This window comes from Rutidosis leptorrhynchoides, chromosome 6 (genome assembly GCF_046630445.1).
Source record: "Rutidosis leptorrhynchoides isolate AG116_Rl617_1_P2 chromosome 6, CSIRO_AGI_Rlap_v1, whole genome shotgun sequence".
NCBI classification, from domain to species: domain Eukaryota; kingdom Viridiplantae; phylum Streptophyta; class Magnoliopsida; order Asterales; family Asteraceae; genus Rutidosis; species Rutidosis leptorrhynchoides.
In genome coordinates this window covers 98,533,139-98,677,317 of record NC_092338.1, presented here as the reverse complement: position 1 = coordinate 98,677,317, position 144,179 = coordinate 98,533,139, and positions in this window count along the sequence as shown.

Genomic DNA, 144,179 nt, shown 5'->3' with positions numbered 1-144,179 from the left:
GCCTTTCAACAGAGACTTGTAATCATAATTCAATATATCTGATAATTCAATCATTTGATCTTATCTTCTAATTCCATTGATAAACATTTTGAAACAGATACAATCATATAAAGTATTTAATCTAATATTTTGTTTACGTTTCAAGTTATAATATATATACACATATACATATATAATCATATTTGTTTAATGGTTCGTGAATCGTTGGAACTTGGTCGAGGTTGAATGAATGTATGAACATAGTTTAAAATTCTTTCAATTTAACTTAACAAATATTGCTTATCGTGTCGGAAACATATAAAGATTAAAGTTTAAATTTGGTTGGAAATTTTCGGGTTGTCACAGTACCTACCCGTTAAAGAAATTTCGTCCCGAAATTTGAGTGGAAAGGTCGTGAATGATAATAAGTATGTTTTCATGATGCATACGGGCTAAAAATTAGAGTTTTATCATCAGCGAATAATTTGGATAAACAATCCATTCATATGAAGAGTACGAATGAAGCTAACATAGAAGAGTGAAATGAGTAAGTGTAGATTCATCTTATCATTTGACGTAGATATGATTGATTCCCAGATTTCAAGGGATTTGAAGAAAATCTTCTTAATAAGATTTGACTCTCCGGTAATCAAGGGAATTAGGATCCGCTTTAAATGCGATCGTCCATTTTAATTGTTCTGTCGGAGATTTTCTTATAAATTCACCTCCTTCGTTTCCTTACAACTCACACCTTCTGTTGATGCATTTTATGCAAGTCCCTAGACATCTACCCACGTCCATTGCAGGTACAACAGTTTACAGGCCACCATGATTTCTCGTTATTATCCTATACGTGTTTGTATGTAGTTACAGGAACTGCAGGAACGAGATTTAGATGTTTGACTATGTTAGACTTAGTTAGACGTACGAGTGAAGCCTCACTAGTACTGCTGACAGGCTCATACGCACGGTTGATGCTGAGCTAAGTCACAATTACAACCTAAATGAGAAGACACGAGTGAGTGATCACCCGTACGGCCGATGAAGCCAACTCGTACGTGTGATGAATGAATCGTATGGGTGAGTCAACATCAGGGGTATATAAAGTCTTATGTTCTTCATTTTAGTTTAAGCCTCTCATTTGTTACACACACTCAGATCTAGTGAGCTCCTCCAATTTTCTCTCAGTCCAAATCACCCAGGTGGTGAATAATAGCTCTAGGTGTTGATCTAATCACACTTGATTTAGTTGTGGTTTGACTAAATTAATCAAAAAAAATTAACCTATTCACTAGAGGGTTTGATTCACTTATTCCGCCATTGTGTGAGTTAAATCTGTTGATTCCTAAGTTCCTAGTCATGTTTCATCACCTTCTATTCTTTCCCCCTCAACTCATATTTTAAAGTATTCATCAATATGCTCCATCCAGTTCTGATTCTCGATATACTTCTAACTTTCATATCGGTCATTCTTCTTTTTCATCTACCGCCGGAAGAATCTATTTACTTCTACTATACTCTTGGGTTTATAGTGTTTCTAGTTCTCCTGTGTCTTTATATTGCTATATGCATCGATATATATATGGTTTATAATTTCTGGCTTGTCGTTGGGATTTATATGTTCCCTTATATATCAAAGTCTCTGCTTCTGTCTTCTATAATCATTATCATTCACAGTTAATGCTCTCTTTTATTTGCTGCAATTTATACCCCAATTTCTATTTCGGAGTTTTGTCCTTTCGTTTCTTCTTCTTGTGATTAAGCATCGCTTGTAATGGTCGAGAATTCACAGATATGAATTTCGGAATGAACATTGTTAATGTTCTAGGAAGGAAATTGTGATGGCACGATCTTGATTTGTCAAATTACTAGAATACCTTGGAAAAGGCCGAATCATCAAGAAATATTTTCTTGATATTTTAGAGGTTAAATAGAATACAAGAGTCGTATAACATGGCACATGATGATGTTATGATCTGTGAATCATCACGTTCCATTTAGAAACTCAGCATGACTTACTGTAATATAATCACATTGATCAAGTGTCATTATATTATACTAATTCATGCTTCAGTTCCCAACATTACTTCAAAATATTCCTATTTTAAACTTGAATGTTTCAGAATTTAGAAACTAAAATAGTTTCTTTTATGATGTAATACAGATAGCGCGAAGAGATAAATGATTTCAAATAAGAAAAATTAAGAAAATATCTTCAGAAATATGGAGGATATTTATAATGAAAGATATGATGATATTTTAGAATTTCTAATATCAGAGGATGATGAAGAATATTGTCCGCAGCGGTTTAGAGTCAGGAGCAAGGTATTCGTTAATGACTTCAGCAGGTACTGAATCATTTGGATCCTTTGAAGTCAGGTTCAGTCTTTGTAATTTGTCCACAGCCTCCTTCCTACTTTGCTCAATCCGTTTTCCAGTTCCAAAACTTCTCTTTTTCTGCGCTTTGCCAGCACACTTCATCATTATAATCCAGCTTTTACCGTTTAAAGTAGTTTATAGTTTTTGCTGTTTCATCAGCATTTTTTTTTTCTTTTTCGGAGAACCAATTTGTAGTTCGGAGTGTTTTTCAGAAACTTCACATTCAAATTAAGTCCAGAAGATAGACGTTATATATACACATATAACTGTTGGCGTAGACATCCTGCGAGATTTCAAAATACTGATTGCTAATTCCCAATGATTAGTATGGCAATTCTCATTACAAGATGCGAATGAGTAAATGATGGGGTTTCAATGAATAATTATAATGACTTTTTGGAGAGGCTAAAGTCAAAGGGTAATGAAGTTGTTGGTACATCTGCTAATAATGTGGTGGAATGTAAAAGGTTCCCTGGTAACAATGGTGTATATCTCAAGGTTATAATAAGGTTAGTCTGACTGAAAAGTCGAAGTTGACTTGCTGGAGCTATGACAAAACTGGCTACTTTGAATAGGAGTCGCAAAGTTATTTTTTCTAATAAATGCCAAAGAATCTGACGCGGATACGTTAATTAAACTTTTACTTTGGTTTCAAGAGTTTTTCGGGTACATAACTGTGGGTAACATGTGGTTGGATCATCATCTCGATTGCTCATCATTCGAAGTGTCTTCAGAAATTTTCGAAGGGTTTGAACACAGATTGTAATCGTTAACATACATTTGATGTTCTAACACAGTTTTGAAGTCAAAGTATAGCTTTGAAAGATGTAGGAATCTAAAAGTGATGATACCGGTTATATCTCGAATTGAATTCTGAGGTTTCAAAATCAAAATTTGTAATTGGTTTTGAATGAGTATGGTTGTTTTGATCTCTATGAAAGAATGTATATTATTGTGAAAGTAGGAAGTATAGTTGATAATTTGCTTGATCAGATTCGAAGAATGTAACATATTAATTGTGAATATATATATCTCTCGGGTATTACCTACTCGTTAAAAAATTTCACAATTAATATTTTGTACATAAGAATTTTATTACAGTCTTTGTGAAAATATATATGTATATATTCTCCTCAGATATAACATAAATTTTAATGAGTTAATACTAAATTAAACTCATTCGATTTACGGTTGAAACTGGAATTGAATAATCCCTTGAAGGCTTTAGAGATTACATAAGTATTTCTTCAATAATATTGAAATTACGAATCAATACTTCGTTATTTGTTGAGGCGTGATGTTGATTTTTGTTAAATTCTTGTGAACTTCGCAAAGTACGAGTGATGGTATCTGAGAAGTTTCGGTTACATCGATGATGAAAGTGTAAAATCAAATATATACTTGATTTATTATGAATTGGAATTTGTTGAATTGAGACAGAGATTGTAGTTAACGATGGTTAAGTTGCGGGTGAAGGACGTACATTATTGCATATTTGTAAGATGAATTAACCGAGTAGTTAAGGTTCACACACAATAGCTTAGCACGGAAAGATTTATTTTTATTTCAAAATATGTATATATAAAATATACATATAATTTCTTCAGAGGGAATGAGTTAACTCTTCATAACTCCTTGATACAATATACGCGTTATTGATTCGTAATGATGTCCACAGTGATTCTTGAACTGACGGAGTTTGTGATGTTATAGGTGTTGTTGATTCTGATGTTGACTGTACTGACGATGCTGGTGACGCTGACGGTACTGTTGATGCTGTTGGTAAAACAAGTTTAGCTTGTTAATCACACACCATTTTTGTCAGGGTTTCTACTCTTCCTTCTATCATTTTGGTTCACTTAACTGATTTATGGTTAGGGCTAGATTAGATAATCTCTAAGACTTTAGAGATTACATAATCTCCGTGGAATGTTTCTCCAATGAAGTTATGAATTAATACATCGTCAGTTATTGTTACTGGTATTCCTTGATATCTATGGTGCGTATGACGTTGATGTTCGTGGGACAGATTGTGAAGTTGAGGTTTACGACGCGGTTGTGGTTGGAGGTGGTAATGGTACTGTTGGCGTTGATGATGGTGGTACTGGTTATGCTGCTGGTGTTGCTGCTGGTGCTGCTACTGGTGTTTGTAATTTTTGCACCATATTCTCCAAAGCCACTACCCGAGCGCGAAGCTCGTTAACTTCTTCTATTACACCGGGGTGATTGTCGGTTCGGACGAGCGGATAAATAAAATCTAGAATTTGATGGAGTATATAATCGTGACGAGATACTCTGGAAATGAGAGAGAAAATGGTGTTTCGGACAGGTTCGCCGGTAAGTGCTTCAGGTTCTTCGTTAAGAGGGCAATGTGGTGGATGGAAAGGATCGCCTTCTTCTTGTCTCCAATGATTGAGGAGACTACGAACCCATCCCCAATTCATCCAGAATAGATGATGACTGATTGGTTGATCCATTCCGGTCACACTGCTTTCGGAGCTTGAGTGAGATTCCATTTCAGAATCCGAGTGACTTGAACTGATGACAACTTCCATTTCGTACGACTGGATAAAGGATTTTTCGATATAAAATGATTTTCCAGCTATCGGGTGGTATTCTATTTACATAGGATATCCATATATGTATATAGATCAAAAGATTTCGTAGATTACGGAATATGTCAGGCAAAGTTTACAGTAATAGATACGATAAGATATGATTTAGCAGATACGCTAAGATATGAATTTTGTCTATACACTACTCATGCAATTAATGTAGCAAGACGTGTCTAGACTAATAATGATAAGTAGGTAATTTCCTAAGGATGATAAGCAGATGATTTCAGACTAGAAATGATAAGCAAAACTTTTGACATGCAGACACGGTCGAAGTCCAGACTCACTAATGCATCCTAACAACTTATCAGTTAGACACACTAATGCAGACCTGGTTCGCTAAGACCACCGCTCTGATACCAACTGAAAGGACCCGTTCATATACATTATAAACGATTCACAATAGTTGATTGCATTGCGAGGTATTTGACCTCTATATGATACATTTTACAAACATTGCATTCGTTTTTAAAAGACAATCTTTCTTTACATCGAAAATTGACAGGCATGCATACCATTTCATAATATCCACTATCCAACTATAAATTGATTTAATAATAATCTTTGATGAACTCAATGACTTGAATGCAACATTCTTCGAAATATGCTATGAAAGACTCCAAGTAATATCTTTAAAATGAGCAAATGCACAGCGGAAGATTTCTTTAACACCTGAGAATAAACATGCTTTAAAGTGTCAACCAAAAGGTTGGTGAGTTCATTAGTTTATCATAATCATTTATTTCCATCATTTTAATAGACCACAAGAATTTCATTTCCAGTTCTCATAAATATACGTCCCATGCATAGAGACAAAAATAATCATTCATATGGTGAACACCTGGTAACCGACATTAACTAGATACATATAAGAATATCCCCTATCATTCCGGGATCCTCCTTCGGACATGATATAAATTTCGAAGTACTAAAGCATCTGGTACTTTGGATGGGGTTTGTTAGGCCCAATAGATCTATCTTTAGGATTCGCGTCAATTAGGGTGTCTGTTCCCTAATTCTTAGATTACCAGACTTAATAAAAAGGGGCATATTCGATTTGGATAATTCAACCATATAATGTAGTTTTGATTACTTGTGTCTATTTCGTAAAACAGTTATAAAAACAACGCATGTATTCTCAGTCCCAAAAATATATATTGCAAAAGCATTTAAAAAGGGAGCAAATGAAACTCACCATACTGTATTTCGTAGTAAAAATACATATAACGTCATTGAACAAGTGCAAGGTTGGCCTCGGATTCACGAACCTAAATTAATTATATATAATTATGTGTTGGTCAATATTTGTCTAACAAATTAGGTCAAGTCATAGTGTACCACAATCCTAATGCTCGAGACTAATATGCAAAAGTCAACAAAAGTAAATTTGACTCAAAATAATTTCCAAAAATCTATACATGATTAATATATAGTTTAAATATCGTCGTTTTATATTTTTAAATATTTTTAAAAGATTTATTAGAGTAATAATATAATTTATTTATTAATAGATAAAATTCTATATTAAATTTATGTAATAAAATATACTTTTATATATATTAAGTAATAAAATTTATATGATTCATTTAATATCATAAAGATAATATGATAGGTATTATTAAAGTAAGTTATTACACGTAGTAAAATATGTTTGTATCATATATTTATTTGATAAAATAATATCTATAATGATAGTAAGTAAAAGTTGTATTATTTTGTAATAATAATTATTATTATAAAAATATCAATATTTATAATTACTAAGATGACATTATGATAAAACGATAATTCTAATTATGATAACTTTAATATTTACGATAATTTTTAATATTATCTTTAAAATAATAATTCTATTTAAAATAATAATAATAATGATATTTTATAGTAACAATGACATTTCTATTAAAATGATAATTTTTATTAAAATGATAGTTTTAATACTAACGATACTTTTAATAATAATAGTAATGATAAAAATAATAAGAACGATAATTTTATCTAAATTAATATCTTATAATATTTTAATTTCATCATGATACTCTTACTCATTATTTCCTAATCGTTTCGTTTAATAGCTTTTAATCGTCTTTTATATCGTGTTCATAATAATGATAATAATAGTAATCAAAATAATTAGGTGTTACAAATATTTGTTTTAATTACACTAATATTAATAATGGTAGTTACTATAACATTATTAACGATAATACTAATAATTATCTTAATGATAATACAGTAATAATAATAATAACAATAACAATAACCATTTTTAAATAATGATATATATATTAATAATGATAATAATAATACTAATACTAATAATAATAATAATAATAATAATAATAATAATAATAATAATAATAATAATAATAATAATAATAATAATAATAATAATAATAATAATTGGATAATAATAATAATAATAATAATAATAATAATAATAATAATTGGATAATAATAATAATGCTAATTATAACTTTAACGATAATAACGATAGTAATAATAATAAAAAAATAACAATTTTTAATGATAAATCCCTTTTATTGATAAAGATAATAATAATGATAATAATAAGATAAAACTAGAACGAAGATAAAAACGACGATAATAATAATCATTTTTAATAAAAATATCGAAAATTCAATTGATTATAACTTCTAATCCGTTCATCGAAACCATTCGATATCTAAAGGAAAAGTTCTTAATTTTTCGCTAGCTTTCCAAGGACATGCATATCTTATACCTTATCTCAACCGCAAGTGTAACTAATTCAATATTCAACCTAACTTGTCTAAGGGCAATATCAAAAGTACAAGCATGAATAATCCTAAATACTCGAGCACTAGTCAGGGATACACTATTAGTATGTAAAAGTTAAATTATGAGTACTCACGTATCAATATTGAGATTCAATATTGCAGGAAAGGTACGTAAACGCAACGGAAATGATAAACACTATATTGACCTCACGAGCATACCCATGAACCATACTCAATCACCTCCATAGCTATAACCCATAATTTCCTTAATCCTATCCTACTCGAAAAACAATTTCGAAATCACTCGGACAGTACTCCGTCGTAATATTTTATGTATACTAATAATATCTTGAAATAATACGGAGTAAATATATATATGTAAATCGATTGAGAGAGTTTAGAGAAAAATATTTTCAAGTTTCTATGAAATAATGAAACCTATTGAATTCTATTTATAATAGATTTTTGAATTATTAAAGTGAATTATTAAAGTATGAATTATTAAAGTGAATTATTAAAGTATGAATTATTAAAGTGAATTATTAAAGTATGAATTATTAAAGTGAATTATTAAAGTATGAATTATTAAAGTGAATTATTAAAGTATGAATTATTAAAGTCAATTATTAAAGTTAAAGTAAAGTAAAAATAAAGTAAAGGTAAAGTTTAAGTATAGTAAAAGTATAAAACTATGTACGTATAATACGCGTATAAATATATATAATATTAATTTAAATCGTTATATATATTTAATAAAATAAAATATAAATATCGTTATCTTTATCATACTAGTTAAGTAATGAGTTGTCAAAAGTGGTTCTAGATATTTATAAAAGTTATATACGTTTTAATAATAAAGTTCTTTTTAAACTGAAAACGTTTTTGTACATTTGAAACTAAATAGATCAATCGAGTCTTTATGAGATTCAATCTTCCACTATCCTTTGTCTAGTTCTCAATGATTGACAATTTGTTCTTATTTATAAATCACTTTACCATTTTTTGAATATTGTTAAAATAGAAAGATTTCTCAAATCAACGTGGGCCTTTCAACAGAGACTTGTAATCATAATTCAATATATCTGATAATTCAATCATTTGATCTTATCTTCTAATTCCATTGATAAACATTTTGAAACAGATACAATCATATAAAGTATTTAATCTAATATTTTGTTTACGTTTCAAGTTATAATATATATACACATATACATATATAATCATATTTGTTTAATGGTTCGTGAATCGTTGGAACTTGGTCGAGGTTGAATGAATGTATGAACATAGTTTAAAATTCTTTCAATTTAACTTAACAAATATTGCTTATCGTGTCGGAAACATATAAAGATTAAAGTTTAAATTTGGTTGGAAATTTTCGGGTTGTCACAGTACCTACCCGTTAAAGAAATTTCGTCCCGAAATTTGAGTGGAAAGGTCGTGAATGATAATAAGTATGTTTTCATGATGCATACGGGCTAAAAATTAGAGTTTTATCATCAGCGAATAATTTGGATAAACAATCCATTCATATGAAGAGTACGAATGAAGCTAACATAGAAGAGTGAAATGAGTAAGTGTAGATTCATCTTATCATTTGACGTAGATATGATTGATTCCCAGATTTCAAGGGATTTGAAGAAAATCTTCTTAATAAGATTTGACTCTCCGGTAATCAAGGGAATTAGGATCCGCTTTAAATGCGATCATCCATTTTAATTGTTCTGTCGGAGATTTTCTTATAAATTCACCTCCTTCGTTTCCTTACAACTCACACCTTCTGTTGATGCATTTTATGCAAGTCCCTAGACATCTACCCACGTCCATTGCAGGTACAACAGTTTACAGGCCACCATGATTTCTCGTTATTATCCTATACGTGTTTGTATGTAGTTACAGGAACTGCAGGAACGAGATTTAGATGTTTGACTATGTTAGACTTAGTTAGACGTACGAGTGAAGCCTCACTAGTACGGCTGACAGGCTCATACGCACGGTTGATGCTGAGCTAAGTCACAATTACAACCTAAATGAGAAGACACGAGTGAGTGATCACCCGTACGGCTGATGAAGCCAACTCGTACGTGTGATGAATGAATCGTATGGGTGAGTCAACATCAGGGGTATATAAAGTCTTATGTTCTTCATTTTAGTTTAAGCCTCTCATTTGTTACACACACTCAGATCTAGTGAGCTCCTCCAATTTTCTCTCAGTCCAAATCACCCAGGTGGTGAATAATAGCTCTAGGTGTTGATCTAATCACACTTGATTTAGTTGTGGTTTGACTAAATTAATCAAAAAAAATTAACCTATTCACTAGAGGGTTTGATTCACTTATTCCGCCATTGTGTGAGTTAAATCTGTTGATTTCTAAGTTCCTAGTCATGTTTCATCACCTTCTATTCTTTCCCCCTCAACTCATATTTTAAAGTATTCATCAATATGCTCCATCCAGTTCTGATTCTCGATATACTTCTAACTTTCATATCGGTCATTCTTCTTTTTCATCTACCGCCGGAAGAATCTATTTACTTCTACTATACTCTTGGGTTTATAGTGTTTCTAGTTCTCCTGTGTCTTTATATTGCTATATGCATCGATATATATATGGTTTATAATTTCTGGCTTGTCGTTGGGATTTATATGTTCCCTTATATATCAAAGTCTCTGCTTCTGTCTTCTATAATCATTATCATTCACAGTTAATGCTCTCTTTTATTTGCTGCAATTTATACCCCAATTTCTATTTCAGAGTTTTGTCCTTTCATTTCTTCTTCTTGTGATTAAGCATCGCTTGTAATGGTCGAGAATTCACAGATATGAATTTCGGAATGAACATTGTTAATGTTCTAGGAAGGAAATTGTGATGGCACGATCTTGATTTGTCAAATTACTAGAATACCTTGGAAAAGGCCGAATCATCAAGAAATATTTTCTTGATATTTTAGAGGTTAAATAGAATACAAGAGTCGTATAACATGGCACATGATGATGTTATGATCTGTGAATCATCACGTTCCATTTAGAAACTCAGCATGACTTACTGTAATATAATCACATTGATCAAGTGTCATTATATTATACTAATTCATGCTTCAGTTCCCAACATTACTTCAAAATATTCCTATTTTAAACTTGAATGTTTCAGAATTTAGAAACTAAAATAGTTTCTTTTATGATGTAATACAGATAGCGTGAAGAGATAAATGATTTCAAATAAGAAAAATTAAGAAAATATCTTCAGAAATATGGAGGATATTTATAATGAAAGATATGATGATATTTTAGAATTTCTAATATCAGAGGATGATGAAGAATATTGTCCGCAGCGGTTTAGAGTCAGGAGCAAGGTATTCGTTAATGACTTCAGCAGGTACTGAATCATTTGGATCCTTTGAAGTCAGGTTCAGTCTTTGTAATTTGTCCACAGCCTCCTTCCTACTTTGCTCAATCCGTTTTCCAGTTCCAAAACTTCTCTTTTTCTGCGCTTTGCCAGCACACTTCATCATTATAATCCAGCTTTTACCGTTTAAAGTAGTTTATAGTTTTTGCTGTTTCATCAGCATTTTTTTTTCTTTTTCGGAGAACCAATTTGTAGTTCGGAGTGTTTTTCAGAAACTTCACATTCAAATTAAGTCCAGAAGATAGACGTTATATATACACATATAACTGTTGGCGTAGACATCCTGCGAGATTTCAAAATACTGATTGCTAATTCCCAATGATTAGTATGGCAATTCTCATTACAAGATGCGAATGAGTAAATGATGGGGTTTCAATGAATAATTATAATGACTTTTTGGAGAGGCTAAAGTCAAAGGGTAATGAAGTTGTTGGTACATCTGCTAATAATGTGGTGGAATGTAAAAGGTTCCCTGGTAACAATGGTGTATATCTCAAGGTTATAATAAGGTTAGTCTGACTGAAAAGTCGAAGTTGACTTGCTGGAGCTATGACAAAACTGGCTACTTTGAATAGGAGTCGCAAAGTTATTTTTTCTAATAAATGCCAAAGAATCTGACGCGGATACGTTATTTAAACTTTTACTTTGGTTTCAAGAGTTTTTCGGGTACATAACTGTGGGTAACATGTGGTTGGATCATCATCTCGATTGCTCATCATTCGAAGTGTCTTCAGAAATTTTCGAAGGGTTTGAACACAGATTGTAATCGTTAACATACATTTGATGTTCTAACACAGTTTTGAAGTCAAAGTATAGCTTTGAAAGATGTAGGAATCTAAAAGTGATGATACCGGTTATATCTCGAATTGAATTCTGAGGTTTCAAAATCAAAATTTGTAATTGGGTTTGAATGAGTATGGTTGTTTTGATCTCTATGAAAGAATGTATATTATTGTGAAAGTAGGAAGTATAGTTGATAATTTGCTTGATCAGATTCGAAGAATGTAACATATTAATTGTGAATATATATATCTCTCGGGTATTACCTACTCGTTAAAAAATTTCACAATTAATATTTTGTACATAAGAATTTTATTACAGTCTTTGTGAAAATATATATGTATATATTCTCCTCAGATATAACATAAATTTTAATGAGTTAATACTAAATTAAACTCATTCGATTTACGGTTGAAACTAGAATTGAATAATCCCTTGAAGGCTTTAGAGATTACATAAGTATTTCTTCAATAATATTGAAATTACGAATCAATACTTCGTTATTTGTTGAGGCGTGATGTTGATTTTTGTTAAATTCTTGTGAACTTCGCAAAGTACGAGTGATGGTATCTGAGAAGTTTCGGTTACATCGATGATGAAAGTGTAAAATCAAATATATACTTGATTTATTATGAATTGGAATTTGTTGAATTGAGACAGAGATTGTAGTTAACGATGGTTAAGTTGCGGGTGAAGGACGTACATTATTGCATATTTGTACGATGAATTAACCGAGTAGTTAAGATTCACACACAATAGCTTAGCACGGAAAGATTTATTTTTATTTCAAAATATGTATATATAAAATATACATATAATTTCTTCAGAGGGAATGAGTTAACTCTTCATAACTCCTTGATACAATATACGCGTTATTGATTCGTAATGATGTCCACAGTGATTCTTGAACTGACGGAGTTTGTGATGTTATAGGTGTTGTTGATTCTGATGTTGACTGTACTGACGATGCTGGTGACGCTGACGGTACTGTTGATGCTGTTGGTAAAACAAGTTTAGCTTGTTAATCACACACCATTTTTGTCAGGGTTTCTACTCTTCCTTCTATCATTTTGGTTCACTTAACTGATTTATGGTTAGGGCTAGATTAGATAATCTCTAAGACTTTAGAGATTACATAATCTCCGTGGAATGTTTCTCCAATGAAGTTATGAATTAATACATCGTCAGTTATTGTTGCTGGTATTCCTTGATATCTATGGTGCGTATGACGTTGATGCTCGTGGGACAGATTGTGAAGTTGAGGTTTACGACGCGGTTGTGGTTGGAGGTGGTAATGGTACTGTTGGCGTTGATGATGGTGGTACTGGTTATGCTGCTGGTGTTGCTGCTTTTAAAATTATTTATAAGAGAAGATGACAAGATGGAGAAGTTAGCACGACTGTATTTGAAGGAAGTCGTCTCCAGACATGGAATACCAATCTCTATTATCTCTGATAGGGATGGTAGATTTATTTCAAGATTCTGGCAGACATTACAGCAAGCATTAGGAACTCGTCTAGACATGAGTACTGCCTATCATCCACAAACTGATGGGCAGAGCGAAAGGACGATACAAACGCTTGAAGACATGCTACGAGCATGTGTTATTGATTTCAGAAACAGTTGGGATCGACATCTACCGTTAGCAGAATTTTTCTACAACAACAGCTACCATTCAAGCATTGAGATGGCGCCGTTTGAAGCACTTTATGGTAGAAAGTGCAGGTCTCCGATTTGTTGGAGTGAAGTGGGGGATAGACAGATTACAGGTCCGGAGATTATACAAGAAACTACCGAGAAGATCATCCAAATTCAACAACGGTTGAAAACCGCCCAAAGTCGACAAAAGAGCTACGCTGACATTAAAAGAAAAGATATAGAATTTGAAATTGGAGAGATGGTCATGCTTAAAGTTGCACCTTGGAAAGGCGTTGTTCGATTTGGTAAACGAGGGAAATTAAATCCAAGGTATATTGGACCATTCAAGATTATTGATCGTGTCGGACCAGTAGCTTACCGACTTGAGTTACCTCAACAACTCACGGCTGTACATAACACTTTCCACGTCTCGAATTTGAAGAAATGTTTTGCTAAAGAAGATTTCACTATTCCGTTAGATGAAATCCAAATCAACGAAAAACTTCAATTCATCGAAGAACCCGTCGAAATAATGGATCGTGAGGTTAAAAGACTTAAGCAAAACAAGATACCAATTGTTAAGGTTCGATGGAATGCTCGTAGAGGACCCGAGTTCACCTGGGAGCGTGAAGATCAGATGAAGAAGAAATACCCGCATCTATTTCTAGAAGATTCGTCAACACCTTCAACTGTTTAAAATTTCGGGACGAAATTTATTTAACGGGTAGGTACTGTAGTGACCCGAACTTTTCCATGTTTATATATATTAATTGAGATTGATATTTACATGATTAAATGTTTCCAACATGTTAAGCAATCAAACTTTTTAAGACTTGATTAATTGAAATATGTTTCATATAGACAATTGACCACCCAAGTTGACCGGTGATTCACGAACGTTAAAACTTGTAAAATCTATATGATGACATATATATGGATATATATATATAGTTAACATGATACTATGATAAGTAAACATATCATTAATTATATTAACAATGAACTACATATGTAAAAACAAGACTACTAACTTAATGATTTTTAAACGAGACATATATGTAACGATTATCGTTGTAAAGACATTTAATGTATATATATCATATTAAGAGATATTCATACATGATAATATCATAATAATATAATAATTTAAAATCTCATTTGATATTATAAACATTGGGTTACCAACATTTAACAAGATCGTTAACCTAAAGGTTTCAAAACAACACTTACATGTAACGACTAACGATGACTTAACGACTCAGTTAAAATGTATATACATGTAGTGTTTTAATATGTATTTATACACTTTTGAAAGACTTCAATACACTTATCAAAATACTTCTACTTAACAAAAATGCTTACAATTACATCCTCGTTCAGTTTCATCAACAATTCTACTCGTATGCACCTGTATTCGTACTCGTACAATACACAGATTTTAGATGTATGTACTATTGGTATATACACTACAATGATCAGCTCTTAGCAGCCCATGTGAGTCACCTAACACATGTGGGAACCATCATTTGGCAACTAGCATGAAATATCTCATAAAATTACAAAAATATGAGTAATCATTCATGACTTATTTACATGAAAACAAAATTACATATCCTTTATATCTAATCCATACACCAACGACCAAAAACACCTACAAACACTTTCATTCTTCAATTTTCTTCATCTAATTGATCTCTCTCAAGTTCTATCTGTAGTGACCCGAACTTTTCCATGGTTATATATATTAATTGAGATTGATATTTACATGATTAAATGTTTCCAACATGTTAAGCAATCAAACTTGTTAAGACTTGATTAATTGAAATATGTTTCATATAGACAATTGACCACCCAAGTTGACCGGTGATTCACGAACGTTAAAACTTGTAAAAACTATATGATGACATATATATGGATATATATATAGTTAACATGATACTATGATAAGTAAACATATCATTAAGTATATTAACAATGAACTACATATGTAAAAACAAGACTACTAACTTAATGATTTTTAAACGAGACATATATGTAACGATTATCGTTGTAAAGACATTTAATGTATATATATCATATTAAGAGATATTCATACATGATAATATCATGATAATATAATAATGTAAAATCTCATTTGATATTATAAACATTGGGTTAACAACATTTAACAAGACCGTTAACCTAAAGGTTTAAAAACAACACTTACATGTAACGACTAACGATGACTTAACGACTCAGTTAAAATGTATATACATGTAGTGTTTTAATATGTATTTATACACTTTTGAAAGACTTCAATACACTTATCAAAATACTTCTACTTAACAAAAATGCTTACAATTACATCCTCGTTTAGTTTCATCAACAATTCTACTCGTATGCACCCGTATTCGTACTCGTACAATACACAGCTTTTAGATGTATGTACTATTGGTATATACACTCCAATGATCAGCTCTTAGCAGCCCATGTGAGTCACCTAACACATGTGGGAACCATCATTTGGCAACTAGCATGAAATATCTCATAAAATTACAAAAATATGAGTAATCATTCATGACTTATTTACATGAAAACAAAATTACATATCCTTTATATCTAATCCATACACCAACGACCAAAAACACCTACAAACACTTTCATTCTTCAATTTTCTTCATCTAATTGATCTCTCTCAAGTTCTATCTTCAAGTTCTAAGTGTTCTTCATAAATTCCAAAAGTTCTAGTTTCATAAAATCAAGAATACTTTCAAGTTTGCTAGCTCACTTCCAATCTTGTAAGGTGATCATCCAACCTCAAGAAATCTTTGTTTCTTACAGTAGGTTATCATTCTAATACAAGGTAATAATCATATTCAAACTTTGGTTCAATTTCTATAACTATAACAATCTTATTTCAAGTGATGATCTTACTTGAACTTGTTTTCGTCTCATGATTCTGCTTCAAGAACTTCGAGCCATCCAAGGATCCATTGAAGCTAGATCCATTTTTCTCTTTTCCAGTAGGTTTATCCAAGGAACTTAAGGTAGTAATGATGTTCATAACATCATTCAATTCATACATATAAAGCTATCTTATTCGAAGGTTTAAACTTGTAATCACTAGAACATAGTTTAGTTAATTCTAAACTTGTTCGCAAACAAAAATTAATCCTTCTAACTTGACTTTTAAAATCAACTAAACACATGTTCTATATCTATATGATATGCTAACTTAATGATTTAAAACCTGGAAACACGAAAAACACCGTAAAACCGGATTTACGCCGTCGTAGTAACATCGCGGGCTGTTTTGGGTTAGTTAATTAAAAACTATGATAAACTTTGATTTAAAAGTTGTTATTCTGAGAAAATTATTTTTATTATGAACATGAAACTATATCCAAAAATTATGGTTAAACTCAAAGTGGAAGTATGTTTTCTAAAATGGTCATCTAGACGTCGTTCTTTCGACTGAAATGACTACCTTTACAAAAACGACTTGTAACTTATTTTTCCGACTATAAACCTATACTTTTTCTGTTTAGATTCATAAAATAGAGTTCAATATGAAAGTATAGCAATTTGATTCACTCAAAACGGATTTAAAATGAAGAAGTTATGGGTAAAATAAGATTGGATAATTTTTCTCATTTTAGCTACGTGAAAATTGGTAACAAATCTATTCCAACCATAACTTAATCAACTTGTATTGTATATTATGTAATCTTGAGATACCATAGACACGTATACAATGTTTTGACCTATCATGTCGACACATCTATATATATTTCGGAACAACCATAGACACTCTATATGTGAATGTTGGAGTTAGCTATACAGGGTTGAGGTTGATTCCAAAATATATTTAGTTTGAGTTGTGATCAATACTGAGATACGTATACACTGGGTCGTGGATTGATTCAAGATAATATTTATCGATTTATTTCTGTACATCTAACTGTGGACAACTAGTTGTAGGTTACTAACGAGGACAGCTGACTTAATAAACTTAAAACATCAAAATATATTAAAAGTGTTGTAAATATATTTTGAACATACTTTGATATATATGTATATATTGTTATAGGTTCGTGAATCAACCAGTGGCCAAGTCTTACTTCCCGACGAAGTAAAAATCTGTGAAAGTGAGTTATAGTCCCACTTTTAAAATCTAATATTTTTGGGATGAGAATACATGTAGGTTTTATAAATGATTTACAAAATAGACACAAGTACGTGAAACTACATTCTATGGTTGAATTATCGAAATCGAATATGCCCCTTGTTATTAAGTCTGGTAATCTAAGAATTAGGGAACAGACACCCTAATTGACGCGAATCCTAAAGATAGATCTATTGGGCTTAACAAACCCCATCCAAAGTACCGGATGCTTTAGTACTTCAAAATTTATATCATATCCGAAGGGTGTCCCGGAATGATGGGGATATTCTTATATATGCATCTTGTTAATGTCGGTTACCAGGTGTTCACCATATGAATGATTTTTATCTCTATGTATGGGATGTGTATTGAAATATGAAATCTTGTGGTCTATTATTATGATTTGATATATATAGGTTAAACCTATAACTCACCAACATTTTTGTTGACGTTTTAAGCATGTTTATTCTCAGGTGATTATTAAGAGCTTCCGCTGTCGCATACTTAAATAAGGACGAGATTTGGAGTCCATGCTTGTATGATATTGTGTAAAAACTGCATTCAAGAAACTTATTTTGTTGTAACATATTTGTATTGTAAACCATTATGTAATGGTCGTGTGTAAACAGGATATTTTAGATTATCATTATTTGATAATCTACGTAAAGCTTTTTAAACCTTTATTGATGAAAAAAAGGTTATGGTTTGTTTTAAAATGAATGCAGTCTTTGAAAAACGTCTCATATAGAGGTCAAAACCTCGCAACGAAATCAATTAATATGGAACGTTTTTAATCAATAAGAACGGGACATTTCAGTTGGTATCAGAGCGTTGGTCTTAGAGAACCAGAATTTTGCATTAGTGTGTCTTATCGAGTTTGTTAGGATGCATTAGTGAGTCTGGACTTCGACCGTGTTTACTTGAAAAATGATTGCTTAACAAATTTTGTTGGAAACTATATATTTTTAACATGTGAATATTATGTGATATATTAATCTCTTAACGCGTTTGATATTATGTGATAGATGTCTACCTCTAGAACAAGTCCCATTGACTCACCTAATAATAATGAAGAGTCAAATGTAAATTGGAATGATTCGTGGACTGATTCACAAGTTCCCGAAGAGGAACCGGAAGAAGAGTCGGAACCGGAAGAAGAATCGGAACCGGAAGAAGAATCGGAACCGGATGAAGAAATAGAACTGGTGGGGGAAATAATAAAACGGTTAAGTAAAAGAAAATCCTCAACCAACCGACCAAGGTTAATTATGGTCAATGGTGTTTCCGCCAAGGAAGCAAAATATTGGGAGGATTACCAATTCTCCGATGAATCGGATTCCGACGAGAATTCCGATGATGTTATAGAAATTACCCCAACTGAATTTAAAAAGGCAAAAGAAAATAATAAGGGAAAGGGCATAAAAATAGAGAAATCTAATTCCAACCCCGATGAACTTTATATGTATCGTCAACCCCCGAAGTCCTTAAGTTGTAACAATGACCCGGGAACCTCTAAACCACCAGGTTTTTCTAAACCAATGTGGATAACGACGGCTCGTATTAGGGGAAAATCATATATCCCTAGAAACTTGGCAAAACGAACCAAAACCGAAGAAGAAGAAACAAGCGAGTCGGAATAAGATAGTTGTATTCATGTGGTGTAATATATGTAATGTAGTGTGCTTATGCTTTATGATATATGTAAAAATTGCTTGTATTAATAAGTATTTTTTTTATGAATCTAACTCTTGTCTATTTTACAGTATAAAAACGCAAAATGGATAGACAACCCAATATTTTAAGAGACCTACCCGGAGACATGATTGATGAAATCTTGTCTAGAGTCGGTCAGAATTCCTCGGCACAACTATTTAAGGCGAGATCAGTTTGTAAGACATTCGAAGAACGTTCCAAGAATGTCTTGGTTTATAAGAGACTTTCGTTTGAAAGATGGGGGATATCACATTGGGAAACCCATAAGTTACGATGTGTTTACTTTGACGCATATATTGCGGGGAACCCAAATGCTATTTTACGCAATGGGTTAAGAAATTATTTTGACTCAATATATCCGAATATTGGACTTCGTGATTTAGAAAAAGCGGCTAACATGCAACATAAAGAAGCATGTTATGCTTACGGATTAGTAATGTTCGCTTCTCACCAAAGTGAGAAAAAGAACATCGGGCTACAACTATTAAACAAAACGTTCCCACAAGTGACGGAGTCAGTAATTGGGGTAAGAAATGAGGTTTTTAGATTGTTACGGGACTGTTGGACATTACGTAACCCTCGTCCCTTTGACGACGTTACAACACGCTGTCTTATCAACGGCCATAACGGTTATGTTGCACAAGACCAAGGATGGGAAGTAGTCCTAGTAAAACCAGAATGCATGACTTGTTTCTGGACGTATGAATTACGTGTCTTTATTGCCTTTGCTGAACGACTTGTGTACTAGTTAGAATTATCTTCACAACTATCTTGTATCAAAGTTATTGTGTGCTATATTTCATGATTTATGTAAAATAAGCGGTATTGTAAGTTTGTAAAATATTGTATAAAAGTTTGAACGCGAAATATTATTATAATCAGTTTTTCATATAGAATTGTAGTAGTTGAATTGTATATTAGCTACTAAGTATGAACTTAACGGGTAGGTACTACCCGAATTTAAACTTATAAAACGCTAATATGAAGAAAAATCTTTTATAAATGAGTTCATATTATGCTACGAAATACTATTAACTACTCTTAATATTCTGTATGATTAACTTGTTCCATTTAACTATTTTGAAGGAAATGGCACCGACTACTCGACACACCGTGAATATGAATGAAGAGGAATTCCGTACTTTTCTAGCTTCAAACATAGCCGCAGTACAGGCTGCGCTACATACCAACAATAACCTTGGATCTAGCAGTACAGGAAATCGTGTAGGATGCACCTACAAAGAATTCACTGCCTGCAAACCTTTGGAATTTGATGGAACCGAAGGACCGATCGGATTGAAACGGTGGACCGAGAAGGTTGAATCGGTGTTTGCCATAAGTAAGTGTACTGAAGAGGACAAAGTGAAGTACGCTACGCATACCATCACAGGTTCTGCGTTAACATGGTGGAATACCTATCTAGAGCAAGTGGGACAAGACGATGCGTACGCACTACCGTGGTCAGCATTCAAGCACTTGATGAATGAGAAGTACCGTCCCAGAACCGAGGTCAATAAGCTCAAGACAGAACTTAGAGGGTTACGAACCCAAGGATTTGATATTACCACGTACGAAAGACGATTCACAGAATTGTGCCTATTGTGTCCGGGAGCATTCGAAGATGAGGAAGAGAAGATCGACGCGTTTGTGAAAGGATTACCGGAAAGAATCCAAGAAGATATAAGTTCACACGAGCCCGCCTCCATACAACAGGCATGTAGAATGGCTCACAAACTAGTGAACCAGATTAAAGAAAGAATTAAAGAACAGACTGCTGAAGAGGCCAATGTGAAGCAAGTCAAAAGAAAGTGGGAGGAAAACGGTGATAAGAATCACCAATACAATAACAACAGCAATTATAACAATAATCGCAACAACTATCCTAACAATCGCAACATCAATCGCAACTACAACAAACGGCCCAACAACAACAACAACAACAACAACAACAACAACCACAACAATCATCTTAACAACAATAATAACCGCAACAACAACAACAATCAGAAGCAGCTATGCCAAAGGTGTGAAAAGTATCACTCGGGGTTCTGCACCAAATTTTGCAACAAGTGTAAAAGAAATGGTCATAGCGCGGCGAAGTGTGATGTCTACGGACCAGGGGTTAACAGAACGAAAGGAACAAATGGTGTCGGAACGAGTAATGGCGGAGCAAGTAGTGTCGGAGCAAGTTATGCCAATGTAGTTTGTTATAAATGTGGAAAACCGGGCCACATTATTAGAAATTGCCCGAACCAGGAGAACACGAATGGACAAGACCGCGGAAGAGTTTTCAATATTAATGCGGCAGAGGCACAGGAAGACCCGGAGCTTGTTACGGGTACGTTTCTTATTGACAATAAATCTGCTTACGTTTTATTTGATTCGGGTGCGGATAGAAGCTATATGAGTAGAGATTTTTGAGCTAAATTAAGTTGTCCATTGACGCCTTTGGATAGTAAATTTTTACTCGAATTAGCAAATGGTAAATTAATTTCAGCAGATAATATATGTCGGAATCGAGAAATTAAACTGGTTAGCGAAACATTTAAGATTGATTTGATACCAGTAGAGTTAGGGAGTTTTGATGTGATAATCAGTATGGACTGGTTGAAAGAAGTGAAAGCAGAGATCGTTTGTTACAAAAATGCAATTCGCATTATACGAGAAAAAGGAAAACCCTTAATGGTGTACGGAGAAAAGGGCAACACGAAGCTACATCTTATTAGTAATTTGAAGGCACAAAAACTAATAAGAAAAGGTTGCTATGCTGTTCTAGCACACGTCGAGAAAGTACAAACTGAAGAAAAGAGCATCAATGATGTTCCCGTCGCAAAAGAATTTCCCGATGTATTTCCGAAAGAATTACCGGGATTACCCCCACATCGATCCGTTGAATTTCAAATAGATCTTTTACCAGGAGCTGCACCAATAGCTCGTGCTCCTTACAGACTCGCACCCAGTGAGATGAAAGAACTGCAAAGCCAATTACAAGAACTTTTAGAGCGTGGTTTCATTCGACCAAGCACATCACCGTGGGGAGCTCCTGTTTTGTTTGTCAAGAAGAAAGATGGTACATTCAGGTTGTGTATCGACTACCGAGAGTTGAACAAACTTACCATCAAGAACCGCTACCCACTACCAAGAATCGATGACTTATTTGATCAACTACAAGGCTCGTCTGTTTATTCAAAGATTGACTTACGTTCCGGGTATCATCAAATGCGGGTGAAAGAAGATGATATTCCAAAGACTGCTTTCAGAACACGTTACGGTCATTACGAGTTTATGGTCATGCCGTTTGGTTTAACTAATGCACCAGCTGTGTTCATGGACCTTATGAACCGAGTGTGTGGACCATACCTTGACAAGTTTGTCATTGTTTTCATTGATGACATACTTATTTACTCAAAGAATGACCAAGAACACGGTGAACATTTGAGAAAGGTGTTAGAAGTATTGAGGAAGGAAGAATTGTACGCTAAGTTTTCAAAGTGTGCATTTTGGTTGGAAGAAGTTCAATTCCTCGGTCACATAGTGAACAAAGAAGGTATTAAGGTGGATCCGGCAAAGATAGAAACTGTTGAAAAGTGGGAAACCCCGAAAACTCCGAAACACATACGCCAGTTTTTAGGACTAGCTGGTTACTACAGAAGGTTCATCCAAGACTTTTCCAGAATAGCAAAACCCTTGACTGCATTAACGCATAAAGGGAAGAAATTTGAATGGAATGATGAACAAGAGAAAGCGTTTCAGTTATTGAAGAAAAAGCTAACTACGGCACCTATATTGTCATTGCCTGAAGGGAATGATGATTTTGTGATTTATTGTGATGCATCAAAGCAAGGTCTCGGTTGTGTATTAATGCAACGAACGAAGGTGATTGCTTATGCGTCTAGACAATTGAAGATTCACGAACAAAATTATACGACGCATGATTTGGAATTAGGCGCGGTTGTTTTTGCATTAAAGACTTGGAGGCACTACTTATATGGGGTCAAAAGTATTATATATACCGACCACAAAAGACTTCAACACATATTTAATCAGAAACAACTGAATATGAGGCAGCGTAGGTGGATTGAATTATTGAATGATTACGACTTTGAGATTCGTTACCACCCGGGGAAGGCAAATGTGGTAGCCGATGCCTTGAGCAGGAAGGACAGAGAACCCATTCGAGTAAAATCTATGAATATAATGATTCATAATAATATTACTACTCAAATAAAGGAGGCGCAACAAGGAGTTTTAAAAGAGGGAAATTTAAAGGATGAAATACCCAAAGGATCGGAGAAGCATCTTAATATTTGGGAAGACGGAACCAGGTATAGGGCTGAAAGGATTTGGGTACCAAAATTTGGAGATATGAGAGAAATGGTACTTAGAGAAGCTCATAAAACCAGATACTCAATACATCCTGGAACGGGGAAGATGTACAAGGATCTCAAGAAACATTTTTGGTGGCCGGGTATGAAAGCCGATGTTGCTAAATACGTAGGAGAATGTTTGACGTGTTCTAAGGTCAAAGCTGAGCATCAGAAACCATCAGGTCTACTTCAACAACCCGAAATCCCGGAATGGAAATGGGAAAACATTACCATGGATTTCATCACTAAATTGCCAAGGACTGCAAGTGGTTTTGATACTATTTGGGTAATAGTTGATCGTCTCACCAAATCAGCACACTTCCTACCAATAAGAGAAGATGACAAGATGGAGAAGTTAGCACGACTGTATTTGAAGGAAGTCGTCTCCAGACATGGAATACCAATCTCTATTATCTCTGATAGGGATGGCAGATTTATTTCCAGATTCTGGCAGACATTACAGCAAGCATTAGGAACTCGTCTAGACATGAGTACTGCCTATCATCCACAAACTGATGGGCAGAGCGAAAGGACGATACAAACACTTGAAGACATGCTACGAGCATGTGTTATTGATTTCGGAAACAGTTGGGATCGACATCTACCGTTAGCAGAATTTTCCTACAACAACAGCTACCATTCAAGCATTGAGATGGCGCCGTTTGAAGCACTTTATGGTAGAAAGTGCAGGTCTCCGATTTGTTGGAGTGAAGTAGGGGATAGACAGATTACGGGTCCGGAGATTATACAAGAAACTACCGAGAAGATCATCCAAATTCAACAACGGTTGAAAACCGCCCAAAGTCGACAAAAGAGCTACGCTGACATTAAAAGAAAAGATATCGAATTTGAAATTGGAGAGATGGTCATGCTTAAAGTTGCACCTTGGAAAGGCGTTGTTCGATTTGGTAAACGAGGGAAATTAAATCCAAGGTATATTGGACCATTCAAGATTATTGATCGTGTCGGACCAGTAGCTTACCGACTTGAGTTACCTCAACAACTCGCGGCTGTACATAACACTTTCCACGTCTCGAATTTGAAGAAATGTTTTGCTAAAGAAGATCTCACTATTCCGTTAGATGAAATCCAAATCAACGAAAAACTTCAATTCATCGAAGAACCCGTCGAAATAATGGATCGTGAGGTTAAAAGACTTAAGCAAAACAAGATACCAATTGTTAAGGTTCGATGGAATGCTCGTAGAGGACCCGAGTTCACCTGGGAGCGTGAAGATCAGATGAAGAAGAAATACCCGCATCTATTTCCAGAAGATTCGTCAACACCTTCAACAGCTTAAAATTTCGGGACGAAATTTATTTAACGGGTAGGTACTGTAGTGACCCGAACTTTTCCATGGTTATATATATTAATTGAGATTGATATTTACATGATTAAATGTTTCCAACATGTTAAGCAATCAAACTTGTTAAGACTTGATTAATTGAAATATGTTTCATATAGACAATTGACCACCCAAGTTGACCGGTGATTCACGAACGTTAAAACTTGTAAAAACTATATGATGACATATATATGGATATATATATAGTTAACATGATACTATGATAAGTAAACATATCATTAAGTATATTAACAATGAACTACATATGTAAAAACAAGACTACTAACTTAATGATTTTTAAACGAGACATATATGTAACGATTATCGTTGTAAAGACATTTAATGTATATATATCATATTAAGAGATATTCATACATGATAATATCATGATAATATAATAATTTAAAATCTCATTTGATATTATAAACATTGGGTTAACAACATTTAACAAGACCGTTAACCTAAAGGTTTAAAAACAACACTTACATGTAACGACTAACGATGACTTAACGACTCAGTTAAAATGTATATACATGTAGTGTTTTAATATGTATTTATACACTTTTGAAAGACTTCAATACACTTATCAAAATACTTCTACTTAACAAAAATGCTTACAATTACATCCTCGTTTAGTTTCATCAACAATTCTACTCGTATGCACCCGTATTCGTACTCGTACAATACACAGCTTTTAGATGTATGTACTATTGGTATATACACTCCAATGATCAGCTCTTAGCAGCCCATGTGAGTCACCTAACACATGTGGGAACCATCATTTGGCAACTAGCATGAAATATCTCATAAAATTACAAAAATATGAGTAATCATTCATGACTTATTTACATGAAAACAAAATTACATATCCTTTATATCTAATCCATACACCAACGACCAAAAACACCTACAAACACTTTCATTCTTCAATTTTCTTCATCTAATTAATCTCTCTCAAGTTCTATCTTCAAGTTCTAAGTGTTCTTCATAAATTCCAAAAGTTCTAGTTTCATAAAATCAAGAATACTTTCAAGTTTGCTAGCTCACTTCCAATCTTGTAAGGTGATCATCCAACCTCAAGAAATCTTTGTTTCTTACAGTAGGTTATCATTCTAATACAAGGTAATAATCATATTCAAACTTTGGTTCAATTTCTATAACTATAACAATCTTATTTCAAGTGATGATCTTACTTGAACTTGTTTTCGTCTCATGATTCTGCTTCAAGAACTTCGAGCCATCCAAGGATCCATTGAAGCTAGATCCATTTTTCTCTTTTCCAGTAGGTTTATCCAAGGAACTTAAGGTAGTAATGATGTTCATAACATCATTCAATTCATACATATAAAGCTATCTTATTCGAAGGTTTAAACTTGTAATCACTAGAACATAGTTTAGTTAATTCTAAACTTGTTCGCAAACAAAAATTAATCCTTCTAACTTGACTTTTAAAATCAACTAAACACATGTTCTATATCTATATGATATGCTAACTTAATGATTTAAAACCTGGAAACACGAAAAACACCGTAAAACCGGATTTACGCCGTCGTAGTAACATCGCGGGCTGTTTTGGGTTAGTTAATTAAAAACTATGATAAACTTTGATTTAAAAGTTGTTATTCTGAGAAAATTATTTTTATTATGAACATGAAACTATATCCAAAAATTATGGTTAAACTCAAAGTGGAAGTATGTTTTCTAAAATGGTCATCTAGACGTCGTTCTTTCGACTGAAATGACTACCTTTACAAAAACGACTTGTAACTTATTTTTACGACTATAAACCTATACTTTTTCTGTTTAGATTCATAAAATAGAGTTCAATATGAAAGTATAGCAATTTGATTCACTCAAAACGGATTTAAAATGAAGAAGTTATGGGTAAAACAAGATTGGATAATTTTTCTCATTTTAGCTACGTGAAAATTGGTAACAAATCTATACCAACCATAACTTAATCAACTTGTATTGTATATTATGTAATCTTGAGATACCATAGACACGTATACAATGTTTCGACCTATCATGTCGACACATCTATATATATTTCGGAACAACCATAGACACTCTATATGTGAATGTTGGAGTTAGCTATACAGGGTTGAGGTTGATTCCAAAATATATTTAGTTTGAGTTGTGATCAATACTGAGATACGTATACACTGGGTCGTGGATTGATTCAAGATAATATTTATCGATTTATTTCTGTACATCTAACTGTGGACAACTAGTTGTAGGTTACTAACGAGGACAGCTGACTTAATAAACTTAAAACATCAAAATATATTAAAAGTGTTGTAAATATATTTTGAACATACTTTGATATATATGTATATATTGTTATAGGTTCGTGAATCAACCAGTGGCCAAGTCTTACTTCCCGACGAAGTAAAAATCTGTGAAAGTGAGTTATAGTCCCACTTTTAAAATCTAATATTTTTGGGATGAGAATACATGCAGGTTTTATAAATGATTTACAAAATAGACACAAGTACGTGAAACTACATTCTATGGTTGAATTATCGAAATCGAATATGCCCCTTGTTATTAAGTCTGGTAATCTAAGAATTAGGGAACATACACCCTAATTGACGCGAATCCTAAAGATAGATCTATTGGGCTTAACAAACCCCATCCAAAGTACCGGATGCTTTAGTACTTGGAAATTTATATCATATCCGAAGGGTGTCCCGGAATGATGGGGATATTCTTATATATGCATCTTGTTAATGTCGGTTACCAGGTGTTCACCATATGAATGATTTTTATCTCTATGTATGGGATGTGTATTGAAATATGAAATCTTGTGGTCTATTATTATGATTTGATATATATAGGTTAAACCTATAACTCACCAACATTTTTGTTGACGTTTTAAGCATGTTTATTCTCAGGTGATTATTAAGAGCTTCCGCTGTCGCATACTTAAATAAGGACGAGATTTGGAGTCCATGCTTGTATGATATTGTGTAAAAACTGCATTCAAGAAACTTATTTTGTTGTAACATATTTGTATTGTAAACCATTATGTAATGGTCGTGTGTAAACAGGATATTTTAGATTATCATTATTTGATAATCTACGTAAAGCTTTTTAAACCTTTATTGATGAAATAAAGGTTATGGTTTGTTTTAAAATGAATGCAGTCTTTGAAAAACGTCTCATATAGAGGTCAAAACCTCGCAACGAAATCAATTAATATGGAACGTTTTTAATCAATAAGAACGGGACATTTCACTATCTTCAAGTTCTAAGTGTTCTTCATATATTCTACAAGTTCTAGTTACATAAAATCAAGAATACTTTCAAGTTTGCTAGCTCACTTCCAATCTTGTAAGGTGATCATCCAACCTCAAGAAATCTTTGTTTCTTACAGTAGGTTATCATTCTAATACAAGGTAATAATCATATTCAAACTTTGGTTCAATTTCTATAACTATAACAATCTTATTTCAAGTGATGATCCTACTTGAACTTGTTTTCGTGTCATGATTCTGCTTCAAGAACTTCGAGCCATCCAAGGATCCGTTGAAGCTAGATCCATTTTTCACTTTTCCAGTAGGTTTATCCAAGGAACTTAAGGTAGTAATGATGTTCATAACATCATTCAATTCATACATATAAAGCTATCTTATTCGAAGGTTTAAACTTGTAATCACTAGAACATAGTTTAGTTAATTCTAAACTTGTTCGCAAACAAAAGTTAATCCTTCTAACTTGACTTTTAAAATCAACTAAACACATGTTCTATATCTATATGATATGCTAACTTAATGATTTAAAACCTGGAGACACGAAAAACACCGTAAAACTGGATTTACGCCGTCGTAGTAACACCGCGGGCTGTTTTGGGTTAGTTAATTAAAAACTATGATAAACTTTGATTTAAAAGTTGTTATTATGAGAAAATGATTTTTATTATGAACATGAAACTATATCCAAAAATTATGGTTAAACTCAAAGTGGAAGTATGTTTTCTAAAATGGTCATCTAGACGTCGTTCTTTCGACTGAAATGACTACCTTTACAAAAACGACTTGTAACTTATTTTTCCGACTATAAACCTATACTTTTTCTGTTTAGATTCATAAAATAGAGTTCAATATGAAACCATAGCAATTTGATTCACTCAAAACGGATTTAAAATGAAGAAGTTATGGGTAAAACAAGATTGGATAATTTTTCTCATTTTAGCTACGTGAAAATTTGTAACAAATCTATTCCAACCATAACTTAATCAACTTGTATTGTATATTATGTAATCTTGAGATACCATAGACACGTATATAATGTTTCGACCTATCATGTCGACACATCTATATATATTTCGGAACAACCATAGACACTCTATATGTGAATGTTGGAGTTAGCTATACAGGGTTGAGGTTGATTCCAAAATATATATAGTTTGAGTTGTGATCAATACTGAGATACGTATACACTGGGTCGTGGATTGATTCAAGATAATATTTATCGATTTATTTCTGTACATCTAACTGTGGACAACTAGTTGTAGGTTACTAACGAGGACAGCTGACTTAATAAACTTAAAACATCAAAATATATTAAAACACCTGAGAATAAACATGCTTTAAAGTGTCAACCAAAAGGTTGGTGAGTTCATTAGTTTATCATAATCATTTATTTCCATCATTTTAATAGACCACAAGAATTTCATTTCCAGTTCTCATAAATATACGTCCCATGCATAGAGACAAAAATAATCATTCATATGGTGAACACCTGGTAACCGACATTAACTAGATACATATAAGAATATCCCCTATCATTCCGGGATCCTCCTTCGGACATGATATAAATTTCGAAGTACTAAAGCATCCGGTACTTTAGATGGGGTTTGTTAGGCCCAATAGATCTATCTTTAGGATTCGCGTCAATTAGGGTGTCTGTTCCCTAATTCTTAGATTACCAGACTTAATAAAAAGGGGCATATTCGATTTGGATAATTCAACCATATAATGTAGTTTTGATTACTTGTGTCTATTTCGTAAAACAGTTATAAAAACAACGCATGTATTCTCAGTCCCAAAAATATATATTGCAAAAGCATTTAAAAAGGGAGCAAATGAAACTCACCATACTGTATTTCGTAGTAAAAATACATATAACGTCATTGAACAAGTGCAAGGTTGGCCTCGGATTCACGAACCTAAATTAATTATATATAATTATGTGTTGGTCAATATTTGTCTAACAAATTAGGTCAAGTCATAGTGTACCACAATCCTAATGCTCGAGACTAATATGCAAAAGTCAACAAAAGTAAATTTGACTCAAAATAATTTCCAAAAATCTATACATGATTAATATATAGTTTAAATATCGTCGTTTTATATTTTTAAATATTTTTAAAAGATTTATTAGAGTAATAATATAATTTATTTATTAATAGATAAAATTCTATATTAAATTTATGTAATAAAATATACTTTTATATATATTAAGTAATAAAATTTATATGGTTCATTTAATATCATAAAGATAATATGATAGGTATTATTAAAGTAAGTTATTACACGTAGTAAAATATGTTTGTATCACATATTTATTTGATAAAATAATATCTATAATGATAGTAAGTAAAAGTTATATTATTTTGTAATAATAATTATTATTATAAAAATATCAATATTTATAATTACTAAGATGACATTATGATAAAACGATAATTCTAATTATGATAACTTTAATATTTACGATAATTTTTAATATTATCTTTAAAATAATAATTCTATTTAAAATAATAATAATAATGATATTTTATAGTAACAATGACATTTCTATTAAAATGATAATTTTTATTAAAATGATAGTTTTAATACTAACGATACTTTTAATAATAATAGTAATGATAAAAATAATAAGAACGATAATTTTATCTAAATTAATATCTTATAATATTTTAATTTCATCATGATACTCTTACTCATTATTTCCTAATCGTTTCGTTTAATAGCTTTTAATCGTCTTTTATGTCGTGTTCATAATAATGATAATAATAGTAATCAAAATAATTAGGTGTTACAAATATTTGTTTTAATTACACTAATATTAATAATGGTAGTTACTATAACATTATTAACGATAATACTAATAATTATAATTATCTTAATGATAATACAGTAATAATAATAATAACAATAACAATAACCATTTTTAAATAATGATATATATATATTAATAATGATAATAATAATACTAATACTAATAATAATAATAATAATAATAATAATAATAATAATAATAATAATAATAATAATAATAATAATAATAATAATAATAATAATTGGATAATAATAATAATGCTAATTATAACTTTAACGATAATAACGATAGTAATAATAATAAAAAAATAACAATTTTTAATGATAAATCCCTTTTATTGATAAAGATAATAATATTGATAATAATAAGATAAAACTAGAACGACGATAAAAACGACGATAATAATAATCATTTTTAATAAAAATATCGAAAATTCAATTGATTATAACTTCTAATCCGTTCATCGAAACCATTCGATATCTAAAGGAAAAGTTCTTAATTTTTCGCTAGCTTTCCAAGGACATGCATATCTTATACCTTATCTCAACCGCAAGTGTAACTAATTCAATATTCAACCTAACTTGTCTAAGGGCAATATCAAAAGTACAAGCATGAATAATCCTAAATACTCGAGCACTAGTCAGGGATACACTATTAGTATGTAAAAGTTAAATTATGAGTACTCACGTATCAATATTGAGATTCAATATTGCAGGAAAGGTACGTATACGCAACGAAAATGATAAACACTATATTGACCTCACGAGCATACCCATGAACCATACTCAATCACCTCCATAGCTATAACCCATAATTTCCTTAATCCTATCCTACTCGAAAAACAATTTCGAAATCACTCGGACAGTACTCCGTCGTAATATTTTATGTATACTAATAATATCTTGAAATAATACGGAGTAAATATATATATGTAAATCGATTGAGAGAGTTTAGAGAAAAATATTTTCAAGTTTCTATGAAATAATGAAACCTATTGAATTCTATTTATAATAGATTTTTGAATTATTAAAGTGAATTATTAAAGTATGAATTATTAAAGTGAATTATTAAAGTATGAATTATTAAAGTGAATTATTAAAGTATGAATTATTAAAGTGAATTATTAAAGTATGAATTATTAAAGTGAATTATTAAAGTTAAAGTAAAGTAAAAATAAAGTAAAGGTAAAGTTTAAGTATAGTAAAAGTATAAAACTATGTACATATAATACGCGTATAAATATATATAATATTAATTTAAATCGTTATATATATGTAATAAAATAAAATATAAATATCGTTATCTTTATCATACTAGTTAAGTAATGAGTTGTCAAAAGTGGTTCTAGATATTTATAAAAGTTATATACGTTTTAATTATAAAGTTCTTTTTAAACTGAAAACGTTTTTGTACATTTGAAACTAAATAGATCAATCGAGTCTTTATGAGATTTAATCTTCCACTATCCTTTGTCTAGTTCTCAATGATTGACAATTTGTTCTTATTTATAAATCACTTTACCATTTTCTGAATATTGTTAAAATGGAAAGATTTCTCAAATCAACGTGGGCCTTTCAACAGAGACTTGTAATCATAATTCAATATATCTGATAATTCAATCATTTGATCTTATCTTCTAATTCCATTGATAAACATTTTGAAACAGATACAATCATATAAAGTATTTAATCTAATATTTTGTTTACGTTTCAAGTTATAATATATATACACATATACATATATAATCATATTTGTTTAATGGTTCGTGAATCGTTGGAACTTGTTCGAGGTTGAATGAATGTATGAACATAGTTTAAAATTCTTTCAATTTAACTTAACAAATATTGCTTATCGTGTCAGAAACATATAAAGATTAAATTTTAAATTTGGTTGGAAATTTTCGGGTTGTCACAGTACCTACCCGTTAAAGAAATTTCGTCCCGAAATTTGAGTGGAAAGGTCGTGAATGATAATAAGTATGTTTTCATGATGCATACGGGCTAAAAATTAGAGTTTTATCATCAGCGAATAATTTGGATAAACAATCCATTCATATGAAGAGTACGAATGAAGCTAACATAGAAGAGTGAAATAAGTAAGTGTAGATTCATCTTATCATTTGACGTAGATATGATTGATTCCCAGATTTCAAGGGATTTGAAGAAAATCTTCTTAATAAGATTTGACTCTCCGGTAATCAAGGGAATTAGGATCCGCTTTAAATGCGATCGTCCATTTTAATTGTTCTGTTGGAGATTTTCTTATAAATTCACCTCCTTCATTTCCTTACAACTCACACCTTCTGTTGATGCATTTTATGCAAGTCCCTAGACATCTACCCACGTCCATTGCAGGTACAACAGTTTACAGGCCACCATGATTTCTCGTTATTATCCTATACGTGTTTGTATGTAGTTACAGGAACTGCAGGAACGAGATTTAGATGTTTGACTATGTTAGACTTAGTTAGACGTACGAGTGAAGCCTCACTAGTACGGCTGACAGGCTCATACGCACGGTTGATGCTGAGCTAAAAATTATATAAATTGAACCAACTGAAATTTTAATATAGGGTGTTATAAATATCTAGAACCACTTTTGACAACTCATTACTTAACTAGTATGATAAAGATAACGATATTTATATTTTATTTTATTAAATATATATAACGATTTAAATTAATATTATATATATTTATACGCGTATTATACGTACATAGTTTTATACTTTTACTATACTTAAACTTTACCTTTACTTTATTTTTACTTTACTTTAACTTTAATAATTCACTTTAATAATTCATACTTTAATAATTCACTTTAATAATTCATACTTTAATAATTCACTTTAATAATTCATACTTTAATAATTCACTTTAATAATTCATACTTTAATAATTCACTTTAATAATTCATACTTTAATAATTCACTTTAATAATTCAAAAATCTATTATAAATAGAATTCAATAGGTTTCATTATTTCATAGAAACTTGAAAATATTTTTCTCTAAACTCTCTCAATCGATTTACATATATATATTTACTCCGTATTATTTCAAGACATTATTAGTATACATAAAATATTACGACGGAGTACTGTCCGAGTGATTTCGAAATTGTTTTTCGAGTAGGATAGGATTAAGGAAATTATGGGTTATAGCTATGGAGGTGATTGAGTATGGTTCATGGGTATGCTCGTGAGGTCAATATAGTGTTTATCATTTCCGTTGCGTCTACGTACCTTTCCTGCAATATTGAATCTCAATATTGATACGTGAGTACTCATAATTTAACTTTTACATACTAATAGTGTATCCCTGACTAGTGCTCGAGTATTTAGGATTATTCATGCTTGTACTTTTGATATTGCCCTTAGACAAGTTAGGTTGAATATTGAATTAGTTACACTTGCGGTTGAGATAAGGTATAAGATATGCATGTCCTTGGAAAGCTAGCGAAAAATTAAGAACTTTTCCTTTAGATATCGAATGGTTTCGATGAACGGATTAGAAGTTATAATCAATTGAATTTTCGATATTTTTATTAAAAATGATTATTATTATCGTCGTTTTTATCGTCGTTTTTATCGTCGTTCTAGTTTTATCTTATTATTATCATTATTATTATCTTTATCAATAAAAGGGATTTATCATTAAAAATTGTTATTTTTTTATTATTATTACTATCGTTATTATCGTTAAAGTTATAATTAGCATTATTATTATTATCCAATTATTATTATTATTATTATTATTATTATTATTATTATTATTATTATTATTAGTATTAGTATTATTATTATCATTATTAATATATATATCATTATTTAAAAATGGTTATTGTTATTGTTATTATTATTATTACTGTATTATCATTAAGATAATTATTAGTATTATCGTTAATAATGTTATAGTAACTACCATTATTAATATTAGTGTAATTAAAACAAATATTTGTAACACCTAATTATTTTGATTACTATTATTATCATTATTATGAACACGATATAAAAGACGATTAAAAGCTATTAAACGAAACGATTAGGAAATAATGAGTAAGAGTATCATGATGAAATTAAAATATTATAAGATATTAATTTAGATAAAATTATCGTTCTTATTATTTTTATCATTACTATTATTATTAAAAGTATCGTTAGTATTAAAACTATCATTTTAATAAAAATTATCATTTTAATAGAAATGTCATTGTTACTATAAAATATCATTATTATTATTATTTTAAATAGAATTATTATTTTAAAGATAATATTAAAAATTATCGTAAATATTAAAGTTATCATAATTAGAATTATCGTTTTATCATAATGTCATCTTAGTAATTATAAATATTGATATTTTTATAATAATAATTATTATTACAAAATAATACAACTTTTACTTACTATCATTATAGATATTATTTTATCAAATAAATATGTGATACAAACATATTTTACTACGTGTAATAACTTACTTTAATAATACCTATCATATTATCTTTATGATATTAAATGAACCATATAAATTTTATTACTTAATATATATAAAAGTATATTTTATTACATAAATTTAATATAGAATTTTATCTATTAATAAATAAATTATATTATTACTCTAATAAATCTTTTAAAAATATTTAAAAATATAAAACGATGATATTTAAACTATATATTAATCATGTATAGATTTTTGGAAATTATTTTGAGTCAAATTTACTTTTGTTGACTTTTGCATATTAGTCTCGAGCATTAGGATTGTGGTACACTATGACTTGACCTAATTTGTTAGACAAATATTGACCAACACATAATTATATATAATTAATTTAGGTTCGTGAATCCGAGGCCAACCTTGCACTTGTTCAATGACGTTATATGTATTTTTACTACGAAATACAGTATGGTGAGTTTCATTTGCTCCCTTTTTAAATGCTTTTGCAATATATATTTTTGGGACTGAGAATACATGCGTTGTTTTTATAACTGTTTTACGAAATAGACACAAGTAATCAAAACTACATTATATGGTTGAATTATCCAAATCGAATATGCCCCTTTTTATTAAGTCTGGTAATCTAAGAATTAGGTAACAGACACCCTAATTGACGCGAATCCTAAAGATAGATCTATTGGGCCTAACAAACCCTATCCAAAGTACCGGATGCTTTAGTACTTCGAAATTTATATCATGTCCGAAGGAGGATCCCGGAATGATAGGGGATATTCTTATATGTATCTAGTTAATGTCGGTTACCAGGTGTTCACCATATGAATGATTATTTTTTTCTCTATGCATGGGACGTATATTTATGAGAACTGGAAATGAAATTCTTGTGGTCTATTAAAATGATGGAAATAAATGATTATGATAAACTAATGAACTCACCAACCTTTTGGTTGACACTTTAAAGCATGTTATAATTTTGATACCGATGTTCTAATTGTTGCTAACTTCTTATTATTATAACTCGGACATAGTGAACAAAGAAGGTATTAAGGTGGATCCGGCAAAGATAGAAACTGTTGAAAAGTGGGAAACCCCGAAAACTCCGAAACACATACGCCAGTTTTTAGGACTAGCTGGTTACTACAGAAGGTTCATCCAAGACTTTTCCAGAATAGCAAAACCCTTGACTGCATTAACGCATAAAGGGAAGAAATTTGAATGGAATGATGAACAAGAGAAAGCGTTTCAGTTATTGAAGAAAAAGCTAACTACGGCACCTATATTGTCATTGCCTGAAGGGAATGATGAATTTGTGATTTATTGTGACGCATCAAAGCAAGGTCTCGGTTGTGTATTAATGCAACGAACGAAGGTGATTGCTTATGCGTCTAGACAATTGAAGATTCACGAAAAAAATTATACGACGCATGATTTGGAATTAGGCGCGGTTGTTTTTGCATTAAAGACTTGGAGGCACTACTTATATGGGGTCAAAAGTATTATATATACCGACCACAAAAGTCTTCAACACATATTTAATCCGAAACAACTGAATATGAGGCAGCGTAGGTGGATTGAATTATTGAATGATTACGACTTTGAGATTCGTTACCACCCGGGGAAGGCAAATGTGGTAGCCGATGCCTTGAGCAGGAAGGACAGAGAACCCATTCGAGTAAAATCTATGAATATAATGATTCATAATAACCTTACTACTCAAATAAAGGAGGCGCAACAAGGAGTTTTAAAAGAGGGAAATTTAAAGGATGAAATACCCAAAGGATCGGAGAAGCATCTTAATATTCAGGAAGACGGAACCCGGTATAGGGCTGAAAGGATTTGGGTACCAAAATTTGGAAATATGAGAGAAATGGTACTTAGAGAAGCTCATAAAACCAGATACTCAATACATCCTGGAACGGGAAAGATGTACAAGGATCTCAAGAAACATTTTTGGTGGCCGGGTATGAAAGCCGATGTTGCTAAATACGTAGGAGAATGTTTGACGTGTTCTAAGGTCAAAGCTGAGCATCAGAAACCATCAGGTCTACTTCAACAACCCGAAATCCCGAAATGGAAATGGGAAAACATTACCATGGATTTCATCACTAAATTGCCAAGGACTGCACGTGGTTTTGATACTATTTGGGTAATAGTTGATCGTCTCACCAAATCAGCACACTTCCTGCCAATAAGAGAAGATGACAAGATGGAGAAGTTAGCACGACTGTATTTGAAGGAAGTCATCTCCAGACATGGAATACCAATCTCTATTATCTCTGATAGGGATGGCAGATTTATTTCAAGATTCTGGCAGACATTACAGCAAGCATTAGGAACTCGTCTAGACATGAGTACTGCCTATCAACCACAAACTGATGGGCAGAGCGAAAGGATGATACAAACGCTTGAAGACATGCTACGAGCATGTGTTATTGATTTCGGAAACAGTTGGGATCGACATCTACCGTTAGTAGAATTTTCCTACAACAACAGCTACCATTCAAGCATTGAGATGGCGCCGTTTGAAGAACTTTATGGTAGAAAGTGCAGGTCTCCGATTTGTTGGAGTGAAGTGGGGGATAGACAAATTACGGGTCCGGAGATTATACAAGAAACTACCGAGAAAATCATCCAAATTCAACAACGGTTGAAAACCGCCCAAAGTCGACAAAAGAGCTACGCTGACATTAAAAGAAAAGATATAGAATTTGAAATTGGAGAGATGGTCATGCTTAAAGTTGCACCTTGGAAAGGCGTTGTTCGATTTGGTAAACGAGGGAAATTAAATCCAAGGTATATTGGACCATTCAAGATTATTGATCGTGTCGGACCAGTAGCTTACGGACTTGAGTTACCTCAACAACTCGTGGCTGTACATAACACTTTCCACGTCTCGAATTTGAAGAAATGTTTTGCTAAAGAAGATCTCACTATTCCGTTAGATGAAATCCAAATCAACGAAAAACTTCAATTCATCGAAGAACCCGTCGAAATAATGGATCGTGAGGTTAAAAGACTTAAGCAAAACAAGATACCAATTGTTAAGGTTCGATGGAATGCTCGTAGAGGACCCGAGTTCACCTGGGAGCGTGAAGATCAGATGAAGAAGAAATACCCGCATCTATTTCCAGAAGATTCGTCAACACCTTCAACAGCTTAAAATTTCGGGACGAAATTTATTTAACGGGTAGGTACTGTAGTGACCCGAACTTTTCCATGTTTATATATATTAATTGAGATTGATATTTACATGATTAAATGTTTCCAACATGTTAAGCAATCAAACTTGTTAAGACTTGATTAATTGAAATAGGTTTCATATAGACAATTGACCACCCAAGTTGACCGGTGATTCACGAACGTTAAAACTTGTAAAAACTATATGATGACATATATATGGTTATATATATAGTTAACATGATATTATGATAAGTAAACATATCATTAATTATATTAACAATGAACTACATATGTAAAAACAAGACTACTAACTTAATGATTTTGAAACGAGACATATATGTAACGATTATCGTTGTAACGACATTTAATGTATATATATCATATTAAGAGATATTCGTACATCATAATATCATGATAATATAATAATTTAAAATCTATTTTGATATTATAAACATTGGGTTAACAACATTTAACAAGATCGTTAACCTAAAGGTTTCAAAACAACATTTACATGTAACGACTAACGATGACTTAACGACTCAGTTAAAATGTATATACATGTAGCGTTTTAATATGTATTCATACACTTTTGAAAGACTTCAAGACACTTATCAAAATACTTCTACTTAACAAAAATGCTTACAATTACATCCTCGTTCAGTTTCATCAACAATTCTACTCGTATGCACCCGTATTCGTACTCGTACAATACACAGATTTTAGATGTATGTACTATTGGTATATACACTCCAATGATCAGCTCTTAGCAGCCCATGTGAGTCACCTAACACATGTGGGAACCATCATTTGGCAACTAGCATGAAATATCTCATAAAATTACAAAAATATGAGTAATCATTCATGACTTATTTACATGAAAACAAAATAACATATCCTTTATATCTAATCCATACACCAACGACCAAAAACACCTACAAACACTTTCATTCTTCAATTTTCTTCATCTAATTGATCTCTCTCAAGTTCTATCTTCAAGTTCTAAGTGTTCTTCATAAATTCCAAAAGTTCTAGTTTCATAAAATCAAGAATACTTTCAAGTTTGCTAGCTCACTTCCAATCTTGTAAGGTGATCATCCAACCTCAAGAAATCTTTGTTTCTTACAGTAGGTTATCATTCTAATACAAGGTAATAATCATATTCAAACTTTGGTTCAATTTCTATAACTATAACAATCTTATTTTAAGTGATGATCTTACTTGAACTTGTTTTCGTGTCATGATTCTGCTTCAAGAACTTCGAGCCATCCAAGGATCCATTGAAGCTAGATCCATTTTTCTCTTTTCCAGTAGTTTTATCCAAGGAACTTAAGGTAGTAATGATGTTCATAACATCATTCGATTCATACATATAAAGCTATCTTATTCGAAGGTTTAAACTTGTAATCACTAGAACATAGTTTAGTTAATTCTAAACTTGTTCACAAACAAAAGTTAATCCTTCTAACTTGACTTTTAAAATAAACTAAACACATGTTCTATATCTATATGATATGCTAACTTAATGATTTAAAACCTGGAAACACGAAAAACACCGTAAAACCGGATTTACGCCGTCGTAGTAACACCGCGGTCTGTTTTGGGTTAGTTAATTAAAAACTATGATAAACTTTGATTTAAAAGTTGTTATTCTGAGAAAATGATTTTTATTATGAACATGAAACTATATCCAAAAATTATGGTTAAACTCAAAGTGGAAGTATGTTTTCTAAAATGGTCATCTAGACGTCGTTCTTTCGACTGAAATGACTACCTTTACAAAAACGACTTGTAACTTATTTTTCCGACTATAAACCTATACTTTTTCTGTTTAGATTCATAAAATAGGGTTCAATATGAAACCATAGCAATTTGATTCACTCAAAACGGATTTAAAATGAAGAAGATATGGGTAAAACAAGATTGGATAATTTTTCTCATTTTAGCTACGTGAAAATTGGTAACAAATCTATTCCAACCATAACTTAATCAACTTGTATTGTATATTATGTAATCTTGAGATACCATAGACACGTATACAATGTTTCGACCTATCATGTCGACACATCTATATATATTTCGGAACAACCATAGACACTCTATATGTGAATGTTGGAGTTAGCTATACAGGGTTGAGGTTGATTCCAAAATATATATAGTTTGAGTTGTGATCAATACTGAGATACGTATACACTGGGTCGTGGATTGATTCAAGATAATATTTATCGATTTATTTCTGTACATCTAACTGTGGACAACTAGTTGTAGGTTACTAACGAGGACAGCTGACTTAATAAACTTAAAACATCAAAATATATTAAAAGTGTTGTAAATATATTTTGAACATACTTTGATATATATGTATATATTGTTATAGGTTCATGAATCAACCAGTAGCCAAGTCTTACTTCCCGACGAAGTAATAATCTGTGAAAGTGAGTTATAGTCCCACTTTTAAAATCTAATATTTTTGGGATGAGAATACATGCAGGTTTTATAAATGATTTACAAAATAGACACAAGTACGTAAAACTACATTCTATGGTTGAATTATCGAAATCGAATATGCCCTTTTTTATTAAGTCTGGTAATCTAAGAATTAGGGAACAGACACCCTAATTGACGCGAATCCTAAAGATAGATCTATTGGGCTTAACAAACCCCATCCAAAGTACCGGATGCTTTAGTACTTCGAAATTTATATCATATCCGAAGGGTGTCCCGGAATGATGGGGATATTCTTATATATGCATCTTGTTAATGTCGGTTACCAGGTGTTCACCATATGAATGATTTTTATCTCTATGTATGGGATGTGTATTGAAATATGAAATCTTGTGGTCTATTATTATGATTTGATATATATAGGTTAAACCTATAACTCACCAACATTTTTGTTGACGTTTTAAGCATGTTTATTCTCAGGTGATTATTAAGAGCTTCCGCTGTCGCATACTTAAATAAGGACGAGATTTGGAGTCCATGCTTGTATGATATTGTGTAAAAACTGCATTCAAGAAACTTATTTTGTTGTAACATATTTGTATTGTAAACCATTATGTAATGGTCGTGTGTAAACAGGATATTTTAGATTATCATTATTTGATAATCTACGTAAAGTTTTTTAAACCTTTATTGATGAAATAAAGGTTATGGTTTGTTTTAAAATGAATGCAGTCTTTGAAAAACGTCTCATATAGAGGTCAAAACCTCGCAACAAAATCAATTAATATGGAACGTTTTTAATCAATAAGAACGGGACATTTCAGTTGGTATCAGAGTTGTTAATCTACGTAATACTTATTTAAGTATGCGACAGCGGAAGCTCTGATACCAACTGAAATGTCCCGTTCTTATTGATTAAAAACGTTCCATATTAATTGATTTTGTTGCGAGGTTTTGACCTCTATATGAGACGTTTTTCAAAGACAGCATTCATTTTAAAACAAACCATAACCTTTATTTCATCAATAAAGGTTTAAAAAGCTTTACGTAGATTATCAAATAATGATAATCTAAAATATCCTGTTTACACACGACCATTACATAATGGTTTACAATACAAATATGTTACAACAAAATAAGTTTCTTGAATGCAGTTTTTACACAATATCATACAAGCATGGACTCCAAATCTCGTCCTTATTTAAGTATGCGACAGCGGAAGCTCTTAATAATCACCTGAGAATAAACATGCTTAAAACGTCAACAAAAATGTTGGTGAGTTATAGGTTTAACCTATATATATCAAATCATAATAATAGACCACAAGATTTCATATTTCAATACACATCCCATACATAGAGATAAAAATCATTCATATGGTGAACACCTGGTAACCGACATTAACAAGATGCATATATAAGAATATCCCCATCATTCCGGGACACCCTTCGGATATGATATAAATTTCGAAGTACTAAAGCATCCGGTACTTTGGATGGGGTTTGTTAAGCCCAATAGATCTATCTTTAGGATTCGCGTCAATTAGGGTGTCTGTTCCCTAATTCTTAGATTACCAGACTTAATAAAAAAAGGCATATTCGATTTCGATAATTCAACCATAGAATGTAGTTTCACGTACTTGTGTCTATTTTGTAAATCATTTATAAAACCTGCATGTATTCTCATCCCGAAAATATTAGATTTTAAAAGTGGGACTATAACTCACTTTCACAGATTATTACTTCGTCGGGAAGTAAGACTTGGCCACTGGTTGATTCACGAACCTATAACAATATATACATATATATCAAAGTATGTTCAAAATATATTTACAACACTTTTAATATATTTTGATGTTTTAAGTTTATTAAGTCAGCTGTCCTCGTTAGTAACCTACAACTAGTTGTCCACAGTTAGATGTACAGAAATAAATCGATAAATATTATCTTGAATCAATCCACGACCCAGTTTATACGTATCTCAGTATTGATCACAACTCAAACTATATATATTTTGGAATCAACCTCAACCCTGTATAGCTAACTCCAACATTCACATATAGAGTGTCTATGGTTGTTCCGAAATATATATAGATGTGTCGACATGATAGGTCGAAACATTGTATACGTGTCTATGGTATCTCAAGATTACATAATATACAATACAAGTTGATTAAGTTATGGTTGGAATAGATTTGTTACCAATTTTCACGTAGCTAAAATGAGAAAAATTATCCAATCTTGTTTTACCCATAACTTCTTCATTTTAAATCCGTTTTGAGTGAATCAAATTGCTATGGTTTCATATTGAACCCTATTTTATGAATCTAAACAGAAAAAGTATAGGTTTATAGTCGGAAAAATAAGTTACAAGTCATTTTTGTAAAGGTAGTCATTTCAGTCGAAAGAACGACGTCTAGATGACCATTTTAGAAAACATACTTCCACTTTGAGTTTAACCATAATTTTTGGATATAGTTTCATGTTCATAATAAAAATCATTTTCTCAGAATAACAACTTTTAAATCAAATTTTATCATAGTTTTTAATTAACTAACCCAAAACAGCCCGCGGTGTTACTACGACGGCGTAAATCCGGTTTTACGGTGTTTTTCGTGTTTCCAGGTTTTAAATCATTAAGTTAGCATATCATATAGATATAGAACATGTGTTTAGTTTATTTTAAAAGTCAAGTTAGAAGGATTAACTTTTGTTTGTGAACAAGTTTAGAATTAACTAAACTATGTTCTAGTGATTACAAGTTTAAACCTTCGAATAAGATAGCTTTATATGTATGAATCGAATGATGTTATGAACATCATTACTACCTTAAGTTCCTTGGATAAACCTACTGGAAAAGAGAAAAATGGATCTAGCTTCAATGGATCCTTGGATGGCTCGAAGTTCTTGAAGCAGAATCATGACACGAAAACAAGTTCAAGTAAGATCATCACTTAAAATAAGATTGTTATAGTTATAGAAATTGAACCAAAGTTTGAATATGATTATTACCTTGTATTAGAATGATAACCTACTGTAAGAAACAAAGATTTCTTGAGGTTGGATGATGTCATAACCCGTCCTTAACCGTAAGAACGTGTTAGATAACGTATGATTTCATTGCGAGGTATTGACCTCTATATGCGACATTTTTAAAAGAAAAACTGCATATATTATACATTACAAACCATGATTCTTATTTTTGATACAAGCTTTGGACGAAATAAAGATGATTATCGTTTAGCGATAATCTTCGACTTACAAACTTTACAAATGATGATAACAACACGATTTCTAGCATATTTTACAACACAAGTTCTTGGATATGCAGTCTTATTTTTGACACAAATATGCGTACGCAAGATCCTGCTCAAATTCAACATAATGCAGCGGAAACTTCTAATTATCACCTGAGAATAAACATGTTTAAAACGTCAACATAAAGTTGGTGAGATATAGGTTTAGTGCCGGCAGCAATATATATATAGACCACAAGATTTCGTATATAAACAGTTTAATAAAAATATTCTAAGTGGTTGAGCACTTGGTAACCATACTTAACAATTAATCACGTCGCATATTCCCTTTAATATGAAATCTTACTACACTGTACCAAGTGTAGTCACGAAACGAAGTACTGTGCAACCGTTGAATACTGGTCGTCCAGTCCGGCTGGGGTTGTCAAGCCCGATAGATCTATCAACAGGATTCGCGTTTACAATACCGCTGTAAATATTAGTTACCAAGCTACAGGGAAGTATGCCAGTGGTACAACTCAACGTAGAATATATTTTTCAGTTACTTGTGTCCATAACGTAAAACATAAAATACATGTATTCTCATCCCGAAATATTTAGAGTTTAAAAGTGGGACTATATACTCACTTTCGTCTTGAAGATATATATATTTTGACTTGGTCTCCCGGTTGATATCACGAACCTATCCATATATAATATATCAATACCTTTTCTTTTTAAACAACGTCACATATATATTCTTGTTATACTTTTAATACTTTTTATAATTCCTTAGTCCGTAGTTAGCAGTTCGTTGTTAGTAATTCAATTTTAATGGTTCATATTTAGATGTTTAATAAACCCCCAACGAAATAAATAAAACCCCCAACGTATATGTATTGGTCGAGATTAATCTTGACCCACGGTACCGGTGTTGTCAAATGACGTGTTGCGTACATAAAGTACCGGTGTTGTCAAATGACGTGTTGCGTACAAACATGGGATCTTATGATTAATCTTCTCGTGTTGTTTACGGGTGATCCTGAACCATATAAAATTGAATTATGAGTACATATATATAAAATATCATGTTATCTTAAAAAGATGTGATTTATTTTAATTTTCTCCAATTAATCCCGAAGTTAAACTAGTCTTGGATAGCCAATTTTGTTTCGGTCATAGTTTCTTCGTTACAACTCCGTTTTCGTTGATTCAACTTGCCATCTCCTTGGATCGAGTTCCTCTTTAAGACTATGAACTGTAAATATCTTAGTTTGTATTCAAAATCACACGGCATAGGTGAAACTTTAGTGAAACTTATGAAGTTAAACCTTTTCCTTTATGTAGGCAACCTTAAATGATTATTTTTCTAAAAATACTTATACTTTGAATTAAATCATGAAATTTTTATGTGTTACCATATTCATAGTAAAAATCATTTTTCCAGAACATAAACCTTCAATTCAAAGTTTAAGATGGTTTTTAATTATCCAACCCAAAACAGCCCCCGGTTACACTCCGACGTCGTAAAAACAGTTTTTAAGGTGTTCTTTGAAAAACCATGTTATACCTTGTTAAATTAGAATATATTTAAGTTATATTACAGGTCTTGAAGTATTTTAAAAGTTAAGTTAGAAGGATCTATTTAGTTTGCAAACAAGTTTGAAAACATTCAAACTATGTTCATGTTGTTAAAATTGTATACCACAAAATATGATAGCTATATATATATGAATCGAATAAGGTTATGAACATAGATACTACCTCAAGTTCCTTGGACAAGGTTTCTGTAAAAGAGGAGTAAGAACCTAGAACCAAAAGGGTGATGGAATTGGATGAAAGATTGGAAGTAAGTTTGTGTTCTTGGAAGGATTTCTTGAAGTGTTTTTGTAAGGTTTTCTTATGAGATTTAAGTGTTGTTTTTGAAGCTAAATGATGGAGAAAATGCTTGGAGATGATCAAGTATGAAGTTAAGAGTATTTTGAGAGAGAAATGGAAGTGTAAGTATGAGAAAATGGGGTGAAGAAATGGTGTGCATGCATAAAAACGTTTTTATGTTATAAAGGAAAAAAAAGATACCTAACTTTGTTTTCTTGCTAAATAATTCATGCTACTTGACAAATGGTTGGTTCCACATGTTTCTTAATCATTTAAGGCTGCTAAGGAGCAGATTTTTATTGGTATATACCAATAGTAAATACATCTAGAAGCTGCGTAAGATACGAGTACATATACTCTAGATATACGTATAGAAATTTTGTGAAAAATGGAATGAGGATTCAAATATAGCTATCTTTTGTGAATACACTTATATGGTTTTATGTATTTAAGTTCTTAAAAGTGATTAAATTCATTACTTATACGATATATGTATAAACATTATAGGTCATAAGTATTTAAGTCAAATAACGTTGCGTATGGTTATCGTTTTGAAAACTTAAGTTAGTAGTTTCAAAATATACATATAACTTATTGTTATTAATACAAAATGAGATATTAAAACATTCTTAGATCATGTTAAATATGTATATATACATATATATACACAAACGTATAATTATCATATGTTATATAGTTCGTGATATCATCGGTCAAACTAGACGGTCAAACGTTGTGTAGAACTCTTTTCTAAAACATAAATCTCAACAATTTGGATTGCTTATCATGTTGGTAAGGTTTAATTTATGTAAATATTAATCTTACAAGTATAGAATGATCGAAAAAGTGCGGGTCATTACAGTACCTACCCGTTAAATAAATTTCGTCCCGAAATTTTAAAATTGTACCTATTTTGCGTCATCGGGAAACAAGTGTGGATACTTTTGTTTCATTTGATCCTCTCGTTCCCAAGTAAACTCGGGACCCCTTCGAGCATTCCAACGAACCTTAACGATCGGTATGTTGCTCTGCTTGAGCCGTTTAACTTCACGATCCATGATTTCGATTGGTTCTTCGATGAATTGTAGTTTCTCGTCGACATGGATTTCTTCAAGAGGAATGGTGAGGTCTTCCTTTGCAAGACACTTCTTAAGGTTTGAGACGTGAAAGGTATTATGTACTCCGGCGAGTTGTTGCGGTAACTCGAGTCGATAAGCTACCGGTCCAATGCGTTCGATGATCTTGAACGGGCCTACATACCTTGGGTTTAGTTTACCCCTTTTTCCAAAACGTATTACACCTTTCCAAGGTGACACCTTTAACATAACCATGTCACCGATCTGAAACTCTAATGGTTTCCTTCGAACATCGGCGTAGCTATTTTGGCGACTACGGGCTGTTTTCAATCTCTCCTTGATTTGTACTATCTTCTCAGTCGTTTCGTGTATGATCTCGGGACCAGTTAATTGTCGATCTCCTACTTCATTCCAACAAATAGGAGATCTACACTTTCTTCCGTACAATGCTTCGAATGGCGCAGCTTTAATGCTCGCATGATAACTATTATTATACGAGAATTCTGCTAATGGTAGATATTTATCCCATCCGTTTCCAAAATCGATCACACATGCCCTGAGCATGTCTTCAAGAGTCTGAATCATTCTTTCACTCTGCCCGTCGGTTTGCGGATGATACGCGGTACTCATATCCAAACGAGTTCCTAGGGCCTCCTGTAGTGATTGCCAGAACTTTGATGTAAATCTACTATCACGATCGGATATAATGGAAATAGGTATTCCATGCCTTGAAACAACTTCCTTTATATACAATCGTAATAGTTTCTCCATTCTATCCGTTTCCTTTATAGGCAAGAAGTGTGCAGACTTGGTGAGACGATCAACAATCACCCAAATGGTGTCGTATCCCCAGGCAGTCTTTGGTAACTTCGTGATGAAATCCATGGTAATACCATCCCATTTCCATTCTGGGATTTCTGGTTGTTGAAGTAACCCTGACGGCTTCTGGTGTTCAGCTTTGACTATGGAACAAGTTAAACATTCCCCAACATATGTTGCAACGTCTGTCTTTAAATTAGGCCACCAATAATGTGTCTTAAGATCTTGGTACATCTTTCCAACTCCAGGATGTATCGAGTATCTTGTCTTATGTGCCTCATTTAATATCAACTTCCTTAATCCACCCAACTTCGGTACCCAAATACTATTTGCAAAATATCGAATTCCATCTTCCCGCATAACGAGTTGCTTCTCATACTTCTTCATTATTTCATTTCCTATATTTTCTTTAGTAAGTGCTTCTCGTTGAACTTCTTTGATTTGTGAGTTGAGATTCATGCGAATTTTTATGTTCATCGCTCGTACTCGAATTGGTTCTCGTTCCTTTCTGCTTAAAGCATCGGCCACCACGTTCGCCTTCCCGGGATGATAACGAATTTCACAATCATAGTTGTTTATTAACTCGACCCACCTACGTTGTCTCATGTTCAGCTGTTTCTGATCAAAAATATGTTGAAGGCTTTTATGATCAGTAAACACAGTGCATTTAACCCCATACAAGTAGTGTCTCCATATCTTTAATGCAAACACGACTGCTCCCAGTTCTAGATCATGCGTCGTATAATTCCTCTCGTGAATCTTCAATTGTCGGGATGCGTATGCAATAACTTTCTTTCGTTGCATAAGAACGCAACCAAAACCTTGTCGCGAAGCGTCACAATATATTTCAAAATCATCGTTCCCTTCTGGTAACGATAAAATAGGCGCCGTAGTTAACTTCTTCTTTAGTAATTGAAATGCACTCTCCTGCTCAGAAGTCCATTCATATTTCTTCCCTTTTTGCGTTAACGCTGTCAACGGCTTAGCTATTCGGGAAAAATCTTGAATAAACCTTCTATAATAACCGGCTAAACCCAAAAATTGACGTATCTGCGTTGGTGTCTTAGGAGTCTCCCATTTTTCAATGGCTTCAATTTTTGCTGGATCAACCTGAATTCCTTTGCTACTAACAACGTGGCCAAGAAATTGCACTTCTTTCAACCAGAAAGCACATTTAGAAAATTTAGCATATAGCTGTTCTTTTCTCAACAACTCTAATATCAACCTTAAATGCTGCTCATGCTCTTGCTCACTCTTGGAATAGATAAGAATATCATCAATGAAAACGATAACAAACTTATCTAAATATGGACTACAAACTCGATTCATGAGGTCCATGAATACAGCTGGCGCATTTGTCAACCCAAACGGCATGACCAAAAATTCGTAATGACCATAACGTGTCCGAAAAGCAGTTTTCGGAATGTCCTCTTCTTTGACACGTAATTGATGATAGCCCGACCTTAAGTCAATTTTTGAGTACACACATGATCCTTGGAGTTGATCAAATAAGTCGTCAATTCTCGGTAGTGGATACCGATTCTTGATAGTTAACTTATTTAATTCACGATAATCTATACACATCCTAAAAGATCCATCTTTCTTTTTAACAAATAGAATCGGAGCTCCCCACGGTGAAGTACTTGGTCGTATGAATCCATGATCCAGTAATTATTTTAACTGACTCTGAAGTTCTTTTAACTCGGACGGTGCAAGTCTATATGGAGCACGAGCCACTGGTGCAGCTCCTGGTACTAAATCTATTTGAAATTCTACAGATCTAAATGGAGGTAATCCCGGCAACTTTTCCGGAAAGACTTCAGGAAAATCTCTTGCCACAGGCACGTCATTGATGCTCTTCACTTTTTCCTTTGTTTCGACTTTATTAACATGTGCTAAGATAGCATAGAACCCTTTCTTCAAGCACTTTTGAGCTTTCAAATAACTAATGAGTTTTAGCTTTGAGTTACCCTTCTCTCCATAAATCATTACTGGCGTTTTATCCTTACGAGGAATGCGAATTGCCTTCTTGGCGCACACAACTTCAGCTCCTATTTTGGACATCCAGTCCATGCCGACTATTACATCAAAACTTCCTAATTCTACGGGTATCAAGTCAATTTTAAACGTTTCTCCGGCTAAATTTATTTTACAATCACGGCAAATTTTATCGGCTTTAATTAGTTTACCATTAGCTAACTCAATCATGTACTTAGCATCGAGAGGTAATGATGAACAATTCAATTTAGCGTGAAAGTCTCTACACACGTAACTTCTATCAGCACCAGTATCAAATATAATAGATGCGGATAAGTTATTAATGGTAAACGTACCCGTAACAAGCTCCGGGTCTTCACATGCCTCTTTAGCATTAATAACAAATGCTCTTCCACGTGCAGGTCCGATATTCTTCTCTGGATTCGGGCACTGGCTCTTATAGTGACCTTGTTTTCCACACCCAAAACAAGTAATGGTAGCCAAAGCAGTTCTATTTGCATTGGTGGCAGGAGTCTTGGTACCATTTGTATTTGTAACGAGAGCCCTACAATCTTCAGCAAGATGACCCTTTCGATTACATTTGTTGCATACCACATTACAGTAACCAGAGTGATGTTTGTGGCATCGGTTGCATAAAGGATTTTGTCCTTTATAACCAAAGCTTAAACCACTACCCGTACCTTGCGTGTTTTCTTGTTTCTTAAAAGATTGTTGTTGGTTACCTCGATCATAATTTCCATTCCACTTTCTTTTGTTACCTGATACCTTCACATCAGTATTGGATACTTTCTTATCCATGATGACCTGATCCATTAGCTCGTTTGCCATGGTTATAGCTTCATGAATTGTCTTAGGTTTCGATGCTGTAACATTTGCTTTGACCTTTTTGGGCAAACCATCTTTGTACATTTCAATCTTCCGTTCTTCGGTTGGAACCAATTCAGGACATAGCAAAACTAATTCCATGAATCGCTGATTGTAGTTGGTGATTTCAGTACCAATAACCTTCAGACTTCGTAACTCATCTTCCAACTTCCTAACCTCGTTCCTTGGACAATATTCATTGATTAACATTGTTTTGAATTCTTCCCACGGAGTATCATAAGCTACATCTCCTCCTACAGCCTTCACATAATTTTTCCACCACGTGAGTGCACTATCTTGTAAAGTGCACGATGCGTATTTGGTCATGTCCTTTTCAACACAACCACTGATTTTGAACACAGTTTCCATCTTTTCTATCCACCGGGTTAAACCGATCGGTCCTTCTGTTCCACTGAATGATGAGGGCTTGCAAGCTTGAAAAGTTTTGTAAGTGCACCCCACACGAGGATTTGGGTTAACTGCAGCACCTCTTGCAGCCTCGACCCATAACATTCTGTCGTTCACTCGCTGATTGATGAGTTCCTGGATTTCTTGTTCCGTTATTCGGTTCAATCGCGCCATATTCTTCTATAAGAATGAAAAGAAAATAATTATTCACATGGAATATTATAGATGTAGTGTATATTTACAGTACATTATAGCTTATTAATAATATGAACCAGGTATTATTATAAAAGCCTTTTCTTCTTATTAGCGTTTTATAATTATATCTAGGGTAGTACCTACCCGTTAATGTCCATACTTAATAGCTTAGTACAGAATCAATTACTACCATCTAAATAATACTTAACCATGGAAAATTATTGCATTTCACACTTCACTATTTTACATATGCTTATCTTACATCGAACATTAAGCAATCCACACTAATAATATTATACAAAACATTATATGATCCCATGGTTTAATACGGCAGCGCATCGTTTGGTCTATTTTCTAGGACGTTTAGGTTCAAAGAATCGCTTAACGCTTATCCTGGCTGTCTGCCTATATTTTGGCTGTGGGACTGAAGAACTGGATGCCGGGATAGAACGAATAGGAATAGCGGGAATAGGGGTGGTAGTGTCTAGTGGAGTTGGTGCCACATCATCCTTATTAAACTCAGGATTTGAATTTTCTAATTCATTAGCCTTTCGTTTCTTTCCTAGTTCGAACTCTTCTTTTGTAATTTCCTGTATTTCTTCCTCGGGTTCACTTTCCTCCTCGGGTTCACTTTCCTCCTCGGGTTCACTTTCCTCCTCGGGTTCACTTTCCTCCTCGGGTTCACTTTCCGGGTTCTCTATAGTCGGTTCATCCGGAATTTGTGAGTCTTCCCCAAAGATATTATTTTCGTCATCGGATAGGTTAATGACTGGAACACCATCTGAAGATTCTGGTTCGGAGTCGCTGAATGTGATAACAAGTTTTGAGCCCGACATCTATCACACAACAACTAACCCATTAGTACTACATAATATTTACATATAAATTTTAACCAACAATGATAAGCAATGGTTTTTAAATCAGACCCGGTCAAAGTCCAGACTTACTAATGTATCCTAACGACTTATCAGTTAGACACACTAATGCAAACCTGGTTCGCTAAGACCACCGCTCTGATACCACATGTCATAACCCGTCCTTAACCGTAAGAACGTGTTAGATAACATATGATTTCATTGCGAGGTATTGACCTCTATATGCGACATTTTTAAAAGAAAAACTGCATATATTATACATTACAAACCATGATTCTTATTTTTGATACAAGCTTTGGACGAAATAAAGATGATTATCGTTTAGCGATAATCTTCGACTTACAAACTTTACAAATGATGATAACAACACGATTTCTAGCATATTTTACAACACAAGTTCTTGGATATGCAGTCTTATTTTTGACACAAATATGCGTACGCAAGATCCTGCTCAAATTCAACATAATGCAGCGGAAACTTCTAATTATCACCTGAGAATAAACATGTTTAAAACGTCAACATAAAGTTGGTGAGATATAGGTTTAGTGCCGGCAGCAATATATATATAGACCACAAGATTTCGTATATAAACAGTTTAATAAAAATATTCTAAGTGGTTGAGCACTTGGTAACCATACTTAACAATTAATCACGTCGCATATTCCCTTTAATATGAAATCTTACTACACTGTACCAAGTGTAGTCACGAAATGAAGTACTGTGCAACCGTTGAATACTGGTCGTCCAGTCCGGCTGGGGTTGTCAAGCCCGATAGATCTATCAACAGGATTCGCGTTTACAATACCGCTGTAAATATTAGTTACCAAGCTACAGGGAAGTATGCCAGTGGTACAACTCAACGTAGAATATATTTTTCAGTTACTTGTGTCCATAACGTAAAACATAAAATACATGTATTCTCATCCCGAAATATTTAGAGTTTAAAAGTGGGACTATATACTCACTTTCATCTTGAAGATATATATATTTTGACTTGGTCTCCCGGTTGATATCACGAACCTATCCATATATAATATATCAATACCTTTTCTTTTTAAACAACGTCACATATATATTCTTGTTATACTTTTAATACTTTTTATAATTCCTTAGTCCGTAGTTAGCAGTTCGTTGTTAGTAATTCAATTTTAATGGTTCATATTTAGATGTTTAATAAACCCCCAACGAAATAAATAAAACCCCCAACGTATATGTATTGGTCGAGATTAATCTTGACCCACGGTACCGGTGTTGTCAAATGACGTGTTGCGTACATAAAGTACCGGTGTTGTCAAATGACGTGTTGCGTACAAACATGGGATCTTATGATTAATCTTCTCGTGTTGTTTACGGGTGATCCTGAACCATATAAAATTAAATTATGAGTACATATATATAAAATATCATGTTATCTTAAAAAGATGTGATTTAGTTTAATTTTCTCCAATTAATCCCGAAGTTAAACTAGTCTTGGATAGCCAATTTTGTTTCGGTCATAGTTTCTTCGTTACAACTCCGTTTTCGTTGATTCAACTTGCCATCTCCTTGGATCGAGTTCCTCTTTAAGACTATGAACTGTAAATATCTTAGTTTGTATTCAAAATCACACGGCATAGGTGAAACTTTAGTGAAACTTATGAAGTTAAACCTTTTCCTTTATGTAGGCAACCTTAAATGATTATTTTTCTAAAAATACTTATACTTTGAATTAAATCATGAAATTTTTATGTGTTACCATATTCATAGTAAAAATCATTTTTCCAGAACATAAACCTTCAATTCAAAGTTTAAGATGGTTTTTAATTATCCAACCCAAAACAGCCCCCGGTTACACTCCGACGTCGTAAAAACAGTTTTTAAGGTGTTCTTTGAAAAACCATGTTATACCTTGTTAAATTAGCATATATTTAAGTTATATTACAGGTCTTGAAGTATTTTAAAAGTTAAGTTAGAAGGATCTATTTAGTTTGCAAACAAGTTTGAAAACATTCAAACTATGTTCTTGTTGTTAAAATTGTATACCACAAAATATGATAGCTATATATATATGAATCGAATAAGGTTATGAACATAGATACTACCTCAAGTTCCTTGGACAAGGTTTCTGTAAAAGAGGAGTAAGAACCTAGAACCAAAAGGGTGATGGAATTGGATAAAAGATTGGAAGTAAGTTTGTGTTCTTGGAAGGATTTCTTGAAGTGTTTTTGTAAGGTTTTCTTATGAGATTTAAGTGTTGTTTTTGAAGCTAAATGATGGAGAAAATGCTTGGAGATGATCAAGTATGAAGTTAAGAGTATTTTGAGAGAGAAATGGAAGTGTAAGTATGAGAAAATGGGGTGAAGAAATGGTGTGCATGCATAAAAACGTTTTTAGGTTATAAAGGAAAAAAAAGATACCTAACTTTGTTTTCTTGCTAAATAATTCATGCTACTTGACAAATGGTTGGTTCCACATGTTTCTTAATCATTTAAGGCTGCTAAGGAGCAGATTTTATTGGTATATACCAATAGTAAATACATCTAGAAGCTGCGTATGATACGAGTACATATACTCTAGATATACGTATAGAAATTTTGTGAAAAATGGAATGAGGATTCAAATATAGCTATCTTTTGTGAATACACTTATATGGTTTTATGTATTTAAGTTCTTAAAAGTGATTAAATTCATTACTTATACGATATATGTATAAACATTATAGGTCATAAGTATTTAAGTCAAATAACGTTGCGTATGGTTATCGTTTTGAAAACTTAAGTTAGTAGTTTCAAAATATACATATAACTTATTGTTATTAATACAAAATGAGATATTAAAACATTCTTAGATCATGTTAAATATGTATATATACATATATATACACAAACGTATAATTATCATATGTTATATAGTTCGCGATATCATCGGTCAAACTAGACGGTCAAACGTTGTGTAGAACTCTTTTCAAAAACATAAATCTCAACAATTTGGATTGCTTATCATGTTGGTAAGGTTTAATTTATGTAAATATTAATCTTACAAGTATAGAATGATCGAAAAAGTGCGGGTCATTACATATTATCACCTTACAAGATTGGAAGTGAGCTAGCAAACTTGAAAGTATTCTTGATTTTATGAAACTAGAACTTTTGGAATTTATGAAGAACACTTAGAACTTGAAGATAGAACTTGAGAGAGATCAATTAGATGAAGAAAATTGAAGAATGAAAGTGTTTGTAGGTGTTTTTGGTCGTTGGTGTATGGATTAGATATAAAGGATATGTTATTTTGTTTTCATGTAAATAAGTCATGAATGATTACTCATATTTTTGTAATTTTATGAGATATTTCATGCTAGTTGCCAAATGATGGTTCCCACATGTGTTAGGTGACTCACATGGGCTGCTAAGAGCTAATCATTGGAGTGTATATACCAATAGTACATACATCTAAAATCTGTGTATTGTACGAGTACGAATACGGGTGCATACGAGTAGAATTGTTGATGAAACTGAACGAGGATGTAATTGTAAGCATTTTTGTTAAGTAGAAGTATTTTGATAAGTGTCTTGAAGTCTTTCAAAAGTGTATGAATACATATTAAAACACTACATGTATATACATTTTAACTGAGTCGTTAAGTCATCGTTAGTCGTTACATGTAAATGTTGTTTTGAAACCTTTAGGTTAACGATCTTGTTAAATGTTGTTAACCCAATGTTTATAATATCAAAATAGATTTTAAATTATTATATTATCATGATATTATGATGTACGAATATCTCTTAATATGATATATATACATTAAATGTCGTTACAACGATAATCGTTACATATATGTCTCGTTTCAAAATCATTAAGTTAGTAGTCTTGTTTTTACATATGTAGTTCATTGTTAATATAATTAAAGATATGTTTACTTATCATAATATCATGTTAACTATATATATAACCATATATATGTCATCATATAGTTTTTACAAGTTTTAACGTTCGTGAATCACCGGTCAACTTGGGTGGTCAATTGTCTATATGAAACCTATTTCAATTAATCAAGTCTTAACAAGTTTGATTGCTTAACATGTTGGAAACATTTAATCATGTAAATATCAATCTCAATTAATATATATAAACATGGAAAAGTTCGGGTCACTACAGTACCTACCCGTTAAATAAATTTCGTCCCGAAATTTTAAGCTGTTGAAGGTGTTGACGAATCTTCTGAAAATAGATGCGGGTATTTCTTCTTCATCTGATCTTCACGCTCCCAGGTGAACTCGGGTCCTCTACGAGCATTCCATCGAACCTTAACAATTGGTATCTTGTTTTGCTTAAGTCTTTTAACCTCACGATCCATTATTTCGACGGGTTCTTCGATGAATTGAAGTTTTTCGTTGATTTGGATTTCATCTAACGGAATAGTGAGATCTTCTTTAGCAAAACATTTCTTCAAATTCGAGACGTGGAAAGTGTTATGTACAGCCACGAGTTGTTGAGGTAACTCAAGTCGGTAAGCTACTGGTCCGACACGATCAATAATCTTGAATGGTCCAATATACCTTGGATTTAATTTCCCTCGTTTACCAAATCGAACAACGCCTTTCCAAGGTGCAACTTTAAGCATGACCATCTCTTCAATTTCAAATTCTATATCTTTTCTTTTAATGTCAGCGTAGCTCTTTTGTCGACTTTGGGCGGTTTTCAACCGTTGTTGAATTTGGATGATCTTCTCGGTAGTTTCTTGTATAATCTCCGGACCCGTAATCTGTCTATCCCCCACTTCACTCCAACAAATCGGAGACCTGCACTTTCTACCATAAAGTGCTTCAAACGGCGCCATCTCAATGCTTGAATGGTAGCTGTTGTTGTAGGAAAATTCTACTAACGGTAGATGTCGATCCCAACTGTTTCCGAAATCAATAACACATGCTCGTAGCATGTCTTCAAGCGTTTGTATCGTCCTTTCGCTCTGCCCATTAGTTTGTGGATGATAGGCAGTACTCATGTCTAGACGAGTTCCTAATGCTTGCTGTAATGTCTGCCAGAATCTTGAAATAAATCTGCCATCCCTATCAGAGATAATAGAGATTGGTATTCCATGTCTGGAGATGACTTCCTTCAAATACAGTCGTGCTAACTTCTCCATCTTGTCATCTTCTCTTATTGGCAGGAAGTGTGCTGATTTGGTCAGACGATCAACTATTACCCAAATAGTATCAAAACCACTTGCAGTCCTTGGCAATTTAGTGATGAAATCCATGGTAATGTTTTCCCATTTCCATTTCGGGATTTCGGGTTGTTGAAGTAGACCTGATGGTTTCTGATGCTCAGCTTTGACCTTAGAACACGTCAAACATTCTCCTACGTATTTAGCAACATCGGCTTTCATACCCGGCCACCAAAAATGTTTCTTGAGATCCTTGTACATCTTTCCCGTTCCAGGATGTATTGAGTATCTGGTTTTATGAGCTTCTCTAAGTACCATTTCTCTCATATCTCCAAATTTTGGTACCCAAATCCTTTCAGCCCTATACCGGGTTCCGTCTTCCCGAATATTAAGATGCTTCTCCGATCCTTTGGGTATTTCATCCTTTAAATTTCCCTCTTTTAAAACTCCTTGTTGCGCCTCCTTTATTTGAGTAGTAAGGTTATTATGAATCATTATATTCATAGATTTTACTCGAATGGGTTCTCTGTCCTTCCTGCTCAAGGCATCGGCTACCACATTTGCCTTCCCCGGGTGGTAACGAATCTCAAAGTCGTAATCATTCAATAATTCAATCCACCTACGCTGCCTCATATTCAGTTGTTTCTGATTAAATATGTGTTGAAGACTTTTGTGGTCGGTATATATAATACTTTTGACCCCATATAAGTAGTGCCTCCAAGTCTTTAATGCAAAAACAACCGCGCCTAATTCCAAATCATGCGTCGTATAATTTTGTTCGTGAATCTTCAATTGTCTAGACGCATAAGCAATCACCTTCGTTCGTTGCATTAATACACAACCGAGACCTTGCTTTGATGCGTCACAATAAATCACAAATTCATCATTCCCTTCAGGCAATGACAATATAGGTGCCGTAGTTAGCTTTTTCTTCAATAACTGAAACGCTTTCTCTTGTTCATCATTCCATTCAAATTTCTTCCCTTTATGCGTTAATGCAGTCAAGGGTTTTGCTATTCTGGAAAAGTCTTGGATGAACCTTCTGTAGTAACCAGCTAGTCCTAAAAACTGGCGTATGTGTTTCGGAGTTTTCGGGGTTTCCCACTTTTCAACAGTTTCTATCTTTGCCGGATCCACCTTAATACCTTCTTTGTTCACTATGTGACCGAGGAATTGAACTTCTTCCAACCAAAATGCACACTTTGAAAACTTAGCGTACAATTCTTCCTTCCTCAATACTTCTAACACCTTTCTCAAATGTTCACCGTGTTCTTGGTCATTCTTTGAGTAAATAAGTATGTCATCAATGAAAACAATGACAAACTTGTCAAGGTATGGTCCACACACTCGGTTCATAAGGTCCATGAACACAGCTGGTGCATTAGTTAAACCAAATGGCATGACCATAAACTCGTAATGACCGTAACGTGTTCTGAAAGCAGTCTTTGGAATATCATCTTCTTTCACCCGCATTTGATGATACCCGGAACGTAAGTCAATCTTTGAATAAACAGACGAGCCTTGTAGTTGATCAAATAAGTCGTCGATTCTCGGTAGTGGGTAGCGGTTCTTGATGGTAAGTTTGTTCAACTCTCGGTAGTCGATACACAACCTGAATGTACCATCTTTCTTCTTGACAAACAAAACAGGAGCTCCCCACGGTGATGTGCTTGGTCGAATGAAACCACGCTCTAAAAGTTCTTGTAATTGGCTTTGCAGTTCTTTCATCTCGCTGGGTGCGAGTCTGTAAGGAGCACGAGCTATTGGTGCAGCTCCTGGTACAAGATCTATTTGAAATTCAACGGATCGATGTGGGGGTAATCCCGATAATTCTTTCGGAAATACATCGGGAAATTCTTTTGCAATGGGAACATCATTGATGCTCTTTTCTTCAGTTTGTACTTTCTCGACGTGTGCTAGAACAGCATAGCAACCTTTTCTTATTAGTTTTTGTGCCTTCAAATTACTAATAAGATGTAGCTTCGTGTTGCCCTTTTCTCCGTACACCATTAAGGGTTTTCCTTTTTCTCGTATAATGCGAATTGCATTTTTGTAACAAACGATCTCTGCTTTCACTTCTTTCAACCAGTCCATACCGATTATCACATCAAAACTAACTAACTCTACTGGTATCAAATCAATCTTAAATGTTTCGCTAACCAGTTTAATTTCTCGATTCCGACATATATTATCTGCTGAAATTAATTTACCATTTGCTAATTCGAGTAAAAATTTACTATCCAAAGGCGTCAATGGACAACTTAATTTAGCACAAAAATCTCTACTCATATAGCTTCTATCCGCACCCGAATCAAATAAAACGTAAGCAGATTTATTGTCAATAAGAAACGTACCCGTAACAAGCTCCGGGTCTTCTTGTGCCTCTGCCGCATTAATATTGAAAACTCTTCCGCGGCCTTGTCCATTCGTGTTCTCCTGGTTCGGGCAATTTCAAAAAATGTGGCCCGGTTTTCCACATTTATAACAAACTACATTGGCATAACTTGCTCCGACACTACTTGCTCCTCCATTACTCGTTCCGACACCATTTGTTCCTTTCGTTCTATTAACCCCTGGTCCGTAGACCTCACACTTCGCCGCGCTATGACCATTTCTTTTACACTTGTTGTAAAATTTGGTGCAGAACCCCGAGTGATACTTTTCACACCTTTGGCATAGCTGCTTCTGATTGTTGTTGTTATTGCGGTTATTATTGTTGTTGTTATGATTGTTGTAGTTGCTGTTGTTGTTGTTGTTGTTGTTGGGCCGTTTGTTGTAGTTGCGATTGATGTTGCGATTGTTGGGATAATTGCTGCGATTATTGTTGTAATTGCTGTTGTTGTTGTATTGGTGATTCTTATCACCGTTTTCCTCCCACTTTCTTTTGACTTGCTTCACATTGGCCTCTTCAGCAGTCTGTTCTTTAAATCTTTCTTCAATCTGGTTCACTAGTTTGTGAGCCATTCTACATGCCTGTTGTATGGAGGCGGGCTCGTGTGAACTTATATCTTCTTGGATTCTTTCCGGTAATCCTTTCACAAACGCGTCGATCTTCTCTTCCTCATCTTCGAATGCTCCCGGACACAATAGGCACAATTCTGTGAATCGTCTTTCGTACGTGGTAATATCAAATCCTTGGGTTCGTAACCCTCTAAGTTCTGTCTTGAGCTTATTGACCTCGGTTCTGGGACGGTACTTCTCGTTCATCAAGTGCTTGAATGCTGACCACGGTAGTGCGTACGCATCGTCTTGTCCCACTTGCTCTAGATAGGTATTCCACCATGTTAACGCAGAACCTGTGAAGGTATGCGTAGCGTACTTCACTCTGTCCTCTTCAGTACACTTACTTATGGCAAACACCGATTCGACCTTCTCGGTCCACCGTTTCAATCCGATCGGTCCTTCGGTTCCATCAAATTCCAAAGGTTTGCTGTCATAACCCGTCCTTAACCATAAGAACGCGTTAGATAACGTATGATTTCATTGCGAGGTATTGACCTCTATATGAGACATTTTTGAAAGAAAACTGCATATATTATACATTACAAACCATAACCATTATTTTTGTTACAAGCTTAAGACAATAAAAAGAAGATTAACGTTTAGCGATAATCTTCGACTTACAAACTTTACAAATGATGACAACAACACGGTTTCTAGCATATTTTACAATACAACATCTCGGATATGCAGTTTTATTTTTGACACAAACATGCGTACGCAAGATCCTGGTTAGATCCAACATGATGCAGCGGAAACTTTAGAAATCACCTGAGAATAGACATGTTTTAAAAGGTCAACATAAAGTTGGTGAGATATAGGTTTAATGCCGGCAGCAATATATATATAGACCACAAGATTTCGTATATAAACAGTTTAATAAAAGTATTCTAAGTGGTTGAGCACTTGGTAACCATACTTAACATTTTCACGTCGCATATTCCCTTTAATATGAAATCTTACTACACCGTACCAAGTGTAGTCACAAAACGAAGTACTGTGCAACCGTTGAATACTGGTCGTCCAGTCCGGTTGGGGTTGTCAGGCCCGATAGATCTATCAACAGGATTCGCGTTTACAATACCGCTGTAAATATTAGTTACCAAGCTACAGGGAAGTATGCCAGTGGTACAACTCAACGTAGAATATATTTTTCAGTTACTTGTGTCCATATCGTAAAACATAAAATACATGTATTCTCATCCCGAAATATTTAGAGTTTAAAAGTGGGACTATATACTCACTCTTGTCTTGATGATATATATATTTTGACTCGGTCTTCCGGTTGATATCACGAACCTATCCATATATAATATATCAATATGTTTTCATTTTAAAACAAACGTTATATATATATATACTTGTTATACTTTTAATATTTTGAATATTTCCTTAGTCCGTAGTTAGCAGTTCGTTGTTAGTAATTCAATTTTAATGGTTCATTTTTAGATGTTTAATATACCCGCAATGAAATAAATAAAACCCCCAACGAAATAAATAAAACCCCATCGTATATGTATTGGTCGAGATTAATCTTGACCCATGGTACCGGTGTTGTCAAATGACGTGTTGCGTACATAAAGTACCGGTGTTGTCAAATGACGTGTTGCGTACAATCATGGGATCTTATGATTAATCTTCTCGTGTTGTTTACGGGTGATCCTGAACCATATAAAATTGAATTATAAGTACATATATATAAAATATCATGTTATCTTAGAAGTATGTGATTTTATGTAAATTTTTCCAATGAATCCCGAAGTCATTTAAGTCTTGGATAACCAATTTTGTTTCGGTCATAGTTTCTTCGTTACAAGTCCGTTTTCGTTGATTCAAATTGCCATCTTCTTGGATCGAGTTCTTCTTTAAGACTATGAACTGTAAATACCTTGGTTTGTATTCAAAATCATACGGCATAAGTGAAAGTTTAGTGAAACATATGAAGTTAAACATTTTGTTACAACAAAATCATTTAATGACCATTTTTCCAAAAATACTTATACTTTGAAAAACCAAGTTTTACCTTGTTAAATTAACATATAAATAAGTTATGTTACATGTCTTGAAGTATTTTAAAAGTTAAGTTAGAAGGATCTATTTAGTTTGCAAACAAGTTTGAAAACATTCAAACTATGTTCTTGTTGTTAAACTTGTATACCACAAAATATGATAGCTATATATATATGAATCGAATAAGGTTATGAACATAGATTCTACCTCAAGTTCCTTGGATAAGTTTGCTGTAAAAGAGGAGTAAGAAGCTAGAATCAAAAGGGTGATAGAAGTGGATGAAAGATTGGAAGTAAGTTGGTGTTCTTGGAGGGTTTTCTTGAAGTGTTTTTGTATGGTTTTCTTATGGTGTTTTAGTATGGTTTTTGAAGCTAGATTTTCTTGGAAACTTTGCTGAATTGATTAAGGGTTTTAAGGCTATGGAAGAGTGTGTGTTTTGCTAAGAGATTTGAAGTTGAAATGAACTAAAATGATGATACATATAGATAAAAAAAAAACGTGACCATGGGGGTCCTCATGGACAAAATTTCAAGTTATAATTTTATGTATCTAGTCCTAATTGCTTCCAAGTTCAATTACCTAGCCCTCATGGCATGAATAATGGCTGGTTAGGTGGTGATTTTGATGTGTATTTACTATTAGTAAATACGTATAGGAGCTTGGTATGATACGAGTACAATACTCTAGGTATACGTATAGAAATTTTGTGAAAAATGGAATGAGGATTCAAATATAGCTATCTTTTGTGAATACACTTATATGGTTTTATGTATTTAAGTCTTTAAAAGTGATTAAATACATTACTTATACAATATATGTATAAACATTATATGTCTTAAGTATTTATGTCAAATAACGTTACGTATAGTTATCGTTTTGAAAACTTAAGTTAGTAGTTTCAAAATACACATATAACTTGTTGTTATTAATACAAAATGAGATATTAAAACATTTATTAATCATGTTAAATATGTATATATACATTTATATACACAAATGTATAATTATCATATATTGTATAGTTCGTGATATCATCGGTCAAACTAGACGGTCAAACGTTGTGTAAAACTCTTTTCGGAAATATAAGTCTCGACAATTTGGATTGCTTATCATGTTGGCAAGGTTTAATTTATGTAAATATTAATCTTATAAGTATAGTATGATCGAAAAAGTGCGGGTCGTTACATTTGCAGGCAGTAAATTCTTTGTAGGTGCATCCTACACGATTTCCTGTACTGCTAGATCCAAGGATAATTGTTGGTATGTAGCGCAGCCTGTACTGCGGCTATGTTTGAAGCTAGAAAAGTACGGAATTCCTCTTCATTCATATTCACGGTGTGTCGAGTAGTCGGTGCCATTTCCTTCAAAATAGTCAAATGGAACAAGTTAATCATACAGAATATTAAGAGTAGTTAATAGTATTTCGTAGCATAATATGAACTCATTTATAAAAGCTTTTTCTTCATATTAGCGTTTTATAAGTTTAAATTCGGGTAGTACCTACCCGTTAAGTTCATACTTAGTAGCTAATATACAATTCAACTACTACAATTCTATATGAAAAACTGATTATAATAATATTTCGCGTTCAAACTTTTATACAATATTTTACAAACTTACAATACCGCTTATTTTACATAAAGCATGAAATATAGCACACAATAACTTTGATACAAGATAGTTGTGAAGATAATTCTAGCTAGTACACAAGTCGTTCAGCAAAGGCAATAAAGACACGTAATTCATACGTCCAGAAACAAGTCATGCATTCTGGTTTTACTAGGATTACTTCCCATCCTTGGTCTTGTGGAACATAACTGTTATGGCCATTGATAAGACAGCGTGTTGTAACGTCGTCAAAGGGACGAGGGTTACATAATGTCCAACAGTCCCGTAACAATCTAAAAACCTCATTTCTTACCCCAATTACCGACTCCGTCACTTGTGGGAATGTTTTGTTTAATAGCTGTAGCCCGATGTTCTTTTTCTCACTTTGGTGAGAAGCGAACATTACTAATCCGTAAGCATAACATGCTTCTTTATGTTGCATGTTAGTCGCTTTTTCTAAATCACGAAGTCCAATATTCGGATATATTGAGTCAAAATAATTTCTTAACCCATTGCGTAAAATAGCATTTGGGTTCCCCGCAATATATGCGTCAAAGTAAACACATCGTAACTTATGGGTTTCCCAATGTGATATCCCCCATCTTTCAAACGAAAGTCTCTTATAAACCAAGACATTCTTGGAACGTTCTTCGAATGTCTTACAAACTGATCTCGCCTTAAATAGTTGTGCCGAAGAATTCTGACCGACTCTAGACAAGATTTCATCAATCATGTCTCCGGGTAGGTCTCTTAAAATATTGGGTTGTCTATCCATTTTGTGTTTTTATACTGTAAAATAGACAAGAGTTAGATTCATAAAAAAAAATACTTATTAATACAAGCAATTTTTACATATATCATAAAGCATAAGCACACTATATTACATATATTACACCACACGAATACAACTATCTTATTCCGACTCGCTTGTTTCTTCTTCTTCGGTTTTGGTTCGTTTTGCCAAGTTTCTAGGGATATTTGATGTTCCCCTAATACGAGCCATCGTAATCCACATTGGTTTAGAAAAACCTGGTGGTTTAGAGGTTCCCGGGTCATTGTTACAACTTAAGGACTTCGGGGGTTGACGATACATATAAAGTTCATCGGGGTTGGAATTAGATTTCTCTATTTTTATGCCCTTTCCCTTATTATTTTCTTTTGCCTTTTTAAATTCAGTTGGGGTAATTTCTATAAAATCATCGGAATTCTCGTCGGAATCCGATTCATCGGAGAATTGGTAATCCTCCCAATATTTTGCTTCCTTGGCGGAAACACCATTGACCATAATTAACCTTGGTCAGTTGGTTGAGGATTTTCTTTTACTTAACCGTTTTATTATTTCCCCCACCGGTTCTATTTCTTCATCCGGTTCCGATTCTTCTTCCGGTTCCGATTCTTCTTCCGGTTCCGACTCTTCTTCCGGTTCCTCTTCGGGAACTTGTGAATCAGTCCACGAATCATTCCAATTTACATTTGACTCTTCATTATTATTAGGTGAGTCAATGGGACTTGTTCTAGAGGTAGACATCTATCACATAATATCAAACGCGTTAAGAGATTAATATATCACATAATATTCACATGTTAAAAATATATAGTTTCCAACAAAATTTGTTAAGCAATCATTTTTCAAGTAAACACGGTCGAAGTCCAGACTCACTAATGCATCCTAACAAACTCGATAAGACACACTAATGCAAAATTCTGGTTCTCTAAGACCAACGCTCTGATACCAACTGAAATGTCCCGTTCTTATTGATTAAAAACGTTCCATATTAATTGATTTTGTTGCGAGATTTTGACCTCTATATGAGACGTTTTTCAAAGACTGCATTCATTTTAAAACAAACCATAACCTTTATTTCATCAATAAAGGTTTAAAAAGCTTTACGTAGATTATCAAATAAAGATAATCTAAAATATCCTGTTTACACACGACCATTACATAATGGTTTACAATACAAATATGTTACAACAAAATAAGTTTCTTGAATGCAGTTTTTACACAATATCATACAAGCATGGACTCCAAATCTCGTCCTTATTTAAGTATGCGACAGCGGAAGCTCTTAATAATCACCTGAGAATAAACATGCTTAAAACGTCAACAAAAATGTTGGTGAGTTATAGGTTTAACCTATATATATCAAATCATAATAATAGACCACAAGATTTCATATTTCAATACACATCCCATACATAGAGATAAAAATCATTCATATGGTGAACACCTGGTAACCGACATTAACAAGATGCATATATAAGAATATCCCCATCATTCCGGGACACCCTTCGGATATGATATAAATTTCGAAGTACTAAAGCATCCGGTACTTTGGATGGGGTTTGTTAAGCCCAATAGATCTATCTTTAGGATTCGCGTCAATTAGGGTGTCTGTTTCCTAATTCTTAGATTACCAGACTTAATAAAAAAGGGCATATTCGATTTCGATAATTCAACCATAGAATGTAGTTTCACGTACTTGTGTCTATTTTGTAAATCATTTATAAAACCTGCATGTATTCTCATCCCAAAATATTAGATTTTAAAAGTGGGACTATAACTCACTTTCACAGATTATTACTTCGTCGGGAAGTAAGACTTGGCCACTGGTTGATTCACGAACCTATAACAATATATATATATATATATATATATATATATATATATATATATATATATATATATATATATCAAAGTATGTTCAAAATATATTTACAACACTTTTAATATATTTTGATGTTTTAAGTTTATTAAGTCAGCTGTCCTCGTTAGTAACCTACAACTAGTTGTCCACAGTTAGATGTACAGAAATAAATCGATAAATATTATCTTGAATCAATCCACGACCCAGTGTATACGTATCTCAGTATTGATCACAACTCAAACTATATATATTTTGGAATCAACCTCAACCCTGTATAGCTAACTCCAACATTCACATATAGAGTGTCTATGGTTGTTCCGAAATATATATAGATGTGTCGACATGATAGGTCGAAACATTGTATACGTGTCTATGGTATCTCAAGATTACATAATATACAATACAAGTTGATTAAGTTATGGTTGGAATAGATTTGTTACCAATTTTCACGTAGCTAAAATGAGAAAAATTATCCAATCTTGTTTTACCCATAACTTCTTCATTTTAAATCCGTTTTGAGTGAATCAAATTGCTATGGTTTCATATTGAACCCTATTTTATGAATCTAAACATAAAAAGTATAGGTTTATAGTCGGAAAAATAAGTTACAAGTCGTTTTTGTAAAGGTAGTCATTTCAGTCGAAAGAACGACGTCTAGATGACCATTTTAGAAAACATACTTCCACTTTGAGTTTAACCATAATTTTTGGATATAGTTTCATGTTCATAATAAAAATCATTTTCTCAGAATAACAACTTTTAAATCAAAGTTTATCATAGTTTTTAATTAACTAACCCAAAACAGCCCGCGGTGTTACTACGACGGCGTAAATCCGGTTTTACGGTGTTTTTCGTGTTTCCAGGTTTTAAATAATTAAGTTAGCATATCATATAGATATAGAACATGTGTTTAGTTTATTTTAAAATTCAAGTTAGAAGGATTAACTTTTAACTAAACTATGTTCTAGCGATTACAAGTTTAATCCTTCGAATAAGATAGCTTTATATGTATGAATCGAATGATGTTATGAACATCATTACTACCTTAAGTTCCTTGGATAAACCTACTGGAAAAGAGAAAAATGGATCTAGCTTCAATGGATCCTTGGATGGCTCGAAGTTCTTGAAGCAGAATCATGACACGAAAACAAGTTCAAGTAAGATCATCACTTAAAATAAGATTGTTATAGTTATAGAAATTGAACCAAAGTTTGAATATGATTATTACCTTGTATTAGAATGATAACCTACTGTAAGAAACAAAGATTTCTTGAGGTTGGATGATCACCTTACAAGATTGGAAGTGAGCTAGCAAACTTGAAAGTATTCTTGATTTTATGAAACTAGAACTTTTGGAATTTATGAAGAACACTTAGAACTTGAAGATAGAACTTGAGAGAGATCAATTAGATGAAGAAAATTGAAGAATGAAAGTGTTTGTAGGTGTTTTTGGTCGTTGGTGTATGGATTAGATATAAAGGATATGTTATTTTGTTTTCATGTAAATAAGTCATGAATGATTACTCATATTTTTGTAATTTTATGAGATATTTCATGCTAGTTGCCAAATGATGGTTCCCACATGTGTTAGGTGACTCACATGGGCTGCTAAGAGCTGATCATTGGAGTGTATATACCAATAGTACATACATCTAAAATCTGTGTATTGTACGAGTACGAATACGGGTGCATACGAGTAGAATTGTTGATGAAACTGAACGAGGATGTAATTGTAAGCATTTTTGTTAAGTAGAAGTATTTTGATAAGTGTCTTGAAGTCTTTCAAAAGTGTATGAATACATATTAAAACACTACATGTATATACATTTTAACTGAGTCGTTAAGTCATCGTTAGTCGTTACATGTAAATGTTGTTTTGAAACCTTTAGGTTAACGATCTTGTTAAATGTTGTTAACCCAATATTTATAATATCAAAATAGATTTTAAATTATTATATTATCATGATATTATGATGTATGAATATCTCTTAATATGATATATATACATTAAATGTCGTTACAACGATAATCGTTACATATATGTCTCGTTTCAAAATCATTAAGTTAGTAGTCTTGTTTTTACATATGTAGTTCATTGTTAATATAATTAATGATATGTTTACTTATCATAATATCATGTTAACTATATATATAACCATATATATGTCATCATATAGTTTTTACAAGTTTTAACGTTCGTGAATCACCGGTCAACTTGGGTGGTCAATTGTCTATATGAAACCTATTTCAATTAATCAAGTCTTAACAAGTTTGATTGCTTAACATGTTGGAAACATTTAATCATGTAAATATCAATCTCAATTAATATATATAAACATGGAAAAGTTCGGGTCACTACAGTACCTACCTGTTAAATAAAGGTGTTTCCGCCAAGGAAGCAAAATATTGGGAGGATTACCAATTCTCCGATGAATCGGATTCCGACGAGAATTCCGATGATGTTATAGAAATTACCCCAACTGAATTTAAAAAGGCAAAATAAAATAATAAGGGAAAGGGCATAAAAATAGAGAAATCTAATTCCAAACCCGATGAACTTTATATGTATCGTCAACCCCCGAAGTCCTTAAGTTGTAACAATGACCCGGGAACCTCTAAACCACCAGGTTTTTCTAAACCAATGTGGATTACGACGGCTCGTATTAGGGGAACATCAAATATCCCTAGAAACTTGGCAAAACGAACCAAAACCGAAGAAGAAGAAACAAGCGAGTCGGAATAAGATAGTTGTATTCGTGTGGTGTAATATATGTAATATAGTGTGCTTATGCTTTATGATATATGTAAAAATTGCTTGTATTAATAAGTATTTTTTTTATGAATCTAACTCTTGTCTATTTTACAGTATAAAAACACAAAATGGATAGACAACCCAATATTTTAAGAGACCTACCCGGAGACATGATTGATGAAATCTTGTCTAGAGTCGGTCAGAATTCTTCGGCACAACTATTTAAGGCGAGATCAGTTTGTAAGACATTCGAAGAACGTTCCAAGAATGTCTTGGTTTATAAGAGACTTTCGTTTGAAAGATGGGGGATATCACATTGGGAAACCCATAAGTTACGATGTGTTTACTTTGACGCATATATTGCGGGGAACCCAAATGCTATTTTACGCAATGGGTTAAGAAATTATTTTGACTCAATATATCGGAATATTGGACTTCGTGATTTAGAAAAAGCGGCTAACATGCAACATAAAGAAGCATGTTATGCTTACGGATTAGTAATGTTCGCTTGTCACCAAAGTGAGAAAAAGAACATCGGGCTACAGCTATTAAACAAAACGTTCCCACAAGTGACGGAGTCGGTAATTGGGGTAAGAAATGAGGTTTTCAGATTGTTACGGGACTGTTGGACATTACGTAACCCTCGTCCCTTTGACGACGTTACAACACGCTGTCTTATCAATGGCCATAATAGTTATGTTCCACAAGACCAAGGATGGGAAGTAATCCTAGTAAAACCAGAATGCATGACTTGTTTCTGGACGTATGAATTACGTGTCTTTATTGCCTTTGCTGAACGACTTGTGTACTAGCTAGAATTATCTTCACAACTATCTTGTATCAAAGTTATTGTGTGCTATATTTCATGCTTTATGTAAAATAAGCGGTATTGTAAGTTTGTAAAATATTGTATAAAAGTTTGAACGCGAAATATTATTATAATCAGTTTTTCATATAGAATTGTAGTAGTTGAATTGTATATTAGCTACTAAGTATGAACTTAACGGGTAGGTACTACCCGAATTTAAACTTATAAAACGCTAATATGAAGAAAAAGCTTTTATAAATGAGTTCATATTATGCTACGAAATACTATTAACTACTCTTAATATTCTGTATGATTAACTTGTTCCATTTGACTATTTTGAAGGAAATGGCACCGACTACTCGACACACCGTGAATATGAATGAAGAGGAATTCCGTACTTTTCTAGCTTCAAACATAGCCGCAGTACAGGCTGCGCTACATACCAACAATAACCTTGGATCTAGCAGTACAGGAAATCGTGTAGGATGCACCTACAAAGAATTTACTGCCTGCAAACCTTTGGAATTTGATGGAACCGAAGGACCGATCGGATTGAAACGGTGGACCGAGAAGGTCGAATCGGTGTTTGCCATAAGTAAGTGTACTGAAGAGGACAAAGTGAAGTACGCTACGCATACCTTCACAGGTTCTGCGTTAACATGGTGGAATACCTATCTAGAGCAAGTGGGACAAGACGATGCGTACGCACTACCGTGGTCAGCATTCAAGCACTTGATGAACGAGAAGTACCGTCCCAGAACCGAGGTCAATAAGCTCAAGACAGAACTTAGAGGGTTACGAACCCAAGGATTTGATATTACCACGTATGAAAGACGATTCACAGAATTGTGCCTATTGTGTCCGGGAGCGTTCGAAGATGAGGAAGAGAAGATCGACGCATTTGTGAAAGGATTACCGAAAAGAATCCAAGAAGATATAAGTTCACACGAGCCCGCCTCCATACAACAGGCATGTAGAATGGCTCACAAACTAGTGAACCAGATTGAAGAAAGAATTAAAGAACAGACTGCTGAAGAGGCCAATGTGAAGCAAGTCAAAAGAAAGTGGGAGGAAAACGGTGATAAGAATCACCAATACAACAACAACATCAATTACAACAATAATCGCAGCAATTATCCCAACAATCGCAACATCAATCGCAACTACAACAAACGGCCCAATAACAACAACAACAACAACAACAATAGCAACTACAACAATCATCCCAACAACAATAATAACCGCAATAACAACAACAATCAGAAGCAACTATGCCAAAGGTGTGAAAAGTATCACTCGGGGTTCTGCACCAAATTTTGCAACAAGTGTAAAAGAAATGGTCATAGCGCGGCGAAGTGTGAGGTCTACGGACCAGGGGTTAATAGAACGAAAGGAACAAATGGTGTCGGAACGAGTAATGGAGGAGCAAGTAGTGTCGGAGCAAGTTATGCCAATGTAGTTTGTTATAAATGTGGAAAACCGGGCCACATTATTAAAAATTGCCCGAACCAGGAGAACACGAATGGACAAGGCCGCGGAAGAGTTTTCAATATTAATGCGGCAGAGGCACAAGAAGACCCGGAGCTTGTTACGGGTACGTTTCTTATTGACAATAAATCTGCTTACGTTTTATTTGATTCGGGTGCGGATAGAAGCTATATGAGTAGAGATTTTTGTGCTAAATTAAGTTGTCCATTGACGCCTTTGGATAGTAAATTTTTACTCGAATTAGCAAATGGTAAATTAATTTCAGCAGATAATATATGTCGGAATCGAGAAATTAAACTGGTTAGCGAAACATTTAAGATTGATTTGATACCAGTAGAGTTAGGGAGTTTTGATGTTATAATCAGTATGGACTGGTTGAAAGAAGTGAAAGCAGAGATCGTTTGTTACAAAAATGCAATTCGCATTATACGAGAAAAAGGAAAACCCTTAATGGTGTACGGAGAAAAGGGCAACACGAAGCTACATCTTATTAGTAATTTGAAGGCACAAAAACTAATAAGAAAAGGTTGCTATGCTGTTCTAGCACACGTCGAGAAAGTACAAACTGAAGAAAAGAGCATCAATGATGTTCCCATTGCAAAAGAATTTCCCGATGTATTTCCGAAAGAATTACCGGGATTACCCCCACATCGATCCGTTGAATTTCAAATAGATCTTGTACCAGGAGCTGCACCAATAGCTCGTGCTCCTTACAGACTCGCACCCAGCGAGATGAAAGAACTACAAAGCCAATTACAAGAACTTTTAGAGCGTGGTTTCATTCGACCAAGCACATCACCGTGGGGAGCTCCTGTTTTGTTTGTCAAGAAGAAAGATGGTACATTCAGGTTGTGTATCGACTACCGAGAGTTGAACAAACTTACCATCAAGAACCGCTACCCACTACCGAGAATCGACGACTTATTTGATCAACTACAAGGCTCGTCTGTTTATTCAAAGATTGACTTACGTTCCGGGTATCATCAAATGCGGGTGAAAGAAGAAGATATTCCAAAGACTACTTTCAGAACACGTTACGGTCATTACGAGTTTATGGTCATGCCATTTGGTTTAACTAATGCACCAGCTGTGTTCATGGACCTTATGAACCGAGTGTGTGCACCATACCTTGACAAGTTTGTCATTGTTTTCATTGATGACATACTTATTTACTCAAAGAATGACCAAGAACACGGTGAACATTTGAGAAAGGTGTTAGAAGTATTGAGGAAGGAAGAATTGTACGCTAAGTTTTCAAAGTGTGCATTTTGGTTGGAAGAAGTTCAATTCCTCGGTCACATAGTGAACAAAGAAGGTATTAAGGTGGATCCGGCAAAGATAGAAACTGTTGAAAAGTGGGAAACCCCGAAAACTCCGAAACACATACGCCAGTTTTTAGGACTAGCTGGTTACTACAGAAGGTTCATCCAAGACTTTTCCAGAATAGCAAAACCCTTGACTGCATTAACGCATAAAGGGAAGAAATTTGAATGGAATGATGAACAAGAGAAAGCGTTTCAGTTATTGAAGAAAAAGCTAACTACGGCACCTATATTGTCATTGCCTGAAGGGAATGATGAATTTGTGATTTATTGTGACGCATCAAAGCAAGGTCTCGGTTGTGTATTAATGCAACGAACGAAGGTGATTGCTTATGCGTCTAGACAATTGAAGATTCACGAACAAAATTATACGACGCATGATTTGGAATTAGGCGCGGTTGTTTTTGCATTAAAGACTTGGAGGCACTACTTATATGGGGTCAAAAGTATTATATATACCGACCACAAAAGTCTTCAACACATATTTAATCAGAAACAACTGAATATGAGGCAGCGTAGGTGGATTGAATTATTGAATGATTACGACTTTGAGATTCGTTACCACCCGGGGAAGGCAAATGTGGTAGCCGATGCCTTGAGCAGGAAGGACAGAGAACCCATTCGAGTAAAATCTATGAATATAATGATTCATAATAACCTTACTACTCAAATAAAGGAGGCGCAACAAGGAGTTTTAAAAGAGGGAAATTTAAAGGATGAAATACCCAAAGGATCGGAGAAGCATCTTAATATTCGGGAAGACGGAACCCGGTATAGGGCTGAAAGGATTTGGGTACCAAAATTTGGAGATATGAGAGAAATGGTACTTAGAGAAGCTCATAAAACCAGATACTCAATACATCCTGGAACGGGAAAGATGTACAAGGATCTCAAGAAACATTTTTGGTGGCCGGGTATGAAAGCCGATGTTGCTAAATACGTAGGAGAATGTTTGACGTGTTCTAAGGTCAAAGCTGAGCATCAGAAACCATCAGGTCTACTTCAACAACCCGAAATCCCGAAATGGAAATGGGAAAACATTACCATGGATTTCATCACTAAATTGCCAAGGACTGCAAGTGGTTTTGATACTATTTGGGTAATAGTTGATCGTCTCACCAAATCAGCACACTTCCTGCCAATAAGAGAAGATGACAAGATGGAGAAGTTAGCACGACTGTATTTGAAGGAAGTCATCTCCAGACATGGAATACCAATCTCTATTATCTCTGATAGGGATGGCAGATTTATTTCAAGATTCTGGCAGACATTACAGCAAGCATTAGGAACTCGTCTAGACATGAGTACTGCCTATCATCCACAAACTGATGGGCAGAGCGAAAGGACGATACAAACGCTTGAAGACATGCTACGAGCATGTGTTATTGATTTCGGAAACAGTTGGGATCGACATCTACCGTTATTGAATTTTCCTACAACAACAGCTACCATTCAAGCATTGAGATGGCGCCGTTTGAAGCACTTTATGGTAGAAAGTGCAGGTCTCTGATTTGTTGGAGTGAAGTGGGGGATAGACAGATTACGGGTCCGGAGATTATACAAGAAACTACCGAGAAGATCATCCAAATTCAACAACGGTTGAAAACCGCCCAAAGTCGACAAAAGAGCTACGCTGACATTAAAAGAAAAGATATAGAATTTGAATTTGGAGAGATGGTCATGCTTAAAGTTGCACCTTGGAAAGGCGTTGTTCGATTTGGTAAACGAGGGAAATTAAATCCAAGGTATATTGGACCATTCAAGATTATTGATCGTGTCGGACCAGTAGCTTACCGACTTGAGTTACCTCAACAACTCGTGGCTGTACATAACACTTTCCACGTCTCGAATTTGAAGAAATGTTTTGCTAAAGAAGATCTCACTATTCCGTTAGATGAAATCCAAATCAACGAAAAACTTCAATTCATCGAAGAACCCGTCGAAATAATGGATCGTGAGGTTAAAAGACTTAAGCAAAACAAGATACCAATTGTTAAGGTTCGATGGAATGCTCGTAGAGGACCCGAGTTCACCTGGGAGCGTGAAGATCAGATGAAGAAGAAATACCCGCATCTATTTCCAGAAGATTCGTCAACACCTTCAACAGCTTAAAATTTCGGGACGAAATTTATTTAACGGGTAGGTACTGTAGTGACCCGAACTTTTCCATGTTTATATATATTAATTGAGATTGATATTTACATGATTAAATGTTTCCAACATGTTAAGCAATCAAACTTTTTAAGACTTGATTAATTGAAATATGTTTCATATAGACAATTGACCACCCAAGTTGACCGGTGATTCACGAACGTTAAAACTTGTAAAATCTATATGATGACATATATATGGATATATATATAGTTAACATGATACTATGATAAGTAAACATATCATTAATTATATTAACAATGAACTACATATGTAAAAACAAGACTACTAACTTAATGATTTTTAAACGAGACATATATGTAACGATTATCGTTGTAAAGACATTTAATGTATATATATCATATTAAGAGATATTCATACATGATAATATCATGATAATATAATAATTTAAAATCTCATTTGATATTATAAACATTGGGTTACCAACATTTAACAAGATCGTTAACCTAAAGGTTTCAAAACAACACTTACATGTAACGACTAACGATGACTTAACGACTCAGTTAAAATGTATATACATGTAGTGTTTTAATATGTATTTATACACTTTTGAAAGACTTCAATACACTTATCAAAATACTTCTACTTAACAAAAATGCTTACAATTACATCCTCGTTCAGTTTCATCAACAATTCTACTCGTATGCACCTGTATTCGTACTCGTACAATACACATATTTTAGATGTATGTACTATTGGTATATACACTACAATGATCAGCTCTTAGCAGCCCATGTAAGTCACCTAACACATGTGGGAACCATCATTTGGCAACTAGCATGAAATATCTCATAAAATTACAAAAATATGAGTAATCATTCATGACTTATTTACATGAAAACAAAATTACATATCCTTTATATCTAATCCATACACCAACGACCAAAAACACCTACAAACACTTTCATTCTTCAATTTTCTACATCTAATTGATCTCTCTCAAGTTCTATCTTCAAGTTCTAGGTGTTCTTCATATATTCTACAAGTTCTAGTTACATAAAATCAAGAATACTTTCAAGTTTGCTAGCTCACTTCCAATCTTGTAAGGTGATCATCCAACCTCAAGAAATCTTTGTTTCTTACAGTAGGTTATCATTCTAATACAAGGTAATAATCATATTCAAACTTTGGTTCAATTTCTATAACTATAACAATCTTATTTCAAGTGATGATCTTACTTGAACTTGTTTTCGTGTCATGATTCTGCTTCAAGAACTTCGAGCCATCCAAGGATCCGTTGAAGCTAGATCCATTTTTCACTTTTCCAGTAGGTTTATCCAAGGAACTTAAGGTAGTAATGATGTTCATAACATCATTCAATTCATACATATAAAGCTATCTTATTCGAAGGTTTAAACTTGTAATCACTAGAACATAGTTTAGTTAATTCTAAACTTGTTCGCAAACAAAAGTTAATCCTTCTAACTTGACTTTTAAAATCAACTAAACACATGTTCTATATCTATATGATATGCTAACTTAATGATTTAAAACCTGGAGACACGAAAAACACCGTAAAACCGGATTTACGCCGTCGTAGTAACACCGCGGGCTGTTTTGGGTTAGTTAATTAAAAACTATGATAAACTTTGATTTAAAAGTTGTTATTCTGAGAAAATGATTTTTATTATGAACATGAAACTATATCCAAAAATTATGGTTAAACTCAAAGTGGAAGTATGTTTTCTAAAATGGTCATCTAGACGTCGTTCTTTCGACTGAAATGACTACCTTTACAAAAACGACTTGTAACTTATTTTTCCGACTATAAACCTATACTTTTTCTGTTTAGATTCATAAAATAGGGTTCAATATGAAACCATAGCAATTTGATTCACTCAAAACGGATTTAAAATGAAGAAGTTATGGGTAAAACAATATTGAATAATTTTTCTCATTTTAGCTACGTGAAAATTGGTAACAAATCTATTCCAACCATAACTTAATCAACTTGTATTGTATATTATGTAATCTTGAGATACCATAGACACGTATACAATGTTTCGACCTATCATGTCGACACATCTATATATATTTCGGAACAACCATAGACACTCTATATGTGAATGTTGGAGTTAGCTATACAGGGTTGAGGTTGATTCCAAAATATATATAGTTTGAGTTGTGATCAATACTGAGATACGTATACACTGGGTCGTGGATTGATTCAAGATAATATTTATCGATTTATTTCTGTACATCTAACTGTGGACAACTAGTTGTAGGTTACTAACGAGGACAGCTGACTTAATAAACTTAAAACATCAAAATATATTAAAAGTGTTGTAAATATATTTTGAACATACTTTGATATATATGTATATATTGTTATAGGTTCGTGAATCAACCAGTGGCCAAGTCTTACTTCCCGACGAAGTAATAATCTGTGAAAGTGAGTTATAGTCCCACTTTTAAAATCTAATATTTTTGGGATGAGAATACATGCAGGTTTTATAAATGATTTACAAAATAGACACAAGTACGTGAAACTACATTCTATGGTTGAATTATCGAAATCGAATATGCCCTTTTTTATTAAGTCTGGTAATCTAAGAATTAGGGAACAGACACCCTAATTGACGCGAATCCTAAAGATAGATCTATTCGGCTTAACAAACCCCATCCAAAGTACCGGATGCTTTAGTACTTCGAAATTTATATCATATCCGAAGGGTGTCCCGGAATGATGGGGATATTCTTATATATGCATCTTGTTAATGTCGGTTACCAGGTGTTCACCATATGAATGATTTTTATCTCTATATAAGAATATCCCCATCATTCCGGGACACCCTTCGGATATGATATAAATTTCGAAGTACTAAAGCATCCGGTACTTTGGATGGGGTTTGTTAAGCCCAATAGATCTATCTTTAGGATTCGCGTCAATTAGGGTGTCTGTTCCCTAATTCTTAGATTACCAGACTTAATAAAAAAGGGCATATTCGATTTCGATAATTCAACCATAGAATGTAGTTTCACGTACTTGTGTCTATTTTGTAAATCATTTATAAAACCTGCATGTATTCTCATCCCAAAAATATTAGATTTTAAAAGTGGGACTATAACTCACTTTCACAGATTATTACTTCGTCGGGAAGTAAGACTTGGCCACTGGTTGATTCACGAACCTATAACAATACATACATATATATCAAAGTATGTTCAAAATATATTTACAACACTTTTAATATATTTTGATGTTTTAAGTTTATTAAGTCAGCTGTCCTCGTTAGTAACCTACAACTAGTTGTCCACAGTTAGATGTACAGAAATAAATCGATAAATATTATCTTGAATCAATCCACGACCCAGTGTGTACGTATCTCAGTATTGATCACAACTCAAACTATTTATATTTTGGAATCAACCTCAACCCTGTATAGCTAACTCCAACATTCACATGTAGAGTGTCTATGGTTGTTCCGAAATATATATAGATGTGTCGACATGATAGGTCGAAACATTGTATACGTGTCTATGGTATCTCAAGATTACATAATATACAATACAAGTTGATTAAGTTATGGTTGGAATAGATTTGTTACCAATTTTCACGTAGCTAAAATGAGAAAAATTATCCAATCTTGTTTTACCCATAACTTCTTCATTTTAAATCCGTTTTGAGTGAATCAAATTGCTATGGTTTCATATTGAACCCTATTTTATGAATCTAAACAGAAAAAGTATAGGTTTATAGTCAGAAAAATAAGTTACAAGTCGTTTTTGTAAAGGTAGTCATTTCAGTCGAAAGAACGACGTCTAGATGACCATTTTAGAAAACATACTTCCACTTTGAGTTTAACCATAATTTTTGGATATAGTTTCATGTTCATAATAAAAATCATTTTCTCAGAATAACAACTTTTAAATCAAAGTTTATCATAGTTTTTAATTAACTAACCCAAAACAGCCCGCGGTGTTACTACGACGGCGTAAATCCGGTTTTACGGTGTTTTTCGTGTTTCCAGGTTTTAAATCATTAAGTTAGCATATCATATAGATATAGAACATGTTTTTAGTTTATTTTAAAAGTCAAGTTAGAAGGATTAACTTTTGTTTGTGAACAAGTTTAGAATTAACTAAACTATGTTCTAGTGATTACAAGTTTAAACCTTCGAATAAGATAGCTTTATATGTATGAATCGAATGATGTTATGAACATCATTACTACCTTAAGTTCCTTGGATAAACCTACTGGAAAAGAGAAAAATGGATCTAGCTTCAATGGATCCTTGGATGGCTCGAAGTTCTTGAAGCAGAATCATGACACGAAAACAAGTTCAAGTAAGATCATCACTTAAAATAAGATTGTTATAGTTATAGAAATTGAACCAAAGTTTGAATATGATTATTACCTTGTATTAGAATGATAACCTACTGTAAGAAACAAAGATTTCTTGAGGTTGGATGATCACCTTACAAGATTGGAAGTGAGCTAGCAAACTTGAAAGTATTCTTGATTTTATGAAACTAGAACTTTTGGAATTTATGAAGAACACTTAGAACTTGAAGATAGAACTTGAGAGAGATCAATTAGATGAAGAAAATTTAAGAATGAAAGTGTTTGTAGGTGTTTTTGGTCGTTGGTGTATGGATTAGATATAAAGGATATGTTATTTTGTTTTCATGTAAATAAGTCATGAATGATTACTCATATTTTTGTAATTTTATGAGATATTTCATGCTAGTTGCCAAATGATGGTTCCCACATGTGTTAGGTGACTCACATAGGCTGCTAAGAGCTGATCATTGGAGTGTATATACCAATAGTACATACATCTAAAATCTGTGTATTGTACGAGTACGAATACGGGTGCATACGAGTAGAATTGTTGATGAAACTGAACGAGGATGTAATTGTAAGCATTTTTGTTAAGTAGAAGTATTTTGATAAGTGTCTTGAAGTCTTTCAAAAGTGTATGAATACATATTAAAACACTACATGTATATACATTTTAACTGAGTCGTTAAGTCATCGTTAGTCGTTACATGTAAATGTTGTTTTGAAACCTTTAGGTTAACGATCTTGTTAAATGTTGTTAACCCAATGTTTATAATATCAAAATAGATTTTAAATTATTATATTATCATGATATTATGATGTACGAATATCTCTTAATATGATATATATACATTAAATGTCGTTACAACGATAATCGTTACATATATGTCTCGTTTCAAAATCATTAAGTTAGTAGTCTTGTTTTTACATATGTAGTTCATTGTTAATATAATTAATGATATGTTTACTTATCATAATATCATGTTAACTATATATATAACCATATATATGTCATCATATAGTTTTTACAAGTTTTAACGTTCGTGAATCACCGGTCAACTTGGGTGGTCAATTGTCTATATGAAACCTATTTCAATTAATCAAGTCTTAACAAGTTTGATTGCTTAACATGTTGGAAACATTTAATCATGTAAATATCAATCTCAATTAATATATATAAACATGGAAAAGTTCGGGTCACTACAGTACCTACCCTTTAAATAAATTTCGTCCCGAAATTTTAAGCTGTTGAAGGTGTTGACGAATCTTCTGGAAATAGATGCGGGTATTTCTTATTCATCTGATCTTCACGCTCCCAGGTGAACTCGGGTCCTCTACGAGCATTCCATCGAACCTTAACAATTGGTATCTTGTTTTGCTTAAGTCTTTTAACCTCACGATCCATTATTTCGACGGGTTCTTCGATGAATTGAAGTTTTTCGTTGATTTGGATTTCATCTAACGGAATAGTGAGATCTTCTTTAGTAAAACATTTCTTCAAATCCGAGACGTGGAAAGTGTTATGTACAGCCATGAGTTGTTGAGGTAACTCAAGTCGGTAAGCTACTGGTCCGACACGATCAATAATCTTGAATGGTCCAATATACCTTGGATTTAATTTCCCTCGTTTACCAAATCGAACAACGCCTTTCCAAGGTGCAACTTTAAGCATGACCATCTCTCCAATTTCAAATTCTATATCTTTTCTTTTAATGTCAGCGTAGCTCTTTTGTCGACTTTGGGCGGTTTTCAACCGTTGTTGAATTTGGATGATCTTCTCGGTAGTTTCTTGTATAATCTCCGGACCCGTAATCTGTCTATCCCCCACTTCACTCCAACAAATCGGAGACCTGCACTTTCTACCATAAAGTGCTTCAAACGGCGCCATCTCAATGCTTGAATGGTAGCTGTTGTTGTAGGAAAATTCTACTAACGGTAGATGTCGATCCCAACTGTTTCCGAAATCAATAACACATGCTCGTAGCATGTCTTCAAGCGTTTGTATCGTCCTTTCGCTCTGCCCATCAGTTTGTGGATGATAGGCAGTACTCATGTCTAGACGAGTTCCTAATGCTTGCTGTAATGTCTGCCAGAATCTTGAAATAAATCTGCCATCCCTATCAGAGATAATAGAGATTGGTATTCCATGTCTGGAGATGACTTCCTTCAAATACAGTCGTGCTAACTTCTCCATCTTGTCATCTTCTCTTATTGGCAGGAAGTGTGCTGATTTGGTGAGACGATCAACTATTACCCAAATAGTATCAAAACCACTTGCAGTCCTTGGCAATTTAGTGATGAAATCCATGGTAATGTTTTCCCATTTCCATTTTGGGATTTCGGGTTGTTGAAGTAGACCTGATGGTTTCTGATGCTCAGCTTTGACCTTAGAACACGTCAAACATTCTCCTACGTATTTAGCAACATCGGCTTTCATACCCGGCCACCAAAAATGTTTCTTGAGATCCTTGTACATCTTTCCCGTTCCAGGATGTATTGAGTATCTGGTTTTAATAGCTTCTCTAAGTACCATTTCTCTCATATCTCCAAATTTTGGTACCCAAATCCTTTCAGCCCTATACCGGGTTCCGTCTTCCCGAATATTAAGATGCTTCTCCGATCCTTTGGGTATTTCATCCTTTAAATTTCCCTCTTTTAAAACTCCTTGTTGCGCCTCCTTTATTTGAGTAGTAAGGTTATTATGAATCATTATATTCATAGATTTTACTCGAATGGGTTCTCTGTCCTTCCTGCTCAAGGCATCGGCTACCACATTTGCCTTCCCCGGGTGGTAACGAATCTCAAAGTCGTAATCATTCAATAATTCAATCCACCTACGCTGCCTCATATTCAGTTGTTTCTGATTAAATATGTGTTGAAGACTTTTGTGGTCGGTATATATAATACTTTTGACCCCATATAAGTAGTGCCTCCAAGTCTTTAATGCAAAAACAACCGCGCCTAATTCCAAATCATGCGTCGTATAATTTTGTTCGTGAATCTTCAATTGTCTAGACGCATAATCAATCACCTTCGTTCATTGCATTAATACACAACCGAGACCTTGCTTTGATGCGTCACAATAAATCACAAATTCATCATTCCCTTCAGGCAATGACAATATAGGTGCCGTAGTTAGCTTTTTCTTCAATAACTGAAACGCTTTCTCTTGTTCATCATTCCATTCAAATTTCTTCCCTTTATGCGTTAATGCAGTCAAGGGTTTTGCTATTCTGGAAAAGTCTTGGATGAACCTTCTGTAGTAACCAGCTAGTCCTAAAAACTGGCGTATGTGTTTCGGAGTTTTCGGGGTTTCCCACTTTTCAACAGTTTCTATCTTTGCCGGATCCACCTTAATACCTTCTTTGTTCACTATGTGACCGAGGAATTGAACTTCTTCCAACCAAAATGCACACTTTGAAAACTTAGCGTACAATTCTTCCTTCCTCAATACTTCTAACACCTTTCTCAAATGTTCACCGTGTTCTTGGTCATTCTTTGAGTAAATAAGTATGTCATCAATGAAAACAATGACAAACTTGTCAAGGTATGGTCCACACACTCGGTTCATAAGGTCCATGAACACAGCTGGTGCATTAGTTAAACCAAATGGCATGACCATAAACTCGTAATGACCGTAACGTGTTCTGAAAGCAGTCTTTGGAATATCATCTTCTTTCACCCGCATTTGATGATACCCGGAACGTAAGTCAATCTTTGAATAAATAGACGAGCCTTGTAGTTGATCAAATAAGTCGTCGATTCTCGGTAGTGGGTAGCGGTTCTTGATGGTAAGTTTGTTCAACTCTCGGTAGTCGATACACAACCTGAATGTACCATCTTTCTTCTTGACAAACAAAACAGGAGCTCCCCACGGTGATGTGCTTGGTCGAATGAAACCACGCTCTAAAAGTTCTTGTAATTGGCTTTGCAGTTCTTTCATCTCGCTGGGTGCGAGTCTATAAGGAGCACGAGCTATTGGTGCAGCTCCTGGTACAAGATCTATTTGAAATTCAACGGATCGATGTGGGGGTAATCCCGGTAATTCTTTCGGAAATACATCGGGAAATTCTTTTGCAATGGGAACATCATTGATGCTCTTTTCTTCAGTTTGTACTTTCTCGACGTGTGCTAGAACAGCATCGCAACCTTTTCTTATTAGTTTTTGTGCCTTCAAATTACTAATAAGATGTAGCTTCGTGTTGCCCTTTTCTCCGTACACCATTAAGGGTTTTCCTTTTTCTCGTATAATGCGAATTGCATTTTTGTAACAAACGATCTCTGCTTTCACTTCTTTCAACCAGTCCATACCGATTATCACATCAAAACTCCCTAACTCTACTGATATCAAATCAATCTTAAATGTTTCGCTAACCAGTTTAATTTCTCGATTCCGACATATATTATCTGCTGAAATTAATTTACCATTTGCTAATTCGAGTAAAAATTTACTATCCAAAGGCGTCAATGGACAACTTAATTTAGCACAAAAATCTCTACTCATATAGCTTCTATCCGCACCCGAATCAAATAAAACGTAAGCAGATTTATTGTCAATAAGAAAAGTACCCGTAACAAGCTCCGGGTCTTCTTGTGCCTCTGCCGCATTAATATTGAAAACTCTTCCGCGGCCTTGTCCATTCGTGTTCTCCTGGTTCGGGCAATTTCTAATAATGTGGCCCGGTTTTCCACATTTATAACAAACTACATTGGCATAACTTGCTCCGACACTACTTGCTCCTCCATTACTCGTTCCGACACCATTTGTTCCTTTCGTTCTATTAACCCCTGGTCCGTAGACCTCACACTTCACCGCGCTATGACCATTTCTTTTACACTTGTTGCAAAATTTGGTGCAGAACCCCGAGTGATACTTTTCACACCTTTGGCATAGCTGCTTCTGATTGTTGTTGTTATTGCGGTTATTATTGTTGTTGGGATGATTGTTGTAGTTGCTGTTGTTGTTGTTGTTGTTGTTGTTGGGCCGTTTGTTGTAGTTGCGATTGATGTTGCGATTGTTGGGATAATTGCTGCGATTATTGTTGTAATTGCTGTTGTTGTTGTATTGGTGATTCTTATCACCGTTTTCCTCCCACTTTCTTTTGACTTGCTTCACATTGGCCTCTTCAGCAGTCTGTTCTTTAATTCTTTCTTCAATCTGGTTCACTAGTTTGTGAGCCATTCTACATGCCTGTTGTATGGAGGCGGGCTCGTGTGAACTTATATCTTCTTGGATTCTTTCCGGTAATCCTTTCACAAACGCGTCGATCTTCTCTTCCTCATCTTCGAATGCTCCCGGACACAATAGGCACAATTCTGTGAATCGTCTTTCGTACGTGGTAATATCAAATCCTTGGGTTCGTAACCCTCTAAGTTCTGTCTTGAGCTTATTGACCTCGGTTCTGGGACGGTACTTCTCGTTCATCAAGTGCTTGAATGCTGACCACGGTAGTGCGTACGCATCGTCTTATCCCACTTGCTCTAGATAGGTATTCCACCATGTTAACGCAGAACCTGTGAAGGTATGCGTAGCATACTTCACTTTGTCCTCTTCAGTACACTTACTTATGGCAAACACCGATTCGAAATTCTCGGTCCACCGTTTCAATCCGATCGGTCCTTCGGTTCCATCAAATTCCAAAGGTTTGCAGGCAGTAAATTCTTTGTAGGTGCATCCTACACGATTTCCTGTACTGCTAGATCCAAGGTTATTATTGGTATGTAGCGTAGCCTGTACTGCGGCTATGTTTGAAGCTAGAAAAGTACGGAATTCCTCTTCATTCATATTCACGGTGTGTCGAGTAGTCGGTGCCATTTCCTTCAAAATAGTCAAATGGAACAAGTTAATCATACAGAATATTAAGAGTAGTTAATAGTATTTCGTAGCATAATATGAACTCATTTATAAAAGCTTTTTCTTCATATTAGCGTTTTATAAGTTTAAATTCGGGTAGTACCTACCCGTTAAGTTCATACTTAGTAGCTAATATACAATTCAACTACTACAATTCTATATGAAAAACTGATTATAATAATATTTCGCGTTCAAACTTTTATACAATATTTTACAAACTTACAATACCGCTTATTTTACATAAAGCATGAAATATAGCACACAATAACTTTGATACAAGATAGTTGTGAAGATAATTCTAGCTAGTACACAAGTCGTTCAGCAAAGGCAATAAAGACACGTAATTCATACGTCCAGAAACAAGTCATGCATTCTGGTTTTACTAGGATTACTTCCCATCCTTGGTCTTGTGGAACATAACTGTTATGGCCATTGATAAGACAGCGTGTTGTAACGTCGTCAAAGGGACGAGGGTTACGTAATGTCCAACAGTCCCGTAACAATCTAAAAACCTCATTTCTTACCCCAATTACCGACTCCATCACTTGTGGGAACGTTTTGTTTAATAGCTGTAGCCCGATGTTCTTTTTCTCACTTTGGTTAAAATTTCACGTATATATTATGGGTTTCCAAGAATGTCTTGGTTTATAAGAGACTTTCGTTTGAAAGATGGGGGATATCACATTGGGAAACCCATAAGTTACGATGTGTTTACTTTGACGCATATATTGCGAGGAACCCAAATGCTATTTTACGCAATGGGTTAAGAAATTATTTTGACTCAATATATCCGAATATTGGACTTCGTGATTTAGAAAAAGCGGCTAACATGCAACATAAAGAAGCATGTTATGCTTACAGATTAGTAATGTTCGCTTCTCACCAAAGTGAGAAAAAGAACATCGGGCTACAGCTATTAAACAAAATGTTCCCACAAGTGACGGAGTCGGTAATTGGGGTAAGAAATGAGGTTTTTAGATTGTTACGGGACTGTTGGACATTACGTAACCCTCGTCCCTTTGACGATGTTACAACACGCTGTCTTATCAATGGCCATAACAGTTATGTTCCACAAGACCAAGGATGGGAAGTAATCCTAGTAAAACCAGAATGCATGACTTGTTTCTGGACGTATGAATTACGTGTCTTTATTGCCTTTGCTGAACGACTTGTGTACTAGCTAGAATTATCTTCACAACTATCTTGTATCAAAGTTATTGTGTGCTATATTTCATGCTTTATGTAAAATAAGCGGTATTGTAAGTTTGTAAAATATTGTATAAAAGTTTGAACGCGAAATATTATTATAATCAGTTTTTCATATAGAATTGTAGTAGTTGAATTGTATATTAGCTACTAAGTATGAACTTAACGGGTAGGTACTACCCGAATTTAAACTTATAAAACGCTAATATGAAGAAAAAGCTTTTATAAATGAGTTCATATTATGCTACGAAATACTATTAACTACTCTTAATATTCTGTATGATTAACTTGTTCCATTTGACTATTTTGAAGGAAATGGCACCGACTACTCGACACACCGTGAATATGAATGAAGAGGAATTCCGTACTTTTCTAGCTTCAAACATAGCCGCAGTACAGGCTGCGCTACATACCAACAATAACCTTGGATCTAGCAGTACAGGAAATCGTGTAGGATGCACCTACAAAGAATTTACTGCCTGCAAACCTTTGGAATTTGATGGAACCGAAGGACCGATCGGATTGAAATGGTGGACCGAGAAGGTCGAATCGGTGTTTGCCATAAGTAAGTGTACTGAAGAGGACAAAGTGAAGTACGCTACGCATACCTTCACAGGTTCTGCGTTAACATGGTGGAATACCTATCTAGAGCAAGTGGGACAAGACGATGCGTACGCACTACCGTGGTCAGCATTCAAGCACTTAATGAACGAGAAGTACCGTCCCAGAACCGAGGTCAATAAGCTCAAGACAGAACTTAGAGGGTTACGAACCCAAGGATTTGATATTACCACGTACGAAAGACGATTCACAGAATTGTGCCTATTGTGTCCGGGAGCATTCGAAGATGAGGAAGAGAAGATCGACGCGTTTGTGAAAGGATTACCGGAAAGAATCCAAGAAGATATAAGTTCACACGAGCCCGCCTCCATACAACAGGCATGTAGAATGGCTCACAAACTAGTGAACCAGATTGAAGAAAGAATTAAAGAACAGACTGCTGAAGAGGCCAATGTGAAGCAAGTCAAAAGAAAGTGGGAGGAAAACGGTGATAAGAATCACCAATACAACAACAACAGCAATTACAACAATAATCGCAGCAATTATCCCAACAATCGCAACATCAATCGCAACTACAACAAACGGCCCAACAACAACAACAACAACAACAACAGCAACTACAACAATCATCCCAACAACAATAATAATCGCAATAACAACAACAATCAGAAGCAGCTATGCCAAAGGTGTGAAAAGTATCACTCGGGGTTCTGCACCAAATTTTGCAACAAGTGTAAAAGAAATGGTCATAGCGTGGCGAAGTGTGAGGTCTACGGACCAGGGGTTAATAGAACGAAAGGAACAAATGGTGTCGGAACGAGTAATGGAGGAGCAAGTAGTGTCGGAGCAAGTTATGCCAATGTAGTTTGTTATAAATGTGGAAAACCGGGCCACATTATTAGAAATTGCCCGAACCAGGAGAACACGAATGGACAAGGCCGCGGAAGAGTTTTCAATATTAATGCGGCAGAGGCACAAGAAGACCCGGAGCTTGTTACGGGTACGTTTCTTATTGACAATAAATCTGCTTACGTTTTATTTGATTCGGGTGCGGATAGAAGCTATATGAGTAGAGATTTTTGTGCTAAATTAAGTTGTCCATTGACGCCTTTGGATAGTAAATTTTTACTCGAATTAGCAAATGGTAAATTAATTTCAGCAGATAATATATGTCGGAATCGAGAAATTAAACTGGTTAGCGAAACATTTAAGATTGATTTGATACCAGTAGAGTTAGGGAGTTTTGATGTGATAATTGGTATGGACTGGTTGAAAGAAGTGAAAGCAGAGATCGTTTGTTACAAAAATGCAATTCGCATTATACGAGAAAAAGGAAAACCCTTAATGGTGTACGGAGAAAAGGGCAACACGAAGCTACATCTTATTAGTAATTTGAAGGCACAAAAACTAATAAGAAAAGGTTGCTATGCTGTTCTAGCACACGTCGAGAAAGTACAAACTGAAGAAAAGAGCATCAATGATGTTCCCATTGCAAAAGAATTTCCGGATGTATTTCCGAAAGAATTACCGGGATTACCCCCACATCGATCCGTTGAATTTCAAATAGATCTTGTACCAGGAACTGCACCAATAGCTCGTGTTCCTTACAGACTCGCACCCAGCGAGATGAAAGAACTGCAAAGCCAATTACAAGAACTTTTAGAGCGTGGTTTCATTCGACCAAGCACATCACCGTGGGGAGCTCCTGTTTTGTTTGTCAAGAAGAAAGATGGTACATTCAGGTTGTGTATCGACTACCGAGAGTTGAACAAACTTACCATCAAGAACCGCTACCCACTACCGAGAATCGAAGACTTATTTGATCAACTACAAGGCTCGTCTGTTTATTCAAAGATTGACTTACGTTCCGGGTATCATCAAATGCGGGTGAAAGAAGATGATATTCCAAAGACTGCTTTCAGAACACGTTACGGTCATTACGAGTTTATGGTCATGCCATTTGGTTTAACTAATGCACCAGCTGTGTTCATGGACCTTATGAACCGAGTGTGTGGACCATACCTTGACAAGTTTGTCATTGTTTTCATTGATGACATACTTATTTACTCAAAGAATGACCAAGAACACGGTGAACATTTGAGAAAGGTGTTAGAAGTATTGAGGAAGGAAGAATTGTACGCTAAGTTTTCAAAGTGTGCATTTTGGTTGGAAGAAGTTCAATTCCTCGGTCACATAGTGAACAAAGAAGGTATTAAGGTGGATCCGGCAAAGATAGAAACTGTTGAAAAGTGGGAAACCCCGAAAACTCCGAAACACATACGCCAGTTTTTAGGACTAGCTGGTTACTACAGAAGGTTCATCCAAGACTTTTCCAGAATAGCAAAACCCTTGACTGCATTAACGCATAAAGGGAAGAAATTTGAATGGAATGATGAACAAGAGAAAGCGTTTCAGTTATTGAAGAAAAAGCTAACTACGGCACCTATATTGTCATTGCCTGAAGGGAATGATGAATTTGTGATTTATTGTGACGCATCAAAGCAAGGTCTCGGTTGTGTATTAATGCAACGAACGAAGGTGATTGCTTATGCGTCTAGACAATTGAAGATTCACGAACAAAATTATACGATGCATGATTTGGAATTAGGCGCGGTTGTTTTTGCATTAAAGACTTGGAGGCACTACTTATATAGGGTCAAAAGTATTATATATACCGACCACAAAAGTCTTCAACACATATTTAATCAGAAACAACTGAATATGAGGCAGCGTAGGTGGATTGAATTATTGAATGATTACGACTTTGAGATTCGTTACCACCCGGGGAAGGCAAATGTGGTAGCCGATGCCTTGAGCAGGACGGACAGAGAACCCATTAGAGTAAAATCTATGAATATAATGATTCATAATAACCTTACTACTCAAATAAAGGAGGCGCAACAAGGAGTTTTAAAAGAGGGAAATTTAAAGGATGAAATACCCAAAGGATCGGAGAAGCATCTTAATATTCGGGAAGACGGAACCCGGTATAGGGCTGAAAGGATTTGGGTACCAAAATTTGGAGATATGAGAGAAATGGTACTTAGAGAAGCTCATAAAACCAGATACTCAATACATCCTGGAACGGGAAAGATGTACAAGGATCTCAAGAAACATTTTTGGTGGCCGGGTATGAAAGCCAATGTTGCTAAATACGTAGGAGAATGTTTAACGTGTTCTAAGGTCAAAGCTGAGCATCAGAAACCATCAGGTCTACTTCAACAACCCGAAATCCCGAAATGGAAATGGGAAAACATTACCATGGATTCTGTAATGACCCGCACTTTTTCGATCATTCTATACTTGTAAGATTAATATTTACATAAATTAAACCTTACCAACATGATAAGCAATCCAAATTGTTGAGATTTATGTTTTTGAAAAGAGTTTTACACAACGTTTGACCGTCTAGTTTGACCGATGATATCACGAACTATATAACATATGATAATTATACGTTTGTGTATATATATGTATATATACATATTTAACATGATCTAAGAATCTTTTAATATCTCATTTTGTATTAATAACAATAAGTTATATGTATATTTTGAAACTACTAACTTAAGTTTTCAAAACGATAACCATACGCAACGTCATTTGACAACACCGGTACTTTATGTACGCAACACATCATTTGACAACACCGGTACTGTGGGTCAAGATTAATCTCGACCAATACATATACGTTGGGGGTTTTATTTATTTCGTTGGGGGTTTATTAAACATCTAAATATGAACCATTAAAATTGAATTACTAACAACGAACTGCTAACTACAGACTAAGGAATTATAAAAAGTATTAAAAGTATAACAAGAATATATATGTGACGTTGTTTAAAAAGAAAAGGTATTGATATATTATATATGGATAGGTTCGTGATATCAACCGGGAGACCAAGTCAAAATATATATATCTTCAAGACGAAAGTGAGTATATAGTCCCACTTTTAAACTTTAAATATTTCGGGATGAGAATACATGTATTTTATGTTTTACGTTATGGACACAAGTAACTGAAAAATATATTCTACGTTGAGTTGTACCACTGGCATACTTCCCTGTAGCTTGGTAACTAATATTTACAGCGGTATTGTAAACGCGAATCCTGTTGATAGATCTATCGGGCTTGACAACCCCAACCGGACTGGACGACCAGTATTCAACGGTTGCACAGTACTTCGTTTCGTGACTACACTTGGTACAGTGTAGTAAGATTTCATATTAAAGGGAATATGCGACGTGATTAATTGTTAAGTATGGTTACCAAGTGCTCAACCACTTAGAATATTTTTATTAAACTGTTTATATACGAAATCTTGTGGTCTATATATATATTGCTGCCGGCACTAAACCTATATCTCACCAACTTTATGTTGACGTTTTAAACATGTTTATTCTCAGGTGATAATTAGAAGTTTCCGCTGCATTATGTTGAATTTGAGCAGGATCTTGCGTACGCATATTTGTGTCAAAAATAAGACTGCATATCCAAGAACTTGTGTTGTAAAATATGCTAGAAATCGTGTTGTTATCATCATTTGTAAAGTTTGTAAGTCGAAGATTATCGCTAAACGATAATCATCTTTATTTCGTCCAAAGCTTGTATCAAAAATAAGAATCATGGTTTGTAATGTATAATATATGCAGTTTTTCTTTTAAAAATGTCGCATATAGAGGTCAATACCTCGCAATGAAATCATACGTTATCTAACACGTTCTTACGGTTAAGGACGGGTTATGACATGTGGTATCAGAGCGGTGGTCTTAGCGAACCAGGTTTGCATTAGTGTGTCTAACTGATAAGTCGTTAGGATACATTAGTAAGTCTGGACTTTGACCGGGTCTGATTTAAAAACCATTGCTTATCATTGTTGGTTAAAATTTATATGTAAATATTATGTAGTACTAATGGGTTAGTTGTTGTGTGATAGATGTCGGGCTCAAAACTTGTTATCACATTCAGCGACTCCGAACCAGAATCTTCAGATGGTGTTCCAGTCATTAACCTATCCGATGACGAAAATAATATCTTTGGGGAAGACTCACAAATTCCGGATGAACCGACTATAGAGAACCCGGAAAGTGAACCCGAGGAGGAAAGTGAACCCGAGGAGGAAAGTGAACCCGAGGAGGAAAGTGAACCCGAGGAAGAAATACAGGAAATTACAAAAGAAGAGTTCGAACTAGGAAAGAAACGAAAGGCTAATGAATTAGAAAATTCAAATCCTGAGTTTAATAAGGATGATGTGGCACCAACTCCACTAGACACTACCACCCCTATTCCCGCTATTCCTATTCGTTCTATCCCGGCATCCAGTTCTTCAGTCCCACAGCCAAAATATAGGCAGACAGCCAGGATAAGCGTTAAGCGATTCTTTGAACCTAAACGTCCTAGAAAATAGACCAAACGATGCGCTGCCGTATTAAACCATGGGATCATATAATGTTTTGTATAATATTATTAGTGTGGTTTGCTTAATGTTCGATGTAAGATAAGCATATGTAAAATAGTGAAGTGTGAAATGCAATAATTTTCCATGGTTAAGTATTATTTAGATGGTAGTAATTGATTCTGTACTAAGCTATTAAGTATGGACATTAACGGGTAGGTACTACCCTAGATATAATTATAAAACGCTAATAAGAAGAAAAGGCTTTTATAATAATACCTGGTTCATATTATTAATAAGCTATAATGTACTGTAAATATACACTACATCTATAATATTCCATGTGAATAATTATTTTCTTTTCATTCTTATAGAAGAATATGGCGCGATTGAACCGAATGACGGAACAAGAAATCCAGGAACTCATCAATCAGCGAGTGAACGACAGAATGTTATGGGTCGAGGCTGCAAGAGGTGCTGCAGTTAACCCAAATCCTCGTGTGGGGTGCACTTACAAAACTTTTCAAGCTTGCAAGCCCTCATCATTCAGTGGAACAGAAGGACCGATCGGTTTAACCCGGTGGATAGAAAAGATGGAAACTGTGTTCAAAATCAGTGGTTGTGTTGAAAAGGACATGACCAAATACGCATCGTGCACTTTACAAGATAGTGCACTCACGTGGTGGAAAAATTATGTGAAGGCTGTAGGAGGAGATGTAGCTTATGATACTCCGTGGGAAGAATTCAAAACAATGTTAATCAATGAATATTGTCCAAGGAACGAGGTTAGGAAGTTGGAAGATGAGTTACGAAGTCTGAAGGTTATTGGTACTGAAATCACCAACTACAATCAGCGATTCATGGAATTAGTTTTGCTATGTCCTGAATTGGTTCCAACCGAAGAACGGAAGATTGAAATGTACAAAGATGGTTTGCCCAAAAAGGTCAAGGCAAATGTTACAGCATCGAAACCTAAGACAATTCATGAAGCTATAACCATGGCAAACGAGCTAATGGATCAGGTCATCATGGATAAGAAAGTATCCAATACTGATGTGAAGGTATCAGGTAACAAAAGAAAGTGGAATGGAAATTATGATCGAGGTAACCAACAACAATCTTTTAAGAAACAAGAAAACACGCAAGGTACGGGTAGTGGTTTAAGCTTTGGTTATAAAGGACAAAATCCTTTATGCAACCGATGCCACAAACATCACTCTGGTTACTGTAATGTGGTATGCAACAAATGTAATCGAAAGGGTCATCTTGCTGAAAATTGTAGGGCTCTCGTTACAAATACAAATGGTACCAAGACTCCTGCCACCAATGCAAATAGAACTGCTTTGGCTACCATTACTTGTTTTGGGTGTGGAAAACAAGGTCACTATAAGAGCCAGTGCCCGAATCCAGAAAAGAATATCGGACCTGCACGTGGAAGAGCATTTGTTATTAATGCTAAAGAGGCATGTGAAGACCCGGAGCTTGTTACGGGTACGTTTACCATTAATAACTTATCCGCATCTATTATATTTGATACTGGTGCTGATAGAAGTTACGTGTGTAGAGACTTTAACGCTAAATTGAATTGTTCATCATTACCTCTCGATGCTAAGTACATGATTGAGTTAGCTAATGGTAAACTAATTAAAGCCGATAAAATTTGCCGTGATTGTAAAATAAATTTAGCCGGAGAAACGTTTAAAATTGACTTGATTCCCCTAGAATTAGGAAGTTTTGATGTAATAGTCGGCATGGACTGGATGTCCAAAATAGGAGCTGAAGTTGTGTGCGCCAAGAAGGCAATTCGCATTCCTCGTAAGGATAAAACGCCAGTAATGATTTATGGAGAGAAGGGTAACTCAAAGCTAAAACTCATTAGTTATTTGAAAGCTCAAAAGTACTTGAAGAAAGGGTTCTATGCTATCTTAGCACATGTTAATAAAGTCGAAACAAAGGAAAAAGTGAAGAGCATTAATGACGTGCCTGTGGCAAGAGATTTTCCTGAAGTCTTTCCGAAAAAGTTGCCGGGATTACCTCCATTTAGATCTGTAGAATTTCAAATAGATTTAGTACCAGGAGCTGCACCAGTGGCTCGTGCTCCATATAGACTTGCACCGTCCAAGTTAAAAGAACTTCAGAGTCAGTTAAAAGAATTACTGGATCATGGATTCATACGACCAAGTACTTCACCGTGGGGAGCTCCAATTCTATTTGTTAAAAAGAAAGATGGATCTTTTAGGATGTGTATAGATTATCGTGAATTAAATAAGTTAACTATCAAGAATCGGTATCTACTACCGAGAATTGACGACTTATTTGATCAACTCCAAGGATCATGTGTGTACTCAAAAATTGACTTAAGGTCGGGCTATCATCAATTACGTGTCAAAGAAGAGGACATTCCGAAAACTACTTTTCGGACACGTTATGGTCATTACGAATTTTTGGTCATGCCGTTTGGGTTGACAAATGCGCCAGCTGTATTCATGGACCTCATGAATCGAGTTTGTAGTCCATATTTAGATAAGTTTGTTATCGTTTTCATTGATGATATTCTTATCTATTCCAAGAGTGAGCAAGAGCATGAGCAGCATTTAAGGTTGATATTAGAGTTGTTGAGAAAAGAACAGCTATATGCTAAATTTTCTAAATGTGCTTTCTGGTTGAAAGAAGTGCAATTTCTTGGCCACGTTGTTAGTAGCAAAGGAATTCAGGTTGATCCAGCAAAAATTGAAGCCATTAAAAAATGGGAGACTCCTAAGACACCAACGCAGATACGCCAATTTTTGGGTTTAGCCGGTTATTATAGAAGGTTTATTCAAGATTTTTCCCGAATAGCTAAGCCGTTGACAGCGTTAATGCAAAAAGGGAAGAAATATGAATGGACTTCTGAGCAGGAGAGTGCATTTCAATTACTAAAGAAGAAGTTAACTACGGCGCCTATTTTATCGTTACCAGAAGGGAACGATGATTTTGAAATATATTGTGACGCTTCGCGACAAGGTTTTGGTTGCGTTCTTATGCAACGAAAGAAAGTTATTGCATACGCATCCCGACAATTGAAGATTCACGAGCGGAATTATACGACGCATGATCTAGAACTGGGAGCAGTCGTGTTTGCATTGAAGATATGGAGACACTACTTGTATGGGGTTAAATGCACTGTGTTTACTGATCATAAAAGCCTTCAACATATTTTTGATCAGAAACAGCTGAACATGAGACAACGTAGGTGGGTCGAGTTAATAAACGACTATGATTGTGAAATTCGTTATCATCCCGGGAAGGCGAACGTGGTGGCCGATGCTTTAAGCAGAAAGGAACGAGAACCAATTCGAGTACGAGCGATGAACATAAAAATTCGCATGAATCTCAACTCACAAATCAAAGAAGTTCAACGAGAAGCACTTACTAAAGAAAATATAGGAAATGAAATAATGAAGAAGTATGAGAAGCAACTCGTTATGCGGGAAGATGGAATTCGATATTTTGCAAATCGTATTTGGGTACCGAAGTTGGGTGGATTAAGGAAGTTGATATTAAATGAGGCACATAAGACAAGATACTCGATACATCCTGGAGTTGGAAAGATGTACCAAGATCTTAAGACACATTATTGGTGGCCTAATTTAAAGACAGACGTTGCAACATATGTTGGGGAATGTTTAACTTGTTCCAAAGTCAAAGCTGAACACCAGAAGCCGTCAGGGTTACTTCAACAACCAGAAATCCCAGAATGGAAATGGGATGGTATTACCATGGATTTCATCACGAAGTTACCAAAGACTGCCTGGGGATACGACACCATTTGGGTGATTGTTGATCGTCTCACCAAGTCTGCACACTTCTTGCCTATAAAGGAAACGGATAGAATGGAGAAACTATTACGATTGTATATAAAGGAAGTTGTTTCAAGGCATGGAATACCTATTTCCATTATATCCGATCGTGATAGTAGATTTACATCAAAGTTCTGGCAATCACTACAGGAGGCCCTAGGAACTCGTTTGGATATGAGTACCGCGTATCATCCGCAAACCGACGGGCAGAGTGAAAGAACGATTCAGACTCTTGAAGACATGCTCAGGGCATGTGTGATCGATTTTGGAAACGGATGGGATAAATATCTACCATTAGCAGAATTCTTGTATAATAATAGTTATCATGCGAGCATTAAAGCTGCGCCATTCGAAGCATTGTACGGAAGGAAGTGTAGATCTCCTATTTGTTGGAATGAAGTAGGAGATCGACAATTAACTGGTCCCGAGATCATACACGAAACGACTGAGAAGATAGTACAAATCAAGGAGAGATTGAAAACAGCTCGTAGTCGCCAAAAGAGCTACGCCGATGTTCGAAGGAAACCATTAGAGTTTCAGATCGGTGACATGGTTATGTTAAAGGTGTCACCTTGGAAAGGTGTAATACGTTTTGGAAAAAGGGGTAAACTAAACCCAAGGTATGTAGGCCCGTTCAAGATCACCGAACGCATTGGACCGGTAGCTTATCGACTCGAGTTACCGCAACAACTCGCCGGAGTACATAATACCTTTCACGTCTCAAACCTTAAGAAGTGTCTTGCAAAGGAAGACCTCACCATTCCTCTTGAAGAAATCCATGTCTACGAGAAACTACAATTCATCGAAGAACCAATCGAAATCATGGATCGTGAAGTTAAACGGCTCAAGCAGAGCAACATACCGATCGTTAAGGTTCGTTGGAATGCTCGAAGGGGTCCCGAGTTTACTTGGGAACGAGAGGATCAAATGAAACAAAAGTATCCACACTTGTTTCCCGATGACGCAAAATAGGTACAATTTTAAAATTTCGGGACGAAATTTATTTAACGGGTAGGTACTGTAATGACCCGCACTTTTTCGATCATTCTATACTTGTAAGATTAATATTTACATAAATTAAACCTTACCAACATGATAAGCAATCCAAATTGTTGAGATTTATGTTTTTGAAAAGAGTTTTACACAACGTTTGACCGTCTAGTTTGACCGATGATATCACGAACTATATAACATATGATAATTATACGTTTGTGTATATATATGTATATATACATATTTAACATGATCTAAGAATGTTTTAATATCTCATTTTGTATTAATAACAATAAGTTATATGTATATTTTGAAACTACTAACTTAAGTTTTCAAAACGATAACCATACGCAACGTCATTTGACAACACCGGTACTTTATGTACGCAACACGTCATTTGACAACACCGGTACCGTGGGTCAAGATTAATCTCGACCAATACATATACGTTGGGGGTTTTATTTATTTCGTTGGGGGTTTATTAAACATCTAAATATGAACCATTAAAATTGAATTACTAACAACGAACTGCTAACTACGGACTAAGGAATTATAAAAAGTATTAAAAGTATAACAAGAATATATATGTGACGTTGTTTAAAAAGAAAAGGTATTGATATATTATATATGGATAGGTTCGTGATATCAACCGGGAGACCAAGTCAAAATATATATATCTTCAAGACGAAAGTGAGTATATAGTCCCACTTTTAAACATTAAATATTTCGGGATGAGAATACATGTATTTTATGTTTTACGTTATGGACACAAGTAACTGAAAAATATATTCTACGTTGAGTTGTACCACTGGCATACTTCCCTGTAGCTTGGTAACTAATATTTACAGCGGTATTGTAAACGCGAATCCTGTTGATAGATCTATCGGGCTTGACAACCCCAACCGGACTGGACGACCAGTATTCAACGGTTGCACAGTACTTCGTTTCGTGACTACACTTGGTACAGTGTAGTAAGATTTCATATTAAAGGGAATATGCGACGTGATTAATTGTTAAGTATGGTTACCAAGTGCTCAACCACTTAGAATATTTTTATTAAACTGTTTATATACGAAATCTTGTGGTCTATATATATATTGCTGCCGGCACTAAACCTATATCTCACCAACTTTATGTTGACGTTTTAAACATGTTTATTCTCAGGTGATAATTAGAAGTTTCCGCTGCATTATGTTGAATTTGAGCAGGATCTTGCGTACGCATATTTGTGTCAAAAATAAGACTGCATATCCAAGAACTTGTGTTGTAAAATATGCTAGAAATCGTGTTGTTATCATCATTTGTAAAGTTTGTAAGTCGAAGATTATCGCTAAACGATAATCACCTTTATTTCGTCCAAAGCTTGTATCAAAAATAAGAATCATGGTTTGTAATGTATAATATATGCAGTTTTTCTTTTAAAAATGTCGCATATAGAGGTCAATACCTCGCAATGAAATCATACGTTATCTAACACGTTCTTACGGTTAAGGACGGGTTATGACAGATTTCATCACTAAATTGCCAAGGACTGCAAGTGGTTTTGATACTATTTGGGTAATAGTTGATCGTCTCACCAAATCAGCACACTTCCTGCCAATAAGAGAAGATGACAAGATGGAGAAGTTAGCACGACTGTATTTGAAGGAAGTCATCTCCAGACATGGAATACCAATCTCTATTATCTCTGATAGGGATGGCAGATTTATTTCAAGATTCTGGCAGACATTACAGCAAGCATTAGGAACTCGTCTAGACATGAGTACTGCCTATCATCCACAAACTGATGGGCAGAGCGAAAGGACGATACAAACGCTTGAAGACATGCTACGAGCATGTGTTATTGATTTCGGAAACAGTTGGGATCGACATCTACCGTTAGTAGAATTTTCCTACAACAACAGCTACCATTCAAGCATTGAGATGGCGCCGTTTGAAGCACTTTATGGTAGAAAGTGCAGGTCTCCGATTTGTTGGAGTGAAGTGGGGGATAGACAGATTACGGGTCCGGAGATTATACAAGAAACTACCGAGAAGATCATCCAAATTCAACAACGGTTGAAAACCGCCCAAAGTCGACAAAAGAGCTACGCTGACATTAAAAGAAAAGATATAGAATTTGAAATTGGAGAGATGGTCATGCTTAAAGTTGCACCTTGGAAAGGCGTTGTTCGATTTGGTAAACGAGGGAAATTAAATCCAAGGTATATTGGACCATTCAAGATTATTGATCGTGTCGGACCAGTAGCTTACCGACTTGAGTTACCTCAACAACTCGTGGCTGTACATAACACTTTTCACGTCTCGAATTTGAAGAAATGTTTTGCTAAAGAAGATCTCACTATTCCGTTAGATGAAATCCAAATCAACGAAAAACTTCAATTCATCGAAGAACCCGTCGAAATAATGGATCGTGAGGTTAAAAGACTTAAGCAAAACAAGATACCAATTGTTAAGGTTCAATGGAATGCTCGTAGAGGACCCGAGTTCACCTGGGAGTGTGAAGATCAGATGAAGAAGAAATACCCGCATCTATTTCCAGAAGATTCGTCAACACCTTCAACAGCTTAAAATTTCGGGACGAAATTTATTTAACGGGTAGGTACTGTAGTGACCCGAACTTTTCCATGTTTATATATATTAATTGAGATTGATATTTACATGATTAAATGTTTCCAACATGTTAAGCAATCAAACTTGTTAAGACTTGATTAATTGAAATAGGTTTCATATAGACAATTGACCACCCAAGTTGACCGGTGATTCACGAACGTTAAAACTTGTAAAAACTATATGATGACATATATATGGTTATATATATAGTTAACATGATATTATGATAAGTAAACATATCATTAATTATATTAACAATGAACTACATATGTAAAAACAAGACTACTAACTTAATGATTTTGAAACGAGACATATATGTAACGATTATCGTTGTAACGACATTTAATGTATATATATCATATTAAGAGATATTCGTACATCATAATATCATGATAATATAATAATTTAAAATCTATTTTGATATTATAAACATTGGGTTAACAACATTTAACAAGATCGTTAACCTAAAGGTTTCAAAACAACATTTATATGTAACGACTAACGATGACTTAACGACTCAGTTAAAATGTATATACATGTAGTGTTTTAATATGTATTCATACACTTTTGAAAGACTTCAAGACACTTATCAAAATACTTCTACTTAACAAAAATGCTTACAATTACATCCTCGTTCAGTTTCATCAACAATTCTACTCGTATGCACCCGTATTCGTACTCGTACAATACACAGATTTTAGATGTATGTACTATTGGTATATACACTCCAATGATCAGCTCTTAGAAGCCCATGTGAGTCACCTAACACATGTGGGAACCATCATTTGGCAACTAGCATGAAATATCTCATAAAATTACAAAAATATGAGTAATCATTCATGACTTATTTACATGAAAACAAAATAACATATCCTTTATATCTAATCCATACACCAACGACCAAAAACACCTACAAACACTTTCATTCTTCAATTTTCTTCATCTAATTGATCTCTCTCAAGTTCTATCTTCAAGTTCTAAGTGTTCTTCATAAATTCCAAAAGTTCTAGTTTCATAAAATCAAGAATACTTTCAAGTTTGCTAGCTCACTTCCAATCTTGTAAGGTGATCATCTAACCTCAAGAAATCTTTGTTTCTTACAGTAGGTTATCATTCTAATACAAGGTAATAATCATATTCAAACTTTGGTTCAATTTCTATAACTATAACAATCTTATTTTAAGTGATGATCTTACTTGAACTTGTTTTCGTGTCATGATTCTGCTTCAAGAACTTCGAGCCATCCAAGGATCCATTGAAGCTAGATCCATTTTTCTCTTTTCCAGTAGGTTTATCCAAGGAACTTAAGGTAGTAATGATGTTCATAACATCATTCGATTCATACATATAAAGCTATCTTATTCGAAGGTTTAAACTTGTAATCACTAGAACATAGTTTAGTTAATTCTAAACTTGTTCACAAACAAAAGTTAATCCTTCTAACTTGACTTTTAAAATAAACTAAACACATGTTCTATATCTATATGATATGCTAACTTAATGATTTAAAACCTGGAAACACGAAAAACACCGTAAAACCGGATTTACGCCGTCGTAGTAACACCGCGGGCTGTTTTGGGTTAGTTAATTAAAAACTATGATAAACTTTGATTTAAAAGTTGTTATTCTGAGAAAATGATTTTTATTATGAATATGAAACTATATCCAAAAATTATGGTTAAACTCAAAGTGGAAGTATGTTTTCTAAAATGGTCATCTAGACGTCGTTCTTTCGACTGAAATGACTACCTTTACAAAAACGACTTGTAACTTATTTTTCCGACTATAAACCTATACTTTTTCTGTTTAGATTCATAAAATAAGGTTCAATATGAAACCATAGCAATTTGATTCACTCAAAACGGATTTAAAATGAAGAAGTTATGGGTAAAACAAGATTGGATAATTTTTCTCATTTTAGCTACGTGAAAATTGGTAACAAATCTATTCCAACCATAACTTAATCAACTTGTATTGTATATTATGTAATCTTGAGATACCATAGACACGTATACAATGTTTCAACCTATCATGTCGACACATCTATATATATTTCGGAACAACCATAGACACTCTATATGTGAATGTTGGAGTTAGCTATACAGGGTTGAGGTTGATTCCAAAATATATATAGTTTGAGTTGTGATCAATACTGAGATACGTATACACTGGGTCGTGGATTGATTAAAGATAATATTTATCGATTTATTTCTGTACATCTAACTGTGGACAACTAGTTGTAGGTTACTAACGAGGACAGCTGACTTAATAAACTTAAAACATCAAAATATATTAAAAGTGTTGTAAATATATTTTGAACATACTTTGATATATATGTATATATTGTTATAGGTTCGTGAATCAACCAGTGGCCAAGTCTTACTTCCCGACGAAGTAATAATCTGTGAAAGTGAGTTATAGTCCCACTTTTAAAATCTAATATTTTTGGGATGAGAATACATGCAGGTTTTATAAATGATTTACAAAATAGACACAAGTACGTGAAACTACATTCTATGGTTGAATTATCGAAATCGAATATGCCTTTTTTTATTAAGTCTGGTAATCTAAGAATTAGGGAACAGACACCCTAATTGACGCGAATCCTAAAGATAGATCTATTGGGCTTAACAAACCCCATCCAAAGTACCGGATGCTTTAGTACTTCGAAATTCTGTTTACACACGACCATTACATAATGGTTTACAATACAAATATGTTACAACAAAATAAGTTTCTTGAATGCAGTTTTTACACAATATCATACAAGCATGGACTCCAAATCTCGTCCTTATTTAAGTATGCGACAGCGGAAGCTCTTAATAATCACCTGAGAATAAACATGCTTAAAACGTCAACAAAAATGTTGGTGAGTTATAGGTTTAACCTATATATATCAAATCATAATAATAGACCACAAGATTTCATATTTCAATACACATCCCATACATAGAGATAAAAATTATTCATATGGTGAACACCTGGTAACCGACATTAACAAGATGCATATATAAGAATATCCCCATCATTCCGGGACACCCTTCGGATATGATATAAATTTCGAAATACTAAAGCATCCGGTACTTTGGATGGGGTTTGTTAAGCCCAATAGATCTATCTTTAGGATTCGCGTCAATTAGGGTGTCTGTTCCCTAATTCTTAGATTACCAGACTTAATAAAAAAGGGCATATTCGATTTCGATAATTCAACCATAGAATGTAGTTTCATGTACTTGTGTCTATTTTGTAAATCATTTATAAAACCTGCATGTATTCTCATCCCAAAAATATTAGATTTTAAAAGTGGGACTATAACTCACTTTCACAGATTATTACTTCGTCGGGAAGTAAGACTTGGCCACTGGTTGATTCACGAACCTATAACAATATATACATATATATCAAAGTATGTTCAAAATATATTTACAACACTTTTAATATATTTTGATGTTTTAAGTTTATTAAGTCAGCTGTCCTCGTTAGTAACCTACAACTAGTTGTCCACAGTTAGATGTACAGAAATAAATCGATAAATATTATCTTGAATCAATCCACGACCCAGTGTATACGTATCTCAGTATTGATCACAACTCAAACTATATATATTTTGGAATCAACCTCAACCCTGTATAGCTAACTCCAACATTCACATATAGAGTGTCTATGGTTGTTCCGAAATATATATAGATGTGTCGACATGATAGGTCGAAACATTGTATACGTGTCTATGGTATCTCAAGATTACATAATATACAATACAAGTTGATTAAGTTATGGTTGGAATAGATTTGTTACCAATTTTCACGTAGCTAAAATGAGAAAAATTATCCAATCTTGTTTTACCCATAACTTCTTCATTTTAAATCCGTTTTGAGTGAATCAAATTGCTATGGTTTCATATTGAACCCTATTTGATGAATCTAAACAGGAAAAGTATAGGTTTATAGTCGGAAAAATAAGTTACAAGTCGTTTTTGTAAAGGTAGTCATTTCAGTCGAAAGAACGACGTCTAGATGACCATTTTAGAAAACATACTTCCACTTTGAGTTTAACCATAATTTTTGGATATAGTTTCATGTTCATAATAAAAATCATTTTCTCATAATAATAACTTTTAAATCAAAGTTTATCATAGTTTTTAATTAACTAACCCAAAACAGCCCGCGGTGTTACTACGACGGCGTAAATCCGGTTTTACGGTGTTTTTCGTGTATCCAGGTTTTAAATCATTAAGTTAGCATATCATATAGATATAGAACATGTGTTTAGTTTATTTTAAAAGTCAAGTTAGAAGGATTAACTTTTGTTTGCGAACAAGTTTAGAATTAACTAAACTATGTTCTAGTGATTACAAGTTTAAACCTTCGAATAAGATAGCTTTATATGTATGAATTGAATGATGTTATGAACATCATTACTACCTTAAGTTCCTTGGATAAACCTACTGGAAAAGTGAAAAATGGATCTAGCTTCAACGGATCCTTGGATGGCTCGAAGTTCTTGAAGCAGAATCATGACACGAAAACAAGTTCAAGTAAGATCATCACTTAAAATAAGATTGTTATAGTTATAGAAATTGAACCAAGTTTGAATATGATTATTACCTTGTATTAGAATGATAACCTACTGTAAGAAACAAAGATTTCTTGAGGTTGGATGATCACCTTACAAGATTGGAAGTGAGCTAGCAAACTTGAAAGTATTCTTGATTTTATGAAACTAGAACTTTTGGAATTTATGAAGAACACTTAGAACTTGAAGATAGAACTTGAGAGAGATCAATTAGATGAAGAAAATTGAAGAATGAAAGTGTTTGTAGGTGTTTTTGGTCGTTGGTGTATGGATTAGATATAAAGGATATGTAATTTTGTTTTCATGTAAATAAGTCATGAATGATTACTCATATTTTTGTAATTTTATGAGATATTTCATGCTAGTTGCCAAATGATGGTTCCCACATGTGTTAGGTGACTCACATGGGCTGCTAAGAGCTGATCATTGGAGTGTATATACCAATAGTACATACATCTAAATCTGTGTATTGTACGAGTACGAATACGGGTGCATACGAGTAGAATTGTTGATTAAACTGAACGAGGATGTAATTGTAAGCATTTTTGTTAAGTAGAAGTATTTTTATAAGTGTCTTGAAGTCTTTCAAAAGTGTATGAATACATATTAAAACACTACATGTATATACATTTTAACTGAGTCGTTAAGTCATCGTTAGTCGTTACATGTAAATGTTGTTTTGAAACCTTTAGGTTAACGATCTTGTTAAATGTTGTTAACCCAATGTTTATAATATCAAAATAGATTTTAAATTATTATATTATCATGATATTATGATGTACGAATATCTCTTAATATGATATATATACATTAAATGTCGTTACAACGATAATCGTTACATATATGTCTCGTTTCAAAATCATTAAGTTAGTAGTCTTGTTTTTACATATGTAGTTCATTGTTAATATAATTAATGATATGTTTACTTATCAATATCATGTTAACTATATATATAACCATATATATGTCATCATATAGTTTTTACAAGTTTTAACGTTCGTGAATCACCGGTCAACTTGGGTGGTCAATTGTCTATATGAAACCTATTTCAATTAATCAAGTCTTAACAAGTTTGATTGCTTAACATGTTGGAAACATTTAATCATGTAAATATAAATCTCAATTAATATATATAAACATGGAAAAGTTCGGGTCAATACAGTACCTACCCGTTAAATGTCCCGTTCTTATTGATTAAAAACGTTCCATATTAATTGATTTCGTTGCGAGGTTTTGACCTCTATATGAGACGTTTTTCAAAGACTGCATCCATTTTAAAACAAACCATAACCTTTATTTCATCAATAAAGGTTTAAAAAGCTTTACGTAGATTATCAAATAATGATAATCTAAAATATCCTGTTTACACACGACCATTACATAATGGTTTACAATACAAATATGTTACAATAAAATAAGTTTCTTGAATGCAGTTTTTACACAATATCATACAAGCATGGACTCCAAATCTCGTCCTTATTTAAGTATGCGACAGCGGAAGCTCTTAATAATCACCTGAGAATAAACATGCTTAAAACGTCAACAAAAATGTTGGTGAGTTATAGGTTTAACCTATATATATCAAATCATAATAATAGACCACAAGATTTCATATTTCAATACACATCCCATACATAGAGATAAAAATCATTCATATGGTGAACACCTGGTAACCGACATTAACAAGATGCATATATAAGAATATCCCCATCATTCCGGGACACCCTTCGGATATGATATAAATTTCGAAGTACTAAAGCATCCGGTACTTTGGATGGGGTTTGTTAAACCCAATAGATCTATCTTTAGGATTCGCGTCAATTAGGGTGTCTGTTCCCTAATTCTTAGATTACCAGACTTAATAAAAAGGGGCATATTCGATTTCGATAATTCAACCATAGAATGTAGTTTCACGTACTTGTGTCTATTTTGTAAATCATTTATAAAACCTGCATGTATTCTCATCCCAAAAATATTAGATTTTAAAAGTGGGACTATAACTCACTTTCACAGATTTTTACTTCGTTGGGAAGTAAGACTTGGCCACTGGTTGATTCACGAACCTATAACAATATATACATATATATCAAAGTATGTTCAAAATATATTTACAACACTTTTAATATATTTTGATGTTTTAAGTTTATTAAGTCAGCTGTCCTCGTTAGTAACCTACAACTAGTTGTCCACAGTTAGATGTACAGAAATAAATCGATAAATATTATCTTGAATCAATCTACGACCCAGTGTATACGTATCTCAGTATTGATCACAACTCAAACTATATATATTTTGGAATCAACCTCAACCCTGTATAGCTAACTCCAACATTCACATATAGAGTGTCTATGGTTGTTCCGAAATATATATAGATGTGTCGACATGATAGGTCGAAACATTGTATACGTGTCTATGGTATCTCAAGATTACATAATATACAATACAAGTTGATTAAGTTATGGTTGGAATAGATTTGTTACAAATTTTCACGTAGCTAAAATGAGAAAAATTATCCAATCTTGTTTTACCCATAACTTCTTCATTTTAAATCCGTTTTGAGTGAATCAAATTGCTATGGTTTCATATTGAACTCTATTTGATGAATCTAAACAGAAAAAGTATAGGTTTATAGTCGGAAAAATAAGTTACAAGTCATTTTTGTAAAGGTAGTCATTTCAGTCGAAAGAACGACGTCTAGATGACCATTTTAGAAAACATACTTCCACTTTGAGTTTAACCATAATTTTTGGATATAGTTTCATGTTCATAATAAAAATCATTTTCTCATAATAATAACTTTTAAATCAAAGTTTATCATAGTTTTTAATTAACTAACCCAAAACAGCCCGCGGTGTTACTACGACGGCGTAATTCCGGTTTTACGGTGTTTTTCGTGTCTCCAGGTTTTAAATCATTAAGTTATCATATCATATAGATATAGAACATGTGTTTAGTTGATTTTAAAAGTCAAGTTAGAAGGATTAACTTTTGTTTGCGAACAAGTTTAGAATTAACTAAACTATGTTCTAGTGATTACAAGTTTAAACCTTCGAATAAGATAGCTTTATATGTATGAATTGAATGATGTTATGAACATCATTACTACCTTAAGTTCCTTGGATAAACCTACTGGAAAAGTGAAAAATGGATCTAGCTTCAACGGATCCTTGGATGGCTCGAAGTTCTTGAAGCAGAATCATGACACGAAAACAAGTTCAAGTAAGATCATCACTTGAAATAAGATTGTTATAGTTATAGAAATTGAACCAAAGTTTGAATATGATTATTACCTTGTATTAGAATGATAACCTACTGTAAGAAACAAAGATTTCTTGAGGTTGGATGATCACCTTACAAGATTGGAAGTGAGCTAGCAAACTTGAAAGTATTCTTGATTTTATGTAACTAGAACTTGTAGAATATATGAAGAACACTTAGAACTTGAAGATAGAACTTGAGAGAGATCAATTAGATGAAGAAAATTGAAGAATGAAAGTGTTTGTAGGTGTTTTTGGTCGTTGGTGTATGGATTAGATATAAAGGATATGTAATTTTGTTTTCATGTAAATAAGTCATGAATGATTACTCATATTTTTGTAATTTTATGAGATATTTCATGCTAGTTGTCAAATGATGGTTCCCACATAAGTTAGGTGACTCACATGGGCTGCTAAGAGCTGATCATTGTAGTGTATATACCAATAGTACATACATCTAAAATCTGTGTATTGTACGAGTACGAATAAAGGTGCATACGAGTAGAATTGTTGATGAAACTGAACGAGGATGTAATTGTAAGCATTTTTGTTAAGTAGAAGTATTTTGATAAGTGTATTGAAGTCTTTCAAAAGTGTATAAATACATATTAAAACACTACATGTATATACATTTTAACTGAGTCGTTAAGCCATCGTTAGTCGTTACATGTAAGTGTTGTTTTGAAACCTTTAGGTTAACGATCTTGTTAAATGTTGGTAACCCAATGTTTTTAATATCAAATGAGATTTTAAATTATTATATTATCATGATATTATCATGTATGAATATCTCTTAATATGATATATATACATTAAATGTCTTTACAACGATAATCGTTACATATATGTCTCGTTTAAAAATCATTAAGTTAGTAGTCTTGTTTTTACATATGTAGTTCATTGTTAATATAATTAATGATATGTTTACTTATCATAGTATCATGTTAACTATATATATATATCCATATATATGTCATCATATAGATTTTACAAGTTTTAACGTTCGTGAATCACCGGTCAACTTGGGTGGTCAATTGTCTATATGAAACATATTTCAATTAATCAAGTCTTAAAAAGTTTGATTGCTTAACATGTTGGAAACATTTAATCATGTAAATATCAATCTCAATTAATATATATAAACATGGAAAAGTTCGGGTCACTACAGTACCTACCCGTTAAATAAATTTCGTCCCGAAATTTTAAACAGTTGAAGGTGTTGACGAATCTTCTAGAAATAGATGCGGGTATTTCTTCTTCATCTGATCTTCACGCTCCCAGGTGAACTCGGGTCCTCTACGAGCATTCCATCGAACCTTGACAATTGGTATCTTGTTTTGCTTAAGTCTTTTAACCTCACGATCCATTATTTCGACGGGTTCTTCGATGAATTGAAGTTTTTCGTTGATTTGGATTTCATCTAACGGAATAGTGAAATCTTCTTTAGCAAAACATTTCTTCAAATTCGAGACGTGGAAAGTGTTATGTACAGCCGTGAGTTGTTGAGGTAACTCAAGTCGGTAAGCTACTGGTCCGACACGATCAATAATCTTGAATGGTCCAATATACCTTGGATTTAATTTCCCTCGTTTACCAAATCGAACAACGCCTTTCCAAGGTGCAACTTTAAGCATGACCATCTCTCCAATTTCAAATTCTATATCTTTTCTTTTAATGTCAGCGTAGCTCTTTTGTCGACTTTGGGCGGTTTTCAACCGTTGTTGAATTTGGATGATCTTCTCGGTAGTTTCTTGTATAATCTCCGGACCCGTAATCTGTCTATCCCCCACTTCACTCCAACAAATCGGAGACCTGCACTTTCTACCATAAAGTGCTTCAAACGGCGCAATCTCAATGCTTGAATGGTAGCTGTTGTTGTAGAAAAATTCTGCTAACGGTAGATGTCGATCCCAACTGTTTCCGAAATCAATAACACATGCTCGTAGCATGTCTTCAAGCGTTTGTATTGTCCTTTCGCTCTGCCCATCAGTTTGTGGATGATAGGCAGTACTCATGTCTAGACGAGTTCCTAATGCTTGCTGTAATGTCTGCCAGAATCTTGAAATAAATCTACCATCCCTATCAGAGATAATAGAGATTGGTATTCCATGTCTAGAGACGACTTCCTTCAAATACAGTCGTGCTAACTTCTCCATCTTGTCATCTTCTCTTATTGGCAGGAAGTGTGCTGATTTGGTGAGACGATCAACTATTACCCAAATAGTATCAAAACCACTTGCAGTCCTTGGCAATTTAGTGATGAAATCCATGGTAATGTTTTCCCATTTCCATTCCGGGATTTCGGGTTGTTGAAGTAGACCTGATGGTTTTTGATGCTCAGCTTTGACCTTAGAACACGTCAAACATTCTCCTACATATTTAGCAACATCGGCTTTCATACCCGGCCACCAAAAATGTTTCTTGAGATCCTTGTACATCTTCCCCGTTCCAGGATGTATTGAGTATCTGGTTTTATGAGCTTCTCTAAGTACCATTTCTCTCATATCTCTAAATTTTGGTACCCAAATCCTTTCAGCCCTATACCGGGTTCCGTCTTTCCGAATATTAAGATGCTTCTCTGATCCCTTGGGTATTTCATCCTTTAAATTTCCCTCTTTTAAAACTCCTTGTTGCGCCTCCTTTATTTGAGTAGTAAGGTTATTATGAATCATTATATTCATAGATTTTACTCGAATGGGTTCTCTGTCCTTCCTGCTCAAGGCATCGGCTACCACATTTTCCTTCCCCGGGTGGTAACGAATCTCAAAGTCGTAATCATTCAACAATTCAATCCACCTACGCTGCCTCATATTCAGTTGTTTCAGATTAAATATGTGTTGAAGACTTTTGTGGTCGGTATATATAATACTTTTGACCCCATATAAGTAGTGCCTCCAAGTCTTTAATGCAAAAACAACCGCGCCTAATTCCAAATCATGCGTCGTATAGTTTTGTTCGTGAATCTTCAATTGTCTAGACGCATAAGCAATCACCTTCGTTCGTTGCATTAATACACAACCGGGACCTTGCTTTGATGCGTCACAATAAATCACAAAATCATCATTCCCTTCAGGCAATGACAATATAGGTGCCGTAGTTAGCTTTTTCTTCAATAACTGAAACGCTTTCTCTTGTTCATCATTCCATTCAAATTTCTTCCCTTTATGCGTTAATGCAGTCAAGGGTTTTGCTATTCTGGAAAAGTCTTGGATGAACCTTCTGTAGTAACCAGCTAGTCCTAAAAACTGGCGTATGTGTTTCGGAGTTTTTGGGGTTTCCCACTTTTCAACAGTTTCTATCTTTGCCGGATCCACCTTAATACCTTCTTTGTTCACTATGTGACCGAGGAATTGAACTTATTCCAACCAAAATGCACACTTTGAAAACTTAGCGTACAATTCTTCCTTCCTCAATACTTCTAACACCTTTCTCAAATGTTCACCGTGTTCTTGGTCATTCTTTGAGTAAATAAGTATGTCATCAATGAAAACAATGACAAACTTGTCAAGGTATGGTCCACACACTCGGTTCATAAGGTCCATGAACACAGCTGGTGCATTAGTTAAACCAAACGGCATGACCATAAACTCGTAATGACCGTAACGTGTTTTGAAAGCAGTCTTTGGAATATCATCTTCTTTCACCCGCATTTGATGATACCCGGAACGTAAGTCAATCTTTGAATAAACAGACGAGCCTTGTAGTTGATCAAATAAGTCGTCGATTCTCGGTAGTGGGTAGCGGTTCTTGATAGTAAGTTTGTTTAACTCTCGGTAGTCGATACACAACCTGAATGTACCATCTTTCTTCTTGACAAACAAAACAGGAGCTCCCCACGGTGATGTGCTTGGTCGAATGAAACCACGCTCTAAAAGTTCTTGTAATTGGCTTTGCAGTTCTTTCATCTCGCTGGGTGCGAGTCTGTAAGGAGCACGAGCTATTGGTGCAGCTCCTGGTACAAGATCTATTTGAAATTCAAAGGATCGATGTGGGGGTAATCCCGGTAATTCTTTCGGAAATACATCGGGAAATTCTTTTGCGACGGGAACATCATTGATGCTCTTTTCTTCAGTTTGTACTTTCTCGACGTGTGCTAGAACAGCATAGCAACCTTTTCTTATTAGTTTTTGTGCCTTCAAATTACTAATAAGATGTAGCTTCGTGGTGCCCTTTTCTCCGTACACCATTAAGGGTTTTCCTTTTTCTCGTATAATGCGAATTGCATTTTTGTAACAAACGATCTCTGCTTTCACTTCTCTCAACCAGTCCATACCGATTATCACATCAAAACTCCCTAACTCTATTGGTATCAAGTCAATCTTAAATGTTTCGCTAACCAGTTTAATTTCTCGATTCCGACATATATTATCTGCTGAAATTAATTTACCATTTGCTAATTCGAGTAAAAATTTACTATCCAAAGGCGTCAATGGACAACTTAATTTAGCACAAAAATCTCTACTCATATAGCTTCTATCCGCACCCGAATCAAATAAAACGTAAGCAGATTTATTGTCAATAAGAAATGTACCCGTAACAAGCTCCGGGTCTTCCTGTGCCTCTGCCGCATTAATATTGAAAACTCTTCCGCGGCCTTGTCCATTCGTGTTCTCCTGGTTCGGGCAATTTCTAATAATGTGGCCCGGTTTTCCACATTTATAACAAACTACATTGGCATAACTTGCTCCGACACTACTTGCTCCACCATTACTCGTTCCGACACCATTTGTTCCTTTCGTTCTATTAACCCCTGGTCCATAGACCTCACACTTCGCCGCACTATGACCATTTCTTTTACACTTATTGCAAAATTTGGTGCAGAACCCCGAGTGATACTTTTCACACCTTTGGCATAGCTGCTTCTAATTGTTGTTGTTGTTGCGGTTATTATTGTTGTTGGGATGATTGTTGTAGTTGCTGTTGTTGTTGTTGTTGTTGTTGTTGTTGGGCTGTTTGTTGTAGTTGCGATTGATGTTGCGATTGTTGGGATAATTGTTGCGATTATTGTTGTAATTGCTGTTGTTGTTATATTGGTGATTCTTATCACCGTTTTCCTCCCACTTTCTTTTGACTTGCTTCACATTGGCCTCTTCAGCAGTCTGTTCTTTAATTCTTTCTTCAATCTGGTTCACTAGTTTGTGAGCCATTCTACATGCCTGTTGTATGGAGGCGGGCTCGTGTGAACTTATATCTTCTTGGATTCTTTTCGGTAATCCTTTCACAAATGCGTCGATCTTCTCTTCCTCATCTTCGAACGCTCCCGGACACAATAGGCACAATTCTGTGAATCGTCTTTCATACGTGGTAATATCAAATCATTGGGTTCGTAACCCTCTAAGTTCTGTCTTGGGCTTATTGACCTCAGTTCTGGGACGGTACTTCTCGTTCATCAAGTGCTTGAATGCTGACCACGGTAGTGCGTACGCATCGTCTTGTCCCACTTGCTCTAGATAGGTATTCCACCATGTTAACGCAGAACCTGTGAAGGTATGCGTAGCGTACTTCACTTTGTCCTCTTCAGTACACTTACTTATGGTAAACACCGATTCGATCTTCTCGGTCCACCGTTTCAATCCAATCGGTCCTTCGGTTCCATCAAATTCCAAAGGTTTGCAGGCAGTGAATTCTTTGTAGGTGCATCCTACACGATTTCCTGTACTGCTAGATCCAAGGTTATTGTTGGTATGTAGCGCAGCCTGTACTGCGGCTATGTTTGAAGCTAGAAAAGTACGGAATTCCTCTTCATTCATATTCACGGTGTGTAGAGTAGTCGGTGCCATTTCCTTCAAAATAGTTAAATGGAACAAGTTAATCATACAGAATATTAAGAGTAGTTAATAGTATTTTGTAGCATAATATGAACTCATTTATAATAGCTTTTTCTTCATATTAGCATTTTATAAGTTTAAATTCGGGTAGTACCTACCCGTTAAGTTCATACTTAGTAGCTAATATACAATTCAACTACTACAATTCTATATGAAAAGCTGATTATAATAATATTTCGCGTTCAAACTTTTACACAATATTTTACAAACTTACAATACCGCTTATTTTACATATAGCATGAAATATAGCACACAATAAATTTGATACAAGATGGTTGTGAAGATAATTCTAGCTAGTACACAAGTCGTTCAGCAAAGGCAATAAAGACACGTAATTCATACGTCCAGAAACAAGTCATGCATTCTGGTTTTACTAGGATTACTTCCCATCCTTGGTCTTGTGGAACATAACCGTTATGGTCGTTGATAAGACAGCGTGTTGTAACGTCGTCAAAGGGACGAGGGTTACGTAATGTCCAACAGTCCCGTAACAATCTAAAAACCTCATTTCTTACCCCAATTATCGACTCCGTCACTTGTGGGAACATTTTGTTTAATAGTTGTAGCCCGTTGTTCTTGTTCTCACTTTGGTGAGAAGCGAACATTACTAATCCGTAAGCATAACATGCTTCTTTATGTTGCATGTTAGCCGCTTTTTCTAAATCACGAAGTCCAATATTCGGATATATTGAGTCAAAATAATTTCTTAACCCGTTGCGTAAAATAGCATTTGGGTTCCCCGCAATATATGCGTCAAAGTAAACACATTGTAACTTATGGATTTCCCAATGTGATATCCCCCATCTTTCAAACGAAAGCCTTTTATAAACCAAGCCATTCTTGGAACGTTCTTCGAATGTCTTACAAACTGATCTCGCCTTAAATAGTTGTGCCGAAGAATTCTGACCGACTCTAGACAAGATTTCATCAATCATGTCTCCGGGTAGGTCTCTTAAAATATTGGGTTGTCTATCCATTTTGTGTTTTTATACTGTAAAATAGACAAGAGTTAGATTCATAAAAAAAAATACTTATTAATACAAGCAATTTTTACATATATCATAAAGCATAAGCACACTATATTACATATATTACACCACACGAATACAACTGTCTTATTCCGACTCGCTTGTTTCTTCTTCTTCGGTTTTGGTTCGTTTTGCCAAGTTTCTAGGGATATATGATGTTCCCCTAATACGAGCCGTCGTGATCCACATTGGTTTAGAAAAACCTGGTGGTTTAGAGGTTCCCGGGTCATTGTTACAACTTAAGGACTTCGGGGGTTGACGATACATATAAAGTTCATCGGGGTTGGAATTAGATTTCTCTATTTTTATGCTCTTTCCCTTATTATTTTCTTTTGCCTTTTTAAATTCAGTTGGGGTAATTTCTATAACATCATCGGAATTCTCGTCGGAATCCGATTCATCGGAGAATTGGTAATCCTCCCAATATTTTGCTTCCTTGGCGGAAACACCATTGACCATAATTAACCTTGGTCGGTTGGTTGAGGATTTTCTTTTACTTAACCGTTTTATTATTTCCCCCACCGGTTCTATTTCTTCATCCGGTTCCGATTCTTCTTCCGGTTCCGATTCTTCTTCCGGTTCCGACTCTTCTTCCGGTTCCTCTTCGGGAACTTGTGAATCAGTCCACGAATCATTCCAATTTACATTTGACTCTTCATTATTATTAGGTGAGTCAATGGGACTTGTTCTAGAGGTAGACATCTATCACATAATATCAAACGCGTTAAGAGATTAATATATCACATAATATTCACATGTTAAAAATATATAGTTTCCAACAAAATTTGTTAAGCAATCATTTTTCAAGTAAACACGGTCGAAGTCCAGACTCACTAATGCATCCTAACAAACTCGATAAGACACACTAATGCAAAATTCTGGTTCTCTAAGACCAACGCTCGGATACCAACTGAAATGTCCCGTTCTTATTGATTAAAAACGTTCCATATTAATTGATTTCGTTGCGAGGTTTTGACCTCTATATGAGACGTTTTTCAAAGACTGCATTCATTTTAAAACAAACCATAACCTTTATTTCATCAATAAAGGTTTAAAAAGCTTTACGTAGATTATCAAATAATGATAATCTAAAATATCCTGTTTACACACGACCATTACATAATGGTTTACAATACAAATATGTTACAACAAAATAAGTTTCTTGAATGCAGTTTTTACACAATATCATACAAGCATGGACTCCAAATCTCGTCCTTATTTAAGTATGTGACAGCGGAAGCTCTTAATAATCACCTGAGAATAAACATGCTTAAAACGTCAACAAAAATGTTGGTGAGTTATAGGTTTAACCTATATATATCAAATCATAATAATAGACCACAAGATTTCATATTTCAATACACATCCCATACATAGAGATAAAAATCATTCATATGGTGAACACCTGGTAACCGACATTAACAAGATGCATATATAAGAATATCCCCATCATTCCGGGACACCCTTCGGATATGATATAAATTTCGAAGTACTAAAGCATCCGGTACTTTGGATGGGGTTTGTTAAACCCAATAGATCAATCTTTAGGATTCGCGTCAATTAGGGTGTCTGTTCCCTAATTCTTAGATTACCAGACTTAATAAAAAGGGACATATTCGATTTCGATAATTCAACCATAGAATGTAGTTTCACGTACTTGTGTCTATTTTGTAAATCATTTATAAAACCTGCATGTATTCTCATCCCAAAAATATTAGATTTTAAAAGTGGGACTATAACTCACTTTCACAGATTTTTACTTCGTTGGGAAGTAAGACTTGGCCACTGGTTGATTCACGAACCTATAACAATATATACATATATATCAAAGTATGTTCAAAATATATTTACAACACTTTTAATATATTTTGATGTTTTAAGTTTATTAAGTCAACTGTCCTCGTTAGTAACCTACAACTAGTTGTCCACAGTTAGATGTACAGAAATAAATCGATAAATATTATCTTGAATCAATCCACGACCCAGTGTATACGTATCTCAGTATTGATCACAACTCAAACTATATATATTTTGGAATCAACCTCAACCCTGTATAGCTAACTCCAACATTCACATATAGAGTGTCTATGGTTGTTCCGAAATATATATAGATGTGTCGACATGATAGGTCGTGTAACATCCCGCATTTTTCCGTTAAATTATTTTAACGCCCGTCTTTTTCTTTTTAAATAATACCCTTCGTATCTAAATTCGTATCCTTTGTTATGTAACATTTTAAATATTTTCGTTATCAGATTTTAATATCTCCCGTACTCCCGTGTAACTTAAAATAATTCGTTCGGTTATTTTCCGCACCCGATTCAAAGTTGAGGGACCAAACTTGTCAAAGTATCAAACTTTTGACTAGGTCAAAGAGTCAACCTCCTTCATCCCTTTCATTCATCCTCCCTTTTTCCATTTTTGATACTTTCAAACTCTCTCATTTCTCAAACATAAAATCATCATCCAAATCTCACCAAGGAAGTAAACATCAAAACAAACCACATATTCTTGATCCTCTCATCATCCTCTTCGATTTGATGCTAACTACTTCGATTTTGGGTAACATTTCTAAAACACTAGATTTCTTTAAATTCGTGTTCTTGACTTATAAAGTTGTTAATTAGTGTCTATGGCTCATTGTGATGTCGTGTATGTAATTTGTATGCCCGATTCGTTGTTTTTGGTGTAACTAGTTCAATATGAAAATTTCTTGCTAAATCCTTGATTTTGGATGATCAAATGTTGTTAGATTGTTAAATTGCATGTTTTAAAAGTGTTACTAGTATCTTTAGCTTCGTTTTGATGTATAGGTTGATTAAGGAAACATCAAACTCATGACTATTGATTTTTGTGAATTTTCGTTAGAGTTTGATAGACTTTAAATGAACTTTTGATGATTTGAATGCCATGAAATGTTGTTAGTAAGTATTTAGTTGTATTACATGTTTCATTACCTTCAAAACGGCATATCATATGTATAAATTGGATTCCCGAAACTTAAATTGCAATTGATGAACTTGAAACCTTGATTTGGAACGTTTAACGAACTTTCGACGAGGTTTTTGTTGTCTTAAATGATGATTTTGATTTATGATATGTGGTTAGTTGTATTCCTTGTCGAAATAGCTTTCCGATGATATAAAATACATGTTCTAATTGTTTGCGGATCATAAATTGTGATTGTTTGAAGTTTGGGTCGTGCACTTGAGAAATTCAGCAAACAGGGCCTGGAAGGCAATTGGGACGCCGTCCTGATATTTGGGACGCCGTCCCACTCTTCATATTGGGACGCCGTCTTGATATTTGGGACGCCGTCCCACTCTTCATATCAGGACACCGTCCTGATTTTTGGGACACCGTCCTGATACACTAAAATGGGCTGTTTGCTTTGATCTTTTGACGTAAAATGTTTACTATGCTACGGACCTCCGATTAACATGAAACTTGGCTAACATGCTCATATATGATTATATAACTTAGAAAAATTGTCGGATACCCAACCCGACCCCGTTGACTTTTCCGTTGACTTTGACCCGACCAAGTTTGACTTTTTGTCAAACTTAACCAAATACTTATGCAACCTTTCTAACATGATTATTTACTTGTATCTTGCATGAAACTTGACTAGTTGATTCACATGTTAATATAATTGAGTCGTAACGAGCCATAGGACTAATTGAACATCTTTGACCGTTTGTGTTTACCGTTATTGATATAACCTATATGTTTAGGTCAAGACTAGCCTTGTCTTTGCACGCGTTTACTTGTTGAAGTACTTTTATAACTCTCGCACTCAAGGTGAGATCATAGTCCCACTTTTACTCTTTTTGAACTTATATTTGGGATGAGAAAACATAAACGATTCTTTTGAACTAAGTGAACACAAGAACGGGAAAACAAACATTCTACATACGAGTTTAGAACAAAAATCCTCAATTCGATTATCATTAGTTACACTTGACGGGTGTAAGCGAGAACTTATGTTATATGGCCATATGGGTTGACAACCCTCATCTCTGACGGTTCGCTACCGTCTACGGATGAAATATATTTTCGAGAATCAGTGTTTGTTCTAGCACTATGGATGGGGTATACAATGGATGGAATGTTAAGCTTTGATAATTGGGTGCTCGTGAATATTAACTTTTAGAATGTATTACTATTATTTCAACTTTGCAAACCTTGTGGTTCGACTTACTTACTTTTACTTACTTACTTACTTAAACCTATGATTTCACCAACGTTTTCGTTGACAGATTTCTATGTTTTTCTCAGGTCTTGCACGATATGTGATACATGCTTCCGCTCATTATTTGATACTTGCATTGGATGTCGAGTATACATGCATTTCATGGAGCGTCTTATGACTTTACTTTAAACCGTGTCGCCTAGATTTCATTTGTACTTATAACCTTGTAACTTAACTTTTGGTTGAACAATTCTTTTAAACTTTGGAAACAATCTTTATGTTGAAATGAAGGCGACATATTTTGGTCAAACGTTGTCATAAAGACTTATGACCAGGTAATGGGACCCATGTAGACGACGCCGTCACTTGACGATTTGTCGGGGTCGCTACAAGTGGTATCAGAGCCTTGGTTGTAGGGATTTAGAGTTCATTTGTGTCCACCCCGAGTCATAGGGTACATAGGTGAATCTAGACTACAACCGGCATATAGACTGAAGTAGGAATTATTTGAAAAATTGTGCATTTATACTCGAACTCTTCTATCATATCTAACTCGTATTCGATCTTGATCTTACGTTGATAAATTTTGTTGATGCGCCACCTTGACTTTATGAAGTAATGTTAAATGCACATGAGAATCAGGGTAATATAATTTCCGGGATTATATTACGGTGATTCACATGGACGTTCCGACATTATGACATAGAGAATTTAAGGTGAGTCAAGGAAAATTTTCTCTCTATCCTTATTCCATGCCACGGTTAGTATTGTTGAAAATACTAACCAACGATATTCTTGTCTCATGAAGGAACAATGGCTCGCCAAGGTCAACACAATACTCCTCTCGAAACTCTAGAACAAGCTCTTCAACGAATGATAACCACCGCCGTGGGTACGGCCGTGGCCGATCACTTTTCTAACAACAACAATCATGGAGCCGGTAATTCAATCGAAGGTTGCTCCTACAAGAACTTCATGAAGTACAATCCTCCCACTTTCGATGGAACCGGGGGACCGGTTACTCTCACCCGATGGTTTGAACAAATGGAGACCGTTTTTAACACAAGCGGTTGTCGAGACCAAGATAAGGTCAAGTTTTCCACCCTCACTTTCACCGGTATTGCTCTCTCATGGTGGAACACGTATGTACAATTAGTGGGAAGCGATGAAGCCCACACACTCTCTTGGACCGAATTAAGAGAAAGAATGATCACCGAATACTTCCCGCGCGACGAGACTCGAAGGCTCGAACAAGGTCTAAGGAATTTAAAAACGGTCGGAAATGACCTCGAAGCTTATAATCAACGGTTTACCGAACTAGTCTCGATGTGTCCAAATCTCATGACTCCCGAATCCCTAAGAGTCGAACTTTACATGGATGGCCTCCCTAAGAGCATTCAACACAAGGTAATGACATCTCAACCCACTAACCTACAAGAGGCTTTAACAATGGCCCGCCAAGCCTTAGAAACGGTGAATGAAATGGAAGCACCAGCACCAATGGTCGAGAACCACCCGAGTAACAACAAAAGAACATGGGAAGCCTCTCAATCAAGCAACCACAACAATAACAACAACCCTGCCAAGAAGCCTTTTACCTCCAACGACAAGAAAGGCTATGCCGGAAAACTACCTTTTTGTAACGAATGCCACAAGCATCACTTTGAAGGATGTGGCAGGTTTTGCCACCGGCGCCAAGGACCCGTCGCTCGAAAGATGCCCAACGCACACAGAACGGGTGCTTGCTTCGAATGTGGCCAACTGGGTCATTTTAGGAATGTGTGCCCAAATAAGAAAATCAACCCCAACGCACACCGTTGAACCTTCAACATCGACACCTAGGATGCCCGGAACGACGATGGACTAGTAACGGGTACGTTTCTTCACAACAAACCGTATACATCATACTTATTCGATTCCATTACCGCTAGACATTTTATAACCAAGTCTTTGACTCGTGCTCTTTGCACTCCACTTTTTCCCTAGACACTACTTAGGCAATTTAAGTGACCAACGGAATATATTGTGTGCCTATAAATTTTATCAGAGGATATACGTTAAGAATTATGACTTGACACCTATAGAACTAAGGAGCTCAAGACCTATTCGTTAAGGAGAAATTATATTTTTTTTTTCTTTTCTTTCTTTCCTACAATTATGTATGGATTGTTGTGAACTAAATAATTTTCGGTTGGAAACCGATACCCACTTCCTCGTATCCATGACCTCATGATTATTTGCGTGAAACTCGTGTGTATTCCAAATCGACCTCCGTTCCGGTTATCACCAATTGGGGGTTAAGGGAGACGATGTCTCCTAAGCCATCTTCCGAACTCACAACGTTAGTTGTAAATCTCTCTTGGTACCATTCGATTTATCCAAGGCACGCCCGTATCCACAAACCTCTCGAACCGCGTATGCAAATTCATATAGACTAATTCGTTATCGTATTTATAGATGATATCTTGACCTATCCAAGTAAAGAAGGAAAACGAACAACATCACCATCTCCCGCTCGAACTTTTGAGAAAAGAGCAACTCTATACCAAAGTCTCTGAGTGAGAATTTCTGTTGAACGAAGTCCAATTTTCTAGACCATGATGTTTATGGTCAGGTCGTTACAATCAATCTCGAAATCAAGCCACATGTAATCAGGAAACTCTCCCAACTCAGACTTGTATTCGTAAAAATCTTAGATCTCACCGGTTGTTACCGAAGATTCATTTCTGACTTTTCTCGTGTTACACAACTTTAAACCTCTTCATGTCTGAGCCTTGAACGTGATTCTTCACACCAACCTTCCTAGCTAAATTCGTATAGCACTAGATGGAACTCAAACATGGAAATATTTCTACTTGAACGCCGAAAGGCATACTCTCTCGACTCAAAATCAACGTAACTAAAATTCGTTATTTTGCGCGAAGAATTCGAATACTAAATTGTGGATCCTATCAACTTTCTCGTCATCACGTACCACACTACATACCTATGTTATTTCACCGTTACCGTCTGATATTACTGGAATTTAAGATAACACACAATCCAACGATACTTCACTCTTCTTTGACTTAACGCCCTTGCGTTGCTGATAATCGTCCAACCATTATTCAACCCCGAACTATACAATTACGTGTACTATCTCGTTTCTCTTTCAGACTTCATTTTTTTTTTGACAACTAGAGGCACGTTATGGCAACCTCGAGATGTAAGCTCATCCTATTCTAAGTCCTCGTTTCACTCCTATCTTTATCGCTCGCACTTTCGTTTAAGGGAACTCCTTGTAACATTTCTCCATGGATAGAGAAATTCCTCATATTACCTTAGTATTCGCCACGAGGGTGAATAGTCCTAACGAACATTTTTTTTCGAACCCTAACTGACTTGTTCAAACATATCTTAAGAGATCCTATTCTAACACGGTGTACCATTGCCAATTACCTCGGATCAAAATACTCGTATCGCTTCTAGTTTTGCAAGAAACCTTGGAAACCCACTTGGACATACGTACCGCGTATCTCCCACAACCGACGAACCGAGCAAACGTACGATTCAATCTTGGAAAGACATGTTACAGACTGGTATTGTCACCTTTAGTAGTTCCTTTTACGATGACACCTATCACTCGTATATTAACGCAGCACTTCCGAAACCCTATATGACCGCTAATGTCATACCCCTGTTCATTTAACCAAAGCATGCGGCAAGCAAATCGCCGAATCTGAACTCCATCAAGAAACAACAATTGAGATCGTTCAAGTCCGAGGAGGGCTAGAGACAACCCATGGTCGCCAAAAGAGTTATACCAAACTTAGATGAAAACCTCACAAATCCCAGTGTGTAATCGCGTAATATTGAGAAACCACACCTTGGAAAGGTGAAATCCATTTTAGGAAATCGAGAAAGGCTATATCTGCAATATTGAACCTTTTGAAACCTTGGGGCGTATTGGAACCGCTTCCTACCGTTTAGAACTTCCGATGCAATTAAGTTTCCGTTTACCCTACTTTTCGTGTAACAAACTTAGAAACGTGTCCTGCGGAACAGGAACGTGCAATCCTGCTAGATACATCAACTATTGATGACAAACTTCTCTTCATAGGGGAAAACCAGTTGAAACTGGGGATCGTAAAACCAAACCTTAATACAACGTAAAACCCTGACTATCCAAATTCATGAGAACACTCAAGGGCGTACTTTCACTTATTCATAGCATTGACAATGTAAAGTCTCGAGTAGGAGATATCGACTACTACTTTCAACTAAATTTCGGGACGAAATTTCTTTTGAGGTGTGGATAATGTAACATCCCGCATTTTTCCGTTAAATTATTTTAACGCCCGTCTTTTTCTTTTTAAATAATACCCTTCGTATCTAAATTCGTATCCTTTGTTATGTAACATTTTAAATATTTTCGTTATCAGATTTTAATATCTCCCGTACTCCCGTGTAACTAAAAATAATTCGTTCGGTTATTTTCCGCACCCGATTCAAAGTTGAGGGACCAAACTTGTCAAAGTATCAAACTTTTGACTAGGTCAAAGAGTCAACCTCCTTCATCCCTTTCATTCATCCTCCCTTTTTCCATTTTTGATACTTTCAAACTCTCTCATTTCTCAAACATAAAATCATCATCCAAATCTCACCAAGGAAGTAAACATCAAAACAAACCACATATTCTTGATCCTCTCATCATCCTCTTCGATTTGATGCTAACTACTTCGATTTTGGGTAACATTTCTAAAACACTAGATTTCTTTAAATTCGTGTTCTTGACTTATAAAGTTGTTAATTAGTGTCTATGGCTCATTGTGATGTCGTGTATGTAATTTGTATGCCCGATTCGTTGTTTTTGGTGTAACTAGTTCAATATGAAAATTTCTTGCTAAATCCTTGATTTTGGATGATCAAATGTTGTTAGATTGTTAAAGTGCATGTTTTAAAAGTGTTACTAGTATCTTTAGCTTCGTTTTGATGTATAGGTTGATTAAGGAAACATCAAACTCATGACTATTGATTTTTGTGAATTTTCGTTAGAGTTTGATAGACTTTAAATGAACTTTTGATGATTTGAATGCCATGAAATGTTGTTAGTAAGTATTTAGTTGTATTACATGTTTCATTACCTTCAAAACGGCATATCATATGTATAAATTGGATTCCCGAAACTTAAATTGCAATTGATGAACTTGAAACCTTGATTTGGAACGTTTAACGAACTTTCGACGAGGTTTTTGTTGTCTTAAATGATGATTTTGATTTATGATATGTGGTTAGTTGTATTCCTTGTCGAAATAGCTTTCCGATGATATAAAATACATGTTCTAATTGTTTGCGGATCATAAATTGTGATTGTTTGAAGTTTGGGTCGTGCACTTGAGAAATTCAGCAAACAGGGCCTGGAAGGCAATTGGGACGCCGTCCTGATATTTGGGACGCCGTCCCACTCTTCATATTGGGACGCCGTCTTGATATTTGGGACGCCGTCCCACTCTTCATATCAGGACACCGTCCTGATTTTTGGGACACCGTCCTGATACACTAAAATGGGCTGTTTGCTTTGATCTTTTGACGTAAAATGTTTACTATGCTACGGACCTCCGATTAACATGAAACTTGGCTAACATGCTCATATATGATTATATAACTTAGAAAAATTGTCGGATACCCAACCCGACCCCGTTGACTTTTCCGTTGACTTTGACCCGACCAAGTTTGACTTTTTGTCAAACTTAACCAAATACTTATGCAACCTTTCTAACATGATTATTTACTTGTATCTTGCATGAAACTTGACTAGTTGATTCACATGTTAATATAATCGAGTCGTAACGAGCCATAGGACTAATTGAACATCTTTGACCGTTTGTGTTTACCGTTATTGATATAACCTATATGTTTAGGTCAAGACTAGCCTTGTCTTTGCACGCGTTTACTTGTTGAAGTACTTTTATAACTCTCGCACTCAAGGTGAGATCATAGTCCCACTTTTACTCTTTTTGAACTTATATTTGGGATGAGAAAACATAAACGATTCTTTTGAACTAAGTGAACACAAGAACGGGAAAACAAACATTCTACATACGAGTTTAGAACAAAAATCCTCAATTCGATTATCATTAGTTACACTTGACGGGTGTAAGCGAGAACTTATGTTATATGGCCATATGGGTTGACAACCCTCATCTCTGACGGTTCGCTACCGTCTACGGATGAAATATATTTTCGAGAATCAGTGTTTGTTCTAGCACTATGGATGGGGTATACAATGGATGGAATGTTAAGCTTTGATAATTGGGTGCTCGTGAATATTAACTTTTAGAATGTATTACTATTATTTCAACTTTGCAAACCTTGTGGTTCGACTTACTTACTTTTACTTACTTACTTACTTAAACCTATGATTTCACCAACGTTTTCGTTGACAGATTTCTATGTTTTTCTCAGGTCTTGCACGATATGTGATACATGCTTCCGCTCATTATTTGATACTTGCATTGGATGTCGAGTATACATGCATTTCATGGAGCGTCTTATGACTTTACTTTAAACCGTGTCGCCTAGATTTCATTTGTACTTATAACCTTGTAACTTAACTTTTGGTTGAACAATTCTTTTAAACTTTGGAAACAATCTTTATGTTGAAATGAAGGCGACATATTTTGGTCAAACGTTGTCATAAAGACTTATGACCAGGTAATGGGACCCATGTAGACGACGCCGTCACTTGACGATTTGTCAGGGTCGCTACAAGTGGTATCAGAGCCTTGGTTGTAGGGATTTAGAGTTCATTTGTGTCCACCCTGAGTCATAGGGTACATAGGTGAATCTAGACTACAACCGGCATATAGACTGAAGTAGGAATTATTTGACAAATTGTGCATTTATACTCGAACTCTTCTATCATATCTAACTCGTATTCGATCTTGATCTTACGTTGATAAATTTTGTTGATGCGCCACCTTGACTTTATGAAGTAATGTTAAATGCACATGAGAATCAGGGTAATATAATTTCCGGGATTATATTACGGTGATTCACATGGACGTTCCGACATTATGACATAGAGAATTTAAGGCGAGTCAAGGAAAATTTTCTCTCTATCCTTATTCCATGCCACGGTTAGTATTGTTGAAAATACTAACCAACGATATTCTTGTCTCATGAAGGAACAATGGCTCGCCAAGGTCAACACAATACTCCTCTCGAAACTCTAGAACAAGCTCTTCAACGAATGATAACCACCGCCGTGGGTACGGCCGTGGCCGATCACTTTTCTAACAACAACAATCATGGAGCCGGTAATTCAATCGAAGGTTGCTCCTACAAGAACTTCATGAAGTACAATCCTCCCACTTTCGATGGAACCGGGGGACCGGTTACTCTCACCCGATGGTTTGAACAAATGGAGACCGTTTTTAACACAAGCGGTTGTCGAGACCAAGATAAGGTCAAGTTTTCCACCCTCACTTTCACCGGTATTGCTCTCTCATGGTGGAACACGTATGTACAATTAGTGGGAAGTGATGAAGCCCACACACTCTCTTGGACCGAATTAAGAGAAAGAATGATCACCGAATACTTCCCGCGCGACGAGACTCGAAGGCTCGAACAAGGTCTAAGGAATTTAAAAACGGTCGGAAATGACCTCGAAGCTTATAATCAACGGTTTACCGAACTAGTCTCGATGTGTCCAAATCTCATGACTCCCGAATCCCTAAGAGTCGAACTTTACATGGATGGCCTCTCTAAGAGCATTCAACACAAGGTAATGACATCTCAACCCACTAACCTACAAGAGGCTTTAACAATGGCCCGCCAAGCCTTAGAAACGGTGAATGAAATGGAAGCACCGGCACCAATGGTCAAGAACCACCCGAGTAACAACAAAAGAACATGGGAAGCCTCTCAATCAAGTAACCACAACAATAACAACAACCCCGCCAAGAAGCCTTTTACCTCCAACGACAAGAAAGGCTATGCCGGAAAACTACCTTTTTGTAACGAATGCCACAAGCATCACTTTGAAGGATGTGGCAGGTTTTGCCACCGGCGCCAAGGACCCGTCGCTCGAAAGATGCCCAACGCACACAGAACGGGTGCTTGCTTCGAATGTGGCCAACTGGGTCATTTTAGGAATGTGTGCCCAAATAAGAAAATCAACCCCAACGCACACCGTTGAACCTTCAACATCGACACCTAGGATGCCCGGAACGACGATGGACTAGTAACGGGTACGTTTCTTCACAACAAACCGTATACATCATACTTATTCGATTCCATTACCGCTAGACATTTTATAACCAAGTCTTTGACTCGTGCTCTTTGCACTCCACTTTTTCCCTAGACACTACTTAGGCAATTTAAGTGACCAACGGAATATATTGTGTGCCTATAAATTTTATCAGAGGATATACGTTAAGAATTATGACTTGACACCTATAGAACTAAGGAGCTCAAGACCTATTCGTTAAGGAGAAATTATATTTTTTTTTTCTTTTCTTTCTTTCCTACAATTATGTATGGATTGTTGTGAACTAAATAAGTTTATTAAGTCAGCTGTCCTCGTTAGTAACCTACAACTAGTTGTCCACAGTTAGATGTACAGAAATAAATCGATAAATATTATCTTGAATCAATCCACGACCCAGTGTATACGTATCTCAGTATTGATCACAACTCAAACTATATATATTTTGGAATCAACCTCAACCCTGTATAGCTAACTCCAACATTCACATATAGAGTGTCTATGGTTGTTCCGAAATATATATAGATGTGTCGACATGATAGGTCGAAACATTGTATACGTGTCTATGGTATCTCAAGATTACATAATATACAATACAAGTTGATTAAGTTATGGTTGGAATAGATTTGTTACAAATTTTCACGTAGCTAAAATGAGAAAAATTATCCAATCTTGTTTTACCCATAACTTCTTCATTTTAAATCCGTTTTGAGTGAATCAAATTGCTATGGTTTCATATTGAACTCTATTTTATGAATCTAAACAGAAAAAGTATAGGTTTATAGTCGGAAAAATAAGTTACAAGTCGTTTTTGTAAAGGTAGTCATTTCAGTCGAAAGAACGACGTCTAGATGACCATTTTAGAAAACATACTTCCACTTTGAGTTTAACCATAATTTTTGGATATAGTTTCATGTTCATAATAAAAATCATTTTCTCATAATAACAACTTTTAAATCAAAGTTTATCATAGTTTTTAATTAACTAACCCAAAACAGCCCGCGGTGTTACTACGACGGCGTAAATCCGGTTTTACGGTGTTTTTCGTGTCTCCAGGTTTTAAATCATTAAGTTAGCATATCATATAGATATAGAACATGTGTTTAGTTGATTTTAAAAGTCAAGTTAGAAGGATTAACTTTTGTTTGCGAACAAGTTTAGAATTAACTAAACTATGTTCTAGTGATTACAAGTTTAAACCTTCGAATAAGATAGCTTTATATGTATGAATTGAATGATGTTATGAACATCATTACTACCTTAAGTTCCTTGGATAAACCTACTGGAAAAGTGAAAAATGGATCTAGCTTCAACGGATCCTTGGATGGCTCGAAGTTCTTGAAGCAGAATCATGACACGAAAACAAGTTCAAGTAAGATCATCACTTGAAATAAGATTGTTATAGTTATAGAAATTGAACCAAAGTTTGAATATGATTATTACCTTGTATTAGAATGATAACATACTGTAAGAAACAAAGATTTCTTGAGGTTGGATGATCACCTTACAAGATTGGAAGTGAGCTAGCAAACTTGAAAGTATTCTTGATTTTATGTAACTAGAACTTGTAGAATATATGAAGAACACTTAGAACTTGAAGATAGAACTTGAGAGAGATCAATTAGATGAATAAAATTGAAGAATGAAAGTGTTTGTAGGTGTTTTTGGTCATTGGTGTATGGATTAGATATAAAGGATATGTAATTTTGTTTTCATGTAAATAAGTCATGAATGATTACTCATATTTTTGTAATTTTATGAGATATTTCATGCTAGTTGCCAAATGATGGTTCCCACATGTGTTAGGTGACTCACATGGGCTGCTAAGAGCTGATCATTGTAGTGTATATACCAATAGTACATACATCTAAAATCTGTGTATTGTACGAGTACGAATACAGGTGCATACGAGTAGAATTGTTGATGAAACTGAACGAGGATGTAATTGTAAGCATTTTTGTTAAGTAGAAGTATTTTGATAAGTGTATTGAAGTCTTTCAAAAGTGTATAAATACATATTAAAACACTACATGTATATACATTTTAACTGAGTCGTTAAGTCATCGTTAGTCGTTACATGTAAGTGTTGTTTTGAAACCTTTAGGTTAACGATCTTGTTAAATGTTGGTAACCCAATGTTTATAATATCAAATGAGATTTTAAATTATTATATTATCATGATATTATCATGTATGAATATCTCTTAATATGATATATATACATTAAATGTCTTTACAACGATAATCGTTACATATATGTCTCGTTTAAAAATCATTAAGTTAGTAGTCTTGTTTTTACATATGTAGTTCATTGTTAATATAATTAATGATATGTTTACTTATCATAGTATCATGTTAACTATATATATATCCATATATATGTCATCATATAGATTTTACAAGTTTTAACGTTCGTGAATCACCGGTCAACTTGGGTGGTCAATTGTCTATATGAAACATATTTCAATTAATCAAGTCTTAAAAAGTTTGATTGCTTAACATGTTGGAAACATTTAATCATGTAAATATCAATCTCAATTAATATATATAAACATGGAAAAGTTTGGGTCACTACAGTAACTGAAATGTCCCGTTCTTATTGATTAAAAACGTTCCATATTAATTGATTTTGTTGCGAGGTTTTGACCTCTATATGAGACGTTTTTCAAAGACTGCATTCATTTTAAAACAAACCATAACCTTTATTTCATCAATAAAGGTTTAAAAAGCTTTACGTAGATTATCAAATAATGATAATCTAAAATATCCTGTTTACACACGACCATTACATAATGGTTTACAATACAAATATGTTACAACAAAATAAGTTTCTTGAATGCAGTTTTTACACAATATCATACAAGCATGGACTCCAAATCTCGTCCTTATTTAAGTATGCGACAGCGGAAGCTCTTAATAATCACCTGAGAATAAACATGCTTAAAACGTCAACAAAAATGTTGGTGAGTTATAGGTTTAACCTATATATATCAAATCATAATAATAGACCACAAGATTTCATATTTCAATACACATCCCATACATAGAGATAAAAATCATTCATATGGTGAACACCTGGTAACCGACATTAACAAGATGCATATATAAGAATATCCCCATCATTCCGGGACACCCTTTGGATATGATATAAATTTCGAAGTACTAAAGCATCCGGTACTTTGGATGGGGTTTGTTAAGCCCAATAGATCTATCTTTAGGATTCGCGTCAATTAGGGTGTCTGTTCCCTAATTCTTAGATTACCAGACTTAATAAAAAAGGGCATATTCGATTTCGATAATTCAACCATAGAATGTAGTTTCACGTACTTGTGTCTATTTTGTAAATCATTTATAAAACCTGCATGTATTCTCATCCCAAAAATATTAGATTTTAAAAGTGGGACTATAACTCACTTTCACAGATTATTACTTCGTCGGGAAGTAAGACTTGGCCACTGGTTGATTCACGAACCTATAACAATATATACATATATATCAAAGTATGTTCAAAATATATTTACAACACTTTTAATATATTTTGATGTTTTAAGTTTATTAAGTCAGCTGTCCTCGTTAGTAACCTACAACTAGTTGTCCACAGTTAGATGTACAGAAATAAATCGATAAATATTATCTTGAATCAATCCACGACCCAGTGTATACGTATCTCAGTATTGATCACAACTCAAACTATATATATTTTGGAATCAACCTCAACCCTGTATAGCTAACTCCAACATTCACATATAGAGTGTCTATGGTTGTTCCGAAATATATATAGATGTGTCGACATGATAGGTCGAAACATTGTATACGTGTCTATGGTATCTCAAGATTACATAATATACAATACAAGTTGATTAAGTTATGGTTGGAATAGATTTGTTACAAATTTTCACGTAGCTAAAATGAGAAAAATTATCCAATCTTGTTTTACCCATAACTTCTTCATTTTAAATCCGTTTTGAGTGAATCAAATTGCTATGGTTTCATATTGAACTCTATTTTATGAATCTAAACAGAAAAAGTATAGGTTTATAGTCGGAAAAATAAGTTACAAGTCATTTTTGTAAAGGTAGTCATTTCAGTCGAAAGAACGACGTCTAGATGACCATTTTAGAAAACATACTTCCACTTTGAGTTTAACCATAATTTTTGGATATAGTTTCATGTTCATAATAAAAATCATTTTCTCATAATAACAACTTTTAAATCAAAGTTTATCATAGTTTTTAATTAACTAACCCAAAACAGCCCGCGGTGTTACTACGACGGCGTAAATCCGGTTTTACGGTGTTTTTCGTGTCTCCAGGTTTTAAATCATTAAGTTAGCATATCATATAGATATAGAACATGTGTTTAGTTGATTTTAAAAGTCAAGTTAGAAGGATTAACTTTTGTTTGCGAACAAGTTTAGAATTAACTAAACTATGTTCTAGTGATTACAAGTTTAAACCTTCGAATAAGATAGCTTTATATGTATGAATTGAATGATGTTATGAACATCATTACTACCTTAAGTTCCTTGGATAAACCTACTGGAAAAGTGAAAAATGGATCTAGCTTCAACGGATCCTTGGATGGCTCGAAGTTCTTGAAGCAGAATCATGACACGAAAACAAGTTCAAGTAAGATCATCACTTGAAATAAGATTGTTATAGTTATAGAAATTGAACCAAAGTTTGAATATGATTATTACCTTGTATTAGAATGATAACCTACTGTAAGAAACAAAGATTTCTTGAGGTTGGATGATCACCTTACAAGATTGGAAGTGAGCTAGCAAACTTGAAAGTATTCTTGATTTTATGTAACTAGAACTTGTAGAATATATGAAGAACACTTAGAACTTGAAGATAGAACTTGAGAGAGATCAATTAGATGAAGAAAATTGAAGAATGAAAGTGTTTGTAGGTGTTTTTGGTCGTTGGTGTATGGATTAGATATAAAGGATATGTAATTTTGTTTTCATGTAAATAAGTCATGAATGATTACTCATATTTTTGTAATTTTATGAGATATTTCATGCTAGTTGCCAAATGATGGTTCCCACATGTGTTAGGTGACTCACATGGGCTGCTAAGAGCTGATCATTGTAGTGTATATACCAATAGTACATACATCTAAAATCTGTGTATTGTACGAGTACGAATACAGGTGCATACGAGTAGAATTGTTGATGAAACTGAACGAGGATGTAATTGTAAGCATTTTTGTTAAGTAGAAGTATTTTGATAAGTGTATTGAAGTCTTTCAAAAGTGTATAAATACATATTAAAACACTACATGTATATACATTTTAACTGAGTCGTTAAGTCATCGTTAGTCGTTACATGTAAGTGTTGTTTTGAAACCTTTAGGTTAACGATCTTGTTAAATGTTGGTAACCCAATGTTTATAATATCAAATGAGATTTTAAATTATTATATTATCATGATATTATCATGTATGAATATCTCTTAATATGATATATATACATTAAATGTCTTTACAACGATAATCGTTACATATATGTCTCGTTTAAAAATCATTAAGTTAGTAGTCTTGTTTTTACATATGTAGTTCATTGTTAATATAATTAATGATATGTTTACTTATCATAGTATCATGTTAACTATATATATATATCCATATATATGTCATCATATAGATTTTACAAGTTTTAACGTTCGTGAATCACCGGTCAACTTGGGTGGTCAATTGTCTATATGAAACATATTTCAATTAATCAAGTCTTAAAAAGTTTGATTGCTTAACATGTTGGAAATATTTAATCATGTAAATATCAATCTCAATTAATATATATAAACATGGAAAAGTTCGGGTCACTACAGTACCTACCCGTTAAATAAATTTCGTCCCGAAATTTTAAACAGTTGAAGGTGTTGACGAATCTTCTAGAAATAGATGCGGGTATTTCTTCTTCATCTGATCTTCACGCTCCCAGGTAAACTCGGGTCCTCTACGAGCATTCCATCGAACCTTAACAATTGGTATCTTGTTTTGCTTAAGTCTTTTAACCTCACGATCCATTATTTCGACGGGTTCTTCGATGAATTGAAGTTTTTCGTTGATTTGGATTTCATCTAACGGAATAGTGAAATCTTCTTTAGCAAAACATTTCTTCAAATTCGAGACGTGGAAAGTGTTATGTACAGCCGTGAGTTGTTGAGGTAACTCAAGTCGGTAAGCTACTGGTCCGACACGATCAATAATCTTGAATGGTCCAATATACCTTGGATTTAATTTCCCTCGTTTACCAAATCGAACAACGCCTTTCCAAGGTGCAACTTTAAGCATGACCATCTCTCCAATTTCAAATTCTATATCTTTTCTTTTAATGTCAGCGTAGCTCTTTTGTCGACTTTGGGCGGTTTTCAACCGTTGTTGAATTTGGATGATCTTCTCGGTAGTTTCTTGTATAATCTCCGGACCCGTAATCTGTCTATCCCCCACTTCACTCCAACAAATCGGAGACCTGCACTTTCTACCATAAAGTGCTTCAAACGGCGCCATCTCAATGTTTGAATGGTAGCTGTTGTTGTAGGAAAATTCTACTAACGGTAGATGTCGATCCCAACTGTTTCCGAAATCAATAACACATGCTCGTAGCATGTCTTCAAGCGTTTGTATCGTCCTTTCACTCTGCCCATCAGTTTGTGGATGATAGGCAGTACTCATGTCTAGACGAATTCCTAATGCTTGCTGTAATGTCTGCCAGAATCTTGAAATAAATCTGCCATCCCTATCAGAGATAATAGAGATTGGTATTCCATGTCTGGAGACGACTTCCTTCAAATACAGTCGTGCTAACTTCTCCATCTTGTCATCTTCTCTTATTGGCAGGAAGTGTGCTGATTTGGTGAGACGATCAACTATTACCCAAATAGTATCAAAACCACTTGCAGTCCTTGGCAATTTAGTGATGAAATCCATGGTAATGTTTTCCCATTTTCATTTCGGGATTTCGGGTTGTTGAAGTAGACCTGATGGTTTCTGATGCTCAGCTTTGACCTTAGAACACGTCAAACATTCTCCTACGTATTTAGCAACATCGGCTTTCATACCCGGCCACCAAAAATGTTTCTTGAGATTCTTGTACATCTTTCCCGTTCCAGGATGTATTGAGTATCTGGTTTTATGAGCTTCTCTAAGTACCATTTCTCTCATATCTCCAAATTTTGGTACCCAAATCCTTTCAGCCCTATACCGGGTTCCGTCTTCCCGAATATTAAGATGCTTCTCCGATCCTTTGGGTATTTCATCCTTTAAATTGCCCTCTTTTAAAACTCCTTGTTGCGCCTCCTTTATTTGAGTAGTAAGGTTATTATGAATCATTATATTCATAGATTTTACTCGAATGGGTTCTCTGTCCTTCCTGCTCAAGGCATCGGCTACCACATTTGCCTTCCCCGGGTGGTAACGAATCTCAAAGTCGTAATCATTCAATAATTCAATCCACCTACGCTGCCTCATATTCAGTTGTTTCTGATTAAATATGTGTTGAAGACTTTTGTGGTCGGTATATATAATACTTTTGACCCCATATAAGTAGTGCCTCCAAGTCTTTAATGCAAAAACAACCGCGCCTAATTCCAAATCATGCGTCGTATAATTTTGTTCGTGAATCTTCAATTGTCTAGACGCATAAGCAATCACCTTCGTTCGTTGCATTAATACACAACCGAGACCTTGCTTTGATGCGTCACAATAAATCACAAAATCATCATTCCCTTCAGGCAATGACAATATAGGTGCCGTAGTTAGCTTTTTCTTCAATAACTGAAACGCTTTCTCTTGTTCATCATTCCATTCAAATTTCTTCCCTTTATGCGTTAATGCAGTCAAGGGTTTTGCTATTCTGGAAAAGTCTTGGATGAACCTTCTGTAGTAACCAGCTAGTCCTAAAAACTGGCGAATGTGTTTCGGAGTTTTCGGGGTTTCCCACTTTTCAACAGTTTCTATCTTTGCCGGATCCACCTTAATACCTTCTTTGTTCACTATGTCCGAGTTATAATAATAAGAAGTTAGCAACAATTAGAACATCGGTATCAAAATTATAACATGCTTTAAAGTGTCAACCAAAAGGTTGGTGAGTTCATTAGTTTATCATAATCATTTATTTCCATCATTTTAATAGACCACAAGAATTTCATTTCCAGTTCTCATAAATATACGTCCCATGCATAGAGACAAAAATAATCATTCATATGGTGAACACCTGGTAACCGACATTAACTAGATACATATAAGAATATCCCCTATCATTCCGGGATCCTCCTTCGGACATGATATAAATTTTGAAGTACTAAAGCATCCGGTACTTTGGATGGGGTTTGTTAGGCCCAATAGATCTATCTTTAGGATTCGCGTCAATTAGGGTGTCTGTTCCCTAATTCTTAGATTACCAGACTTAATAAAAAGGGGCATATTCGATTTGGATAATTCAACCATATAATGTAGTTTTGATTACTTGTGTCTATTTCGTAAAACAGTTATAAAAACAACGCATGTATTCTCAGTCCCAAAAATATATATTGCAAAAGCATTTAAAAAGGGAGCAAATGAAACTCACCATACTGTATTTCGTAGTAAAAATACATATAACGTCATTGAACAAGTGCAAGGTTGGCCTCGGATTCACGAACCTAAATTAATTATATATAATTATGTGTTGGTCAATATTTGTCTAACAAATTAGGTCAAGTCATAGTGTACCAATTGAACGATAACAACGATAATATAACTTTAACGATAATAACAATAGTAATAATAATGCTAATTATAACTTTAACGATAATAACGATAGTAATAACAATAAAAAAATAACAATTTTTAATGATAAATCCCTTTTATTGATAAAGATAATAATAATGATAATAATAAGATAAAACTAGAACGACGATAAAAACGACAATAATAATAATCATTTTTAATAAAAATATCGAAAATTCAATTGATTATAACTTCTAATCCGTTCACTATGACTTGACCTAATTTGTTAGACAAATATTGACCAACACATAATTATATATAATTAATTTAGGTTCGTGAATCCGAGGCCAACCTTGCACTTGTTCAATGACGTTATATGTATTTTTACTACGAAATACAGTATGGTGAGTTTCATTTGCTCCCTTTTTAAATGCTTTTGCAATATATATTTTTGGGACTGAGAATACATGCGTTGTTTTTATAACTGTTTTACGAAATAGACACAAGTAATCAAAACTACATTATATGGTTGAATTATCCAAATCGAATATGCCCCTTTTTATTAAGTCTGGTAATCTAAGAATTAGGGAACAGACACCCTAATTGACGCGAATCCTAAAGATAGATCTATTGGGCCTAACAAACCTCATCCAAAGTACCGGATGCTTTAGTACTTCGAAATTTATATCATGTCCGAAGGAGGATCCCGGAATGATAGGGGATATTCTTATATGTATCTAGTTAATGTCGGTTACCAGGTGTTCACCATATGAATGATTATTTTTGTCTCTATGCATGGGACGTATATTTATGAGAACTGGAAATGAAATTCTTGTGGTCTATTAAAATGATGGAAATAAATGATTATGATAAACTAATGAACTCACCAACCTTTTGGTTGACACTTTAAAGCATGTTTATTCTCAGGTGTTAAAGAAATCTTCCGCTGTGCATTTGCTCATTTTAAAGATATTACTTGGAGTCTTTCATAGCATATTTCGAAGAACGTTGCATTCAAGTCATTGAGTAAAAATAATCATTCATATGGATTGAACACCTGGTAACCGACATTCACAATATACATATAAGAATATCCCCATCATTCCGGGATCCTCCTTCGGACATGATATAAATTTCGAAGTACTAAAGCATCCGGTACTTTGGATGGGGCTTGTTGGGCCCGATAGATCTATCTTTAGAGTTTGCGTCAATTAGGGTGTCTGTTCCCTAATTCTTAGATTACCAGACTATATAAAAAGGGGCATATTCGATTTCGATAATTCAACCATATAATGTAGTTTTGATTTACTCGTGTCTATTTCGTAAAACATTTCTAAAAACAGCGCATGTATTCCCAGTCCCAAAAATGTATATAAAAAGGGAATAATGAAACTCACCTAATGTATTTTGTAGTAAAAATACATATGACTATATTGAACGACGCAGGGTTGGCCTCGGATTCACGAACCTATATCATTTGTATGTATATTAAAACATATAATTGAAATCTCAAAATTTCATTTATAAATATATATTATAAATTTTGTAGTTATATTTATACTAGATTCCATTTTAAAAATATATACTTTATTCTATATCCTAAACTATATGTTACATACATTTACTTTGTATATGTATTTAAAGTGATTAATATAGTTATTTTGATATCTATATATATTTAGTATTATATTAAAAATACTTAATTTATTGTATATAAGTTTTTATATATATGTAATGTTAATATGATTTATATATAGAATATTAATATATATGTAAATAATATGTTTTATGTACAATATATTTACTTGTTTAAAAATGATAGTTTTGATATTACTGACTTACTACTAATATTAATAATAACCTTATTAAAATGATAATATTAATGATAATACTTCTGTCAATATTACTAATACTAATTATAAAATGATACTAATACTAATGATATACCTATGTAAATAATAAAAGTTCTAATATTTATAAAATGATAATAATACTAATCATAATCATAATAGTGATGATAATACTTAAAATAATAAATTTGGTAATATTATTAATAATACTTATAATAATAATATGATAAAGTTAATAATAACGTTAATAACAATAATAACAATAATACTTAAGGACGATCCAAAATGATAATTTTATCAATGATGATAATATCTATAAGTCTAATAATAATAATACTAATAATATAATACTAGTAATAATGTTAAGGATATAATAATTATGTTAATGTTAATGTTAATGATAATCATAATATTAATGTTAATATTAACACTACTTATCATTATATTAACAATAATAATAATATCAATTAGTATAAACAATAATAATAATAATAATAATAATAATAATAATAATAATAATAATAATAATAATAATAATAATAATAATAATAATAATAATAATAATAATAATAATAATAATAATAATAATAATAATAATAATAATAATAATAATAATAATAATAATAATAATAATAATAATAATAATAATGGAAATTAAAAATCAAAGTGTATACCCTTAAAGATGCTTTTTCTAAAAAGAATTGACCCAGACAAGGCTCGAACCCGCTACCTCCCGCTCACACACATTACACTTTAACCATTCCTCTGTCCCATTTAATCTGTCTAATCCCAGACCCGCAATTTATTAAACCTCCTGTTCTGAATCCCTTAAACTTCTTCTTCTTCCTAAAGTTTAAACCAATTTCTCCATAATCATAACATCATTATGATTATCCTATCATCATCATCTTAATTCGATTCAAAGAAACCCAATTCTAAAAGCCTACTAACTGCACAAAGCCTAAAACTACCCTAGTTATCCTTACCCCTCACGGCCTAAATTTACATTGAGTTCAAAGAAACCCAACAGTATATGCGATTCTAGTTCTGCATTAATCTTGATTATCTCCTCATCGTTATCCAACTTCTAATATCACGTAACATTATCATTATATTCTATCTTGAAATCTTCGTTAATCTTAATCATAATTCTTATGATTTCATCATCAATCTTCAATATCATCATCACACATAAAATCATAACCTTCTTCAACAAAAATTATAATCTTATCACTTTCACTGTAACATTATGATCATCGTTAAACAGTTTTCTTTTATAAACAATCGAAGCAGCCTAAGTTATCAAAATGGTTGCATTTGGGCCTTGATCGAAGGCTTTAACAGAAAGAAATATTAAATGGGTTTTGAATTTGTGATGTTAACCGAATATGAATAGAATTGGTGGTGTTTGTAGATGATCATAACAGCAACAGACGAAGGTTATAATGGGTGATGATCTTTATCAAACTGCAGTAAGTTTTCGGTTAACGGTAGTTAATGGGTTATGAGCAACAAGTATTCGGCCCAACACAAGATATTACCGGGTCACGGCTCCAAAAACGAATATCAAATGTGGCTGTTTTTGTTGAGAGGGAGTTGATTGAAGTAGCAGCCACAAAAGAATAATAAGAATAAAGGTGTTTGGGACGTACTGCAATAATAACAAATAATATACTACCATTATTAACTCAAGTGGGGGTTGGTTGTTTGTAAAAAAAAAATGTCGGCCATTAACTCTTCTTTGTCCCAACAGAAAATTTGAAATGCTTTGTATAATATACTATATCCAATTAAATATGTGTACCACTTCTTCTCCTTTTGTTTCCGGTTTGAGTTAAAGAGGACTATCATGTGAACGTATGCTGCTCGAACTACAGTTAATCAGGAAAACAAACAGGCATATCTAACATCGGTTCGTGTGGGGATGATCTTGAAAACATAACAGTAGCAAATCGTAGCAGTAATATTAATGTTGGGGTCGATGGGTGGTAATGGCTATGGTGAGTTCAAGAAAGAAAACAAAATAGAAGGAAAGGAGAGAGAGATGGTTTCGTGGTGTAGTGGTTGTAAGTGATGCTAGGACCGAAAGTGAGGTGGTGCTTGTGGTTATCATGGTGATGTTAAATGGTGTTTTATTGAAGATGGTCGTGAACTAAGGTGGTTGTACATGTGTGTTGTAGGGTTGTGAACTTAATCCGAAGCAGTAAGCAACAATGGGGTTTGGTGATTAACAGAGATGTGAAACATAAATGCAGTTCGAATATCAATCAAAGAAAAAAAAAATTGTAGGTTGTGGTGGGTTCGGCTGTTCTTGGTGAGGAGGGTGGTTCAAATGAAGGAGGAAAGTGGCGAGTGGGTGTTTGTTTCAACAAGGTTTGATGGTTTGAACAAGACGGTAGTGTGATCGAGCTTAATATCTTTTTCCTGAATGTATGGTTTATGTATATATATATTGCAGAGAGACTAGATAAATGGGTTTAGTAAAAAAAAATGGGCAAGGAATCCTAATAATAAATTTAATACGTGATTTAAACAATCAACAACAGTAATCTAATACACTGTGATAAATTGAAGAATAGTAATGCAGCCAATGATTTGTAATATTGTGCCTACAGTTTTCACAGACTGCTAAATCGTACTCCGTTACTAAATCAGTGGCAGATAAAAGTGTTCAGAAAGATCTCATATTTTTAAATTAACTATTTTTATTTATTTTGGTCATTATGGTATAAAATTCGATCATTAAATTATTAAATAAAAATTACATCAACTGTCCCTCTCAATTTTGGGTAAAATATAAAAAGTGTCAAAACTTAACCAATAGTTACTAAGTACATTTTTAATAAGCCTAAAATTTATAGAACTCATTTTCGGATCACCGTTTATTTTAAAATCACATATATTCATTTTTAACTCGTTTAATATCGATCGAATTACAATTGAGCGTTACTGTCGATTACAAAATAAATTCGAAAATATATATATATATATATATATATATATATATATATATATATATATATATATATATATATATATATATATATATATATATATATATATATATATATTCAATATACTTTATTTACATATATAGATACCTTTTAAATAATAGTTATTATAGATTACTTTATTTTACATTATTAGTTCTAACAATTACGTCATACAATATTTCAATTTATATTTCAAATTCATATATTGAATATATATGTATCTATTTACAAATAGTGGTTCGTGAATCTTCGAGAATGGTCAAAAGAGTAAATGCATTCATGTAAACTGTTCTAAAGTTTTCGAGACTCAACATTACAGACTTTGCTTATCGTGTCGGAAACATATAAAGATTAAGTTTAAATTTGGTCGAAAATTTCCGGGTCGTCACAGTACCTACCCGTTAAAGAAATTTCGTCCCGAAATTTGAGTGAGGTGGTCATGGTTAACAATAAAAATGTTTTCATGACTCATACGAGCTAGAAATTAGAGTTTTTATCATCAATGAGTAATATGGATAAAGCAATTCATTTATGTGAAGAGTACGAGTGAAGCTATCACAAAATAGTGAAATGAGAAAGACATGTTTCATCATAACTTTTGACTAGTCATGGTTGAATTTTTAAAAAAAAATAAGGTGCGTCTTAACTTTTGACGTTGTCTTGGTTGAATTCCGGAATTCAAGAGATTTAATGAAAATCTTCGAAATCTAAAAGATTTGATTCTTTAGCGAATAAGGAAATTAAGATCTCTATAATTAAATACGGTGATCTGCCTTGATTACTGTATACGATATTTCCATTATAAATTAAACTCTTTCGTTCCATTATTTTCCACCACTTCTATACCTTCTTTCTCAGTTCATATATTCAAAAGATTATAATAATGCTTAATCCGGTTCTAATTCTTGTTCTTATTCTGACTATCGCAATGATCGTTCTTCTTTTCCAACTCCCACCGGAAGAATCTATTTATTTCTACTATGCTCTAGGGATTATTGTATTTATAATCCTCCCGTGTCTTTATATTGCTATACGCACTGACATCTACAGTTTGTAATTTCGATGTTGTCATTGGGCTTTATAATTCCTCTTATATATTGGAGCTCTTTGCCTTTTTATTCTCTTCTCGATCTCTAGTAAAGCGAGTAACGGTCCAGAATTCGTAAGTATGGAGTTTTCGAGTGAACTTAATGTTCTAAACAAGAAAGAACGTAATCGCACGATTTGATTTGTCAAATTACCAGAATCGCTGCGAATAGAACTATCAAGAATATACTTTCTTGATATGTTCAGAAGTTAAGCAGAATGAAAGAGTTATGTAACATGGCATGTGATGACGTTATGATCTGTGAATCATCACGTCCCATTAGAACTCAGCATGACTTACTGTAATATAATCACGTTGATCAAGTGTCATTATATTATACTAACTCATGCATCAGTTCCCAACATTACTTCAGTAACATTCATATTTTAAGCTCGAAAGTTTACAGAATATAGAAACTAACAGTTTCTATATGATGTAACACTTATAGCACGAAGAGATTAATGATTTCAGATAAGAATAGTTATAAAATATCTTCAGAAATATGGAGGATATTTATAATGAAAGATACGATGATATCTTAGAATTTCTAATATCGATGGATGATGAAGAAGATTTATCCGTAAGGGTTTAGATTCGGAAGCAAGATATTCGCTAAAGATTTCATCAGAAACAGAATCATTTGGATTCTTTAAAGTCAAACTTATTCTTTGTGATTTGTCCACGGCTTCCTTCATAGTTTCGCATAATCCGCTTTTCGGTACTAAATTTTCTATTGAGTGTTTCCAATACTCCATTCTTTATCATCAAACTTTCGACAGTTAAGGTCGTGTGGAGTTTGTGCTGCTGTATTCAGCTTTTTCAGAATTTGTGGTATTGATTTGTAGACTGGGTGCTTTTCAGAATTTCAGAATGGAAGATCATAACTCTAAGAGATAAATGTTATATGCTTACATATAACTGTTGAAATAGACATGCTGCGAGATTTCAAAATACTGATTGCTGATTCTCGGTATTTGATACCGCAATTCTCGTTATAAGGTGCGGATGAGTACATGATGAGACTTCAATAGATAAATTTAGTGATTTGTCGGAGAGATTTAAACCAAGGAGCGACGAGGTTGCTGGTACATCTGCTGGTAATTGAAATGTCCCGTTCTTATTGATTAAAAACGTTCCATATTAATTGATTTCGTTGCGAGGTTTTGACCTCTATATGAGACATTTTTCAAAGACTGCATTCATTTTTAAAACAAACCATAACCTTTATTTCATAGATAAAGGTTTTAAAAAGCTTTACGTAGATTATCAAATAATGATAATCTAAAATATCCTGTTTACACACGACCATTACATAATGGTTTACAATACAAATATGTTACAACAAAATAAGTTTCTTGAATGCAGTTTTTACACAATATCATACAAGCATGGACTCCAAATCTCGTCCTTATTTAAGTATGCGACAGCGGAAGCTCTTAATAATCACCTGAGAATAAACATGCTTAAAACGTCAACAAAAATGTTTGTGAGTTATAGGTTTAACCTATATATATCAAATCATAATAATAGACCACAAGATTTCATATTTCAATACACATCCCATACATAGAGATAAAAATCATTCATATGGTGAACACCTGGTAACCGACATTAACAAGATGCATATATAAGAATATCCCCATCATTCTGGGACACCCTTCGGATATGATATAAATTTTGAAGTACTAAAGCATCCGGTACTTTGGATGGGGTTTGTTAGGCCCAATAGATCTATCTTTAGGATTCGCGTCAATTAGGGTGTCTGTTCCCTAATTCTTAGATTACCAGACTTAATAAAAAGGGGCATATTCGATTTCGATAATTCAACCATAGAATGTAGTTTCACGTACTTGTGTCTATTTTGTAAATCATTTATAAAACCTGCATGTATTCTCATCCCAAAAATATTAGATTTTAAAAGTGGGACTATAACTCACTTTCACAGATTTTTACTTCGTCGGAAAGTAAGACTTGGCCACTGGTTGATTCACGAACCTATAACAATATATACATGTATATCAAAGTATGTTCAAAATATATTTACAACACTTTTAATATATTTTGATGTTTTAAGTTTATTAAGTCAGCTGTCCTCGTT